Raw genomic sequence first — 116,830 nt, forward strand, 5'->3', positions numbered from 1 at the left:
AAGTCACCTTAAGGAGCCTTTTTTACTAAGCATTAAGTATGCTGTTAGGAGTGCTTCTTAATGCTCCTGCACGGTTGAACAGAATTGTTTGGGGATTTGAGAAAAACAGGATAATTTACATTCATTTTTGTATATGTTTTATTAAATAATCTTATAAATTTATTAAAGAATAATTATATTTTAATTATTTTTCCTATTTTTTTATAGTTTTTAACATAAATAATAAATTATGATTACATGTTATATGAAATACAAAACATTTACAAACTCGCGCATACGTAAGACTCAAAAACGTATGCTTAATCTGTGTAATAATATATGAGTACGATTGGTGCAACTTTAAGCTTCAGAAAGACTTCTAAAAGGGACTACTTGAGGAGCACTTTATTAAGTGCGCTCCAAATTAAGAATAATTTTATTGCTTGTCAAGCAAATACTTAATTGTTACAAATAAATTTTTGTCATAAATTTGGAAATATCTTAATGGGATAACGAGCAAATGGTGCATTTTCCATTTGTCAAACTCGATCAATGATTGGTGTATCTGCAGTATTTATTTAAAAATGTTTATATTGTCAAACTTTACTGGAATGGGCAATAAAAAATCAATCAAGATCTATCGGTAAAAATAAGAACTTATTTTAGGGGTAAATCTAGAGTAAAACGAATTCAGAGTACCGATGCAACCCTCGCTACTTGCAGTCTCAAAAAAAATTATTAACGTATATTTAAATATAAGAAATAATTTAAAAGACGACTGATTATAGGTATTTGGCAATGTTGCAATTCACTAATGTTCGCAACACCTCCAAATATCTTAATCATGACAACATTTTGAAATCATTGTCAAATGATTTGCCACTGATTAATGATAGATGTTATATAATTATATATAATAAATAGTTAGTTTTCAATTTCTTGACCTTCGTGCTTTACCCTTCACAATAAAATTAATGATTATGAAAAGAAATATGTTGCGGTAATAATGTATAACACATACAGATTACAATCAAGTGTTTGATCATATTATACAATTAATAAATTTAATGATTTAACCTATTATACCTATAATATATATCATTATCTATGTGGACTTATTGCTAATTACATTATTTTTATTACTAAAAATATTCATAACAAACATTATAACACAAATCATACAGATTCATAGCGGGACTTCATCATTTTTTTAATATAAGTTTTATAATCGTCACCAGGTCCAATGCCTGGTTTAGTACCCAATCCAGCGGTCGTTGACCTGGCTTCAGCCTATTTTTAATATAAATATATTTATATAAAACATTTTTAAAATTTACTTTAATGCATTTTACGTACTTCGATAATATTGGTACGCCCTTGATTCTTTCTTCCTAATCCTTGACCCTCGGACCACCCCATTTTTTGTAAAAGCCGATTTCCTACGTTATTTGAACTTATAGGCATTGATGGTGTTGCGTCCATCTGACGAGATGTTAAGTTCTTTATCTCCGTTTCGAAACGTTCACGAGTTCGATTTGGCGGTGGTGGATCACTTTCCCCATATTTAAGGCGACGTTCTTTAGCTCGATCACGATATCTAAAATAAGTAACAATAATTACAATACTAAAAATCAAGATATATATATGCATGCATTGTGATGTGTCAATATTTGTATGTGTTATTTATAAAACATAATGTGCGAAATTTTTAAAAATTTTACTAAACCAAGCTGCAAGGGAGAGACGTCATTCTTCCTGAAAAATGTTAAGCGTCGACCAGTTGAGAACATTGTTGTGGGTCAACCTTGGTCTCTACGAGAATACTGTATCTGTGTGAAAGGCTGTAAGTCTGAGTTTATATTTGACCTCACTGATGTTAGCTCCATTGCAAAAGGTGTCAATATATCTGTGATAAGAAAAGAAGGATCAACGGATGCGTCTTGGATGGAGGGCTTTACTAAGCTTTACTAGCATTGTGGGAAGTCCATCTGTATAACGCACAAGGAAATACTGCTGGGACAGCAGTTGGTTGTGCTCTTTTACCACAAGCATGGCAGCCGATCGCAATAAGCAATGCCATATTTTGACATGAATAAATATTCAGCCATTGCGTCACGCAGAGTTGTGAGGTCCATACTGGAACAACATAGGCCGTAATAGGACTTCCCATTGATTTTTATATATTCAGTAGGGTTTTATTGTCTTTACCCCATGAGCAACCTGCAAGCGCTTTTAACACGTTATTGCGCCCAGCAAAATTGCTGGGCACAATGCTAGGACCGGGAAAGGTGATCCTATTAAATGTTATCACCTTTTTATTAAATTGTGAAGGGTTAGATAATGCTTTAGTGGCCGTCCACAATTTATCATTTTTGGATCGCAATTACCTAAATGTTTCTTCCATTTATTAAGGCGAATGTTTCTGTTCAGGATAGCTATACTTAATTGGCTGAGTCAAATCTGCAAAGGTTGTCGCGTTCTTTGGCAAGAAGCATATTGTCACTAGAAAAATTTGGCCTTACAACCACAGAAACAGCTGTGGCAGCGGATTTAAAAACAATGCTCACACAGCTACTCTTCGAATTCGACGACCAAGTGCCGTCCAGCACATACAAAAGGGACTACACAAGTAGATTATTGCAACAACAACAACACTGCAAAACATACAACTTTGCTGGAAATTTTTTTTTTTTCGTTTATGGCATAATATCATTTACACAAACAATAAAAGGATAATATATACTTACGATAATCCAGCAGACGTCGCATCACCTTCCGCTTGGCTTTGAGATAAATTATACTTCTGCAAATTCTCTTTATGTAAGTTTGACATTTTCAAATGCTTTTGCAAAATATCCAATGATTGGAAAGCCCGTTTGCAAAGCAAACAGGTAAGTTTTTGAAAATCAACATAATCACTTTCACTAGATACTCCAGGTTTCTGTAATTTGCCAATAACATTCGAAGTGGACATTACGGAATGATCTTCATCTGAATCTGAACCGCCATATGCAGATAAAAGCTTATTATTGATATTTATTGTAGACACAAACTCTGTTAGCTTTGAACGATCTTTCTTTTCTAAAATTGAGAAGCCCACATCCGCATATGCACTACTGCTAGAGGCGATTGGTTGTGAGCGTGCTTGTTGATCTTCAGTTTTTGCTGGTAAAATTGGCTGTGGTGTTGCCACGACTGTGTAGTCTTTCTTTTGATTTAGTTGCTTTGCCCATTTCTCCATATCCTTCACAATTTTCTTAGCAACTTTTACTTTGTCATGCTTGACATCCTTTTTGTCTTTTTTCGATTCATCCTCTACTGCAGAGTTGGTAGTCTTATTATTCTCCTCCTGTTTAATGACTTCTTCAATAGTAGCTGCGGCAGCTGCCGGTGTTGCTAATACATATGTACTTTTACGTTGATCCCAATATAAATAAGCACCAGTAGTGTTATTATAATAATACTGAGAATGTGCGTCATAGTATAAGCCAGTAGTTGGATCGTAATAGTAACCAGAAGTTTCATCATATTGATACAATGTTACATCGGGCGTGGCTAAATCATTGTGATAAAAAATTAAAAATAATTTTAATAAAACGTAGAAATTTGTTTAAGAAACATTCATAACAAACTAAAAAAATTTTCCATACGACAATATTCTACAAATAATTCATGTGCCGGCCGTCTAAAAAAATTTTTTATCAAATTTCTGCTTAAACAGAAAAAAAATCTTTTTGATTTCTATTATTTAAGTCAATCTATCTAATTAATTCTAATTAGTTGCATTAATTTGATTTGCAAAACATTTTATGAGGTTGACCTATCGAAAATTTATCAAGGAAATACATTTCTAAATGATTGATTTGGTATTATGGTAGTTATTCAACATGGAAGTTTCAAGTATTGTTTCAAGTATTGCTAATCACCCATCATTAGTCATCTTGGAATTATTTCTTATATTTTTATTATTCGCAAAAAAATTTTTGAGGCTCAGAGTACCACCGATTGAACTCATACCCTGCCAAATTTGAAGCACAGAGTCAGTGTTCATCAGCCAACTGACCCAATGTCGAACAAATAATAAGATTTTGTTCTTGTTATTCACTACTGTTCAAGATGTTCTCTATTAAAATAATATCTTATTTAAGAAAATAGTTCTTTTACCATAATTGACCTATTAAATATTTGTACTTACGATATACTTTGCCATCATTTCCCTTGGGCGTATCAATTTTTGAAGCGATAGTTGCTTTTACTGCTGCCGCTGCGGCTGCTGCAGCAGCTGCTGCTTGTGTTGCTGTTGTCTCAATGTTGTTCATTTTTTTCTGTTTATTTTGTATTGCAGACAGGGCCACAGCAGCTCCGGAATTCGCTGACGCCTCACTTATTTGCGAGACGGTTGGCAAATTACTAAAGCTACCCTTATTTATTTCGCTTATATAATATTCTGTATAGTATTGCAAGTAATGAGCTTGTTCCGCTGGTGTGGATGCATACAAGGCAGCACTGTACTCAGCAAGACGCGGAACATCTGCTAGAGTATAATGAGTAATGGCACTGGATCCAGAAGCGCCCATTGAGTCTACAGATGTGGCTGTACCTGACAAAGCTTCGCACCCAGATTTTTTTGGCACTATTTGACGATTCTCGTGATCAATGCAATAACTAACAATAACTAATGAAAAGAGCGCATGCAATTCTTTAATATATATATTCGACAGCATTACTCAGACTTATGAAAATACCTTCGCGATTGTCAATCTCCAGTGGCGGTTCAATTGCATTTAATGCATTATGCAAATTCATTGAATCCACGAGACTTTCAAAATTTAAGTAACAAATACCACGTGACGTCTGTGTCAAAGCATCACGACTAACCAAAATCTTGCTTATCTTCTTCGCCAGATCCGGAACATGCTGTTCCATTACAGTTAGAACACCTTCCTCGTTAGTGAGCGCATCCAAATTACGTAACATGATTTCTGCATTGAATTTCAGTGGATTTTAAATTATTTAAATTCGTATTATAAGAATTTTAAAATTTTGCAATTGATTTAAAAATGAAGGTCTTAGATTTTTGTTATTAGTTAGTGATATACTTTTCGTAAGGATGTTGCTAACTTCATCACTGCCATCGCCACCTTTCTCGCTTTCCTCTCTTGATGCGTAACACTTAAAGCAATTGTAGCGACGTTTAAAATTAAACATTCCACACTGAAATAAAAGCAAAATATTTAAATATTCTTAATATTAAAACCGGCGCAAATCCGATTATGCAGACAGGTCCACAAAATGTTTTGGTAGAAAAAGCTATTTTATGTAAATTTTTCCACAACGTTATATTCCGATATAACCCACTTCTTGCGATATCATACAATCATACAATGAAAGTTGAATGTGAAAAATAAAACTCTATATAAGCAAGTAATTAGAACTTAACCACTCTATGGTTGTCTTTTTTATGGCAATGCTGCTTCATCTACCATTAGAAAACTTCAAACTTATCACAATATTGTATTGAGACGTATGCTGCAAGCTCCATGGTATATCACAAATGAAGATATCCACAGTCTTGAGAATGAAGAGAGTGCAAAATTATTTTAAAGACAGAACGCAAGAATTGTTTAATTCCGTCGATCCTCACAGTAATTTAAATCTGCACTCTTCTAAAACAAATGCTATACATATTTCATCCGGAAGATATACTGGCTTTCAAACTATACTTCTGTAAAATAACCTAAATAATTCAATGGAACTCTTGTTGCATTAGATTAGCTATGTATTCATACACACTGTTGAGTAAAGGTGCTTTAGACAGTAACTCACAGTTCATCAAGTCGTCTACAAACTTTTTAGTTTGATTACATCAAAAAAAAAAAAAGGCTACACACACGCCATCTAACGCATTTATGTCAACGGAAACTATGAGGACACAAAGCACACCTGCTTTTTCTGAAACAGGTGGCTCACGTTAAGAAAAATGATACAAGTCCTGATTGGATCAATAAATGCCGAAAATATAATTAAGAAGATGAGAACGAACTCAAAGAAATGGTGAATAATTGAGTCATATGTGATTAAAGACCCCAAAGCGAAGAGATTAGATCTAGAAAGAAGACACAGAAACTAGGCTAATAAATAGGGTAGACACCGAGAATATGATCAAATAAGCATAGCTTGAAACACCAACGTAAAAGATATTCTCCTCAAAGTAATGCGAAAGCAGTTCTGAAGGGAATAAGTCACTTCAAGAGAGGTTATTTTAGTCTTTATACCATGTAGGGATTAGGACACACTATTTCGACGATGGTTTGTCCCATCATTAGTGGGATCTCAGCAACAAAAAAAAAAAAATTTTATAAAAAAAAAGGAAAAAGAACAAAAAGAAAGGAAAAAGAAAAAAATAAACAAATAAAAAGAATACAAAAGAAAAGAACAAAAAAAAAGTAGAAAAAAAAAGTAGAAAAAAAAAGTAGAAAAAAAAAGTAGAAAAAAAAATAGAAAAAAAAAAGGACAATTAGTTAAAAAAAGAGCGAAAACCCAACTATTAGTTTATTTTTACTATATATCCAAGGATAAACAAGAAGACGTACCATTAAATTTAATTTTAAATTTAAATTTAATTAACTTTTAAGAAACTTTTACTGAGTCCAAGATTTACAAAACTAAACTATATTGTCATATAGCAAAACAGCTGTTCAAAATAGCTGTTTCGCTATAGCAAAATAAATCTCTTATCAAATGGGTATGCAGAGAAATCGGAATCATTACCCAAATACTAATGTAAAGCTTTTCTAATAAGTTTATAGGCATTAACTGTTTAGAAAAGCTGAATCATAAATATTTCAAATATTACTTACTTTTCCACAATACCAATCAGACTTCTTAGCTCGTCTGCCTGAATGGCTGTACTGAAGCTGAGCACGCGTTTGATCTCTTAGAACCAAAGTACCCTAAACAGAAATGAAAAGAAAAAGAAAAACATATAAATGACAATTCTTTATTTAAGTTCCCATAGACTACAGAATCACCAGCTGAATTTTTGCTCTCAATCAGCACTGTATAAAATTTAATTCAGGGCATGAATGTCTTCCAATAGAATCCGGTACTGATGTCTAATTCGTTGCTTCAGCATAAAACAGCGCAACGTGTTGTGCACACATTCATTGCTTATTTTGGTGTATTGTAATTTTGGTATCATGCAATGTGCTTAATATACATAGAAAGTTAGGACTTGTTTCTATATTTGAGTGTTTTAGTTGATTAATTCGCTTAACTACTTTGGAATTCATGTCTTAAGACTTTATTTTAAATAACAAAAATCTCAATAAAAATTTTTTCTGAATAAAATTTTTGTTCTTTTATTCTTAAGGTTTATTCTTTTCTCAACATTATTTAAACATATTCTTGGCTATGGCTATCTAATCAAATTAAACAAGAACGAGAAGTCTCTAACAATTTTTGATTAGTTAGTTAATATTAAAAATCAGTAACAAAGAAAAATTGTTTTCAACACAGCTGTGTTTTACAATTCAAATAGACAACTTGTGATAATATATTGTCATGAGCTTATGATAATATTTATATTGTCATAATAAAATAATATACATAATATGTGTTGATTTTGCACAGAACCATATGAAGATTTTTTTAAGAAAACAAGTATTGCTTAAAATAATTAATAGGAACAATTGAAGTACCGATATAACACATTTGTGATATATAACACTAACTAAAAAAATCTAAATATAAGTATTTAAATTTGAACTAAAAAGAATTGTGTAGTTTATATAGGTACAGATAACCTCATCTAGCACTACCTACCTACCATTTCATATGTAGTTATTAATATTCTACGATATGGTACACTCTATATAGTATGAACGATTGAACTAATAAACTAATAAGTACCAAGATTTCACTTCTAAACTTAATATTTGAATCGATGGAATCATTTTTAATATTAATTTGAATTATAGTATTATGATATATAACAAATTTTGCCATACTCAACAAAGCTCTAGCTCAACGTATTTGCCAAAAACTTATTGTTAGTAAGGTTCAATATGATACAAAAAATTTGTTTTAGATAAATCATATATATTTATATATGTAAAACTGAATATGTATTTATGTATATGAGCAACAAGTGATGATACCTGGGTTAATTCCATCCAACGTACAGCTTCTTCAACGGTATTAAACTCGACGAATGCGAAACCCCTTGATGCACCTAAATTTTAGATAGAAGCAAACACAAAATGTTTTTGTCAAAAAATGTTGTTTCTTTTTTTAAATTTTTAGTTTTAATTAAACTTTAGTTTTAAATTTCTGCTTGTGATTGGAAAAGAATTTTTGTATACAACTGTTGAGTACATTGCCGCAGAATGCAAACCAAGAAACGACAATAATTGCTTTTAAAATATAACACTTACAACTCCAAAAAAATAACATTGATTTATGTAAACTTATAAACTATTTAAAGAAACCTACCTGTGACTCTGCGTATAAGACGAACATTTGAAGGAGCCATATTCAGGCCTATTAATGCATTCATTATCTAAGCAAAAAAAAAAAACAAAACTGATTGTTTACTTAAAAGTTAACAATTCAATTAATTATAAACATACATCGCCTTCAGTGACATGTTTCTGCAAACCCAATACAATAACAGTGCTGGAAGGAGTTTTGTTGTAATAATGACTATTCGAACTGTCGTCACTATCCTCGCTACCTAAGTCTTGTTCTGCTGAATTGTATCTTCCTCTATTATCATCATAACGATTATGTGAAGTCTCCCTATTGTAAAATATAATAAAAAAAAAATTACTATATTAATGAAAAAAAAATAATAAAAAAAACTTACTTTCTGTCGTTTCTTTCTCTTTCTCTATCTCTGTCCGTATCTCGATCATATTCACGCCCCTTTTCGCGACCACGGTTTTGCCGATTATGGCGACTATAACCCTTATCATCCTCATAGTCATCGTATATTATATCGCGATATAAATCTTTGTCGGTGCTTCTGCGATGTAAAATGCGTTCACGACTTCTGGAACGCGAACGTCTACGAAAGTTATGTTCGCGACTTCTTTCACTTATATAATAATAACAACATATGTAAAAATCTCCTTTATTTTAATTTAATTACAATTACCGAGAACGAGAACGTGATCTGCTATAGCGCCTATAATCACGGCGTGACATGCCACCAGTATTACCACCAGAAGTAGCTCCTCCATTTCGATGTCGACGATGCGGTGATTCAATACTTCGGGAACCTTTTGTATAGTTTGAAATATTATTGCATTTATATATTAACAAACATTATATAAAAATTTGATAAAATTTATTAGCTTATTAAAAAAAATGAAACAATGAAAAGATTAAAGATGGCGACATACGTCTATCCATGATTTCGTCCAGAATAAAACAAAAATTCACTTTCAATTATTCAAACTATTTTTAAAATCTTTTGAGGTATCGCACAACTAAAAGAATTAATTACACATGAAAAATTAAAAACCCTCCGCGTTCGCGAAATAACACATCCGACAAGAATGTCAAACGCGGGTAAATCGATATTTTGGCGTAAATTTGACAACTCTATGTGACATCAAGGAATTATGAAAACGATAACCGATTATCGATAGCAAAATTTTTAATTTTAAATTACTGAAATTATTCTACCTTAATTGAAATTATATTACAATTCTATTCAATATATGCGTTTGTAATTAATGCATTTATCATATATTATTAAGTTTTTTTAAAATGTATTTTGTACAAAATTTGACACTAATTAATGAGTGAACTGCGATCATAAGAACATTCGTTAATAATATATTTTCTCAACACGAATAAACATAGAACTCAATGTATATTTAACATATTAATTTAAAATCAATTACTAAAGAATTTTTTCAATAAACTAAAGAATATTTTAAATATTAAGACTATTCAAAAAAATTTTATTGAAATCCTCTATCTCAAAAGAGTTCATTCACATAGCTTAAGTCCACTATAAACTTTTATATATCATAATAATAATTTTATAATTAAAAAGCTTTCTAAAATTATTAATCGGTAATTTCTGCAGAAAACAATTTTTCTGCTTACATTTCTTAAATCAAATTCTTCGTTATGCGTACCATATACACCATTTTGAACAGTTGATCCTCATATAAGCTAAGGACGTGTGCGAATCAGGCTAAGGACGTGTGCGAGTTAGGCTAAGTTGCATTCTAAATGCGGGAAATTCTAAGTTGTGCCGATAATGTAGTCATGTGTCAATACGTATTGATAAATGGTTAAATGTCTGCGGTGCGAAAAATCCCAAAAAACTTCCCATTTGGTTTAGCATCAACTTAGCCTAACTGGCACACGTCCAAAGTTGCGTTCTACATGAGGGAAATTCTAAGTTGTGCCGATAATATAGTGATGTGTCGATACGTGTTGATAAATGGCTAAATATGTGCTGTGCAAAAATCCCAAAAAATTTCCCATCAACTTAGCCTAATTCGCACACGTCCTAAGTATCATTAAATATGATATATTATATATTTTATGTATTTTATTCGGTTCTTTTTTTAGAACACTATTATTTTTTTTTTGTATGCATTTCGTATATAAATAATTTTTTTATATAATTTGAATATATTTTCAGGTTACCACTGAAGTAAACCTATTACTGCATTTCTTGAGAAAAAGGGCACAACTTTCTAAAAAATTATTCATATAAATTAAAAATATTCTGTATTTTAATATCCTTGAATAACTTGTCATTCTTACAAATAAATCAAGAAAATATTTCATGCAAATTTTCTATACATTTGCATATAAAAACGTTATATTGCGTTCTTTTATAATATTTAAAGGTCTAGTTCTTTAATGATATTTGATGGTTTTGTTCAAGTTAAAGAATGGCAATATATTTTTTTGCTGTCTCTCTCTTGTTGTCTGCTTGAAATATTTTAATTAATGTAAGGCTGATATGGGTGGGCAGAGAGTAATAAGCACTGGCTACCTTTTATATCAAAGAACACCAAGGGACGAACACCAGTTTACTGCCTAAAGCGAATGGTTTCAACTGTGAATGAAGTCCGAGCTGTCAAATCAATCAAATACATACTGAACATACTAATTTTTAACCTTTGTAACGTCTCACGTTTGACAGTTAATATATCAAGTAAATATAAGAGGGAATTTTAAATTATGTGCGGTTTAATGGAGAAAAATAGTAACAACACTTTAAAACGGTATATAAATAAAGAAATATATATTTCAGATATATGTGAAATATATTAAAAAAAATCAAAGACAAAGATATGGTATAAATAAATGTGAAATTAAAAATAAAAACGGTAAAAAATTAGCAAATCAAGAAGACAAACATAAATTTTTAACTGAAATCCAATAAAAAATGCGTATTCTCGATGTGTTCTACATTAAAAACTGATTATAAATTCAATTTTAATTAAGATATAATAGCAATTCATATCTCTGCTTCGATATATACGTTGATTTAAGGATCAGCACATCTCTATTTTTTATGAATTGAAAAGATGTTTTATAAAATTCAACAATTTATACTTCTCCGTACAATAGACCATCTATTGTATTTTTTACAATTGCTATAACAAAGATAACACAATAAAAGCCACTACTATACGATCATTCATTTTTTCATTATTTATTTGGTATATATTTATTATTATTATGTTGAAGCTAGTTGAGTCAGTGTACTTGAGCACTTTTATTCCCTATTAACTGCGAGCTGTCTTCATAACCCCACTCTACGCCGTGACTGGATTATTGTTTATTACGTTATAAGACTAAGCAAAAATTGACCTCAGATCTGCATACCTCCCTAAGATTTAACAGCTGAAGCGCTGCAACTGTTTTGACAGTTTCCGCTACAGCCGCATGCTGTTTTGACAGCTTCAGCTACAACTACAGCCGCATACTTCAACTACAGCTGCAAAATTCTGTTTCAATAGTTATTAAACATAACAAAATGAAATTATTGAAGAATTTTTTTTTATTATATATTTCGATACACATTTTGAAAAAATGTTATTTTATCCCGATGACGTTAAATTGCTCATTTTTATGGTTGCAATGCAATAATTTGTCAAGTTATCGTCACACCGACATATCTAACTAGTTTTTTGTTATTAACTGGACACTTATTTTAAAATCAACACATCGAAATTGCTAAATGACCATATTTTTTTTGTTCACATTATTCTTTAGCATTGTTCATATACAGACCAGAACAACTCCCTAAAGAACCGTCGTAGTTAGCGAGTAACCAACACTAAAATGTGTAACTCCTCCATTCAATTGAAAGTGAACAAGTATTATAACCCTATAAGCTTGCCTTAGTTCTGATATCACAGAATAACAGCTCTGTTCGGTCGATAAGAAAAAGGGGCCAAATCGTTAACGATTTTTAACGTTCTGTTAGTCAAAGTAATAAAAATTATGAAAAACGGGCTTCTCTATTATAATATGATATAATATAATATCCCAAGAAGTAATTACTGAAGTGTAGCAGCGTTGTCTGCAAATTTAAAACTCTTCACCAAAGCATTTTGCACATTACTCGCTCAGTTTTATTATCTGTTTTCGCCGTATAATAGTGACACAGCGGCTGAAGTAGGCTACAGCTTTGCTATGGTTTGACACTTTGACTGCTCTGTTACAACTCAAAGTTAAACGCAGCTCTGTTTAGCGTAGCGACGTTTTACCTAACACTTAATCACCATCGAGTTGCTCGCCAACTCTGTATCTTGTCAAGTATTTGCACAAGGCATCACTACAATATCCATCAGCACAAAATGAGCCAGCTCCGCGTAATCGCTTTTAAATAGTCTAAGACTGAATGCCAATCAACGAGTTCAGGGCTAACTACTTCTTTTTTCAGCCTGCATTGACATTTATTATTATGGTAATGGCGAGGCAAAACCATAGAATTTAGCAGAATTGTAAGTCTTCCTGCTCCCTTTTCAATTTCGCTTCCAAATCACATATATGTGGTTCAAGATTTGCAAATTGGTAAATGTCTTTACATTTTCTTCAAGTCCAAATTTACAATGAATTTGATAAAACCTCTCCAGAAAACTTATTTTCAGCATAAATTATTTTATTCCAACTTTACAATTTTTATAATTTGCAATTATTACAAATTACACCATAATATTAAGATATTTAAAAAGGTATATATATTATGCTACTATCCCAAGAGGAAAGTTTTCTACCAGCCCTAGATAGTCTAGCCACCAACAGCCGTGCAGCGGTTTCTTATAGATATTATTACCGAAAAGGTACATTCACAATAATTAGATTTTATGTTTTTACTCTTCTCATATTTAATTCATACATATTATATAATCCGTCTGTGATTTGGACGGTTGGTATCAAATCAATATAGTTTTAAATAAAAGACTGCACTGTTTCAAGTTTTACAAAATAAAATATAAACTTATTAAATGATGTTTCTTGTTTTATAATTTATTTTTTCCATTATGCTTCGAATAAAAAACTCAAAAGCAATATAAGTAAAATACTTTAATTACCGAAAAGGTAGTTCTTAAATAATAAACTATAGCACCAGAGAACTGCAACCAATCATAATTTTAACACTCAGAGGACACTCATAAAAATCCATATATAAAAGCGTATAAATGTTTTTCTTACACACTACTAATATACATCTATATTCGCCACAGAAATGCTTCATAAGTATATTCATTAGCGAATGCCCCGTGCTAATGAATCACCTTCACAAGATTGCATGGACATTTCTAAGTAGAGTAACTTACAGAAATGGCAAATGATTCATGAATCATACCATACACTCAGGTGAGTATAAATACAAGTATACTCATCGAAAATGAATGACTCAAATGACTTGTAGCATTCGTAAAAATTTTGTGAGTGCTGTTGTTTGCTAAGCAAAAATTTTGTGTGTTAAGTTCTATGCTTTTGGCATGTGTTATTGTTGTTAGCATTGCAAATACATTTTGTTTGTGTTCTTAAATATAAGTCCTGTTCCACGAACTACTCGTAGTAATTTTGAATAATGCTGTATACCATCAAGTGCGTCTAATAGCAAATTTTCGAGTAAAAAGGATTTTATTTGAACATTTTCTTTCGAGTAAAATTTGTGTTGATGTATGAATCAGCTGTTTTGGTTTGAATTTAAATGTTCGAATTGTGTATTTGCGCAACACTGGTTTAAGTAAAAAAAATTCTGAAATATTCATTGTATTAATTATTTCAAATAAATCAATAGTAGAATGGATCAAAAAAACATAATAAATATTTTGTTAAATGAACTAAGTGATACTGCACAGCTAGAATATAAAGTATTTAATATACTTCGAAATAGTGAGATATGTCTGTAAAAATAACATAAAATACATTTTTTATATTAAATTTAATTACCAACAGTAGTCTAACTTACTTTATAAAAATAAAATTTAAATAAATTAATTTAAAATAATATTTAAAATTATTTGCGCATGTTATTATAATATAAAACTTTCTTTGCTTTTCATGATGTATTTTGCACTCTTATTTTTTAACTTCAATTTCTACTGATTTGTTTTTCAAAAAACAGCTGTTCTCGCAAGACTTTACATAAAGCTGTTCCATGAAAATTTGTAATATGGTCTTAGTTTGTACTTTACTTGTGTTTTACTCGAATTTTACTAAGAGTAGCTCGTGGAACAGGTTGTTTTAGTAAAAACAGTCCTCTCATCTTCGCCCTCCGATCTATCAAAAACCGATTGTTAAGTTCATGTTGTGTAAATAGGCGATATTTATTTTGAATTTTGATTGTTTGTTTATGTTTACATTTGTTTCGTGTGTCAAATATGTCAAATTTTGATCATTTCCAATGTTGTATTCTTCATTTTTGGTATCATTTTGGTCGAATTTTATTTACTATATTCTTTAATAAATTAAAAAGCACAGAAGCTGTTTGTACAGTTAATGAAATTTACTCAGTAAGTTAATTTTACTAAGTAAGCAGTGGAAACGTACTATAAGACCAGTTAACTTACTTAAGATTGCTTGAATTACTTGAATCTCAATTAAGTTAGCTGATCTAACAAAGCCAGCGGAAATGTACTATAATACGCTGCACATATTTATGCAAATTAAAACTTTTACCAGTTTTAGAGCAATTTCAATTTCAATTTCATATGCAATTTTAAAGCATATGTTTTATCTAGTAGTGAGTCAGAGATAAGTACACTATATTCAATAAAAGTGTCACATCTATAACATCAATATACGGTGATGTACAAAAACAAATGATCGTTCACTCGTTGTAAAAAGTAATTCGCGTCTGTTAATATTATTCAATATGTTAACGGCTGGGGATATTGTGTAAATTATCGGGTTTCCCCATTCTGCAGTGAATGTTTTTTTCATTTAAGAACAGCATTAAAAAGTGGTTTGATTGTCTAATATTAACGCTGCTGAGTGTATTTTTGATATTAAAACAAATTTCAAAATGAATAAATTGCCAGTTGTCGCCATGCCCACAGTTTCTGCTGGTGCAGAAAATTTAAAAGGCGAAAATAATGTTTGCAAAGTGGGCGCTACCTACCAACAACGTAAATCAATGCAGTCTATGTATAGTGATTTGTTTAAAGCTTTGTTGCGTCTTCCCGATAAACAGGTGCAACAGCGCGTTTTAGATGCAATAAACGGCGTTCAGGTTTATAAATGTCCAAAATGTAGTTACACATTTCAAAATCCTGATGTAGTTGCGCAAGCAGAAAATAATACGCCAATTCTCAACGTTAAAGACAAGATTCTACTACCGCTTAAAGGCGAACCAAGTTTTCGACCGAAGTCAATTATATACGGCGGCAACATTACGTTTAATGCAAATCCAATTAAAATAATTGGAAACTTGAAAAGATTGCCACTTGCAGATGCAAAGATTTCGCCACTAATTCAACCAAGTGCAAAATTGATAAAACTTGACGAAAATGCCGAACCAAAACAATTTATTAAACCTGTACCAATAGAAAAGCTAATGGATAAGTCAAGACTGGTAATGAACTCTTCTACAGAAAACGGACTAACATGTAATTTGAAAACAACACTAAAGACTGAGAAGGAGGAAGAAGATACATTGGAAGCAGCGAAGGAAATATCAGATGAAGTGAATAAGGCTGATATAAGCGCGGTTAATGAGGATGGTCGAAATAAACGAAAGCGAAAACGCAAGGAGCGCGTTCCACAAGTTATAAAAAAATCTCATGCATTATTAGCACAATCTAAAATGGTTCCGAAATTAAAGAAACATAAAATAAATTTGGTAGGTGCATTTGAAATCTTTTTGTATTATTTTCTTAATTAAAAAAATATATTCTTATTTTAGGAAAAAGTTAAAACTTCCAATCAACCAAATTCTATAGATAATTCTGAGTTGCCGGACATGCCCTTCATTGCAAATGTCTTATCACTTCATAATGAAAATTCTAATTCAAGTAATACCTCGCAAATTGACCACATTCAAAAAACAATGAAAGAACAGTATGTGAACTTAGAAATTGTGACTGATGGCATGTTGTAAGTATGACCTAAATAGCAGTATATAACCCTTCCTTCTAGTGTATTTCGAAATATCACACATATTTTAAATTAATTTTACTCTTATTTTAGCCCTATACACCAAGCAGTTTGCAATAACGACGAATTTTTACTAAAGCAGCACATTTTCCTTTGGACTAAGTTCAAGCAAATCGATTTGAATTCGTTGTACACAGATGAAGACGAGGTAAATAACCACGTTGTATGATTATTCTTGATATGCTTCTATAATAATTCATTTCATTCAGGATTTACTGCAGTTGGCGATAATCCATAATAGCTTTCCTGAAATTGTTCAAATCCTTTTAGACAATAACTTGGATGTGCAAGATTTGAGGGATAATTCTAATACAGTTATACATTTAGCAATTATAAACCAAATAAACATACAATCTTTTATATTACTTATGGAAAAGATTGATTTGCAGCTTTTAAGTAAATTAAACGACGACGGTCTCTCACCGTTGCATCTTTCACTTAGGTCAAACCAATTTTCATATGCTGAAGTAATGCTTAACACAGTCGATAAACGTCTTATGGGTTGCGTTAAGTACTGTAGAATTAGCGATTCTAAAGAAGTGGATCCGATTGATTACTATATCAGTATGTGTGAGCAAATTGATGAAAAATACATTCAAGAAAGCTTGAAACATTCAGCAAAAACTAAATTGCTAAATGTTAGAGAAATGATGACTGGTAATACTGCATTATTTCATGCTGTCGGAAAAAATACAGGTATGAGTAATGTTTTTTTTTTTTTGTTTTTTTAAATGCTGTAATTAAACATATTCTTATTTTCATTTACAGAGAATTTCATTTATTTTCTGTTAGCTCATGGTTCTAACCCTAGCGTGCAAAATTACAGTGGACAAGATCCCAGATCATTTTTGGGAGATCACGGAAAACTTTTAAGTATAAGTTTAAAGGTGGACCGTACAATGGAGAAATTATCAAAAGTAATAAGAAAATACGACAAATAAAACTATTCCTTCAAATATGCTATCAAATGTTAACAAAATAGTTCAATATAGCTTGACAATTTTGAGATATTAGTTTGCGGAGCAACCTTTTAGTACCTGTTTTTATAACAAACAAAATCTGTTATTAAATCTCCATTAATTCCGATGACATAATTTAACGCCTAATTCGCAGAAAAAACAAAGTTTTTTTTATTATTATTTAATCTAAAACAGCTCGACTTAGTTCTTATTATTATGACAACTCATTTTCGTCATTTTTCTGAATAATTTATTTTTACTATGTGGACATGCAAATAAAATGATTTAATTTAAAACAATAACAATTAAAGTAATAATATTTAATATGTTTCTATATTACATAACACATATGTTTAAGTTCAATACTAAGACAATTATTATTTAACATATATTTTTAAGTTTAAAGTTAAGAATATTATTATTTAACACATATCTTTAAGATGAAATATTTTAACGGAACTGTTCGCGGTTACGGACTGACAGCTTTGGACTAACCCTCTTCAAGTAGTTGGGTTTAGGTATCTGGACCCGGGTTGCAATCCCACACATCCTTTATCCCCCACTCCTTCCGTTTTCTCCGCACCATTACCACAACATTACTCATCCACATCCCAACCCATGTATTTTGTAACCCCTACATGTTATCTGCTCGGTGGGTAACGGACTGACGGGGACTGTTGTTATTATTTAAATGCTAATATGATATATAAATATAATATAATCAAAGCTTTTGTTCTAGAGGAATGAATCTTTAATCTTTTAAAGCGTCTTTATCTTGGTGTCAATGCACTGGTGACGTGATTTTATGCCAACAGTGTTTAAACAATCCCAAATTAAAGATTCTTGAATATAACTGGACACATCAGTCCAGCAAGGTTGTAAAGTAAAACTCAAGCAAATCACGTGTGTGTGTTTGCGAAATAAAGTAAGGGCTACATGTCTTTGAAATAAAAATAAATTTTTTAATAGTTGAAATATCAAAATGAAAATACACATAAAAAATAGTTGCTTAATCTAATAACAACAATATTAACAATAACAGCTATGACATTGAATCAAGTGTTACCTATAGACTTAACGGAAAATGATCTGAAATGAAGACTAGAAGAACCGTAAGAAAGAACTGTCGCTTTAAACTAAAAATTTAAAATATATAAAAATATGTAACTAAAAACTAAACTTATTTTCATTTATCTAATAGAAAAACCTAAAAGATATATAAGAGGTATAATTTAACTTTGGTAAACGAAGTTAATTTTTATTTTGATAAGTTTACAATGGAGTACACATAGAGTATCAAGGAAGTTGATACTTGATATAATATCAGATGTTAATCTAGACCGCAATCATATATGTACACTGTTGCAATGACATGTCGTATTGCGATTTACTTTCAGAGGGTATTAAAGACATAATTCGCCAGAAACTATTTATTTACGGAAGTTGTTGGAAAAGAATTTAAAGAATTTTATGAATCTAAATGTCAATAGTCCAATTAGAGTTGCACATTCTTCTAGTTCTATGCAAACTACCCGCACAAAAATTAAGACAATATATTCATAAAAATATTTAAAATTAGAATAATATAATTCTTGATGAAGTCAATAGAACAGCTTTTCCATACGCATACATAGCAAATTTAAAGCGTAATCGATGTAGCCTTCAACAATGTGTGAAACTGCCGATGTCAAATTTACTAAATGTTAAATTAACTGAATGTCCAAATTATTAAATGCTTAAATTACAAAATGTTCAAATTATTGAATGCTCAATTTACTGAATGTCCAAATTATTGAATGCTCAATTTACTGAATGTCCAAATTGCTTAATGTTCAATTTTCTGAATGTCCAAATTATTAAATGCTCAAATTTACTGAATGTCCAGTTCACCAAATGTACAATTCACTAAAAGTCTAATTTAATGAAAGTCCAATTTACAAAAAGTCTAATTAACCGAAAGTTAAATGGTTAATCGTCCAATATAAGAAATATCCAACTTAAGAAATGGCAAAGTAAACGAATATAAGAAAGAATTTATTGTTAACAAAAAACACTTAAATTATTCCTCTGCTATACTCTGAAAAACATGACACATACATAAAACATATATCGACAGATATCAATAAAATCAATTCCATCATTATAAAGCCTATTTCTTGATTAATACGATGAGATGGTACAACTTTGCGTCTAAGCAAATTACAAATTACAAATCATAGCACTATTAGGGTTTCAACAACTCTAATCCCAGTCCCGGAGCCACTCATCGAGTTCGAAGATCAAAATGCCGTTTAACATTCTTAAAGGCAACAACCCTACAGGTTACAACAACATAGCATTATTAGAATAAATAATATCATATGTTTAAAATTAATATTATTATACACAAATTTATTATTTTGTATATAATATTTTTGACATTATGAATAATAAAGTACCAAACAACATAAATTATAAAATAAATTAAATTTGCTTAATTTGCAAATTTGTGTAAAACGAAAGCAATAAAAATGTATGTCGCTTTATATTGCCTATAAATCCAAATTCATTGTTTTATAATTTTATTAACACACAGTCTTTAAATAATATTAAAAAACAAATAACACAAGGAATACATATATATTAACATAATAACTATATTATACACATAATAACTATATTATGTATTTTATAATTATAAAAATACTATAAAATGCTCTAATAACAAACATTGATGGAAAACACATTTAACAAAATTTACATGCGTCCCCACTCTTCATTACTTAAGTCTTTACATAATATATTAAAATTAATTGCCTTCAAAGACGGAGGCAGGTTCTTTGATAACTTAGCTTTTCTGTGATTGCCGGTGGCAGTAACATTCCAAGGTAATATATTTCTCCAATTATGTGATGCTATACTTTTTGCGTGCTTTAAGTTATTCTTTTTTTGCAAAGTGTTAACTAAAATGGAAAATTTCACATAATTAAAATAAAAATATTTTTTTTTCAATAATAGAATTTAATAAGAATATGTTAAAAAATGTTTATATGTAAAGAATATTTACCAATTTTTTGTAACTTTTGTTTATCTGCTGTACTAAAATGAGAGTGTTGACAATATAAACCAAATCTACAGATGTTCCTTTGAAAATGAATACATGGACTTTTTGCGTTTTCTTCCATCAATACAACGTATGGATCTAAAAATAAAAAAAATAAATCATTCAATATATCCAACACATAAATATTGTAATGTACCTTCGAATTGTCGCATATAGGTATACTTTGCTATGGAATGTGATAATCCTGATTCATGTCTCTTTCGTACACTTAAATTATTTTTTAAATAGCAGCAACAATAGTCACAATAATAACTCCTGCCACCCATTGCAACAGAAGCCGCCAATACAAAATCCTAGGAAAATATAATTTACCACAGCAAATTCATTAATAATCGACAGTTAATGAACACAGAGTTGTATTTAATATTTAAAATATTTTTAATTATTTAAGCCATGTGCGAGTTCGAGTAAATTGAAGTAAAGTAAAATGAAATTTCCTAGGAATTTTTTGTACTGTACTTATGTAAATATTTATAAATTTATTTATTGCATTCATTTATCATTTTTGGTCAAAAGTTTTAAAATTTATTATTATTTATCTTATAAAATTTTCACATCTAATCTAACATTTAATTTACTTAATTTTTATCTAATTTACATTACTCGAAATTCTGGTAAATACCAACAGTCACTGCCATACCGAGATAATTTTTTATTTCCCTCAATTTACTCGAACTCACACACGGCGTAAATAAATTAAGTATTTTATTTATATCTATTATTTGTTATTGTAGCTGCACCTATCGCTTTAAAGCAAGTTATATTTTCTTGAAATCGATGGTATCTAATGTCTGTAGATTATTCTTTTTGCTTATTAAAAAATGGAATAAATTATTTATTTTAAAATTTTGATCAGGAATATAATAAGTTAGTACCAAATTCAAATGAAGTGAGTCAAGCCTTGAAAATAGTTTAAAATCAATTTTAGTATTATGTAATTATTACGCCTTTTCGGTGGCCTAATAAATAATTAATATAAATTGCAAATTAAAATGAATATAGAGTTAAAAGGAATGGTAAATATGTTGAAATTTTCAAAATAATAAACTGAAATTTTTCTTTTTCCCAATTTTCAAGTTTATTGCTATATTGTTATTGTTAATGTAAGTTAAAAACTTAAAAGCAACGATTCTGGTGATTGCCTTATGCTATATTTAGACAGCCAAATTTTCTTAATTTCGTTCAAATGAAATTAAGCTAATTTCGAAAATGTTCTTACTGAACCAAATTAAGGAAATCATATGTTTTTTGCTTACAAATCGAATGTTAAAAATTACATGCTCCAAACACAAGTTGTATCTGGGAAATTTTAAAAGTTGATTTTTATAACTATAAAGAAGGGCATTCAGTAGTTTCATTAGATTTAGTGGATTTCAGGTCCATGGATTATTATTTTTCACTCCATTTTATATAAATAACTGTAACAGTTCTTTCTCTCTATTCAAATTTAAAAATTTGCACTACTTTTAAAATATTTTCCCGGTTTTATTAAAGTCAACCCTCACTGACATTTATTGAAAAAAAATGTGACCTTTACGTTATCTCAACTTTATTTTTTGTTTAAAATTTGTTTCACGCATAGTTTCATTTGAAATGTCGCTTAATTTAAGCCTTCGTTTCAACGAAATTCAGGCCATTTTTCTTAATTTCTTTCTAACTTTAAAACTGAATTTTGTATGAAAAAAATAACTTTATTTCTCTGAAATGAAGATGAAATTAAGATTTTTGCGAAATTAAGGTGAGTCTGAACTAATATTTCAATTCGAATGTATTCAAAACAACTGATAAACAAATCAATAAATAGTTCTGGAGTTAAATTTGTGTATTTTTGACAGTTTGACGAGAGTGTTGCACTCTCCGTGGTCACTCTCTTGTGTTACACGCGGATGGTGGGACGGACAATGTTTATTCATAAAAACGTGCAACATCGAGACTTATTTCGTTTGACACATTACTTGCGCTTATGTTTATGTCAAAACAAATGCGTTTGTGCGTAAACAAATATTTTTGATTAGAATTCGGTGTAACTAATCTCGAAAATAATTATTTGAATATTTACTTGAAATGAGTTCTCCTGATGTGCATTCTAATCAATTCGATTGTTCGGAGGTGAAAACTGACGACAATGCCAACTGCTGCATTTGTGATAATTTGTGTCTTAGCAATGAGTATTTAAGCTGCATGATATGCGAATACAAAACGCATATAAAGTGCCTGAAGAGTAAGTGCACTCCTGGTGATTTGCACGGTGATGTCTTTTTTGACATGACTTGCTCTAATTGTGTGGCGGAAAACTTTAATGCAGCATCCACATCAACGGCGATTGTGCGAGAAAAGTTTGAACGCCAACAGTTGCCGTGGCTAATGATTATCACGCTGACAATATATAATTTGTCGATAAAGGCGCAAGGATTGAGTAATTGCGGTTATTTTCATTGGCGTTCACACATTTGTAGTTTTATTGATAAAAACTGGAATATATTGTTTCCACAAACGACGTAAGTATTCGTACGTTTAATTAGTTTATTTTAATTAAAATAAATTTTTAAAGTCGTCGTCGAAAGAATTGGATTGGTTCGATATCAGGTACATTGTCACATAACAACCCTAAATTCTTTTTGTCAGGACACGAAGTATTTAACGAAGCTGGTTGGTGGAAATTGGCATTTTCAAACTATACACCACTTCAAATTTTCACTATATGTGAGTTATAAATATAATTTTATTAATTTTTCATACTTAATACATGTCTACATTGCAGACAAGAAACAGTTGGATAAACGACAAAAAAAGCGAAGTAGGAAGGCCGAAGAAGATCATGACGATACCAGTGAGAACTCAGATACATCAAGTGATGCTCCACTCAAAGCAAAAAGAAACTGTATACAAAGCTCCGAGCATGATTTAGAGTCAACTAAGTCTTGTGCGCGGTCAATGTTAGTAAGACCAAATACACATACGTACATCTATTTAAAAAACATTTATTTGACGTTCATTTGACAGACCATACATGGGACTTAAATCAAAAAACAATCAAAAGATTGTGAAAAATAATGCTAGTAATAAGAAAAGTTCTCAAGAACAAAATTTAAGCACAGTACAGTCTAATCTGCTTGATTTTCTAGCTGAAAGTTTTGGCAACGATGATTTCTCATATTTTAGCGATTTTTCAAATATGGAATCTGAACCTTTGAATAGCGAAGATAAAAGCGAATATTCCTCTTTAATTGATACTCATAATCATCAAATAGAATTATTCGATAGCGGAGTTGCGCAATTCGGCACATTTGAGAATCCTTTTGAAGCACTAGATAACGACTTCATGTGCAAAAAATTCAATGATCATTTCGAAATACAAGCCGGTAATAACTTGCTCGGCAATGAATCAACACATAATTTAGATTTTCGCAAGTAAGTTACTTCTTATAAGTACAAATTATGCTATTAACTATCAACTATTTTCAGTGATAAAAAGGCAGAGCAAAGCTTACAAACAACAGACTGTTATCAACCGCGCTTACTGCAAATAACCACATTTGAGAAAAACTCGGGTTCAAAAAAAATTTTAGTCAATGCCGAAAATTCCAAAAACTTAAATGAGTCGGATAGTGAAAATGTATCGGATAACAGTCATAGTGAGCCGCAAACAAAAAGGAATGTCAAAAGAAACAAACTAGAATCGATTATTACACCATGTAAACCAAATTTATTTACAAAGAAACAAGATCGTGCCTTCCCATGGGTGGCAACTGAAAATGTAGAGAAATCTACAAATACGCAAGAAGGAGTTTCATTAAAACCAGAAAAAAGGTTGTGTACAAATTTAAAATTATATCCAATAATTTGTGAATTCATTTGTATGAAACATTTTAGATTAGCTTTAATAAGCATATACGAGGAGAAAGAACTTTTAACAAAATTTCGGAAAGTGTTTTCTTTAGAAAAAAATTCATTGTCTGATATTCCTGCATATGTTAGACGTTTTTACAGAAAGCTCTGTATTCGTGACTATAACCGTTCACACAACAAAAATTTGTTCAATATACATAATCATTTGAAAGGCAGAAATAATTTAATTGAATCAAAGTCAAAAATCATAGATCGTTTTCATGTAAGTTAACCTGATTAAGAATAAGATTTTTAAATGATTTTCCAAAACTTGCTTTCAGCTCATTTCATTAACTCCACAAGAAAGTCTCAAAACCTTCAACGCTCGTATGGCTGGTATCGTGGAATACGAAGTGTTTGAATCGCCCTATTCATTGAGAACGCTACATCCTTTCATATACAGGGATACAAAATGTATGCCACTTATGCTACAGGTAATGCACATTTGCATGAAATTGGCGTTGTATAAATATTTACTTTTACATTTTTTAGTTACACTGTGAATTACAACTGACTATTAATAGCGTATATTCTAAACGCGCTTCCATTGATTATTGTTACGTACGTCCAAACCATATACCTGCTATAAATGCCTTATTAGAATGCGAATTTTGGCCAGGAATCGATAGTAAGTTTTATAATTAAAACAATTAGCTTCGGTGCTTTAAATTAAATATTATATAGAAAACATATGTGTACATATACATATATTTATATATATTTAGATTTGAAAAGAAATATAAATAGAATAGATTTTAAATTAGATTTAATGAGATGTTTAGACCTGAGCTTATGCGAATCAACAAATTTATTTAAGAAAAGTTTGAAATTTGCACTCCGATCTAGAGTTCGATTGCGTCGAAACATACTTTAATAAAATAAATAAATATTTATACCACACAACGTCTCAACAACAGCCTAGATGACTTGAGTAAGCAACTACACTTGATGATTGAACCACAACACATTTTGTAGCTCTGTGACCTATGATTATAGATATTCGAACTTAAAATATTATTATCTTTTTTTTTAAAAAATTTAATTCAAGCTTATTATATCAATAGAAAATTATCAAAATAGTTACAATTTAAAGTGCTGGAATTTTTTTTCATTTCAACTTATATTTCTTATTTTTGTTTTAACATATTTTTTATTTTTACAGTGTCTGAATGTTTGAGTTATCCTGATTACACAGTTGTGGCTATGTATAAGAAGCTTGTCGTAGGCTGCGCATTTCTAACACCTGATGTTGGCTACAATGAAGCATATTTATCTTTCATGGCTGTTCGATGTGGTTGGCAACGTTGTGGAATTGGTTCGTTCATGCTCTACCATTTGGTCCAGACTTGCATGGATAAAGACATCATCCTGCACGTATCAGCATCCAACTCAGCAGCGTTATTATACCAAAAATTTGGATTCAAATTCGAGGAAATTATAATAGACTTCTATGATAAGTACTTACCAATCGATTCAAAACAGTCACGAAATGCAATTTTTTTAAGACTGGCGAGGTGACATGTTGTTTAAGTTATTTTTATAATAAACAAATTGCATAAAACATGAAAAAACTTTTTATTTTTGGTTCGAATATATTGTATTATTTGTTTTACTTTGGAATATTACATATGAGTCATATCCAATTATTTTTTATATATATTGTGGAATTTATTTTAGGCGAAAATTTTCTCCTCTCTGCGTTTCTTAGTTACTACTGTACCAGGCTTATGCTGAGCATCTGGATGATTCATCAACTCAGGTGGACAAACCGATACTGGACTTGCCATAACACATTGCTTGAGGTCGTAAAACAGAGTACTATCGTCTTTCGTAATAAATGAAATTGCTACACCGTTTTTACCGGCGCGGCCAGTACGACCAATACGATGTGTATAATCTTCTATTGTTTTTGCCATATCGTAATTTATAACTAAAGATACATCCTTAATGTCAATACCACGACCAGCGACATCTGTTGCTACCAATATATCTTTAGCACCAGATTTAAGTGCTGCCAATGCATATTCACGTTGCTCCTGGCCTTTACCGCCATGCAATGTACAAGAATTATAGCCAAGTTTTTCAAGTCCTTTAGCCAGAACGTCTGCACCTTTCTTTTGATTAACGAATATGATAACTGGCGGTTCAATACCACGCGAAAGAATCTCCATCAGTTTCTTACGTTTATCGTTCTCACCCATCATGTACACAATCTGTTCAGTGCGTTCAGTTGGTTTACCAACGGAACCGATATATACAGTGGCAGGTCGTCGTAGATAAGAGCGAGCCAATCTCTCTACAGCTGGAGGCATAGTTGCCGTAAACATAACAGTTTGTCTGTAAAAACCAAATAATTTATTTAAATGAACGTTTCAAAATATGTATAAAATTTACTAGTTTGTGCAGTTCATTCTTATGAACTTGTTACTAGTTCATTTTTATGAACTAGTTCATTAGTTCATTTTTATGAACTAGTTCATTAGTTCATTTTTATGAACTAGTTCATTAGTTCATTTTTATGAACTAGTTAATTTTTATGAACTAGTTCAATAGTTTATTTTTGTGAACTAGTTCAAAAGTTCATTCTTTCACATAAATTTACTTTGGTCAATAGTAAACTAAATTGAATTGTTTAATTTACATAATTCTAATTCAATTTATTTCACTTTTTTCGTATAAAGAAAAGATGACCAACTACTTATATTGTAATTCTAATAATAACAGACGACAATTTATGATAAAAAACGATCTATAAACCTTCGAATCAATTATCACATTGTTGTTGCTGTAGCCCCTGAGGATTGTGTAGTCCCTTTGGGAGCTGGTGAACGACATTTGGTCGTCGAAATCCGGGAAGTAGACCCACTCGTTCTTGGAACAAATCTTTTGTCATAACACATTTTGCTAGAGACTTCTCTAAAACATTGTTTTTAAACGTATCCCAGACTTTTGTTGCTGACTAAAATCGTTCACACAGTTTGTCTTTAATGGATACCCAATCAATACTATATCTTATGACCTATTAAGGAATAGTATAGACCTATTGAAAATACATTTAAGGTACCATTCAGAATTCAACTTTATATATTGTTTTAATCACGATAAACACATCAAAAACAGGTTTACAGATGGACAGACGGACAGACATCTTTATATCAATTTGTCTTTATTGTACATTATTTTATGATCTCGATTGTCGTGGATTCATTAAGACCTACCATTCAATAGCATTAGGACAAAATTTTGATGTACATCGATGTTGTTTTAATCATGATAAACACACAAAAAATAGGTTAAATAGGTTAACTACTTCACAGATCTGTACAGATTACAGATTACCCCCAGCTATCAAAGAGTAAAAGTGCCCAGTTGCGCTGACTCGAAAAAAAAGGATCAACATACAATAATATCTTTCCTAATATCTTACCTACCAGCCTATTAAAAACAATTACCGCTGAAAATATACTTTCGATGTATAAATATATTAAAGCCTATAAACTAGTAAATAAAATTTAATTTATAATATCCGAGCTGAAAGCGTGGCAGCTAGCGCTTGTTTTTTGACCTTAGTTATAAGATTTTTTATTTTGTAATTAATTATAATAAATAAATAATCAATATATTAGTTCTATTATATATAATATAGTTTACTAAGTTATTGGTAGATGACTATATTAGTCATTACCGTAGATTTGAAGAGAAAACATATAGAGGTTTTTCGAATAATAGTAAACTACAACAACAAAAATTCATTTTATATTATTTTAATTAATTGAATTTTTGGCTGACCATACAGCTGTGTCGAGTATTGTCAAATAGACATCATCAGTACTTTTGGAAATAATTCTTGTTTATTGAGACTGCAAGTACCAGGAATCGATGTCCTGCCAAATTTGAAGCTCAGAGTCAGCGCTAATTAACCAACTGACACAAAGCCGTACTTGACTTTTGTGTTCGCACATTTTTCTGTAGTTTTGTCACTTTACTGCGAACGTTTTTATTAACAAATTCACTTGCTGTGTTTATATTAGAACAAAATCATAAACCAGCTGTAGAATAATTGAATTAATTATATTTTTATTTTTTAATTGTTAAATTTCAATACTATTGTGTTTGCAGAGCCATTATTTGTTGCATGCTTTTATAAGCACGGGCGAGAGAGAGAGAGAGAGAGAGAAATATATTAAATATTACAATATCTTAATAAAAAGAACTATTATAAACTAAAAATAAATAAATAAGTCATTATTTATGATTTAGCTTACCTGTATTTCTTCTTCGAATAAAAATTTTCCATTAATTTACTTGCGTCTTCTGCTTCATCCGTATCTGGTTTTAGGTTGGTAACAGGCATATACTCTAAGATTTTCTGTACATCAGGCTCAAAACCCATATCAATCATACGATCTGCTTCATCAAGTACAATATATGTACATTGAGACAAAACTAAGTAACGATTTTCTAACACATCAATTAAGCGACCGGGTGTAGCAATAACAATTTCACAGCCTAATCTGAGACGAAAACCTTGCTCCTCTCTAGATAAACCACCTACTACGACCACAGTCCGAATGCCCAATGGTTGTCCAAATTTAGTAGTTTCCTCTTCAATTTGTTGCGCTAATTCACGAGTTGGAGCCATAATAATGGCATACGGACCTTGGTCAACATCTTCCAGTCGTTCAATTTTTGGTAACGATTGAATCCAAGATAAAAGCGGTATTAGGAAAGCAAGTGTTTTACCTGAACCTGTTTCAGCTACACCAATAATATCTCTGTTTTGCAAACCAATGGGTATAGCTTGTCGTTGTATAGGTGTTGGTTCCTTGTAACCAACTTTATCAATAATTTCAATGATTTCTTTTGGAAATCCAGATTCACCCCAACTGCGTATTGGATTGGGAATTTTACCACCTTTAATTGTAATATTGTAATCTTCTCTAAATATACGCCAATCACGTTCAGTCATTTCATCCAAATCTTTTTCGGACCAATGCCGATCATCCCATTTTTGTTTATCTTCCTTGCGTTTCACTTTCTTCAAACGTACTTTTTCTTGTTCCTTTTCAGCTTCAGTACGACGTTTTTCCAGTAAATCCCCATAGAATTTACTTTGAGTACGCTTTTGCTCCTTTATGTCGATACCTAAATATTTATACATTATAAGTTCAGTTTATATGAAATTAGTTTTATATATCAATTCTTACCAGCAACATTGCCCCGACCAAAAAACTGTACATGATGTCGTTCTTTATAAAGATTGTTATAATCTATGGAAGTATCTTCACCAACATCCCAGTCGAAAACAAATTTCCGGTCATTCAGTCTACGAACACGTCTCTTCTTCTTGATAATACCCAGATAACGTTCACGAATGGCCTCTAGTTCTTTCTCTTTATCTTTGATTGTAAGATCTTCAGCGCGTTTATTATCACGATCTTTCTCCTTATCCTTTTCTTTATCCCTTTCACTGCGCCGATCTACACGTTCACTTTTAAGATCTGTGGCGCACACAATATCAACAGAAGCAACACATGGGCGCGCCGCTTGTAATCGCATCGCTGCCACTTCTTCCTGCCGTCGTTTCAGCGCTTCTATTGCGCGCTGTTGTTTGGTCAAGAATACAGGTTTGCTCCGAACTTCTTCTTCACGTTTTTTCTTTTCGAGTAGTTCCTCTAAGGAAAGTGGTTCAGTTTTCTTAAATTTCTTCTCTAATTCATTTTTAACATCAGCAATTGCTTCACTTTTGAAATCTTTACTTTCTAACATTTCTTCCTTCATTTTTTCTTCATATTTATGTTTTTCTAGTGTTGAACCACTATGCTTGGTACGTTCGTGTGATTTGGACCGCTCACGTATTTCCAGATTTTTCTTTCTATCTTTGTCTTTTTCGGAAGACCTACCACTTCCATAACGTTCTTTTGATCGAGACCGAGATCTGCGCATTCTTCGCTCTTTTTCACGATCGCGCAAACGTTCCTTTTCCCAGTCTTTGTCATGGTACCAATCACGCTCCCGAGAACGTGAACGACGTTTCTTATCGTTACCCATATTCCATTAACGCGATTTCTTGATTGAGAAAATAGTTTGACTCTTTAATTATTCACTATTGTACAAATTGCTATAAAAAGTGAGGCTCATATAAAAAATATCAAACACCAAACAATTAATTTACACACATGGAGAGCTCACTATTTCCAAATAGATGCTCTCGAACCACTGTTACTAGATGTTGCAGAAAATCAGGTACAACCAGAGAACATACACAAAAACAGAAGTCAAATTTACAAAATACTGTGCAAAAAATTAGAAACACGCCAATTCACGGCCAAAGGTAGAAATAATCATGAATGTCAAAAATTTTTTATATTATATCAAAAATTTAGAATAGGATTAAAATATGTAGTACAGTCAAATAAAGTGAAAACTCGAAATGATGTGCATAATAATTAGCTTCTATAAAACCGATAATAATTTTTTTGAAAAAGTCGTTTACTGTGCTTTAAATGATATTTAATTTCATTACAAAAATTGTAGACCACAACATTCCCTAAAAATTAGTTTTTAACAATTTTTCTTAAATTTCATCGCCCTTAAGGTAAAATGCCGAGTGTGACCCTGAGATGTTCGCTTTCTACCGCTTGGGCAACTGTGTGGTATGGATTACACAATACGATTTATAAATTTAGTTATTTGGAAAAAATTATATAATTAACAAATAAACTATTAACTAATTATTAGTTATTAACTATTTAATATTAATTATGAAATAATAATAGTTTGAAAATATATTAATTTGATTTTGATTTATTAGCAGTTTTTATTAGGTCTGTTCCACAAGCTACTCGTAATAATTTTGAGTAACACTGTGTATAAACAAGTGCGTTCCATCAGCAAATTTTCGAGTAAACGAGAGCATCTGAGAGAGCACAAATTTGTATTGATGTATGAATCAGCTGTTTTAGTTTGATTTTAAAATTTTGTATTATTTATTTGCGCGGCACTTATGTTTTCACAAGACTTTACACAAAGCTGTTCCATAAAACTCTGTGTAAAGAGCGTAATATGAGTTTTACTTAGTTCTATGTTATACAGATAGTCATATGACCGTAGCAATTTTATGTTATAAGCAAAAAGTTGTAAGATTATTGCAAGAATTATAAAACAGTGATAAATACTGCTCATTTAGCAGTAACAAGTGATATTAGAAGTTTGAAAATTATATAAACGAATTTATTGACGATCTCGTATTGCTTTCTTAAGAGCCTGAGCTATCAAAAATGTAAAATATTTGGTCAATGCGCCGTGTCTTTGACTGTGTATTCTCCTTACTTCATTATAAACAAAATTTACACTTTCATATAAATTCAAATAAAATATAAAATGATCAAAAATAATTTTTTTGCTTCTTTCATTTTATTTACATTTATATAAAAAACATTTTTATAAAATTATCTAAAATTATCACAAAAATAGTGTTTACAACAACAAATTTGTTCAAAATTTTCTTTACTTCTCATATGTTTATTGATTTAGGCAGTCATACCAAGAAGTTGTTCTATTGGCGTCTTCATGTCAAAAGAACACATCTCATTATGTGATATTGATTACCAATAGAATTTAAATAAACGCTATTTGTTAGAATAATTGCAATTATTGCTGCAGTTTGAAAGGGCAATAGGTTATATTACCCCCCATTAACAGTAGATCCTGACTGTGCTTAGAGTACAAAGAACTTTTACCTATATAACATCATTATAAAACCAAAACGTACTCAAGGCATTCAGCTATTTGATAGTGCTAGTGCTAGTGCTTAAGATGCTAAAATTCTTCAAATATCTCCACCAAAAATATTGAGAAATCTACCCTATGGCACAGGTAGAACAAGCTCATCCAGAATTCATTTCATCCTATAGTCCAGTGTCTCGCAAAAACTAAAACTTCCAGCATTTTAAATAACTTCAAACTTAGTTCCATGTATCGTCAAGTCAGAGGTTCTATATTTGAAGTATGCAGGTCATGTTGCTCTTGATCTTGCTGTTGAAGAAATATTTGTTTAATTCTAATAAATACAATAATAATATTGTTAGTCTTATTGTAAGATAAGCTAGAATCAGTAAAATAATGAGAAAAAAAATCAAGATTTCTTCTTGATACTTACTTCTTCCATAATTTCTACTAGGGTCTTGAATCCAATTGAACCTAATACTTTGTCATTATTTTTATTTAGAAAGCTTTTAATTCTTTGTAATATTGGTTATTGATAGACTTGGAGTCGTTTCGTGACATGATTTCACTGTGTATGTCAGAAATGTGGGGATAGTAGTCTAGTATCATAACATACAAAGCATCTGCAAAGTCATAGGATAATGTCAAAGAGTAGGTGCAAATTATTCCGCTTAACTACAAAAGTCACATGATTGAGCACAGCAAAATATACACCAACCACTTAATTCGAAATTTGAAACGAATGATATGTTAAGTAAAAGTATATTTTATAGGTTGCTATATGTCTATTGCATTTCATAATAATAAGCTTATTCGAAAATTATTGTTCTTAAATCAAATAGTATATAGATAACAAGAATATACATAAAAAAATAAAATAGTTTTCGTTTCAATGTTCAAACCCAAGGTTTCGCGGTATCTTTCCGTCGCAACAGGGTTATATTTATTTAATAATTAATAAATAAAAACAGTATTCCAAAAGAAAAAAAAATTAAAATATATACAGTATATTGAAACATTCTTTATATAAAAATATTTGTATGTCTTATTTTAAAACTAAAACGTAATTATATTTAGGTTGTGTCTTCTTTTGTTGTTGAGAGTGTTAAAGGGGGTATTACATAGGAGACCTGCCTGTTATCTTGGTGCGTTGAAATGTCAAATTTGTGCCAAATCTTAAGTGTATTAGCAACATTTACAAGAATGAAAAACGGTGCGATAGAAATCAAAATATTTCCATCAAAATATATTTATAGTATTCTTTCTTGAGAAGTGTTCCAAATAATTTCGGCAATGAATAGTAAGCGACGTCGCATCAAGTCGTCGCGCCAAATATGATGTGTAATACCCGCTCATAAATTATACTGTTTTATAATATATTATATATTTATATTATATATTTATATTATATTATATATTTATATTATATTATATATTTATATTATATTATATATTTATATTATATTATTTATTTATATTTTATTATATTGTTTTTGTGTAATTATAAGTTATGTATTATGTATGTTATTTATTAAAATTTTAACATCTTAAAATCTTGAATTTGTTGTTTAGTTTTACTTTTTTAAACAATTTCCATTTCGCGTTCTATTCCAACAAACTTTAATTGTTCCATTGGACCATATCTATAGTCGAAGAAAAGTTCTTCGCCCGATTTTATAGCACGTTTAGCAAATATACCAATACGATGGTCACCAGTAACCATCATTACTTTTGCATAGCAATTTGGATTAATAGAGTGGTTCGCAAAACGAATTTTATTTCCTTTACGTGTTGCGTCCACTACGAAGTCAATGTTTAAATTAAACAAATATGAACACATGTATTTGTCATATACTTTGCCACGACGATCGGCTTCGTCTTGTGATATGATTTCTCCACAATATTCTGATATGAATTCATTCTTTTGTGCACCTTCCTTAAGAAAAATACCCCAACCTGCGACATCCGATGGAGCCATTAAAAGATGTTTATCTGTAAATGTATGTGTTGTAGATAAATAAATAACATACAATAGAGAAAGAAAAATCTACTTACGCAATCCACGTTGTATGCACACATTTTTACATGTGACTTTAGTAAGTTTGAATTGGTCAGCTCCACATGCCTGACACAAATCTGGATCACACTCTCGCACTGCCAAATAACACGGGCATTGTTTTGTGTTGCATTGTGCTTTACAACGACAACCGGGAAAACGATTCTGGCAGTCGCTGCTGCAATTGCAGAATTTTTCGCAAAAGTTCTGTGTCAATAGACAAGAACAATTCATGTCACATGGCCCAGAATGATCGCAGGGTGTGTAATTATACACATGAGCTGGATTTTCTTTTTTAAGTTGGTTTTTACGGCAATGTAATGACCATAATCGTTGTTTCTTTTTCTTTTTACGAAGTGGAGTATAATCTTGTCGCAATTCATCAATATTGAACTCGCTCGTTTCCTTTTGGGCAAATGCATATACCTAAAAACACATATAAATGAAATATTCAATATTCAATATTCAATATATTCTTAAGATTGCTTGTAAAAGAACAAACCTGTTGGCAAGTTTTTGTTAGTAACGTTTGTGCTATAGCGCAATAGTTTTTAAGAAATACTGTATGTAGAGTACGAAAAAGAGATTGATCACCGCCAGTCCATGTACAATTCGTATTTGAAGTGTCCATGATATCAGCTGTAATTAAAAATAAAATAGTTGAATAATATTATTTATACACTATTTATGTTGTTAGTTAGTCAGTTAGTTTCTTTATTAAAATTTTACAGTATTTATACTTATTCTAATCTAAACACTAACCTACCTGAATAGTACGTTCTCCTAGTATTTTTCATATAAAAATGCTAATTATGCATTTTAATTAATATTATTATGTAATAATTCGGGTTAAATGAAATTTCAATACAAGTTAATGCACTTTACGGATTTCATTTGTGCAAAACAAAAGAATCAAATTACTTTTCTTTTGTGCAAAATGCAGGTCTTTGCGCTTGACATGTACCGGTACACCGTATATCATCATATTACAATCATCAAATAATTATTTTGTTTGTGGATAACATAATTAACATGCAGATATACTACAGGATAAGATTGAATTATGGATCTGTAGGAATTTATTAGAAACTATCCTAAAGAATGGGAATAGTTTGGGCACAGAGAAATCGGAATCATGCCATTCGATATAGTTTTTATCGAAAGAATCAAGCATCTGCATAATATTCCAAAACTGAGAGAGAGAGAGAAAGAGACAGAGAGAAAGAGAGAGAGAGAAAAGCTATAACAACAATAATATTATATTAAAAGAGACATTTCACATTTGTAGGAATATTATTATGAATTTTTTTCGTAATCGTTACCATAATATATAGAAGCTATAGTAGCAATAGCAAATATAGTAAATTTTGCATAGGTGTAATAGAATTAATATAATACATTTTGGATTATACGAAATCAAAATTATGTCAGATCCATAACATTGCTTACCCATTATTGAGTTTATTTCTGCTGATACAGCACTATTAACAGCTACTCCATTATCTTTTCCGTTTTCTGTATTAAATTCCTTATTGCTAAATTGGCTATTGCTGTCATTGCTGTCTTCTGAGCTTGCATCATTGCATGAATCAATCGGTGGTGTTTTACTATCCGCTGCCAACTTTTCTTTCATGCCATCCTATGCGACAAAAATTTAGTTTCTTCTTAATTGATATGAAGAGTATTTTAAAAATTGGCTTACCAATAGCATATAACAATCCTTGCCGCAAGGTTCTGTAAAAGGTTTAAGTTCGGGAAAACGACGTTTAAACAAATTGGGTCCAGCATGACTTTGTAAACCTATGGCAAGGCAAATATATTAATAAAATTAGCTTTTCATTATTATGATAGAGTTTAGCACTTTTAATTAACACTTATTTTTGTTAAATACTTTTCAATGAATAATGATGTTGAAGAGGGCAAATAACTTTGCAAGTGGTAAGATAATTGTTATTTATATTAAATATTCTTTATATATGTTTGCTTATTAGTAAACGTAGTGACTTTTTCATTGTGTGTAATATAAAAATTTCTTACTTCATTATTATTATTATTAAAATTAATACACATATAAACATTTATATTTTAATTTAAACATTGACATGCATTCACAACGAAAATAAGGGCATTCACTCTCTCTTGTAAACTCATTGCAAGGTGCACGAAATCCAAGAATGCTATACAAAATTGCAAGGATGCCAGAATACCTCTGTTGCGGAATGCAGAATTGCTTCATCAAAATAAAGCAGTTGTTTTTGCAGCCGTATCACATTGAGCGAAGAAAAATAAAACTGTATGTAAGAATGCTGCCAAAAGCAAAAAGCTTTTTGCTTGATAAAAATCTTGACTAATTGTCAATATGTACTTGACAAATTTGTCAAGTTCACAGAACCCCCCTACCCTAATCAGGGGTGTTAATATATAATTAATTTTTATCTGACAATATTTAGAAAATTTTAAACACCTTTCGCTAACAAATTCATATTTAAGAATGAGAAGCAACTGATGTCAAAACAGCTGTTTTTTTCTATTGTTGTTTTGTTGCCAAAGCATATATGCAAGGGTTTAGGCATAGGAAGATTGCAAGCAATTGCAAGAAACTTTGTGCGTGTAATTTGTTGTTAATGGCAAACTCGCGCAATCTGTGCATTGCGTGCACCTTGCAATGAGTTTACAAGAGGGAATGAATAGCCCTAATGTTTTTTCAAAATAAATGTCTTTCATCCTTTCCTCAAATTTTTCTATAGATTAACTATTGATTAACTATTTTTGCGAATTTAAAAAAAAATGCAGATTTTTATAATACAAAATATAATCCTCAAAATTGGAACTTGCCCTGAGGTTAATGCATACCGTAAATTTTTTATTTCACACCTTTTTTGTTTATCGTTTATCTTCTTTTCAAATGAAATTAGGAGTCGGATGATGAGATTTTGCATAATATGTAATGTTAAATGATTAATGATGAATATTAATTTCAACATATTTCGAATATTTGACATTCATTAAACAACTACAAACTCACCGTTTGTTTGGTGGCCTAAATTGTAGTTTCAAATATTTTAACGTTTTAACAATAATGTACAATATACGTTTTTATTTGTTACGTTTTTAATTTTTTAAAAAAAGTAAAAGGGAATAAAAATAAAATAATTAAATATTTGTAAATATTTAAAAATCACTTTTCACAATATATATATAAAATTAGAACAATACTTACGATGCAGAAAGCAGTCATATTTGAAGCATCTACGACAGAAAAGGGTATGGAAGGAGTGCATCGTACGTTCTCGGCTAACACTTTCAGCCTTTTCGCCATCTATATTTGGAGTACATTCTTGCGGTCTTTCGGGATCCTGATGCTCAGTTGCCTCGATGTATCTTTAAAATAAAATAAGTAATAAGTATTTGAATTTAATTAATTTATTATTATTAATTAGATTTCGATTTTCTTACTTCTCCTTCAGTTCTATAGCAGTACCTCTATCTGGAAACAATGCACTGATAGCTTGAAATATTATAGGAGCTGGAAATGGTAATTTCTCCTTATCCGTTGTGCCATCATCTAAATCGGAATCTTCTTCATAATAATTCTTATCTTCTGTCTTTTTCTTTTCATTTTCGGTAACGTCTTTAGCATCTGCATTTTCTGTATCAGCTTTTTCATTTTTATCAGTTCGTTCATTTTCATTAGCAGTTTCTTCGATGTTGTCAGTGACCATTGTGCTTGAGGTTGCATTCATTTCCTTTGTATATTTTCTAGTCAACGCATGAACCAGTTCAACGAAAATATGTGTGTCCATAAAATTTGCATCCTTATCCCCATGAACCTTGCCATCATAGTTTTTGATGAGTTCTTCAATAAATTTACCATCTTTATCTAATACTTCATCTCCCATATATGGTATATTATGGAGCACAGTTTCGTCTTCCACCATAAAATTAACCTGAGTTGGCGCCCAAGTATACATGGTGGGAATCGGAGTAACTGCATATAAAATGCTGATAGGAGCATTTTGTCGAGTAGCTTCCCCATCTTTATATAAATATACTTCAAATCGTTTGACACAATCGATATGTGGTGGTGCATAGTTAGAAATGGGTAACCAAGAGCCTATCTCTGCTATGTCTTCCTCATTTCTGGCCCTTTAAATATAATAATGTTAAGAACTAGTGTTATAGCATTGACAGACGGGAGCTAAATTATCATTAAGGGGCTAAATTATAATTTATTTGCTCATTTAGCAGTTTTAAATGATCATTTATGGTCTTTAAATGACCGAATTTAACTCAATTTATTCGTCATTTAGGTTTTTAGAAATGGTAATGCTGCATATGAAAGTGAAACGAAATAAAAAATGGAACAAATTTCAAGGTATTTGGTTGTCAAAATGTAAACAAAACATATTTCGAAACATTGGTAAATGTAAGTACTCGTTATATTTTTATATATTTTATATTTCTTTTGATTTTAGATGACTTAAATTAATAAAGTTAAGCCCCACGCATGGACGGAAGAGCATGAGATTTTTCTTACAGCAACTTCTTAATGATCATTTATACCGTCTGTCAGGGTATTTATGCAAAACAAAAATAATAGTAACACAAATATATAAATACAGATACAGTAGTCCCTCCCAATCGTCAAGTAGTTTGTTTAACCAAATTTCCAGTAACTTAAGTTTTCTAGAATCTTTCCTTCTGGTATGTGCACACACCTTATTACACACTAATTTACATATAAGAATATATTCTGATAACTTAAGCTAAACCTAAGTGTTCCGTGAAGTTAAGATATAATTATCTTTAAAATTATTAACACTATAAACAAACTATAAAACTCTGAAATTCTATAAGAATATAACGGCATTGTAAAACTTACCAATTTACATGCCAACAGTGACCAATTTGCTTTGCCCTTATGGCACGCATTTTAAACCGAATTTTTGTATATTCTTTTTTCACTCTTCTTTTCCATTCATAAAGCACTTTTATATTACTCATTATATTAAAGTAAACAATTTTCCGATAAAGAACGCATAAATCAAGACAGATCAGCAGAAGCTTCAACAGCGTCTGTTGATAGCATTCACACTACTTTATTGGCGCGAAAGTAAACGTCAAAAAATACTTTACAACAAAGCATACAAAGAAAAGTATTCTTTGCTTTACATAAAGAGAGTCTCTATTGTGAATTAGAAACAGGTTTTCTTTAACAGAAACAGTTTAAAGGGTCCGCCTAAGTAGTTTGAGAAGCTTTCACAAATAAATTTTTTCACTTTACAAGTTCCAATAATTTTATAAGTATATTTGTGAAATTCAATAAAATGATGATATATTTATTAATTTATTGTTTTAATGACCAAATACTATTAATAATAAATTTGTTTTTCAATAAGATAATTGTTCAATCGTTAATTAATAGACTATATACAGACCATATTACTCTTAATAAGTGAATTATTTAAGTATTGACCAATTAACCCGTTAAAAAACAAAATTATTATTGAAAATATTATATAAAATATATATTTTTTTATTTCAGTGCATTGCAATAGATAGATTGCTATTTTACATACTCGTAATGTGATATGGTCAAGAGACCACACATATCACACAACGTATAAGTACTCCAAATAATTTCAATGTAAATATTATCACAGTTCTATTTTAAATAAAAATTAATAATTTTCAAATAATATGAGCTTTTATTTTGTCATTGCTTTGATGACACAACTGAGCCGCACATTGCACCATATATGCAATATTTATAGGTTAAAACTATGTCAATAGAATAAACGGTTTCAAGTGAAACCATATATGGAACCCTTGCATTCTTGGTTATTACACCATTTATGCATAAACTATTTCTGTTAAGATATTATGAACATAAAAAAAAAATAAGTAAATATATCACACAATTTATGCCATTTTCAATTGGCGAATCTGGATTCAATCTAGATTTACTCTAGATCTGTCAAATATGTTGCCCAATCGAACATTTATAGAGTAATATAAAATTATAGCAGTTATGCTATATTGGATTCATACGAGACTTTTATTTGTAATTTTAACGGTCATGTTTTCAATTTTAGCTGTGAATTGTTGTTGCTTTTAATGCAAAATGGAAATTTTTGACATCTGAAATTAGAAACAAAATTTAACAATGATTACACAAAATTCTTCTTCTGTGTAGTTGTACACAACATTTACCATGAAATCTTAAACTCTACTTCTTTCCGTTTTTGCAAATGGTAACAAGTTGAAAAATGTATCTTCATCTTTATTTACAGCCAAATGTGCTATTATTTTGATTTTGTACCATTTTTCAAAACGACAGCTAAATATATAAACCAACAAATTGGGCACATGTGGAAGCAAATTATACTTTTTGTCTGTCAAATCATATAAAACAGCTGTTAATTTCAGGGTAATCTTGCTACTATGGCAAAATATCTAGAGTGTTATAAATTAATCTCAAGTGTTATATAGGGGATAAATTCCTCAACTGTGCAAACTGAAGTGTACACAAAAGTTTGCTTACATTTTAATTTTGCTATTTCTTAATTGTGAATTGTGAATTTTTCTGTCAGCCACTTTCGTCAAATTTTATTCACCGTAAATTTGTCCGTTAGATTTAAAAAACATTAGAAATTTTGGGCAAAATTTAATATAAATTTGTATTATATTTTTATAGGTTTTGAAAATGGAAAAATATGAAAAAGCAAAACTTTGTACTCAAATATCAATATAGAATTTTCTAATGATTGTAATTGATAATATAATAATTGAAAAATATTATAAAAACGTAAAATAAAAATTTTTATTATAATAATTATCATAGAATTGCATTTTACTTAGAATGTGTACATTTTGTTTACTTATTTATTTTAAATAACTGTGTTCATTCAGCGTAAATAGAAATTTCCTCACTGGCAAATGTCAAAAATGCATTCAGCATGTCTACCGTACCCTTTATTTTACATTCGATCTCGTATTGCTTTCTTAAGAGCCTGAGCTATCAAAAATGTAAAATATTTGGTCAATGCGCCGTGTCTTTGACTGTGTATTCTCCTTACTTCATTATAAACAAAATTTACACTTTCATATAAATTCAAATAAAATATAAAATGATCAAAAATAATTTTTTTGCTTCTTTCATTTTATTTACATTTATATAAAAAACATTTTTATAAAATTATCTAAAATTATCACAAAAATAGTGTTTACAACAACAAATTTGTTCAAAATTTTCTTTACTTGTCATATGTTTATTGATTTAGGCAGTCATACCAAGAAGTTGTTCTATTGGCGCCTTCATGTCAAAAGAACACATCTCATTATGTGATATTGATTACCAATAGAATTTAAATAAACGCTATTTGTTAGAATAATTGCAATTATTGCTGCAGTTTGAAAGGGCAATAGGTTATATTACCCCCCATTAACAGTAGATCCTGACTGTGCTTAGAGTACAAAGAACTTTTACCTATATAACATCATTATAAAACCAAAACGTACTCAAGGCATTCAGCTATTTGATAGTGCTAGTGCTAGTGCTTAAGATGCTAAAATTCTTCAAATATCTCCACCAAAAATATTGAGAAATCTACCCTATGGCACAGGTAGAACAAGCTCATCCAGAATTCATTTCATCCTATAGTCCAGTGTCCCGCAAAAACTAAAACTTCCAGCATTTTAAATAACTTCAAACTTAGTTCCATGTATCGTCAAGTCAGAGGTTCTATATTTGAAGTATGCAGGTCATGTTGCTCTTGATCTTGCTGTTGAAGAAATATTTGTTTAATTGTAATAAATACAATAATAATATTGTTAGTCTTATTGTAAGATAAGCTAGAATCAGTAAAATAATGAGAAAAAAAATCAAGATTTCTTCTTGACACTTACTTCTTCCATAACTTTTACTAGGGTCTTGAATCCAATTGAACCTAATACTTTGTCATTATTTTTATTTAGAAAGCTTTTAATTCTTTGTAATATTGGTTATTGATAGGCTTGGAGTCGTTTCGTGACATGATTTCACTGTGTATGTCAGAAATGTGGGGATAGTAGTCTAGTATCATAACATACAAAGCATCTGCAAAGTCATAGGATAATGTCAAAGAGCAGGTGCAAATTATTCCGGTTCACTACAAAAGTTACATGATTGAGCACAGCAAAATATACTCCAACCACTTAATTTGGAATTTGAAACGAATGATATGTTAAGTAAAAGCATATTTTATAGGTTGCTATATGTCTATTGCATTTCATAATAATAAGCTTATTCGAAAATTATTGTTCTTAAATCAAATAGTATATAGATAACAAGAATATACATAAAAAAATAAAATAGTTTTCGTTTCAATGTTCAAACCCAAGGTTTCGCGGTATCTTTCCGTCGCAACAGGGTTATATTTATTTAATAATTGATAAATAAAAACAGAATTCCAAAAGAAAATAAAATTAAAATATATACAGTATATTGAAACATTCTTTATATAAAAATATTTGTATGTCTTATTTTAAAACTAAAACGTAATTATATTTAGGTTGTGTCTTCTTTTGTTGTTGAGAGTGTTAAAGGGGGTATTACATAGGAGACCTGCCTGTTATCTTGGTGCGTTGAAATGTCAAATTTGTGCCAAATCTTAAGTGTATTAGCAACATTTACAGGAATGACAAACGGTGCGGTGGAAATCAAAATATTTCCATCAAAATATATTAATAGTATTCTTTCTTGAGAAGTGTTCAAAATAATTTCGGCAATGAATAATGTGTAAAAGTAATCGACGTCCCACCAAGTCGTCGCGCCAAGTATGATGTGTAATACCCGCTCATAAATTATACTGTTTTATATTATATTATATATTTATATTATATATTTATATTATATTATATATTTATATTATATTATATATTTATATTATATTATATATTTATATTATATTATTTATTTATATTTTATTATATTGTTTTTGTGTAATTAAAAGTAATGTATTATGTATTGATTAAAATTTTAACATCTTAAAATCTTGAATTTGTTGTTTATTTTTTACTTTTCTAAACAATTTCCATTTCGCGTTCTATTCCAACAAACTTTAATTGTTCCGTTGGACCATATCTATAGTCAAAGAAGAGTTCTTCGCCCGGTTGTATAGCACGTTTAGCAAATATACCAATACGATGGTCACCAGTAACCATCATTACTTTTGCATAGCAATTTGGATTAATAGAGTGGTTCGCAAAACGAATTTTATTTCCTTTACGTGTTGCGTCCACTACGAAGTCATTGTTTAAATTAAACAAAAATGAACACATGTATTTGTCATATACTTTGCCACGACGATCGGCTTCGTCTTGTGATATGATTTCCCCACAATATTCTGATATGAATTCATTCTTTTGTGCACCTTCCTTAAGAAAAATACCCCAACCTGCGACATCCGATGGAGCCATTAAAAGATGTTTATCTGCAAATGTATGTGTTGTAGATAAATAAATGACATACAATAGAGAAAGAAAAATCTACTTACGCAATCCACGTTGTACGCACACATTTTTACATGTGACTTTAGTAAGTTTGAATTGGTCAGCTCCACATGCCTGACACAAATCTGGATCACACTCTCGCACTGCCAAATAACACGGGCATTGTTTTGTGTTGCATTGTGCTTTACAACGACAACCGGGAAAACGATTCTGGCAGTCGCTGCTGCAATTGCAGAATTTTTCGCAAAAGTTCTGTGTCAATAGACAAGAACAATTCATGTCACATGGCCCAGGATGATCGCATGGTGTGTAATTATACACATGAGCTGGATTTTCTTTTTTAAGTTGGATTTTACGGCAATGTAATGACCATAATCGTTGTTTTTTCTTCTTTTTACGAGGTGGCGTATAATCTTGTCGCAATTCATCAATATTGAACTCGCTCGTTTCCTTTTGGGCAAATGCATATACCTAAAAACACATATAAATGAAATATTCAATATTCAATATATTCAATATATTCTTAAGATTGCTTGTAAAAGAACAAACCTGTTGGCAAGTTTTTGTCAGTAACGTTTGTGCTATAGCGCAATAGTTTTTAAGAAATACTGTATGTAGAGTACGAAAAAGAGATTGATCACCGCCAGTCCATGTACAATTCGTATTTGAAGTGTCCATGATATCAGCTGTAATTAAAAATAAAATAGTTGAATAATATTATTTATAGACTATTTATGTTGTTAGTTAGTCAGTTAGTTAGTTGAAGTGGAGGGAGGAACGAGTCGTCCTCAATTAACTAAGGAAGTCGTTTTGATTCCACAATTCTTCGTAATAATAGTTAGATGATCAAATTAAAACCAATCAGAAACGTTGAAAAATGCGGGTTCCGACCAATGCTAATGCTGGAGATATCGTTGAACGGAAATATAACGCTTAAACCTTAACATGAATACACAACAGGTGTCCTGTGGTCTTTTCTTCGATCATCGGTAGAGATGTGCTACAAGAGATACTACAAAGCATATATTTTACATATTTGACACTCTGGATCTATTTAGCAGATAACTTGAAAGAAATTACAAATAGAAATTTCTGGCTTCTAAAAAAATATGTAATAGATAATGGGATTGTTTGGGATAAGATCGAATTATGGATCTGTAGGATTTTAATAGAAACTATCCTAAGTCAAGGCGAAGAATGGTAGCCACTTCAATGGGACGAACCAATTGGACTCTGGGCGTGTGCATTGAAATACAAGAACAGATGGGCGACATTATGGAGATAAAGAAATAGTTTGGGCACACAATTTAGGATAAATATTCAGCTGTTTTTTGTTGTTGTAATTTAAATACACTATCTACAAAAAATACTCAACTCATCAGTTTATCATCTAAAAATACAATTCAATACTTGCTTTTAGAAATTTTTTAAAACTTTCAATATAACAAAAGTGCAAGCAAAGGAGTATTAATTGAATCGCACTCATATTGTTGTTGTAGTAGTCTGAGGATATTTACAACAACATGTAAGGAATTACAACAGCACAATCAGGAAGTAAGTGCACTCATCGTAATGAACTCTACTTAATGTATACCAAAGAGGAAAGTGATAGCTATGGAATATTTTATAACATTGAGATGAATACTTTTGGTCATCTCGCATTGTTTTTTGTTACAACTTGTAACCAGAACTAAAATTATTCTAAAATGTGGCGGGATTTTAGAGAGCATTTAAAAAAAAATAATTAATTCAATTATTCTACAGCTGGTTTATGATTTCGTTCTAATATAAACACAGAACTTCTCACCAATAACAAGTAGGCAATAACTGTTAATTTGTTATAATCAGTTCTTTGTGCAATCAATGTTCCAATTGCATATATCAGTTAGCACCAGATGATGGCTTGTGTAGTTTCTTTTTTAGTGTAATTAATGCAAATAGTTTGCAAATTTAAACTTTGATATCTCGAAAAGTTAGTTACATCGGTATATAGCGTAGCGGGTAAAAAACTTAAAACTGGTGTGATGGGAAATGTATCAATGTTAATGCAAAACGTTTGCAACCTCAATAACATGATAGCTTGGTATATAGCATAATGACAAAATTAACTCAAAATTGGTATGCCAGTGAAATCGGATTCATGCCATTCGATATAGTTTTTACCGAAAGAAAACCGTCTGCATAATATTCCAAAACTGAGAGAAAGAGAGAGAGAGAGAGAGAGAGAGAGAGAAAAGCTATAACAACAATATTATATTAAAAGAGTAATTTCACATTTGTAGGAATATTATTATGAATTTTTTTCGTAATCGTTACCATAATATATAGAAGCTATAGTAGCAATAGCAAATATAGTAAATTTTGCATAGGTGTAATAGAATTAATATAATACATTTTGGATTATACGAAATCAAAATTATGTCAGATCCATAACATTGCTTACCCATTATTGAGTTTATTTCTGCTGATACAGCACTATTAACAGCTACTCCATTATCTTTTCCGTTTTCTGTATTAAATTCCTTATTGCTAAATTGGCTATTGCTGTCATTGCTGTCTTCTGAGCTTGCATCATTGCATGAATCAATCGGTGGTGTTTTACTATCCGCTGCCAACTTTTCTTTCATGCCATCCTATGCGACAAAAATTTAGTTTCTTCTTAATTGATATGAAGAGTATTTTAAAAATTGGCTTACCAATAGCATATAACAATCCTTGCCGCAAGGTTCTGTAAAAGGTTTAAGTTCGGGAAAACGACGTTTAAACAAATTGGGTCCAGCATGACTTTGTAAACCTATGGCAAGGCAAATATATTAATAAAATTAGCTTTTCATTATTATGATAGAGTTTAGCACTTTTAATTAACACTTATTTTTGTTAAATACTTTTCAATGAATAATGATGTTGAAGAGGGCAAATAACTTTGCAAGTGGTAAGATAATTGTTATTTATATTAAATATTCTTTATATATGTTTGCTTATTAGTAAACGTAGTGACTTTTTCATTGTGTGTAATATAAAAATTTCTTACTTCATTATTATTATTATTAAAATTAATACACATATAAACATTTATATTTTAATTTAAACATTGACATGCATTCACAACGAAAATAAGGGCATTCACTCTCTCTTGTAAACTCATTGCAAGGTGCACGAAATCCAAGAATGCTATACAAAATTGCAAGGATGCCAGAATACCTCTGTTGCGGAATGCAGAATTGCTTCATCAAAATAAAGCAGTTGTTTTTGCAGCCGTATCACATTGAGCGAAGAAAAATAAAACTGTATGTAAGAATGCTGCCAAAAGCAAAAAGCTTTTTGCTTGATAAAAATCTTGACTAATTGTCAATATGTACTTGACAAATTTGTCAAGTTCACAGAACCCCCCTACCCTAATCAGGGGTGTTAATATATAATTAATTTTTATCTGACAATATTTAGAAAATTTTAAACACCTTTCGCTAACAAATTCATATTTAAGAATGAGAAGCAACTGATGTCAAAACAGCTGTTTTTTTCTATTGTTGTTTTGTTGCCAAAGCATATATGCAAGGGTTTAGGCATAGGAAGATTGCAAGCAATTGCAAGAAACTTTGTGCGTGTAATTTGTTGTTAATGGCAAACTCGCGCAATCTGTGCATTGCGTGCACCTTGCAATGAGTTTACAAGAGGGAATGAATACCCCTGTTTTTTCAAAATAAATGTCTTTCATCCTTTCCTCAAATTTTTCTATAGATTAACTATTGATTAACTATTCTTGCGAATTTAAAAAAAAAATGCAAATTTTTATAATACAAAATATAATCCTCAAAAGTGGAACTTGCCCTGAGGTTAATGCATACCGTAAATTTTTTATTTCACACCTTTTTTGTTTATCGTTTATCTTCTTTTCAAATGAAATTAGGAGTCGGATGATGAGATTTTGCATAATATGTAATGTTAAATGATTAATAATGAATATTAATTTCAACATATTTCGAATATTTGACATTCATTAAACAACTACAAACTCACCGTTTGTTTGGTGGCCTAAATTGTAGTTTCAAATATTTTAACGTTTTAACAATAATGTACAATATACGTTTTTATTTGTTACGTTTTTAATTTTTTAAAAAAAGTAAAAGGGAATAAAAATAAAATAATTAAATATTTGTAAATATTTAAAAATCACTTTTCACAATATATATATAAAATTAGAACAATACTTACGATGCAGAAAGCAGTCATATTTGAAGCATCTACGACAGAAAAGGGTATGGAAGGAGTGCATCGTACGTTCTCGGCTAACACTTTCAGCCTTTTCGCCATCTATATTTGGAGTACATTCTTGCGGTCTTTCGGGATCCTGATGCTCAGTTGCCTCGATGTATCTTTAAAATAAAATAAGTAATAAGTATTTGAATTTAATTAATTTATTATTATTAATTAGATTTCGATTTTCTTACTTCTCCTTCAGTTCTATAGCAGTACCTCTATCTGGAAACAATGCACTGATAGCTTGAAATATTATAGGAGCTGGAAATGGTAATTTCTCCTTATCCGTTGTGCCATCATCTAAATCGGAATCTTCTTCATAATAATTCTTATCTTCTGTCTTTTTCTTTTCATTTTCGGTAACGTCTTTAGCATCTGCATTTTCTGTATCAGCTTTTTCATTTTTATCAGTTCGTTCATTTTCATTAGCAGTTTCTTCGATGTTGTCAGTGACCATTGTGCTTGAGGTTGCATTCATTTCCTTTGTATATTTTCTAGTCAACGCATGAACCAGTTCAACGAAAATATGTGTGTCCATAAAATTTGCATCCTTATCCCCATGAACCTTGCCATCATAGTTTTTGATGAGTTCTTCAATAAATTTACCATCTTTATCTAATACTTCATCTCCCATATATGGTATATTATGGAGCACAGTTTCGTCTTCCACCATAAAATTAACCTGAGTTGGCGCCCAAGTATACATGGTGGGAATCGGAGTAACTGCATATAAAATACTGATAGGAGCATTTTGTCGAGTAGTTTCCCCATCTTTATATTGAGTTACTTCAGCTCGTTTGACACAGTCGATGTGTGGTGGTGCATAATTAGAAATGGGTAACCAAGAGCCTATCTCTGCTATGTCTTCCTCATTTCTGGCCCTTTAAAAATAATAATGTTAAGGACTAGTGTTATGCAAAACAAAAATAATAGTAACACAAATATATGAATACAGATACAGTAGTCTCTCCCAATCGTTAAGTAGTTTGTTTAACCAAATTTCCAGTAACTTAAGTTTTCTAGAATCTTTCCTTCTGGTATGTGCACACACCTTATTACACACTAATTTACATATAAGAATATATTCTGATAACTTAAGCTAAACCTAAGTGTTCCGTGAAGTTAAGATATAATTATCTTTAAAATTATTAACACTATAAACAAACTATAAAACTCTGAAATTCTATAAGAATATAACGGCATTGTAAAACTTACCAATTTACATGCCAACAGTGACCGATTTGCTTTGCCCTTTTGGCACGCATTTTAAATCGAATTTTTGTATATTCTTTTTTCACTCTTCTTTTCCATTCATAAAGCACTTTTATATTACTCATTATATTAAATTAAACAATTTTCCAATAAAGAATGCATAAATCAAGACAGATCCGCAGAAGCTTCAACAGCGTCTGTTGATAGCATTCACACTACTTTATTGGCGCGAAAGTAAACGTCAAAAAATACTTTAGAACAAAGCATACAAAGAAAGGTGTTCTTTGCTTTACATGAGGAGAGTCTCTATTGTGAATTAGAAACAGGTTTTCTTTAACAGAAACAGTTTAAAGGGTCCGCCTAAGTAGTTTGAGAAGCTTTCACAAATAAATTTTTTCACTTTACAAGTTCCAATAATTTTACAAGTATATTTGTGAAATTCAATAAAATGATGATATATTTATTAATTTATTGTTTTAACGACCAAATACTATAAATAATAAATTTGTTTTTTAATGAGATAATTGGTCAACAATTAAGTAATAGACTATTTATAGACTAATTTGCTCGAAATATCGGTTCAAATAATATCTTTGAAAAAGAAAAGTTTATTTTAAAAAGTCAATTATTTAAGTTTTAACCAATTTTAACAAAATTATTATTGAAATTATTATATAAATTTTATGGATTTTTATATTCAGTGCATTGCAATAGATAGATTACTGTTTTACATACACAACAACTTCCAACAATCAATAAATCACACATACATATATGGATATGTCACTGGGTATAGTCCATACGTGCCCATTACACGATTAGATAGATTGCAAAAAATAAATGGATTCAAAAAAAAAAGTAAATAAATCACACAATTTATGCCATTTTCGAATGGTGAATCTGGATTCAATCTAGATTTACTCTAGATCTGTCACATTTGTTGCCCAATCGAACATTTTAAGAGTGTTATATACTTTATTGATTAATTAATAATATATCTTACAAATTAATAATAATGATAATGAATTACGCAGCATGGCACGGCTACTTCAACGACAACTACGCACACACGTATTTTTTCTTTTTTACCTTTTTTTCATTCAGTGTCCTCATGATCGAATATATTACAAATAGTAATATAAAATGTTGGTAGTTGTGTTATACAGCGTTTCCATTGCGTGATTAAAAGTAGATAAAAGCAAAAATCAAGATTAAAGTACTGACCCCGTGTTAACCTCAGATTTCCCTTACAAAAGTTAATCTCCTTCTCGTGGTGATTAGTTTTAAGTGTGATGATTATTTCTCTGTGCAACTCTACAAATGTCTTAATGTCATAGATTTTTTTACGATCTTAGAGAAAAGGTCTTAGTGTAATGGATTTTTTTACGATCTTAAAGAGAGTTGTCAAAATCTATTCAAAACAATCATTTAAAATTTGAAAATTCCGAAGTAAGTGAAATTTCTATTAAATTTGTTTAATAATAATTTTATACAAAATTTGTTAAATTATTGTTATAAAACTATTAATTAAATATATATTACAATTCTTTTTATACAAAATTGTAAATTAATGCTTTATTTACAGATATTTATCCAACACACGAACCAAAGCACAACAAGAGGAACGTCAAAATTAATCTCCACCATATAATGTAAACGGTGGAGATTAAAAATGCAAACTGACTTAATCTCGTTCTTTTAATCTCACAAATTGGACACATGTGGAAACAAATTATACTTTTTGTCTGTCAAATCATATAAAACAGCTGTTAATTTCAGGGTAATCTTGCTACTATGGCAAAATATCTAGAGTGTTATAAATTAATCTCAAGTGTTATATAGGAGATAAATTCCTCAACTGTGCAAACTGAAGTGTACACAAAAGTTTGCTTACATTTTAATTTTGCTATTTCTTAATTGTGAATTGTGAATTTTTCTGTCAGCCACTTTCGTCAAATTTTATTCACCGCAAATTTGTCCGTTAGTTTTAAAAAACATTAGAAATTTTGGGCAAAATTTAATATAAATTTGTATTATATTTTTATAGGTTTTGAAAATGGAAAAATATGAAAAAGCAAAACTTTGTACTCAAATATCAATATAGAATTTTCTATTGATAGTAAAGTTTTGAAATTTATAATATAATAATTGAAAAATATTATAAAAATGTAAAATAAAAAATTTTAATACAATAATTATCATAGAATTGCATTTTACTTAGTATGTGTGCATTTTGTTTACTTATTTATTTTAAATAACTGTGTTCATTCAGTGTAAATAGAAATTTCCTCACTGGCAAATGTCAAAAATGCATTCAGTATGATTACCGTACCCTTTATTTTACATTCGATCTCGTATTGCTTTCTTAAGAACCTGAGCTATCAAAAATGTCAAATATTTGGTCAATGCGCCGCGTCTTTGACTGTGTATCCTCCTTACTTCATTATAAACAAAATTTACACTTTCATATAAATTCAAATAAAATATAAAATGATCAAAAATAATTTTTTTGCTTCTTTCATTTTATTTACATTTATATAAAAAACATTTTTATAAAATGATCTAAAATTATCACAAAAATAGTGTTTACAACAACGAATTTGTTCAAAATTTTCTTTACTTGTCATATGTTTATTGATTTAGGCAGTCATACCAAGAAGTTGTTCTATTGGCGCCTTCATGTCAAAAGAACACATCTCATTATGTGATATTGATTACCAATAGAATTTAAATAAACGCTATTTGTTAGAATAATTGCAATTATTGCTGCAGTTTGAAAGGGCAATAGGTTATATTACCCCCCATTAACAGTAGATCCCGACTGTGCTTAGAGTACAAAGAACTTTTACCTATATAACATCATTATAAAACCAAAACGTACTCAAGGCATTCAGCTATTTGATAGTGCTAGTGCTAGTGCTTAAGATGCTAAAATTCTTCAAACATCTCCATCAAAAATATTGAGAACAATGATTGGTGCCCTATGGCACAGGTAGAACAAGCTCATCCAGAATTCATTTCATCCTATAGTCCAGTGTCCCGCAAAAACTAAAACTTCGAGCATTTTAAATAACTTCAAACTTGGTTCCATGTATCGTCAAGTCAGAGGTTCTATATTTGAAGTATGCAGGTCATGTTGCTCTTGATCTTGCTGTTGAAGAAATATTTGTTTAATTCTAATAAATACAATAATAATATTGTTAGTCTTATTGTAAGATAAGCTAGAATCAGTAAAATAATGAGAAAAAAAATCAAGATTTCTTCTTGACACTTACTTCTTCCATAACTTTTACTAGGGTCTTGAATCCAATTGAACCTAATACTTTGTCATTATTTTTATTTAGAAAGCTTTTAATTCTTTGTAATATTGGTTATTGATAGGCTTGGAGTCGTTTCGTGACATGATTTCACTGTGTATGTCAGAAATGTGGGGATAGTAGTCTAGTATCATAACATACAAAGCATCTGCAAAGTCATAGGATAATGTCAAAGAGTAGGTGCAAATTATTCCGCTTAACTACAAAAGTCACATGATTGAGCACAGCAAAATATACACCAACCACTTAATTCGGAATTTGAAACGAATGATATGTTAAGTAAAAGTATATTTTATAGGTTGCTATATGTCTATTGCATTTCATAATAATAAGCTTATTCGAAAATTATTGTTCTTAAATCAAATAGTATATAGATAACAAGAATATACATAAAAAAATAAAATAGTTTTCGTTTCAATGTTCAAACCCAAGGTTTCGCGGTATCTTTCCGTCGCAACAGGGTTATATTTATTTAATAATTGATAAATAAAAACAGAATTCCAAAAGAAAATAAAATTAAAATATATACAGTATATTGAAACATTCTTTATATAAAAATATTTGTATGTCTTATTTTAAAACTAAAACGTAATTATATTTAGGTTGTGTCTTCTTTTGTTGTTGAGAGTGTTAAAGGGGGTATTACATAGGAGACCTGCCTGTTATCTTGGTGCGTTGAAATGTCAAATTTGTGCCAAATCTTAAGTGTATTAGCAACATTTACAGGAATGACAAACGGTGCGGTGGAAATCAAAATATTTCCATCAAAATATATTAATAGTATTCTTTCTTGAGAAGTGTTCAAAATAATTTCGGCAATGAATAATGTGTAAAAGTAATCGACGTCCCACCAAGTCGTCGCGCCAAGTATGATGTGTAATACCCGCTCATAAATTATACTGTTTTATATTATATTATATATTTATATTATATATTTATATTATATTATATATTTATATTATATTATATATTTATATTATATTATATATTTATATTATATTATTTATTTATATTTTATTATATTGTTTTTGTGTAATTAAAAGTAATGTATTATGTATTGATTAAAATTTTAACATCTTAAAATCTTGAATTTGTTGTTTATTTTTTACTTTTTTAAACAATTTCCATTTCGCGTTCTATTCCAACAAACTTTAATTGTTCCGTTGGACCATATCTATAGTCAAAGAAGAGTTCTTCGCCCGGTTGTATAGCACGTTTAGCAAATATACCAATACGATGGTCACCAGTAACCATCATTACTTTTGCATAGCAATTTGGATTAATAGAGTGGTTCGCAAAACGAATTTTATTTCCTTTACGTGTTGCGTCCACTACGAAGTCATTGTTTAAATTAAACAAAAATGAACACATGTATTTGTCATATACTTTGCCACGACGATCGGCTTCGTCTTGTGATATGATTTCCCCACAATATTCTGATATGAATTCATTCTTTTGTGCACCTTCCTTAAGAAAAATACCCCAACCTGCGACATCCGATGGAGCCATTAAAAGATGTTTATCTGCAAATGTATGTGTTGTAGATAAATAAATGACATACAATAGAGAAAGAAAAATCTACTTACGCAATCCACGTTGTACGCACACATTTTTACATGTGACTTTAGTAAGTTTGAATTGGTCAGCTCCACATGCCTGACACAAATCTGGATCACACTCTCGCACTGCCAAATAACACGGGCATTGTTTTGTGTTGCATTGTGCTTTACAACGACAACCGGGAAAACGATTCTGGCAGTCGCTGCTGCAATTGCAGAATTTTTCGCAAAAGTTCTGTGTCAATAGACAAGAACAATTCATGTCACATGGCCCAGGATGATCGCATGGTGTGTAATTATACACATGAGCTGGATTTTCTTTTTTAAGTTGGATTTTACGGCAATGTAATGACCATAATCGTTGTTTTTTCTTCTTTTTACGAGGTGGCGTATAATCTTGTCGCAATTCATCAATATTGAACTCGCTCGTTTCCTTTTGGGCAAATGCATATACCTAAAAACACATATAAATGAAATATTCAATATTCAATATTCAATATATTCTTAAGATTGCTTGTAAAAGAACAAACCTGTTGGCAAGTTTTTGTCAGTAACGTTTGTGCTATAGCACAATAGTTTTTAAGAAATACTGTATGTAGAGTACGAAAAAGAGATTGATCACCGCCAGTCCATGTACAATTCGTATTTGAAGTGTCCATGATATCAGCTGTAATTAAAAATAAAATAGTTGAATAATATTATTTATAGACTATTTATGTTGTTAGTTAGTCAGTTAGTTAGTTGAAGTGGAGGGAGGAACGAGTCGTCCTCAATTAACTAAGGAAGTCGTTTTGATTCCACAATTCTTCGTAATAATAGTTAGATGATCAAATTAAAACCAATCAGAAACGTTGAAAAATGCGGGTTCCGACCAATGCTAATGCTGGAGATATCGTTGAACGGAAATATAACGCTTAAACCTTAACATGAATACACAACAGGTGTCCTGTGGTCTTTTCTTCGATCATCGGTAGAGATGTGCTACAAGAGATACTACAAAGCATATATTTTACATATTTGACACTCTGGATCTATTTAGCAGATAACTTGAAAGAAATTACAAATAGAAATTTCTGGCTTCTAAAAAAATATGTAATAGATAATGGGATTGTTTGGGATAAGATCGAATTATGGATCTGTAGGATTTTAATAGAAACTATCCTAAGTCAAGGCGAAGAATGGTAGCCACTTCAATGGGACGAACCAATTGGACTCTGGGCGTGTGCATTGAAATACAAGAACAGATGGGCGACATTATGGAGATAAAGAAATAGTTTGGGCACACAATTTAGGATAAATATTCAGCTGTTTTTTGTTGTTGTAATTTAAATACACTATCTACAAAAAATACTCAACTCATCAGTTTATCATCTAAAAATACAATTCAATACTTGCTTTTAGAAATTTTTTAAAACTTTCAATATAACAAAAGTGCAAGCAAAGGAGTATTAATTGAATCGCACTCATATTGTTGTTGTAGTAGTCTGAGGATATTTACAACAACATGTAAGGAATTACAACAGCACAATCAGGAAGTAAGTGCACTCATCGTAATGAACTCTACTTAATGTATACCAAAGAGGAAAGTGATAGCTATGGAATATTTTATAACATTGAGATGAATACTTTTGGTCATCTCGCATTGTTTTTTGTTACAACTTGTAACCAGAACTAAAATTATTCTAAAATGTGGCGGGATTTTAGAGAGCATTTAAAAAAAAATAATTAATTCAATTATTCTACAGCTGGTTTATGATTTCGTTCTAATATAAACACAGAACTTCTCACCAATAACAAGTAGGCAATAACTGTTAATTTGTTATAATCAGTTCTTTGTGCAATCAATGTTCCAATTGCATATATCAGTTAGCACCAGATGATGGCTTGTGTAGTTTCTTTTTTAGTGTAATTAATGCAAATAGTTTGCAAATTTAAACTTTGATATCTCGAAAAGTTAGTTACATCGGTATATAGCGTAGCGGGTAAAAAACTTAAAACTGGTGTGATGGGAAATGTATCAATGTTAATGCAAAACGTTTGCAACCTCAATAACATGATAGCTTGGTATATAGCATAATGACAAAATTAACTCAAAATTGGTATGCCAGTGAAATCGGATTCATGCCATTCGATATAGTTTTTACCGAAAGAAAACCGTCTGCATAATATTCCAAAACTGAGAGAAAGAGAGAGAGAGAGAGAGAGAGAGAGAGAAAAGCTATAACAACAATATTATATTAAAAGAGTAATTTCACATTTGTAGGAATATTATTATGAATTTTTTTCGTAATCGTTACCATAATATATAGAAGCTATAGTAGCAATAGCAAATATAGTAAATTTTGCATAGGTGTAATAGAATTAATATAATACATTTTGGATTATACGAAATCAAAATTATGTCAGATCCATAACATTGCTTACCCATTATTGAGTTTATTTCTGCTGATACAGCACTATTAACAGCTACTCCATTATCTTTTCCGTTTTCTGTATTAAATTCCTTATTGCTAAATTGGCTATTGCTGTCATTGCTGTCTTCTGAGCTTGCATCATTGCATGAATCAATCGGTGGTGTTTTACTATCCGCTGCCAACTTTTCTTTCATGCCATCCTATGCGACAAAAATTTAGTTTCTTCTTAATTGATATGAAGAGTATTTTAAAAATTGGCTTACCAATAGCATATAACAATCCTTGCCGCAAGGTTCTGTAAAAGGTTTAAGTTCGGGAAAACGACGTTTAAACAAATTGGGTCCAGCATGACTTTGTAAACCTATGGCAAGGCAAATATATTAATAAAATTAGCTTTTCATTATTATGATAGAGTTTAGCACTTTTAATTAACACTTATTTTTGTTAAATACTTTTCAATGAATAATGATGTTGAAGAGGGCAAATAACTTTGCAAGTGGTAAGATAATTGTTATTTATATTAAATATTCTTTATATATGTTTGCTTATTAGTAAACGTAGTGACTTTTTCATTGTGTGTAATATAAAAATTTCTTACTTCATTATTATTATTATTAAAATTAATACACATATAAACATTTATATTTTAATTTAAACATTGACATGCATTCACAACGAAAATAAGGGCATTCACTCTCTCTTGTAAACTCATTGCAAGGTGCACGAAATCCAAGAATGCTATACAAAATTGCAAGGATGCCAGAATACCTCTGTTGCGGAATGCAGAATTGCTTCATCAAAATAAAGCAGTTGTTTTTGCAGCCGTATCACATTGAGCGAAGAAAAATAAAACTGTATGTAAGAATGCTGCCAAAAGCAAAAAGCTTTTTGCTTGATAAAAATCTTGACTAATTGTCAATATGTACTTGACAAATTTGTCAAGTTCACAGAACCCCCCTACCCTAATCAGGGGTGTTAATATATAATTAATTTTTATCTGACAATATTTAGAAAATTTTAAACACCTTTCGCTAACAAATTCATATTTAAGAATGAGAAGCAACTGATGTCAAAACAGCTGTTTTTTTCTATTGTTGTTTTGTTGCCAAAGCATATATGCAAGGGTTTAGGCATAGGAAGATTGCAAGCAATTGCAAGAAACTTTGTGCGTGTAATTTGTTGTTAATGGCAAACTCGCGCAATCTGTGCATTGCGTGCACCTTGCAATGAGTTTACAAGAGGGAATGAATACCCCTGTTTTTTCAAAATAAATGTCTTTCATCCTTTCCTCAAATTTTTCTATAGATTAACTATTGATTAACTATTCTTGCGAATTTAAAAAAAAAATGCAAATTTTTATAATACAAAATATAATCCTCAAAAGTGGAACTTGCCCTGAGGTTAATGCATACCGTAAATTTTTTATTTCACACCTTTTTTGTTTATCGTTTATCTTCTTTTCAAATGAAATTAGGAGTCGGATGATGAGATTTTGCATAATATGTAATGTTAAATGATTAATAATGAATATTAATTTCAACATATTTCGAATATTTGACATTCATTAAACAACTACAAACTCACCGTTTGTTTGGTGGCCTAAATTGTAGTTTCAAATATTTTAACGTTTTAACAATAATGTACAATATACGTTTTTATTTGTTACGTTTTTAATTTTTTAAAAAAAGTAAAAGGGAATAAAAATAAAATAATTAAATATTTGTAAATATTTAAAAATCACTTTTCACAATATATATATAAAATTAGAACAATACTTACGATGCAGAAAGCAGTCATATTTGAAGCATCTACGACAGAAAAGGGTATGGAAGGAGTGCATCGTACGTTCTCGGCTAACACTTTCAGCCTTTTCGCCATCTATATTTGGAGTACATTCTTGCGGTCTTTCGGGATCCTGATGCTCAGTTGCCTCGATGTATCTTTAAAATAAAATAAGTAATAAGTATTTGAATTTAATTAATTTATTATTATTAATTAGATTTCGATTTTCTTACTTCTCCTTCAGTTCTATAGCAGTACCTCTATCTGGAAACAATGCACTGATAGCTTGAAATATTATAGGAGCTGGAAATGGTAATTTCTCCTTATCCGTTGTGCCATCATCTAAATCGGAATCTTCTTCATAATAATTCTTATCTTCTGTCTTTTTCTTTTCATTTTCGGTAACGTCTTTAGCATCTGCATTTTCTGTATCAGCTTTTTCATTTTTATCAGTTCGTTCATTTTCATTAGCAGTTTCTTCGATGTTGTCAGTGACCATTGTGCTTGAGGTTGCATTCATTTCCTTTGTATATTTTCTAGTCAACGCATGAACCAGTTCAACGAAAATATGTGTGTCCATAAAATTTGCATCCTTATCCCCATGAACCTTGCCATCATAGTTTTTGATGAGTTCTTCAATAAATTTACCATCTTTATCTAATACTTCATCTCCCATATATGGTATATTATGGAGCACAGTTTCGTCTTCCACCATAAAATTAACCTGAGTTGGCGCCCAAGTATACATGGTGGGAATCGGAGTAACTGCATATAAAATACTGATAGGAGCATTTTGTCGAGTAGTTTCCCCATCTTTATATTGAGTTACTTCAGCTCGTTTGACACAGTCGATGTGTGGTGGTGCATAATTAGAAATGGGTAACCAAGAGCCTATCTCTGCTATGTCTTCCTCATTTCTGGCCCTTTAAAAATAATAATGTTAAGGACTAGTGTTATGCAAAACAAAAATAATAGTAACACAAATATATGAATACAGATACAGTAGTCTCTCCCAATCGTTAAGTAGTTTGTTTAACCAAATTTCCAGTAACTTAAGTTTTCTAGAATCTTTCCTTCTGGTATGTGCACACACCTTATTACACACTAATTTACATATAAGAATATATTCTGATAACTTAAGCTAAACCTAAGTGTTCCGTGAAGTTAAGATATAATTATCTTTAAAATTATTAACACTATAAACAAACTATAAAACTCTGAAATTCTATAAGAATATAACGGCATTGTAAAACTTACCAATTTACATGCCAACAGTGACCGATTTGCTTTGCCCTTTTGGCACGCATTTTAAATCGAATTTTTGTATATTCATTTTTCACTCTTTTTTTCCATTCATAAAGCACTTTTATATTACTCATTATATTAAATTAAACAATTTTCCAATAAAGAATGCATAAATCAAGACAGATCCGCAGAAGCTTCAACAGCGTCTGTTGATAGCATTCACACTACTTTATTGGCGCGAAAGTAAACGTCAAAAAATACTTTAGAACAAAGCATACAAAGAAAGGTGTTCTTTGCTTTACATGAGGAGAGTCTCTATTGTGAATTAGAAACAGGTTTTCTTTAACAGAAACAGTTTAAAGGGTCCGCCTAAGTAGTTTGAGAAGCTTTCACAAATAAATTTTTTCACTTTACAAGTTCCAATAATTTTACAAGTATATTTGTGAAATTCAATAAAATGATGATATATTTATTAATTTATTGTTTTAACGACCAAATACTATAAATAATAAATTTGTTTTTTAATGAGATAATTGGTCAACAATTAAGTAATAGACTATTTATAGACTAATTTGCTCGAAATATCGGTTCAAATAATATCTTTGAAAAAGAAAAGTTTATTTTAAAAAGTCAATTATTTAAGTTTTAACCAATTTTAACAAAATTATTATTGAAATTATTATATAAATTTTATGGATTTTTATATTCAGTGCATTGCAATAGATAGATTACTGTTTTACATACACAACAACTTCCAACAATCAATAAATCACACATACATATATGGATATGTCACTGGGTATAGTCCATACGTGCCCATTACACGATTAGATAGATTGCAAAAAATAAATGGATTCAAAAAAAAAAGTAAATAAATCACACAATTTATGCCATTTTCGAATGGTGAATCTGGATTCAATCTAGATTTACTCTAGATCTGTCACATTTGTTGCCCAATCGAACATTTTAAGAGTGTTATATACTTTATTGATTAATTAATAATATATCTTACAAATTAATAATAATGATAATGAATTACGCAGCATGGCACGGCTACTTCAACGACAACTACGCACACACGTATTTTTTCTTTTTTACCTTTTTTTCATTCAGTGTCCTCATGATCGAATATATTACAAATAGTAATATAAAATGTTGGTAGTTGTGTTATACAGCGTTTCCATTGCGTGATTAAAAGTAGATAAAAGCAAAAATCAAGATTAAAGTACTGACCCCGTGTTAACCTCAGATTTCCCTTACAAAAGTTAATCTCCTTCTCGTGGTGATTAGTTTTAAGTGTGATGATTATTTCTCTGTGCAACTCTACAAATGTCTTAATGTCATAGATTTTTTTACGATCTTAGAGAAAAGGTCTTAGTGTAATGGATTTTTTTACGATCTTAAAGAGAGTTGTCAAAATCTATTCAAAACAATCATTTAAAATTTGAAAATTCCGAAGTAAGTGAAATTTCTATTAAATTTGTTTAATAATAATTTTATACAAAATTTGTTAAATTATTGTTATAAAACTATTAATTAAATATATATTACAATTCTTTTTATACAAAATTGTAAATTAATGCTTTATTTACAGATATTTATCCAACACACGAACCAAAGCACAACAAGAGGAACGTCAAAATTAATCTCCACCATATAATGTAAACGGTGGAGATTAAAAATGCAAACTGACTTAATCTCGTTCTTTTAATCTCACAAATTGGACACATGTGGAAACAAATTATACTTTTTGTCTGTCAAATCATATAAAACAGCTGTTAATTTCAGGGTAATCTTGCTACTATGGCAAAATATCTAGAGTGTTATAAATTAATCTCAAGTGTTATATAGGAGATAAATTCCTCAACTGTGCAAACTGAAGTGTACACAAAAGTTTGCTTACATTTTAATTTTGCTATTTCTTAATTGTGAATTGTGAATTTTTCTGTCAGCCACTTTCGTCAAATTTTATTCACCGCAAATTTGTCCGTTAGTTTTAAAAAACATTAGAAATTTTGGGCAAAATTTAATATAAATTTGTATTATATTTTTATAGGTTTTGAAAATGGAAAAATATGAAAAAGCAAAACTTTGTACTCAAATATCAATATAGAATTTTCTATTGATAGTAAAGTTTTGAAATTTATAATATAATAATTGAAAAATATTATAAAAATGTAAAATAAAAAATTTTAATACAATAATTATCATAGAATTGCATTTTACTTAGTATGTGTGCATTTTGTTTACTTATTTATTTTAAATAACTGTGTTCATTCAGTGTAAATAGAAATTTCCTCACTGGCAAATGTCAAAAATGCATTCAGTATGATTACCGTACCCTTTATTTTACATTCGATCTCGTATTGCTTTCTTAAGAACCTGAGCTATCAAAAATGTCAAATATTTGGTCAATGCGCCGCGTCTTTGACTGTGTATCCTCCTTACTTCATTATAAACAAAATTTACACTTTCATATAAATTCAAATAAAATATAAAATGATCAAAAATAATTTTTTTGCTTCTTTCATTTTATTTACATTTATATAAAAAACATTTTTATAAAATGATCTAAAATTATCACAAAAATAGTGTTTACAACAACGAATTTGTTCAAAATTTTCTTTACTTGTCATATGTTTATTGATTTAGGCAGTCATACCAAGAAGTTGTTCTATTGGCGCCTTCATGTCAAAAGAACACATCTCATTATGTGATATTGATTACCAATAGAATTTAAATAAACGCTATTTGTTAGAATAATTGCAATTATTGCTGCAGTTTGAAAGGGCAATAGGTTATATTACCCCCCATTAACAGTAGATCCCGACTGTGCTTAGAGTACAAAGAACTTTTACCTATATAACATCATTATAAAACCAAAACGTACTCAAGGCATTCAGCTATTTGATAGTGCTAGTGCTAGTGCTTAAGATGCTAAAATTCTTCAAACATCTCCATCAAAAATATTGAGAACAATGATTGGTGCCCTATGGCACAGGTAGAACAAGCTCATCCAGAATTCATTTCATCCTATAGTCCAGTGTCCCGCAAAAACTAAAACTTCGAGCATTTTAAATAACTTCAAACTTGGTTCCATGTATCGTCAAGTCAGAGGTTCTATATTTGAAGTATGCAGGTCATGTTGCTCTTGATCTTGCTGTTGAAGAAATATTTGTTTAATTCTAATAAATACAATAATAATATTGTTAGTCTTATTGTAAGATAAGCTAGAATCAGTAAAATAATGAGAAAAAAAATCAAGATTTCTTCTTGACACTTACTTCTTCCATAACTTTTACTAGGGTCTTGAATCCAATTGAACCTAATACTTTGTCATTATTTTTATTTAGAAAGCTTTTAATTCTTTGTAATATTGGTTATTGATAGGCTTGGAGTCGTTTCGTGACATGATTTCACTGTGTATGTCAGAAATGTGGGGATAGTAGTCTAGTATCATAACATACAAAGCATCTGCAAAGTCATAGGATAATGTCAAAGAGTAGGTGCAAATTATTCCGCTTAACTACAAAAGTCACATGATTGAGCACAGCAAAATATACACCAACCACTTAATTCGGAATTTGAAACGAATGATATGTTAAGTAAAAGTATATTTTATAGGTTGCTATATGTCTATTGCATTTCATAATAATAAGCTTATTCGAAAATTATTGTTCTTAAATCAAATAGTATATAGATAACAAGAATATACATAAAAAAATAAAATAGTTTTCGTTTCAATGTTCAAACCCAAGGTTTCGCGGTATCTTTCCGTCGCAACAGGGTTATATTTATTTAATAATTGATAAATAAAAACAGAATTCCAAAAGAAAATAAAATTAAAATATATACAGTATATTGAAACATTCTTTATATAAAAATATTTGTATGTCTTATTTTAAAACTAAAACGTAATTATATTTATGTTGTGTCTTCTTTTGTTGTTGAGAGTGTTAAAGGGGGTATTACATAGGAGACCTGCCTGTTATCTTGGTGCGTTGAAATGTCAAATTTGTGCCAAATCTTAAGTGTATAGCAACATTTACAGGAATGACAAACGGTGCGGTGGAAATCAAAATATTTCCATCAAAATATATTAATAGTATTCTTTCTTGAGAAGTGTTCCAAATAATTTCGGCAATGAATAGTAAGCGACGTCGCATCAAGTCGTCGCGCCAAGTATGATGTGTAATACCCGCTCATAAATTATATTGTTTTATATTATATTATATATTTATATTATATATTCATATTATATTATATATTTATATTTTATTATATTGTTTTTGTGTAATTATAAGTAATGTATTGATTAAAATTATAACATCTTAAAATCTTGAATTTGTTGTTTACTTTTTACTTTTTTAAACAATTTCCATTTCGCGTTCTATTCCAACAAACTTTAATTGTTCTGTTGGACCATATCTATAGTCAAAGAAGAGTTCTTCGCCCGGTTGTATAGCACGTTTAGCAAATATACCAATACGATGGTCACCAGTAACCATCATTACTTTTGCATAGCAATTTGGATTAATAGAGTGGTTCGCGAAACGAATTTTATTTCCTTTACGTGTTGCGTCCACTACGAAGTCATTGTTTAAATTAAACAAAAATGAACACATGTATTTGTCATATACTTTGCCACGACGATCGGCTTCGTCTTGTGATATGATTTCTCCACAATATTCTGATATGAATTCATTCTTTTGTGCACCTTCCTTAAGAAAAATACCCCAACCTGCGACATCCGATGGAGCCATTAAAAGATGTTTATCTGTAAATTTATGTGTTGTAGATAAATAAATAACATACAATAGAGAAAGAAAAATCTACTTACGCAATCCACGTTGTACGCACACATTTTTACATGTGACTTTAGTAAGTTTGAATTGGTCAGCTCCACATGCCTGACACAAATCTGGATCACACTCTCGCACTGCCAAATAACACGGGCATTGTTTTGTGTTGCATTGTGCTTTACAACGACAACCGGGAAAACGATTCTGGCAGTCGCTGCTGCAATTGCAGAATTTTTCGCAAAAGTTCTGTGTCAATAGACAAGAACAATTCATGTCACATGGCCCAGGATGATCGCAAGGTGTGTAATTATACACATGAGCTGGATTTTCTTTTTTAAGTTGGATTTTACGGCAATGTAATGACCATAATCGTTGTTTTTTCTTCTTTTTACGAGGTGGCGTATAATCTTGTCGCAATTCATCAATATTGAACTCGCTCGTTTCCTTTTGGGCAAATGCATATACCTAAAAACACATATAAATGAAATATTCAATATTCAATATATTCAATATATTCTTAAGATTGCTTGTAAAAGAACAAACCTGTTGGCAAGTTTTTGTCAGTAACGTTTGTGCTATAGCGCAATAGTTTTTAAGAAATACTGTATGTAGAGTACGAAAAAGAGATTGATCACCGCCAGTCCATGTACAATTCGTATTTGAAGTGTCCATGATATCAGCTGTAATTAAAAATAAAATAGTTGAATAATATTATTTATACACTATTTATTATATGTTGTTAGTTAGTCAGTTAGTTAGTTGAAGTGGAGGGAGGAACGAGTCGTCCTCAATTAACTAAGGAAGTCGTTTCGATTCCACAATTCTTCGTAATAATAGTTAGATGATCAAATTAAAACCAATCAGAAACGTTGAAAAATGCGGGTTCCGACCAATGCTAATGCTGGAGATATCGTTGGACGGAAATATAACGCTTAAACCTTAACATGAATACACAACAGGTGTCCTGTGGTCTTTTCTTCGATCATCGGTAGACATGTGCTACAAGAGATACTACAAAGCATATTTTACATATTTTGACACTCTTCTAGTGGGATAAATAATATTGTTGTTGTAGTCTGGAGAGATCTATTTAGCAGATAACTTGAAAGAAATTACAAATAGAAATTTCTGGCTTCTAAAAAAATATGTAATAGATAATGGGATTGTTTGGGATAAGATCGAATTATGGATCTGTAGGATTTTAATAGAAACTATCCTAAGTCAGCGCGAAGAATGGTAGCCACTTCAATGGGACGGAGCAATTGGACTCTGGGTGTGTGCATTGAAATACAAGAACAGATGGGCGACGTTATGGAGATAAAGAAATAGGTTGGGCACACAATTTAGAATAAATATTCAGCTGTTTTTGTTGTTGTAATTTAAATACACTATCTACAAAAAATACGGGATTGGCGGGATTTTAGAGAGCATTTAAAAAAAAATAATTAATTCAATTATTCTACAGCTGGTTTATGATTTCGTTCTAATATAAACACACAACTTCTCACCAATAACAAGTAGGCAATAACTGTTAATTTGTTATAATCAGTTCTTTGTGCAATCAATGTTCCAATTGCATATATCAGTTAGCACCAGATGATGGCTTGTGTAGTTTCGTTTTTAGTGTAATTAATGCAAATAGTTTGCAAATTTAAACCTTGATATCTCGAAAAGTTAGTTACATCGGTATATAGCGTAGCGGGTAAAAAACTTAAGACTGGTGTGATGGGAAATGTATCAATGTTAATGCAAAACGTTTGCAACCTCAATAACATGATAGCTTGGTATATAGCATAATGACAAAATTAACTCAAAATTGGTATGCCAGTGAAATCGGATTCATGCCATTCGATATAGTTTTTACCGAAAGAAAACCGTCTGCATAATATTCCAAAACTGAGAGAAAGAAAGAGAGAGAGAGAGAGAGAAAAGCTATAACAATAATATTATATTAAAAGAGAAATTTCACATTTGTAGGAATATTTTTATGAATTTTTTTCGTAATCGTTACTATAATATATAGAAGCTATAGTAGCAATAGCAAATATAGTAAATTTTGCATAGGTGTAATAGAATTAATATAATACATTTTGGATTATACGAAATCAAAATTATGTCAGATCCATAACATTGCTTACCCATTATTGAGTTTATTTCTGCTGATACAGCACTATTAACAGCTACTCCATTATCTTTTCCGTTTTCTGTATTAAATTCCTTATTGCTAAATTGGCTATTGCTGTCATTGCTGTCTTCTGAGCTTGCATCATTGCATGAATCAATCGGTGGTGTTTTACTATCCGCTGCCAACTTTTCTTTCATGCCATCCTATGCGACAAAAATTTAGTTTCTTCTTAATTGATATGAAGAGTATTTTTTAAAATTGGCTTACCAATAGCATATAACAATCCTTGCCGCAAGGTTCTGTAAAAGGTTTAAGTTCGGGAAAACGACGTTTAAACAAATTGGGTCCAGCATGACTTTGTAAACCTATGGCAAGGCAAATATATTAATAAAATTAGCTTTTCATTATTATGATACAGTTTAGCACTTTTAATTAACACTTATTTTTGTTAAATACTTTTCAATGAATAATGATGTTGAAGAGGGCAAATAACTTTGCAAGTGGTAAGATAATTGTTATTTATATTAAATATTCTTTATATATGTTTGCTTATTAGTAAACGTAGTGACTTTTTCATTGTGTGTAATATAAAAATTTCTTACTTCATTATTATTATAATTAAATTTAATACACATATAAACATTTATATTTTAATTTAAACATTGACATGCATTCACAACGAAAATAGGGGCATTCACTCTCTCTTGTAAACTCATTGCAAGGTGCACGAAATTCAAGAATGCTATACAAAATTGCAAGGATGCCAGAACACATCTGTTGCGGAATGCAGAATTGCTTCATCAAAATGAAGCAGCTATTTTTTCAACCGTATCACATTGAGCAAAGAAAAATAAAACTGTATGTAAGAATGCTGCCAAAAGCAAAAAGCTTTTTGCTTGATAAAAATCTTGACTAATTGTCAATATGTACTTGACAAATTTGTCGAGTTCTCAGAACCCCCCTACCCTAATCAGGGGTGTTAATATATAATTAATTTTTATCTGACAATATTTAGAAAATTTTAAACACCTTTCGCTAACAAATTCATATTTAAGAATGAGAAGCAACTGATGTCAAAACAGCTGTTTTTTTCTATTGTTGTTTTGTTCCCAAAGCATATATGCAAGGGTTTAGGCATAGGAAGATTGCAAGCAATTGCAAGAAACTTTCTGCGTGTAATTTGTTGTTAATGGCAAGCTCGCGCAATCTGTGCATTGCGTGCACCTTGCAATGAGTTTACAAGAGGGAATGAATACCCCTAATGTTTTTTCAAAATAAATGTCTTTCATCCTTTCCTCAAATTTTTCTATAGATTAACTATTGATTAACTATTTTTGCGAATTTAAAAAAAAATGCAGATTTTTATAATACAAAATATAATCCTCAAAATTGGAACTTGCCCTGAGGTTAATGGATACCGTAAATTTTTTATTTCACACCTTTTTTGTTTATCGTTTATCTTCTTTTCAAATGAAATTAGGAGTCGGATGATGAGATTTTGCATAATATGTAATGTTAAATGATTAATGATGAATATTAATTTCAACATATTTCGAATATTTGACATTCATTAAACAACTACAAACTCACCGTTTGTTTGGTGGCCTAAATTGTAGTTTCAAATATTTTAACGTTTTAACAATAATGTACAATATACGTTTTTATTTGTTACGTTTTTAATTTTTTAAAAAAAGTAAAAGGGAATAAAAATAAAATAATTAAATATTTGTAAATATTTAAAAATCACTTTTCACAATATATATATAAAATTAGAACAATACTTACGATGCAGAAAGCAGTCATATTTGAAGCATCTACGACAGAAAAGGGTATGGAAGGAGTGCATCGTACGTTCTCGGCTAACACTTTCAGCCTTTTCGCCATCTATATTTGGAGTACATTCTTGCGGTCTTTCGGGATCCTGATGCTCAGTTGCCTCGATGTATCTTTAAAATAAAATAAGTAATAAGTATTTGAATTTAATTAATTTATTATTATTAATTAGATTTCGATTTTCTTACTTCTCCTTTAGTTCTATAGCAGTACCTCTATCTGGAAACAATGCACTGATGGCTTGAAATATTATAGGAGCTGGAAATGGTAATTTCTCCTTATCCGTTGTGCCCTCATCTAAATCGGAATCATCTTCATAATAATTCTTATCTTCTGAGTTTTTCTTTTCATTCTCGGTAACATCTTTAGCATCTGCATTTTCTGTATCAGCTTTTTCATTTTTATCAGTTCGTTCATTTTCATTAGCAGTTTCTTCGATGTTGTCAGTGACCATTGTGCTTGAGGTTGCATTCATTTCCTTTGTATATTTTCTAGTCAACGCATGTACCAATTCGATGAAAATATGTGTATCCATAATATTTGCATCCTTATCCCCATGAACCTTGCCATCATAGTTTTTGATGAGTTCTTCAATAAATTTACCATCTTTATCTAATACTTCATCTCCCATATATGGTATATTATGGAGCACAGTTTCGTCTTCCACCATAAAATTAACCTGAGTTGGCGCCCAAGTATACATGGTGGGAATCGGAGTAACTGCATATAAAATGCTGATAGGAGCATTTTGTCGAGTAGTTTCCCCATCTTTATATTGAGTTACTTCAGCTCGTTTGACACAGTCGATGTGTGGTGGTGCATAATTAGAAATGGGTAACCAAGAGCCTATCTCTGCTATGTCTTCCTCATTTCTGGCCCTTTAAAAATAATAATGTTAAGGACTAGTGTTATGCAAAACAAAAATAATAGTAACACAAATATATGAATACAGATACAGTAGTCTCTCCCAATCGTTAAGTAGTTTGTTTAACCAAATTTCCAGTAACTTAAGTTTTCTAGAATCTTTCCTTCTGGTATGTGCACACACCTTATTACACACTAATTTACATATAAGAATATATTCTGATAACTTAAGCTAAACCTAAGTGTTCCGTGAAGTTAAGATATAATTATCTTTAAAATTATTAACATTATAAACAAACTATAAAACTCTGAAATTCTATAAAAATATAACGGCATTGTAAAACTTACCAATTTGCATGCCAACAGTGACCGATTTGCTTTGCCCTTTTGGCACGCATTTTAAATCGAATTTTTGTATATTCATTTTTCACTCTTTTTTTCCATTCATAAAGCACTTTTATGTTACTCATTATATTAAATTAAACAATTTTCCAATAAAAAGTTCATAAATCAAGACAGACCCACAGCAGCTTTAACAGCGTCTGTTGATGGCACTCACACTACTTTATTGGCGCGAAAGTAAACGTCAAAAAATACTTTAGAACAAAGCATACAAAGAAAAGTACTCTTTGCTTTACATGAAGGGAACCAACCAGCATTTAGACGATACATTTATCGCTAATCGTCAAAATGCTCGCTTATTGCTAACCTTGACGATTGTTAAGCAATTGTTCTCTCAAAAATATTAATTTGCTCTTCTTTTTTTTTTCTGTAATATAATATTTACATATGTCGCTTTTGTTAATATTAAAGTGAAATTGGCGTGTTAAAATTGATCAGTTGTGAAATTTAAATTAATAAATTTTAATAAGATAATTTTAATAAAATAATTTTAATAAATATATACATAGATAAGTAATATTGATTTCTTATTATTTAAAGCTAATAAATTTAAATATTTAATATCTAGTATTTTAAAATATGTGAATATCATTAAGTTAGCAATAAGAAGTATTGAACTACTTTTAATATATATTTTTTATTATTTTATTTTATTATATTATTTTTTTTGTACATATAATTAACTACAAATATATATTAAAGTTTAGTAATATTATTTTCAGTAATTTTAATAAACCAACAATTTTTAGCTCAACTTCTTTTAAATTTTATTTTCACTGTTTCTTTTCTATCTCTTCAGTAACGCTACTCCGTGGTACATACAGAAGAGTAAGTTTTTACGCTTCTCTGCGATGCATACGCGATGTATATGAAAGAATAAATTTTTATACTTTTCTGCTGTGTATACGAAAGAATAAGTTTTTACGATTCTAAGCGATGTATATGGAGGAGTAATTTGTTACGCTTCTAAGCGATGTATAAGCGATGTATGTAGAAGATTAATTTATTACGCTTGTAAGCGAATCGCGAATGAGAGTCTGCGACTCCCAGGCGCGCTCTTCCGCGGTTAAATTGCTCAGCATTACGTTTCGCCGAGAGTTTTATTTGTAATTTTAGCTGCCATGTTTTCAATTTTTGCTGTAAATTGTTGTTGCTTTTAATGCAAAATTTAAATTTTTGACAGCTGAAATTAGAAACAAAATTTAACAATGATTACACAAAATTCTTCTCCTGTGTAGTTGTACACAACATTTACCATGAAATCTTAAACTCTACTTCTTTTCGTTTTTGTAAATGGTAACAAGTTGAAAAATGTATCTTCATCTTTATTTGCAGCCAAATGTGCTTTTATTTTGATTTTGTACCATTTTTCAAAACGACAGCTAAATATATAAAGTAACAAATTGGGCACATGTGGAAACAAGTTACACTTTTTGTCTGTCAAATCATATAAAAGAGCTGTTAATTTGTTAAGCTGTTAGTATATATACAGCTGTTAATATCTAGAGTGTTATAAATTAATCTCAAGTGTTATACAGGGGAGCAATTCCTCAACTGTGCAAACTGAAGTGTACACAAACATTTGACTATATTTTGATTTTGCTATTCGTTAACTATGAATAGTCAATTATTCTATCAAAAAGTTCATAATTTTATCAAATTTTATTCACCGTAAATTTTGCCGTTAGCTTTTTACCCCAGATGTAAACATCGAAAACGTCATTAGTTCATATGCGACCCAAATGAAAATGATTATTTTATTGTGAAAGTGTTATATCTAGTACTGCGAGATGTGCGCATACTTGAAGTATGAAGTATGGATTTGTATTTTGTTTTGTGTGTGTGATGAAATGCAAAAGTAGTTGAAAAACATTCAAACATATGATTCACGTCCAATAATATGTTGTCAGCTGCTTTGTTTTGTGTTGTTTGGTTTCTGTTTTAACTCGAAAGTAATCAGTTAAATATAGTTCGTGAAGTGTGTAAAACATTAGCTACATTATATCATGATATTTATTGGATAAAAGATATAAATTCAATCCAATTAATTGAAAATAAAGGCAATTTCCAATGCGGATATTTTAGAATGTGTACATACTAAAACTGACTATACGGTGTGTAACAAGAGTCGAACATAAAATTATTTTGTTAAAGCTTTCTCTCAATAAACTCTTTTAAGAGGGATTGGTTACTAGTGATTGTGACTATATAGCATCGACTTTAGTTTAAATTATTTTACGCATTTGTGGGCGTTTACAAAAAAAGAACACCAACGGATCCGTTGGTATAATTAAAAAAATTTTAACTTTAATTCGAAGAGATATCAAACGATTTTTTCGTTTACTCTTTTGCTTAAACAATGATCTCACAGTCTATAGACGGACGCACTAATGGTGACGAATCTGCTCCAATTGCACAAGGAAGCGGCAATTCTTCGTCGATGCTTAGAACGTTTGGATCATTTTTTGGTTCGAACGGTAATGGTGGAATTATGCGGCGAAATAATTCATTTCAATCTGCAGACAGATATGTTGAATTTGGAATGCAAGAACCGGAGAACAATGGACGCACTTTAGGTACTTTTGCCGGCGTTTTTAGTCCTGTTGCTCTATCTATGTTCAGCGCTTTGGTCTTCATTCGAGTTGGTATGTATAAAAATTACTTTATTAAAATATTTGATATTAATTTTTTGTGATAATTTTTTTTTGTATATGTTTTACTAGTTTAAACCAGTTAATTCAGCTTCTTATTGATTCTTAATATACTCGAAATAAATAATATTCAAAAGCATTTACAATTTTTGTTTAACATGCATACTTTTTTTTTGTTTTAAAAACAGATTTCAATATTTTTTTAATTTTTATATAAAGTTTCATATAAAGTATAAAGTTTTTTGTTTTTGCTTTAAAAACAGATTTGAATATAATAATTATATCATATTGTGTATATAGAAATACTAACTATACAATTCGAAGAAATCGGGTTATAACATATTTATTTATTTTCTTTTTGCATTAAAAGCAAATCTTAATATTATTTTCCTACAGAAACTGTTTTGAATATTATCTTTCTTCTGTATTATGTATACGATAAATAGTATCCATTTAATTCACGAAATCAGTTGATTATATATTATATATATATTTTTTTTTAATTTAGAAATAATATCCATACAAAATTATTTTCTTTTAAAAACAGATTTGAATATAATTTTTCTTTCACATTGTGTATATAGAAATAGTAACAATAAAATTCGAAGTAATCGGTCTATAACATACATTGTTTTTTTACTCTTTAAAAGCAGATTTAAATATTATTTACCTTCAAAAACAGATTTGAATATTATATTTCTTCTATAGTATGTATATAGAAATAGAGTCTTTACAATTCGTAAAAAATCTATTTAAATGTATCTACATTTTTTTGTTATAAAAATAAAATATATTTTTTCTGATATAATTCTATTTTGCGAAATTAGTTAATAATATATATAATTTTCTTTTTCTTTAAAAACAGATTAGAATATAATTTTTCTTTTATATTGTGTATAGAAACACTATCCATACACTTCACGGAAATCGGTTTATAACATATACTATTTTTTTAAACAGATTTAAAAAGAAATTTGAATATTATTTACCTTCAAAAACAGATTTGAATATTTTTCCTGCATATTCACTTTATAGAAACAGTATCCTAGGAAATGTAATTGATAGGATTTGTTAAATTATAGAAATGTAATTTGATAACTCAAATTATAATTGTAATATAATCTTCCTCAGCTTGAAATTAGATTTGAATAAATATCTAAATGTAATAACAGTAAAGAAGTTCATATATTCCATGTCAAAGATAATACCAAATGCAATGGTCAGCAATAGGTGGAATAGCTCCAAACTTATTGTGAAAAGTGAAATATTTATAATTAATATATACAAAAATAATATTGCATCTTGAATTACTCGGAGAAAACTTTCGATATTAATAATTTAATATGTTGTCAATATTTTGGGGCCCTTAAATTCTCTTTAAATAATCATTATGTTTTTTGTATTTAGAAATTGTGCTTTTGCATAAATTGTTGAGATATATAAAATCGTAAAGAACGAATATTCAGCTAAACTGAACTACAAAATGAAAAAGTATATAATATATATATTTCTGTTGGATCTGACAAGCCTTGATTGGTCGTTTATATAAGCGAGTGTTTCTGTGACGTAAACGCTGTACTTCTTGGAGCTCTTTGTGGTTGATTTTTAGTATCTGTTAGGTAACTACAGATACTAATACTAATACTACAGATACTAACTACAACAATAAATACAGAATGTGTGCATTACAAATAAACGATGTTTTTCGGTTCCTTTTAAATCAGTTTCAACGAAAAGTACTATAATTTAAATATCTACTAGGTTTAAGTTCTCTATCCAAATGTATTTAAAATTATATGATTATTATTACATTATAATTAGTTTTACTGTTGTTGTTGTTGTTGTTGTAGCCCGATGAGATCTATATTGTAGTAAATATGAAACGAATTACAACATACGAATACATAGGGTAGGTTATGTATTGGCTAGGGGTAAAGAATTAGAGAACGAGCAGTTGATAAAAGACGGTTGAGGGGAGTTGGGGGTGGTGAGCGTCACTAGGTCGTTGTAATTGTCGTTTGGCTTCAGGATGTAGATCCAACCGCTGCTAGGATTCTTTACTTTTTCTCGTTATATATTTTTTATGCTAAATGACATGTTAGTTCTTACTTTCCAAAATGTTTAATGTTTATATATGTATATCATAATTTAATCTGTGAGATAACTTAAAATTGTCCAAATCTAATATTATATATAATATAATTAAATTATATTATTTATATTATAAAAAATTATGTATTATACATAATTAAATATTATATATAATTATATTATATATATAATTATATATCATTTAGTCAAGAAGTTTATAACGATTTATATAATTATTTTATAATCAAATCCAAATTTTATTAAATAAAATACTCAACAGTTTAGTGTTTCAATTTAAAAAAAGCTAACTCAGGTTTATATATATAGTTTGTGTCTCAAAAAAAAATATATATAGATGACCTAATATATTTATTGGAATGTTAAAAAAAATTTTTTTTGTACAAAATATATAATTAGTAAACTTTCGAATGTATTTAAATATAATTTATTACTGATTAAAAATTCGAAAAGTAATTCTTCCTTTAAATAATACACTATTAAAGTATTTGTATAAATATCTAACAATTTCTTATCAATTTTATCTATTTGACTTTTAAATCGCGGGATTTAAAACAAATTTTGGAAGCCACGCAAAATGACGTCATCTCTAATATTAATTATTACATTTGTTTATAAAAGCACACTTTTAAATATGAAGTATTTATCGTAAAATTTAATGTTATATTAATTAATAAATTGATTAATATAAAAAATTTTTTAATTTTATAGGTTTTATTGTGGGTAACGCTGGACTCTATGTAACTTTACTTCAATTTGTAATAGCGTATTTAATCCTACTGTTTACTGTTGCCTCTGTATGTGCGATCTCAACGAATGGTGCAATTGAAGGTGGTGGTGTTTATTGTAAGTATCAATATCAGATTTTTTATATATATTTTTATAAAGTGATTCAGTGTTTCTATGAAAAATGAAATTTGGTTTTTAAAGTCAGTTATGACGAAATAAACTATTTTCTTTAGTATTAATAGAGAGGTTCTTCCGAATAGTAGTGAATTGCAACAACAAAATTTTATTATTTTTAATTAATTGAAATTTCTACTGACCAGCTGTTTCGAGTATTGCCAAATACTCATCATTAGTGTTGTTTTTGAAAAAACTTTAATTATGCGTTACTTAATAATATCTAATTATTATTATTTTAAATTTAAATTTGAATTTGAAGTTCAGAGTCAGTGTTAATATGCCAACTAACCCGAAGTCGTACTTGAGTTGTATGTTCTAACTTGAAGTTTTGTTAATTTGTTGTGAAAGTCCATAAACAACTTCACTTACTATATTATATTAGAATGAATAATTAAATTAATTAATTATAGTTGTTTTAACTGTTAGATTTCAGTACTATTCCTTTGTTGAGGCATTATTCATTGCATGCTTTTATAGTTTTTCCGTATAAGTTGCAAGTTGTATCAATTATTGTCAATTATTAATGTATGCAATCTAGCCACGGTCCTTTAAAAGGAAATCCAAAATTCTCTTTGAGATACCCCGTAGAGATATCGGTCTTTTGGTAGGTGTACTTACAGATCACTGTAAACTAGGGAACCATGCTTAAAGATTAGGTCTCCCTTTCAGTCAAATCTATCGCAGCTGTGGGGAAGATCATGAGAGTGTCTCTCATCTACTATGTTTTTGCTCAGCTCATGCACGGCGGCGACTTAATACTCTAGGAGCCACCTTTCTTTAGGACCTTGACCAATTATAGAACCTGACACTTAATTGCATTTTATGCTTCGCCAAAGGTTCTAGGTGGGTAATCTTTAATCTTTAATGGAACGATTAAGTTATTGAATATTAAATGATTTGAGAACGGCATTGGCTTAATACTTCTCTATTTTTATCAACAAACACAAATATAAAATATGCTATAGTTTTATTGTTTATTTGCAATTTCTTATCACTTATTTTAATGGATATTATTTATACAAAGAAAACATTGATACACTACAAATATTGTAAAATTTCAATGTACACTGTGAACAGTTTGCAAATACATAACTTAATTTAATTTACAACTAAAGGAACATAAATTCTAAAACTTAACAATGTAGCGGTCTTAAGTTCTGAGCTATCTTAAGTTAGCATTTATACAGCATTTTTGCTGATAACTCTTCAATCAGTAATTTAAGAGAACCATTAGAATAAGAAAATTATATTATAAAGTAGTATTGTAGAAAAGTCCGCATTATATATATTAAAAGTGCTACCATAATGCATATAATTGAAGATCGAATCATATTACCGTGTACTAGATTGGCTTGTTTTTTATCCGCATATAATTTGAATTAATAAACGTTGAAGGAATAAGAATAATGGAATAACTTCCTTACTTGCATGTTCTTCTATTAGATATCCGCTTCCGTACACCTCTTCGTTTTTAAGTCGTCCGTGTGTATATAGTAATTTTAGAGTTATGTGGCACATATTTCGATTCTCAGCTCGAAATGTAATTGCAAAAATTAACGGTGATGTCTTACCAAAGGTTATATGAGCCTTAAATTTTAATTGGATATTAAATTTTACAGCTGACTATAACTGTGTATAGGAGAAGCAAACACAATACATACGTATAAATGAATTTTCGTGCTGCAAGCAATCACAAATAGTGAATTAGATTAACACATGCATAAGATACAATAAGATAAGATACTATAGATATATTATCTGTATATTTTTTTTTTGTAGAGCAAAAGCCTAATATTGTACAGTGTACTTTATTTACACTGTTATATAATTGATTTATTATGACAAAGAGCAGCGTCATTAAAGAGTATTTACATTGGGTGATACTCATTATTAACGCTAGTTGTAAGGTTGATATGCATTTTAGGAATCGTGAGCGTTATTTCAATAAAGAACAAAAATGGCGAGACGCCAACGTTTATGCAAAAGCTTTCTGTAATTTAAATCAATTTTCCCTAAATCAGGTCAGTGTGAACAATGCATAATTTGAAAGTAGTAAGTTTTTAAGCACAATTTTTTTATCGGGGAAGCATATAATCTTTGGCAGTCGTCTATTTCATTAATGGAACTTAAGTTAAGAAGCATACAAGAAGAAATAAATTAAATTTAAACTAAATTAATTAATCAGATGAAAAGATAAACTAAGATTGAAAACAATACATTGTGACCGAAAAGTTTTCGGAAATTCTCATTTAAAATTCGCGCGCTGTATATTTTTCGATATTTTAAGTTTATGTAGTTTGGCAGCACTTTCCTTAATTACTATGCCAAAAATGAGCGCGATCTGTCAGACAGTTCGTTTACGGCAGCTGTTGAAACCAGTTCACCTCAGTAGTGCGTTGCGAAAAAAACAATGGAAAAAAATATTGAACAAAGAGTTTGCATCAAATTTTGTTTTTCGAACGAAATTTCGTGTGCAGAATCGTTGCGAATGCTACAAAAGGCTTATGGGGAATCAGTTTTATCGAAAACTCAAGTTTATGAGTGGTACAAAGCCTTTCAGGACTGTCGTACGACCGTCGAAGACATGCCGCGTTCTGGACGACCTTCGACCTCTACCACCGACGAAAACATTGAAAAGGCAAAGGAAATCGTGTTCAAAAATCCTCATGTGAGTGTTAGAGAGATAGCACGAGAGCTAGGCATCGGTCGTGAGATGGCTCGTTTGATTTTGGTGGACAATTTGTGTATGCGACGTGTCAACGCCCGGCTTGTTCCGATTCACCTCAATTTGTTCAACATTATCAACGATTTTAAGGCCAAACATTCAATAAATACCATCGAACAGCCACCGTATTCACCTGATCTTGCACCGTGTGACTTTTTCCTGTTTCCCAACCTCAAATTACCACTCAGAGGAACGCGTTTTGAATCCATAGAAGACGTAAAACAGAATTCGCAGAGGGAACTCAAAGCCATACCGGAAAGCGCCTATAAAAAATGTTTTGATGATTGGAAGAAACGTTGGCATTTGTGTATCGCTTCTAATGGAGCATATTTTGAAGGAGATAAAATAAATATTGATGAAGATTAAGAATTTTGCGTTTTATTTAAAACGCAAAGGAAACTTTTCGGTCACAATGTATATAGATATTGTTGTTGTTGTAACCCGCGGATATTTATTGAAAGGAATCATAAGAACATATACATTGGTTAGGATGTGTGAGAAGGGAATAAAAATGGGTTAGGGTGAGTGGGATTTTAATTGAAGGCAACCTGCGTGAAGTCGGAAAAACGTAGCTACTTCAATCGGATGGAGTCAAAGATCTGCTGTGTGTATCAGGACAATTAAAAAGTTGAGCGATGTCGTGGGGGTGTGGTATATTTCGGGAATTGACGTATTTATGCATAACAAGAAACTGTATAGCACATGGCTGTATGCTGATCTTGAGTTATGACAGTTCCTGTTGCAAGTGGAAGGGGTCGTTCTTCCCGGGAGATATAATGCGGGAGCTTTTTAAATAATTTATTACAACCGAGGTTTCGAAGAGGATACTACATCTGTGTGAAGAGCTATTAATTCACGTTTATATTGTATTTTTCACCACCTTTAATGTGATCAAATTCTATATATCTCTCACAGACAAAAAAAGTTAGAAATTATAATGAACATAAAAAAAAATTAATATATATTTTTGCCTTTATGATTAAATGTTGCTTCATAGTCAATAAGTAAATGAATATAACTTTCTCTAAAAGTGCATCCTGCTGTGCAGTATTGATATACAAATTAAAATTGGTTAAGATATTTTAATTTACTAGAAACACTGACACTGCTATTTCTATAAAATTTAAAACATTAAAGTTACTTTTTCTGATTTTTTTAATAATATTATTTAATAATACTAATTTATTTCAGTTATGATCAGTCGTACGCTTGGTGTAGAATTTGGTGGTTCAATTGGGACACTTTTTTTCTTAGCGAATGTTGTAGGTTGTGCTATGGCCATATCCGGTTGTACTGAAGGTATTATGGAAAATTTTGGACCTGGTGGCTATATCACAAAAGATGGAAACTCTCTGCCAGATGGTACATGGTGGCGATTTCTTTTTTGTACATTAATAAATACGGCTATGCTATTGGTTTGTCTCGTCGGAGCGGCATTATTTGCAAAAACTTCGGTACTTATCCTTGGCATAGTTACCGTATGTCTTTTGGCAACATACATTAGTTTCCTATTTGTCGGCCCAAAATCGCATGTAAGTTATCTTTAAATTCTGCTAGCTTACCTGTATATGAATATAAGCATATTTATATGAATTTTAAGTTGATTCATAATTTTATCGAAGTTAAGGTCAGATATCAAACTCTTTGGTTTCTGTTTACCTAGTAAATAACCAATCAATCAACAGTTAAGTCGTTTGGCTCATTAATTTAGCGAAGCAGTACAATATTTTTCATAGTTAAAATGATGAATAAGAATAATAAACTAATAACCAGGTGTGGCAAACCGGTTAACTGAATAAGCCTGCATGAAACATTACCACTAATATCTTTTAATTTTATTTGTTTATAAATAAAGCTTAGGTTTTTTATTGCAATTTATAAATTAAATAATTATATAATTGAAATTATCATTTTTTTTTTCAAAATTCTTTCCATGGATTTCTGTATATAGACCTAAATAACTGTGAAACAGTAAATTGTAAAACAGAATTGGAAAATAGATGTATAAGGCAGTGAAGATGCTCCCGCATATAAATTAGAAATATTTTTAATTACTATGTGGAGATACATTGATCTAACTATACTATTCTTGTTAAGGTATCCCGCTGGGACCTGTTGGTGTCGAATGGCACTTGGTCGTCGATAGCGACAAGTGTCTCCGGGACGTAGACCCAGAGACTGTACCAGAGTATTTTTAAGAGAACTTCTGGAGAATACATGAAGTTAAGAGTGAATCACTTTGGAGTAATATTTGAATGAATTTATAATATTTAAAACAAAATATAATTAACATCAAACTAATTTATTAGCTAAATGTTATTTTCAAATCTCTAACAAGCAATTTTCTTATTAACTAGCAATTTATACAGTAATTATCAGAGCCACTCGCATGAAATTTTTGTGCACAAATTATTTCAGAATCCAACCGGTTAGAATATGGTTGAAATTGGTTAACCTTATCAAGTTGTATAAAATTAACACACACTATCGATTATTAAATGCTAAATTGTTAGAATCCAAAATTTTGAGTTTTAGAGAAAATGTAAGGACTTTCATCTCCGGAAGTAAACACAGTTACAGCATTTACAGTACTGGATGCTTATGAGGTTATTTATGAGTTGTCGGCATATAACTGATAGTAGCTCGCCTGTAACTTGATAACTCTTTAAAGAGTTGTATTGTGACTCTGTGACTCTTCGTGAATGTAATGTTATGACGATATTTACTTGTGAATTTTCATTTTCCCATTTGCGATATTTTGTTTATCGAAATATCCACCAAGCGATAAATCAGTTTCATCGCTGAAGAAAATTCGATGCAAAAAATCGTCGAAATTTTTGTAATAAATTTTCACAACTGTATCATTTTAAGCGTTTGTTAAACGATGGCAAAATGGTAAAATGGCAAACCTCAAAGTAAATGGGGTGATAGTTCTGTTTGCCAAATCAGGTTCATGAAATATATAGCTCTAACCCTAGAAGGTATGAGCGAAAAAGACAAAAATGTTGTTATCATTTTTTATTAGACAACTATAAAAGTTGGTAATTTTCATTACTAATAATTGTCACTATTAAATTATATTAATTAAATTAATAGTTTATACATTTAAATTTTGTTTCTTCACTAGAAAGAACGTGATTTTCCAGCCAGCCAGCAACATAGACAAACGAAAAAGTTTCTATATACTTGACAACCGTTTAATCTTCGGATTATTTATATATATGTAAATTCGAGCTTAAACTTAAAACTTTATTTATATATAATATGTTAAAAGATTATATACAATTATGTACAAATCCCACAATACAGAAGAACTCCAAAAATTTATTAATCTTCCTAGATTATATATAATCCAGGCGTCGAAAATATATAAACAATATTTAGAATTAGTTTTATTTATAAAAAATTCTACATGTAAAAATGCTATGCTTCGCTAAATTAAACTAAATTATTTATGTATTATAATTATTTTAAGTCTTGGATTATTATAATAAAATACTTGTTTCGATTTTAGATTCCCGTGCCTGAAGAGAACAAATTAAATAGTAACATTACTTTAACTTATACCGGTCTTAATGGAACAACATTAAAGGAAAACTTGTATTCTCATTATGGACCAGATTATACATCCGACGGAAAAATCGTAGATTTCGCCACCACTTTCGGTGTTCTTTTTGCTGGCGTGACTGGCATAATGGCTGGTGCTAATATGTCTGGCGAATTGAAAAGCCCATCGAAAAGTATACCAATAGGCACACTTTCAGCAGTCGGCTTTACATTCGTATCGTATATAATACTGTCGCTATTAATGTCCTTAACTACACCTTACATTACAATGCAAAACAATTATCTGTTTTTAATGCCAGTTAATTTTTGGCCTCCGTTTACTGCTATTGGTATTCTAACTGCAACCTTTTCTACAGGACTGAGCAATTTAATTGGCTCGAGTCGTATTTTTGAAGCATTATCGAAGGATCAAGTTTTTGGTTCATTACTGAATTTTGTGCAAAAAGGTACTTGGAGAGGAAATCCAATAGCAGCAGTGCTAACAAGTTGGGTTCTAGTTGAATGTATATTGCTTATCGGTTCATTCAACATAATTGCTCAAGTGAACTCGGTGTTATTTATGCTTTCGTATTTAGCGACGAATTTGGCGTGTTTAGGTATAGAACTAACAGGTGCACCGAACTTCAGACCCTCTTTCAAGTACTTTACTTGGCATACTTGCCTAATAGGCTTGATTGGTACATTGGTGATGATGTTTGTCATTAATCCTATATATGCTTCTTCTAGCATAATATTGTGTTTAATTATGGTTATTGCCCTGCATCTATTTTCACCGGCAACACAGGCAGCGCAATGGGGTTCTATTTCTCAAGCATTAATGTTCCATCAGGTAATATAGATGTGAAGTAATATTATATTACATTATTGCATGTATTATTTTATATTTTCATATAGGTTCGAAAATATTTATTAATGTTGGATCCACGGAAAGATCATGTTAAATTTTGGAGGCCTCAGATGTTATTGCTTGTTTCTTCGCCACGTTCATGTTGTCCCTTAGTTGATTTTGTTAATGATATGAAAAAAGGCGGACTTTATGTTATTGGACATGTAAAACTTGGAAATTATACAGATGTATCTGATCCCGCAGTTGAAGAAAATGCACAGTGGTTATCATTCTTAGATCATATGAAAGTAAAAGCTTTTGCAGAAGTCACTTTAGCGACAAGCATACGCGAAGGCGTGCAACATTTAATACGTTTATCTGGGATCGGTGCTATGAAACCTAATACAATCATTTTAGGCTTTTATGATAATGAAACTCCAAAAGATTTCTTCCAAAGGTAGTTATCTCTATGAGTATCACAGTTAGTTGAATTTAAATAAATTTCATTTAAATAAAATTAATATTCATATTTTCATTTAGTGCTTCTTCGCAATACAAAACTGATGATTTCAATAATGGTGAGATAAACAATTTCCCAATGAGAGTTGAAGGGGAAGAAAAGCACATTAATATCGAAGAATATGTGGCCATAATATGCGACGTTTTGCGTATGAAAAAGAATTTATGCTTATGTCGACATTTTCATCGCTTGGACAAAAATTTTATTGCAAAGTAAGTGAATATACTCTAAATTATTTCCATATTAAATATATACATTTGATCTTACATCTTAGACTGTTTTACAAAAGCCATATTGACATTGCATGTATTTCTAATCTATTACGTTAAACACTTATTACCTTTAACGAGTTTTCTAGAAAAATTAATATTAATTACTTCGTAATAATTGATTACAATTTAGATGTATGGGACGATTTAGGCTAGGTTAGGTTATACCATCGATCCCAAGAAATCCACTTAAGTCTACAGGCCCATTGGTTAGAACCACTTAGTATTTTTGGCAATGCTTATAATGCTATTTAAAGGGAAGCCTTGAAGTTCGCCAAAATCCTCAAAAAGAAAACCCATAAAGTGGTAAGGCAGCACCGCGCATGTGCGGAACATAAACAAAGCAGATGGAAGGCACATTCATCGTTCTCATCACAACTGCGGCAGGTATGATTGAAAGGGAGATTTATTCTTCTAGATAGAGAGTTGGATTTTATTTGTTGGAGCGTGGCCCAATTGCATACAGATGCCTGCATATCGTTAAGTCTTCCCATCTTTTATAAAAAAGTTCTATGACAGCTTGCACGATGGCACGGTATTATACTAATTGTTTTTAATAGGTGACGATGTTTACATGAAAAAATCTATTATTTATTTTATATTTCTTTTTAAAATTAATTTTGATACGGTCCGGTGCACACGTGCGGCAAAAAACGCTTGATGCCGCCACTCTGCCCCTGAACCGTTAAAAACACATGTACAATCCGATTGTACAATCGTTAAAGCGGCGAAATGGCGAAATGACGACAACAAACGTTTATTGCCGCTTATGTGCAGCGGTGCTAAACGATTATGAGATTTCATAAATTTTTAAACTTCGGTGGCAGGTGAAAGCACTACGTTTTGGTGATGATTTGATTACAGTTGTATTTAGCTTCAAATGAATTTATTATTTATTATTCTCGACTTATTTATTATAAATAGATCCTAATAACCTGCTTTATGTAAACCTATTATATATTAAAGACAACTTATTATATAGATGTTCAATAGTAGCAATAGAGCAATATTAGCTGTTGCCGGATCAATACCCATAGCACACATATCTATCATAATTTGTTTTGTTCTGCTCTGCTATCATTTTACTTTATAGTAGGTTTGTAAGGGATGCCTTCATCTGCATCTGTAAAATCCTCAAGGAACTAGATGTTTTTATTCAAATCCGTACCTACTTTCTATCCACATCTGCATTCTCATTATATTATATATAATGAAGATGAAAAGTACAAAACCAATACAAAGATATAGCATATTGTCTGATTTTAATCAAAAATCCATATTAATAAAAACATTATGCCTATGTATGTATAATGTTAAAATATAATTCCTTTTCCTTCATCTTTTTTGTTACTATCGCTCGGTTCTTTTACTCCTTACACAACAAAGTGTCAAAAGGGAATTAAGAATCTTCTCATTTATTTTGCGAAGATTTGTTCTATTGAATAAAATTGTCAATATCAAAAACATTGAAAAAGTTGATCGTGCTCTTGTTTATCTAATTATATATTTCGAAGTATTTATATAATATCTGTAAACGGATCTGTTCGTGTAAACGGCACTTGGTAGTCGAACTTGGCGAGTGGCTCTGGGACGTTGGCCCGATTGTTCTTGGCACCTGTTGTCTAAATAGTTGAACACTCTGCGTTGATTGTGAAGCTTTTCTTAATTTATTCTAAACTCTTTATTATATATACCTATAAATAATGTATGTGAACATATGTAATAAATTATTAAACAAATTTTTTTTTCATTTTAAACTTTGCAGAAGCAAACATATGAAATATATTGACGTATGGCCAATAAATGTTTTTGATCCCTTAGCTGAAAATCCTTTTGATGTTGTTTCGTTGTTCATGATGCAGTTGGCAGTTATAATAAATATGTTAGCTAAATGGAAACATTTACGTTTGCGCGTCTTCCTTTGCGAAACTGGAAACAGTGCTTCAAATATTACGTGAGTATCACTTAAAAACTTTTTCTAATTAATTTTATTAATAATTTGTTTGCAATTTTTAAGGTCCTTTGATACCTATGCGCCGCAAATGGAAGTTTTAAGCAGAATGAAACTGCAGCAATCGCTAAAAGAGTTACGTATTGATGCTGATATTATTGAAGTAAGTGTCGTTAGTCTAATCTTTTTTTTTTGTAATATAATGTCATATAATCTGAACGGTATATATGATATTGATGTAATTTTTATATTTGCTTATGTCACAAAGACAATGCAAATTAGATAATAAGAATAAGAAAGAACAGGGTACTAGCTCCCATTTGAGCAGAGCATCGCGACCATGATTGATCTTTTGTGCTACAACAGACCCTAACTGAACAAAAGACATTCCCCCTTTCGAATGAAGGCCAAAATGTCGGTTGTTGTGGACCTGCTAATGTCGGAAGGTGAGAGCAATTCCCGACCCAGTGATCTCCTCCTGGCCCAGATCAAAGCTGGGCAGTCACATAGAATGTGGCTGGTTGTCTCCTCTGCCTGCAAGCAAAGTCTACAATCTATCTCTTCGGATAGGCCCATTTTGTTGAGATGGTAACGTAGCCCGTTAGATATCCCGTTAGATATCCCACAAATTAGATATTTATATATAATAATTATTATACAATTTTTGCACATGCAATATAGATCAAGGAGATGTATTTTGATATAATTTAATATAAATATATGTATTTTAGATACAAGAATGGAATCGGAATGAGTCATTTACTCAACATGCTCGGATATTGAAACAATTTACAAATGATGCTGATGCAGTTATAGATACAATATCTGAAGAGAGCTATGATAATTCTGTTTCATATATGAAAAGGTAATTTATTTTAGACACTCTAAATTAATTTTTAACAAATTTCAACTTAAATATTGTGTTTACTTTTAAAGAGTTAATCAAATTATACGCGAACGATCGGACCAGACTGCTGCATCTTTTATTTATTTAGCTGCTCCTCCAAAAATCAACTCGCCCGGTTTTAATGAACGCGCTGTACGTTATATTGACTTGTTAACCGAATTGACTGCAGATCTCCCGCCGACTATTCTAGTACACGGTGTCAACTTGGTTACTTCAACTACACTTTAAATTAGCTTTATCTGTTAATAAGCAATATAAATTTAGACAAATGCCCAAGTACCTTTCGATGAAAATTCATTGATTAACATATTCATTTCGATTCCAATTTCAGAGAAGAAGTAATTATGTTTTATATTTGTATTAGTTATGTATTATGTGCTTATTAAAAAAAAAAAAATATATATATATATTTTCATAATAATTAACATATGATACTGTTTATAAAAACGCTATATATATATGAATGAAATAAATTGCGAAGTTGACAAAAAGTATTGGTGATTAATTAATGACTATGACTTGTTGCAACATTATGTGAAAGAAAAATTTTTAATGTGTAAATGGATTTGCAGCTATTTTTTTACACATATTTACTATTAACACCGTACATAAGTACATAATTCAGTACAAGGAATGTAACATATATTAATAAAAATAATAATGAATTTATAAATTGACATTTTAAATTATTAAACTAAATATTATTAAGACTTTTAAGTTAAATTAATTTATTATTTTAATTATCTGAATACAAATCTAACACAATACGATCAAAAATTTCAATTAGGGGTATTCACTATTATTAGTAGCGATTTTAGTGAGTAGTACAAATGCAATCAATTACTCTAAACTAAAAACTCTAAAAATAACATTTTTATGTAATTTTATTCATTAAAACTTAATTAATTTATTTTTAATTATTATTTATATAAATTTATTTCAAATTATTATTTATATAAATTTATTTTAAATTATTGTTTATATAAATTTATTTTAAATTATTATTTATATAAATTTATTTTATTATTATTATGTTATCAATTATTTATAAAACAATCTTGATTTTTATCATTTTTTTTATTAATCATTAATGTTTTTTTTTATTAATTATTATAATTACATTCTTTATCTAACACAATTTTAAATAATTAAAATTGTTCAATAAACATTTTAATTTTAATATAAACGTATTAGTAAACATAACGTGCTACGGTTATCTGACTACTGTAAATATAACCAAACGTAGGATGCTATCAAAACCATAAGTTTAGAACAAATTCATTTTTACAAATCTTTAGAAAGGTGGCAACATTAATAATGTAGTAAAATTACTAATAAAAAATACTACACTAACATTTCGAATTTTGTTTAACTGTTGCCGCACTGTAGAGTTACTACGTTACTCAGTTATCAAGCTCGTTACTCGTAATAGTGAATACCCCTAATGAATAATTAATGTATTTTACTTAATGAAAAATGTGCAAGTTAATGTTTTGTCTTCCACTATTTCCTGGTTTTTATATAAAAGGTTAAAAAAAAGTAATAAATATATGAGCTGCAGTTATTTACAAAGACCTATGTAAATAGTTATAGTATAGTATTTATTTTGTATTGTTATATTAAAAATATAATTGTTTAATTTATTTATATAATTAATATTTATTAATATTTATATTTTATATATAACATATAAAATATAATTGTTTATAATATGTTATATTATAAATATAATATAAATATATTATTTTATATAAATAAAATATAAAATATAAATATATATTTTTATATAAATATAAAAAAATATAAATTGTAACTATTTAAGAAGTGAAATTATGGAATTGCAAAAAAAATGGAAAAGTTGCAATAGCGTTATTTTTTTTTTTTTTTTAATTTCAAAATCAAATATTTTTATAATTCCAATTGCATTTACAAATATTTCCAAAAGTTATTTTTTCAGGAACAAATATACATTGAACTTTATTCAGTTAATATGTCACTTACATATAAATAAAATTAATTACTGTAATCATATTATTAAAGTTATTTATTTAAAATTATTCCAAGAGAGCAAAACACAAATTTTTATATATAAAATAATCGTGAAACACATGTTGAGTTCATATCATTTAAGTAAATTTAAAATTTGCTTTATTTAAAATATAGTATACAATTTAAGTATAGAGAAATAAAAAAATTGATGTATTTAAATTTAAATGTGTGTGTAACTGAAACATTTCTTTTATTATATATATTTACATATATATTATTCTTAATAACAGTGTATGTAATTTAATTGTATGCAACATGCTATGTAGAAATAAATAATTAATTTTATTTTTATTAAAAAGTATATATTCTATTTTTAAATTTGTGATTAAAAACATGAACAAACTGTCAATAAATACAAAGAATTAGTAATTACATTTTCATAGTTTTATTTAATTTTTGTATATACGGTTTACTATTAAAAAGTATTAACTTCTGTTCTATTTTAAATAAATATTTAAACAAATTCAGAATTATCCATCTGTTTTAAGAACACATCGACACTGCGAATCCCTCCATTTCGAGACAGTATCGTCCTATAGATCACAATCGCAACCCACAACGATTTCAACCAGGCCTTAGTGATAAAAAACAGCTCCTTCGTGCAGTCGGCTATAATCACGTACTGAATACTTATAGGGCAATGGAAACACGATCCAAACGCGTATCCCAACAGTAATTCTGCCACGTATCACATTCTTAATTTCCTAGCACAAATAACGATTTGTGCCATATCGATTTATGGCTCCACCCTGTTGTAGTAATTCTCATGAATTTGAATTTTGATATGAGTAAACGGAAGTATTGGAAGACAAATAGTTACAACATATCGGCACAGATGAAATAATAAAAAAAAACATTATTTTTATCCAGAGTGCAGCAACTTGCTGTATCCACACGAGGTAGATTGCTCTTTAGAGAAAACAATAATACTTAGCTGCATGGTGATGATGGCTTGCCGAATTTGGATGGAGGTGGTGAACGTTTTGGGCGAAAAGGAGGATCCAGTAGAAGCTGCACTAAGGCGCTTCAATACGGATTTGATAGAGCATCCTACTCTGAGCGGATGACGGAAACTGAGGCAAGCAGGCTTGCAGTATTCAAGAGAAAAATGTTTGCATCAAATTTAAGTCGATTTAGAAACCTGTGCGCATTAGCTAGACCGATTCACGGAAAGTATCGGAAAATGCTTTTTACGAAAGAACAAAGACCACGACATTTTCGGCCCATAATCAGAATAGCCATGCCGAATGTCTAATTACACAACAAAGAATAGAATATAATTTGATTTATTCGTAAAGAATTTTTTAGACTGGAAGTAAGAAATGATTAAATGTGAAGCTCAGAGTCACATATATTAATAAACTTGATTTTTTTGTTTGATATTATATTATTGTGCAGTTAGTATTAATGTTCATTAACAAATCCACTTGCTGTGACATATGTAGTTAAGGAAAAAGTACAAATCATTAGTGTACTGTTTTTAATTTATATTAAGAAAATAGTACAGCGAACAGTACAGTAAATAATTTTTAGCTATAATTTTCCTAAGGGGAGGATATTGTAGAAATCATATATTTTGAAAGTCTTTCTGTAGTATATTATCTTTAGATTTTATTTTTCTGAATAAATCTATCCAATAATCTCTCCTCAACTCCCTGCACTAGATAGGCCATTGAAACAGAAAACATGGTTAATAAATACTAACAAACATGCTTTTTCTACCTACATAAACGATATAACTAGCACTTCAGTATATCTTATATTTGGATCAAATATTTTACTAATCTTATTAATTATTAAGGTCTTCGGTAGACAAGATTCAATTTTAACTTAGCTATTGTTTTCATTTGAATGTATTAGCTAATCTTTTATTACTAATACAAATATTATAGTTTAACCTTTGAACAACATATAAATCAGTAGAAGAAGATACCAATGACTTAATAGACTTTAACTGACATATGTACATTAAAATAATAATACTTTTATTAGTACTTTATATTCCTTCTACTTTACTTTCAATATATTCAAAAAAGCAGAAGTAAACGCAGCATTAATGGACTCTATAACAGTTTGTTTTGGTGCTTCAAAATGTTGCAAAAGTGTTTCATATAATCACTTTTATTAATGAAGAAGAAAATGTTGAACACAGTCATTGAATATGTCATACAAATAATATTTTAATTGGAAAAATTGGACTTTTCTTCTCAACTTATTGCGTAGGACAGAGCTGTCCAAAGCACGGCCCGAGGGGGCCGTATTTGTTTTTTTGGCCCTCCAATCTCTACAGTGATTTATATTGGCCAGCGATCACATCTGGTCTTGACAGCCCCGTCTTAGGAAATAACTTATGAGGAGCTTCTTCGGTGAAAAAGAAATTAAAAACTGATTTATTCTATTGGGATTAAAAGACAAAGATGAATTTCAGAAGCATAAATTTAAAATGGAAATACTAGTATTTAAATGTTTCTCTATTAAAGAAAGTATAACAAATATTTATCTGGGGCTGTTATTAAGTTGCCACCTAGTATAATAAAGGTCAGCTTGTGGTCGAGTAGTCATTTATGGTATAGATCTAAATGCCACATAACAGTAAAGCTTTTTATCACAAACCAGAGCTTGTGCCTTGGAACGATCATAATCAATGCAACATTTAAGATATTTAATTAATAAAAATTGGTATTTTAAATCCATAAACTATAGGTTACTATAGGTATTATATAGGTTAGGTACTATAAGTTTGGGGCACACTTTTTAAATATTTATTGAAAATCATGGCTTTATAGAGAATTCTATGTTAAAATGGGTTTAAATGAAACCTTCTTTATCGATTAATATTTCTGGCTTAAACCAACCTAATCTATTAGGTATTAAGCCTATCTGTTCTCATCTCTCTCTCCTGATTACTAGAATTAAGTTTCCACATTTCTGTGGAAACCTTCTTCATTCATTTCTAAGAGGTAGTTTTAGTGGGTTCAAGTCTTACGCTGTTGTTTCAGATGCTTTCCACCTATTGCAAAAAAAAAAACAAAAAACGATTAATATTTGGTATTTATTTAAATATATTTTACTTAAATATATTGACTTAAAATTACCTAATTTATTAAGTTTTATGATTGTTAATTTGATTAGCCTTTTTGTTCGAATCTGAGTCTAAATGTATTAAATTGTGCATTTTGCGGTTGCTGAGAATGTTAATATAGTATTTCTTTAATAAAGATGCAACGATGCAAATCGGGGGTATTAAAGTATGGCATAATTAAGTGTTAAATTCATGTTATCAGTAAATTTCTGTTACCTACAAATAGTGAACAAATAAGTTGGTCTATCAGTTGATAATATATTATATTAATTATTTACTAAGCATTTATGGAGTTTTGTGACTTTTGCAGTGGTATTTCTTAGACCTCCTGGGCTGTGTTTTACATTGCAGCTTATAACAACTTTTTCTTCTCATTTGGCACTACAGTCTAGTGTGAACCTTTGCCTTCCTCATGATCTACCTCCATCTGTCCCGATCTTTTGCTATTCTCTTCCAGTTTAGTACTCCAATGATAACCGTACAAGTTCTCATCTCATTTTTTTCTTGGTCTACCTCTGTGCCTGGTTGTCATCGCTTTTGCGTTCTATATGCTGCTCGGCTTTCGCTTCGGTGCAATTCTTAATACATGAGCTGCCCATTGTAACAACTATAAATCTTTATCAAGCAAAATAAAAATAATCTACTCAGTTCTAAACTAATCTATTCTAATCGAATCTGATCTAATCAAATCCAATCTAGTAGTCTACAGTTTTCGCGGATCGTATAAAAAACGTCACTACAAACGTTAGCTAGTTTTTCAAAGGCATAGAAATTTTAAAGCAAAATAACGCCACAACAAAATCTTAAAATAAAATAGGGGCAGATATTTTAACGCCAAGCATAACTAAAATATACAAATGATTGCCCTTTCGTCCAATTTGACACGACGAACGAAACCAGAGCATAACTTTTGAGGACTACAAAGCGGACAAGCCGATCGCAATTGCATGTTCACACGCATCTCATACATATAGTTTGTATGTGGAACATAATGGAATAGTTATGTATGTAGCGTGCCCAATGTGAAAATGATTGAAATCGTTGATCGATTTGGTATTGTCAGAATGCCACGCGACCGCAAACGGTTCGGCTCTATCTGCTATTTCATGTGTGATACTGTATTGTGCAACACTTGTGTGCAAATTCCTTAACTCATATATCGCTCGATAATTATGGGTTACTAAATACTGTGAACGCCTGCACAAAACGTTCGTAACCTGTAATGAGTTCTTCAAAATTAATTCTTATTGGAAAAAGTGACTCTCGCACACAAGAGGGTGGACAAGTCAGTGTCCACATCTCAGTACCTGCACGACTAGCAAAGAGCTGAAATTGGGTTTTATTATGTGAAAAATCTTCCATGTCAAAATACCAACAATAATAATTGACGTGACACGAAATTGGGTGGACTCTAAATGAAGATCGGCTTTTGATTTCATTTCTCGTCCTTTTCATACATAATATAATTTTTGCCTTTCTTTGTGTCCTTTGTTTAGAAAAAACAATAGTTTCCCTGATGATAATCCATACAAAAACTAATAGTTTCTGTTTTGTTGAGATTATTCGATGGCGCTAAATTGCTGAAAAGCGATTACAGCTATTTTTCTTCTACTCTCCATAAAAGAATTGTGCAAACAATAGATATTCGTACCATCTAATACAAAGAGTTCAATTTTGAAGTACATTAATTAATTTTATATTTCCATGAACTTGTTTTGCTACATAGAAAATTCATATTTCTAGTTAATGTCGTTTTTGTATCTTTGATATTTAGACTTCTTATCCTCATAACCATTATTTCTAAAATTTAATTTCAATTGAAGATAATGTATTTTAACTAAATTACTATACAATATATAAATGATCTTATAAGTACCTATTTATTGCACTGACTTTTATTTAAAAGGTATTTTTTTATTATTCTGAATTCTCATAGCCTTTATCTTTTGCAAATCAAAAATCCTTTGTAATTCTCCTATTTTAATCAACTCATTTTAATATTAATGTTCCTACATTGCTTAATTTTTTAATCATAGTCCATTAGAAACATGTTTTCTCTAATATTGTAATATATGCATAGGCTAGTGAGAAATGTGCTGTTAGAATGCCCTGCGATAAAATAAAACTCTGTAAAGTAGGTTCTATACTACTTTTTATTGACGCAACAGTGGTTAGAGGCCTACTCTAAGCCCAGAAGGGGGCATAATAGACCAGACAGTCGCTGTGCCACATTCCTTAACAATAATAATAATAGACTAATTTCGTATACTAATACGACTGGAATGACTGGGTACAAAACATAGCTTCATTTGTTGGGGATTATCATCTATCGTACACGGATGGCTCCAAAACTATGAAAGCAGTGGGGACAAGTGTCTATGTGGTTAAACCAAATAAGAAAATATTTTGGAGTATGAGTCAAGACAACTGTGCTTTTCACGCTAAAGCAAAGAATAACATATTACACATACTATGTAAATACAGGAATATTAGCTTTTAGGGATCTTATAAAGCATTAATGTAATGTATTGCAGTACTTTTATTGAATATATATATGAATCTATGAATATATATATTCATAGAAAGTATATAAAGAAAGCATTCATGTTACTAGCTTGATACACATTATTAATATATATTTGAATAGATTTACAGTTGTATTAGCTCTGTGCATACATGAGAAATGAAACAGTATTATATTTATACACTTACCTGAAAGCCGAAATACGGAATTAAACCTTGATATAAAGTAATTCCATTTAAATTTAATAGAAATTTTATCGTATATGTATCTATATATGTATACATACATATGTATATATATATATAATAACTTTTTGTGATAGCTCAAAGTTATGTATTATGTACTGTATTAACTATAGTTCCAATATAAAAAGAATCAATTTCGGTTCAATGTAATAGATTAAGATAATAATGCTTTTATGAGTCCAATGGATTTGTTACTAAATTGTTGTTAAATTGTATTACGTACAATTACTTATCTAATACTTTGTTTTTTTCTTTTTTTTTTTGGTTGCGGTAAGGAGGTGTGAAATGCTTACGTACTGACCACAATCCGGCACCCCAGAAAGTGAGTGGCCGACTCGCACGGACTAAACCACTCCCCCTCATTTCTAGAGAACTTTTCCTACCCCGGGACTACATTAGTATTACTTCGAGGTAGGGTCATATTTTTCATTTAAGACTTCCAAACTTGCCCTTCATCTTGGTGTGATACATCTGCTTACTCTAACTATCTTATGTTAAGGTCTACTTTTTTCAATCTCAGAATTTTTTCAGCAAATAATTTTACGCGATTCCAGTTTGTTTTAATTTCGGTAATTTTTTTTGTTACCGTCTTTGGACAGAAAACACTAACTTGCGCTGCGAGTGCTATTCGTTCGGGCAACCAATTATTGCACTCAAAGAATGTGTGTTCTGCGGTATCATCCTGAGCTATTGAGGGAGAGGGAGCTGTAAAAATATTCATGTCCAGACAGGAACTGAGTCCATGTTGGATCTTACTTAAATTTGTAAAGCGTTTAAATACCGTCGTTATTAGAATATTATAAAAGAATAATAAATTTTTTAAATTTATAAATAATTTTGTTTCTTTTAAGAAAAAATTGATGAAAGATCATAATTAAATGAAAGTAAATTTCAGAATAATCAAGAAAGGATTAAGAATATTGCTCATGTCGGACCTATGTACAATATCCATAAACTGACAATATAACATAGACTATTGACTTTGAAACTATCATATTAATAGAAAAAGGAATTAGTTTGTATATTTACATGTGTGGACTCAAAACTTTTTTCTAAAGTTATTTTTGTTTTCGGCTCATCAACATTTTTTTCTACTGATAGTTCCCTGTGCCTGAAAATTTTTTTTTTGGATTTTCATAATTGTCCCGAGTTGAAAAAAGGATTCTCAAAATGTTAACAACTAAATCTAAATACATTGAAGTATCTTTACACTTTCTGTTTATGTGAGGTGCTAATGATGTGTAATGTGTTTTGAAACAATAATCATAACAAGTTATAACCAACAGAGTAAAACCCTTCAACCATCACTATATAAACCTTTTTTTTTGTGTTGATTAGCTGCGACTCTTCGCTCTATCCGATTTGACACTTAATATGACAATGAAGTTATAAATGTCAAACGGTTTAAATTCCTTTAGTTTTTATTGCTATATTTTTGCCGTAACGAGAATATGTCTGTGATGGCATTAGGCTATGGAAGGTACAATCCATGCAGTCTCGTGTACCTGCCGATTAAAAACATTTAGGCAGCAGCAAAAGCAGCAGGATAACATATAAACTCAGTTGTGTCCTTTTAAACAGAAGTGGACGTATCAATAGCGATTTTTGTTTGACTGACAATAAATTTTCAAAACTGCTAGATTCGTTAACAATTCACGTACCTTCGCTTATCAATAATTACGGATTCATTGGAGTTTATTGATTAAGTAATCAATTTAACGGATGTGACTCTTTTTATATACATTTTGCATTACATTTGACGTAATAGCTGGTACACTACTATCGGTAAGCTATACGACGGAGTTCATTAGTAAAAAGTTGTTGTTTATTACTATAATTATTTTCTTTAAGTCAATTTTAAGCCTAAGATTATTCGTTTTATTATTATAATTCGATCAAGACAATTTGTCAATTAGAATAAATATAGTTTCCTTTACTAGATGTGATTGATATTTGAAAAACGGGTAACAGAACTTATATTTCTTTAGTATTGTCAGATTTATAAATTATATTATATTATGTATTTAATTATTTGATTTTTGAATTTACGCCTTATAAGTCAATATTAACTCTTATGTCTTTCACTATGTTTTTTTTTTGTGTCTTATATAGACATCATGTAGGTTTCAGTTTTACTATATATATTCAGATATAACAGCCATTTTTTTTATAAATAAATTTCTCTAATTTTGATTTCAGTTTAGAGTTTAGAGTGTTTCTCCAAGTACGATTTCTTTAATGAAAGACAGTGTTTCTTTTACTTGTGCATCAGGGCACTCTTTACAGTATCGGCAGTCTGATTTTAATTGGATTCCTAATTTTGTTAGGTGATTATTCAATCCTCAGTGACCGGTTATTAAACCCACAATAATTCTTATGTTACTCTGTGTTTGTTCTATGCAATCCTAGAAGCGTTCTAGGTGGTAATTCCCTAAAAGCATTTTAGATTGTGATAACATAGAGTTCCTTTGCCTAGACCGTAGAAAGACCGTATCCATCTGGGTCTGCTATTTATTGTCTCGGATACCAGCAAAGCATCCAAATCCAAATAAAATGCACCTGATTGTTCCAGTCAAGTATGTTTAGCTTATCAATGCACTCCCATACCAGTTTGAATGTTATCTGGTAGGATGTGAGTGTCATTATAGATGCCAGTATTGCAATTCTACGGTTCCGGTAGTTGCGTTCAAGATTAAAACTGGCACATCTATCTGAAAGATGGTCTAAATTAGACAAAATCTATACCAATCAGTTGCTTCAACCAACCACTGATAGATAGATAGATTAGAAAGACATGCAATAAGACTTGATCTAACATTTAAAGATTATGTCGAAAAAAGAAATTGTACTCCATTTTATCATCATTGTATTTATCATTGCCTAGGAGAATATTTAAAATATATGGCCATGTTCGCTGAACTAATACAGCTATCATCTTTTGAAATTGGAAACATAGTCAAGTTCACAGACTTGTCAGATTGGTTGTCTTCTGCTTAAATTGCACCAGATGTTTATAACTTCTATCTCTAACGTGGTACTTTGTGGACGTATGTACGGTATCTCGTACTCCAACCGAGATTTTTTGTTTAAAAAATTAAATAAAATTTTTTATCTGATTCCCTTAAGTAGAATTAAATATAAGATAGTATTACAATATTCAGTTACAACAGTAACTATTCAGTAAGATATATATGATTAACAAACAAATGATAAAATTTTAATTTGTCATGTAAACAGATTTTGGCAAATCGAGCCGAATAGATTAAATCAAAAATAAAACTAAAGATCCTTTGTGCAGTGCGAATAAGCTATCATCATAGTGAAAGTGCGATTGAAGTTAGTTTTTATGTAAAGTCGTATATGAATGGTTGTAGCGCACATTAAGTTGTGGGCATTGTCCTTTGCTCATCCTAAGAACGCGCTAAAAATCGTTTGTTAGACTGTGGTGTTAAGATGACACACTTTTTAAATTGCATTTAATGATCTAACAAAGCGATTAAGATTTGAGAGTGATTTCACTTTGATCAGGTATAGGGCTTACTTGTTTTTAAGCGTGTGTCTCTATTAAAACTATTTTGAACCATAAATAAGTTTTTTTTTATATTATTTAATGTTCTTTACTGAGGTAGCTCAAATATATTAAAATACAAGTTGTTAAGGAAGGCTTGCATCCACTGGGAATATATTTGATTTTTTTAATAATGTCTATGATTGCAACACATTAATAATTAAATAATAAAAGATTTTTTGTAATTATAATATTTTTAGTAAATAATTAACTTTATAAATCGTTCTTTGTATTAGATTCTTTAGTTGACTATTAGTATCTATACGTCTCAGCGTCATCAACTCTTCACGACCTACAATAATTGAAGAACAGTTAAATGTATAAAAATTGATTTATATCAAATTTGTGCTCTACAACCTTGTAATAAATCCAAATGTTATTCAAAGTATAGGAAAGGACATATTTAAGGAAAAACAAAATCAAATTCCAGAGCGCTGAACTGGAATATTTTGACTTAAAGATAATTCAAGTTGCAAGATTCTTTGCAACTTTTGAGTCAACTTATAAAATGTCAAAAGAAAGACATTCGATGAAAATTAAGAAATTCGAGATAAAATGTTTGTCAAATAGAGTTACAATAGGTACTGACCTATAACTAGAGGTTTTGAAGTTTTTCGATGAGCGAGAACGTTACCTTTTGAAACGCTAACATGAATAGTGAAACTTGGGGAGTTATATGATTATTGCTTTACAATGAAATACCTTTTTTTAAGATACTATTCTAGCACTGGGACTTCGTTTGATGATAATACATTTGTGATTTTATTAATGACGCTTTCGAGCCATACTTTATATATAATATATCTGTTCTATATATTAATCGAAAATCGTTTTCTTTTAAGTTAAATTTATTAGAAGAGGATTAGGTTTCTCTTAGACAAAAAGAGTGATAGTTTTTATAGAATTTTTTTTTAAAGAGTTTGGATAAGCAAAGTTAAAAAGTGTTAGATCTTTAAATAGGTCCATAGTCAGAAATTTACTTTAGATAATTTCAGTAATTAAAAAGGATATATTTTATTAAACAATTATGATGCATTAGTCGCAAGCACTGCGATAGAACCCACGGGATAGTCGGTGACCCGGCGCGCCAGCAAGAACATGGCGGAGAGCAATTGAAAAGTAATTAAAAGATGCCGGATTTACTTGGAATGATGTGATAAAAACAGTTTCTATTACAATACGATCCAAATCGATGATGGATGCCCTATGCTCTAGAAGGAGTTCAGAAAATTAGTAAGTAAGTAAGTATTGCATTTACATACATACATATGCGTAAATATTGTTCATTGATTTATTACCGGAAAACGGTGATTGTGTATTCAGGCTCTCAAACTCTTCCAATGTTTAAATGTCTGTCTATTAGGTTATTGTAGGATCTTTGCCTAATATGTGATACATAAAAATCAAAAATAGCTTTTACTCGGTAGGAAAATACTCAATATTTTCTACCGTTATCTAAATTATATCACGAATTTACCGTATCTTATGATGTTTGAAGTGATTATTTGTTTTTATCTGGCACTATAATTATATAAAAATGGACCAAATGAATTTGTTGAATGAACTTATAAGTCAAGTGACTTTGGGTTAGTTGAAAGGGTATGAGTTCAATCCTTGATGGTTGCAATCTCAAAAAAATATTTATAAATATTATTCACAAATAATTAAAAACAAGAAACAATTTTAAGATAGGGTGATAGTGAAGGGGGTGGGGTTACAGTGCAAACATGGGGGTGAGACTAGCAGTAAACATTGTTACGAAACCCGCAGTTATACAGGGGAATGACGTGGCGTTTACGGCCCCACTCATCAAAGTAATGGGAGAGATATTTTGGGGGGTTTGAAGCGAAACGCTTGAATATTGTCTTCCGGGATGGTATTGAAAATGGAGACGTCAGAGGCGAGTGACAAAAGGTACTCGTTAACACGAGTGGTCTTGGCATTGGCATAAAGGACAGAGACGGAGAAGTACTTGCCGTCAGGCTTGCGCTTGTAGTTGGTGCAATCACGAAGAAGCATCCGTTTAAACAGGCGGAACTTATCGTGCTTTAAATTAGAAGGAGCTTATAAACTACAGCTTTATTTGGAAACACAAGTTCAACGAATTGTAAATTAATTCTTGAGATTACCTATTTTTATTTCAAAGCTATTCTTTTTGCAGAGACATCTGTTATGCATACGTTTACTTGCTTTATGTATATATATACATATAAAAGCGCCTTTTTTTTATGCAAATGTTACTCTACAAGTTCACTAATCGCGATTAGAAAAAGCTGAACAATATTATTGTTTGCATTTCCTATAATTCAAATTTTTTATTAGTATGAAAGTATCATTTTAAAAAGAAATCACAAAATCAGAATATGATTTTTAATTCAAGAAACCAAACACTGTCCACACTTTACTACCAGAAATCCCGATTTTTTATATTTCATCATAGACCTTGCAATAAACAGATACTTAGAAGAAACATAAACCGTATATCTTCATAAGCACGAAAAAAGGCACAAAATGAGACCCAGGTGTGTCAAATATTTGAGTCATTATGTTTTTTGTGTCCTATGGAAAGAAAAAAAAATTGTATCAAAATTGTATCTGTGTGATATAAGTATGAATATTTACAAATTCTTTTTCAACTCTACCGTTTTAGCTTAGCAATTACAGATAATAATGCATGCACTCATATTATTTAGTGCAGAACATCGCTGCGACCTCCTTATGGAGTATGCTTTTTTGACCTTGTCAAACAGTGCAAGCAAATGTTGGACATTTTAAATGTGCGAAATGCAGAAGAAATTCTTCCTTAATGAAAACGTTTACATATATTCGGACATTTACATTTGAACATTTAAATAATTTGATCTGCAAAAGAAACCGAAAGTGCAAATTTTTAAAAACCACAAAACGATCAATATTTGCAATTACTGGGCAGCTACACAAAAACAACACTAACAACATTAAAGTCGGCAGGAAATCAATATGGGAAGTACAGCACAAACTTCTGTGGCTGCAGAAGTAACTGTTCGTCAAAGTTTGACGGCTTTCGAAATTTTCTAAAGACCATCTCGCCTTATGGTTATGCCCTACATAACCATAAATAGCAATTGAAGATTTCAAAAATAGTTGCTAGTGCACTAACATGATGTGTGTTTATAAAATAGAACTTTTAATTTTATTTATTTATTTAAAAAAATCAATTTCTTAAATCTAAACTTAAAAACTAAAAACAACGTAAAATACTCCTATTTAGGAGCAAAATACTCCTATTTAGGAGCAAAACACTTCTATTTAGGAGCAAAACACTCCTCTTTAGGAGCAAAATACTCCTATTTGGGAGTAAAACGCTTCTTGTTAAGAGTAAAACATTCCTATATGAGTGTTCCTTAGAAGCATCCTAAAGGAACCCATATAGACTGTTACTCCTTAAGAATTGGTTACGATGTTATGAACACTACTACAATGCTCCCTTACAGATAAGTTTTAAGGATTTTAAAGAGTGTTGAAAATAAATTTTGAAAGTATTTTAAATGTTACTTGTCAGTTTAGAGACGAATTTTAAAATAATTTTGGAGTTTGAATTAAAAATTGAGTGTTATTTGGAATCTTTTATAGGAATTTAAGTGTTACTTGGGAGCTTGAAAAGGGATTTGAGTATCATTGGAAAACTTGAAGAGGAATTTAAGTGTTATTTGAGAGCTTGAAATGGAATTTAAGTGTTATTTAGAAGCGTGAAAAGGGATTTCCGTATTATTTAAGAGCTTAAAGAGAAGTTTTAGGAGCATTTTAAATGTCATTTGGGAGGTTGAAAAGGAAATTGAGTATCATTGGAAAGCAATTCAGTTTTAGGAACATTTTAAGTGTTATTTGGGAGTTTTAAGAGAACAAAATAGTTTATTTTCATTTTTGTATTTTCATTAAATAATATAAAAAAATTATTTTCATGAAATATCATACAGCACGGGATCCTTTTAAGGTGATTTTGAATGATTTGTAGGCTCATAGCTCATTAGCCATAATTTGGCAGATGTTCTTTAATAAGTTTCTAAAGTTTCCGAGAGTTTGAGAATTGTCTGCATAAAAAGTCCAGTGATGAGAAATCTATTGATCTTAGTAACGATTTTATATCACAAAAAAGTAAGATTACACGTCTAGGAAATTGATCGGACAACTAAGCTAAAACAAAACGCGCTGTATAGTTGGACGCACTGTGAACTTGAAACAACCTGTTTTTTCCATCTTTCTAGAATTTCATCCCAAAAACCAATTGATAATTATGTGGTTGTTTAAATTACAATTGATTTGTGACGATTTGTGAAATACTTTTATAATTTTTTTAAAAGTAAAGATCTGATACACTTCTAGACCAATTGCTATATAGTGACAATACAAAAGCTTCTCATAAATATAATTGTTCATCTACAACGACTTATAGATTTTCTCTGTCACTCTAACAAGTTTGTTTGTTATTTTGTCCACCAAGCGAAAAAGGAATCTCCTCGATGAGGAAAGAAAATTCGAATAGATATGTATCTAGATACTTTAGAATTATCTTTTTTTTAGTAAGTTTTTCCAATTTTAACATATTCTGTATTATAAAATGGTAAACCTTTTACTAAACATATATGATATCTGCGTCCTTACCGATGGCTATTTGATGGTAGAGCTGGAGCTGACCAATGGCTCTTTGATGATAGAGCTGGAGCTAAAGTTTACTCGAAAAAGCTGAACCTAACGTGCACTCTACATCTAGGTGGTCTCACATGCTCTGGATCACCTATTGGATTTTCAGGTGCACTCTACATCTAGGAAAATATGTTTCCGTCTAGGAGGTGGGACTTATGGCGGTCTCACATGCTCTGGATCACCTACTGGATTGTCAGGTGTATCAGAAAAAGATTCTGATACCGCTGGACAATCAAGTAGTTATCAAAAGCATGCAAAAGACGTGCATAATCAACAGAGTAGTACAAGAATGTGTCACGAAGCTCATGGAATGTGTTCATGAAAATGAGGTAACAGTCATGTGGGTTAAAGGACATATCGGTATTGAGCAAAACGAAAAGGCAGATGAACTTGCAAAGCAATAATCAAGCCATAATTTCTGCGCATATATAAATATATGCGTATATAACGTGGATGACAATTCTGTTTAAAAAATGTTGCTGAAATAGTACTGCCAAAAAAGATCACGCAATTAATAATATTGATACATAAAAAAATAGTAAAAAATCTATATCAATTATCCTTCTTAATAAAATTTATATAAATGCTAAGTAAATTTCACTCACACATGCAAGCAGTATTCAACGAATCTCATACTGCTATTGTCCACTTCCCCCAATGGGGCATGGGGCCTCAATAATTCTTCTAAATCTGACTCTATTTGGGGCGTCTCTATATATATCGTTCCATGTCTATCGTGTTTCAACTAACTCACTTTTGATCGTTCTTCTTCACATTTTCGCTAGCGGACCAAGTCTTTTGCTACCTTGTGGATTTCATGCCAAAACTTGCCTCACTGTGTAATATCTTGGTTTTGCAGGCGCTCATTTGATATTCGACAATTAATACTAGTAATATGCAATGCACAAACAAAAAACATTAACTATTATTATAGTTACCGTTAAATAAAAATGGAATAACATAGAGAATATAGAAACTATTCTATGGACTAGTCGAATGTAATATAGTTCTGGCGAAAATGTAATTGCTAATTTTATGTATTGGCATGTATAGGTACTAGACCAGTATTAGTTACATTAGAATTAGTCATTGGTCTACTTTAATAGTAGACAACACAAAAAGTTTTATTCAAATTGATTTTAAAGTCTTAATATTGATATAAGTTATATCTAAGTTCTAAGTATTAAGTATGGGTTAAGGTAAGTAACGATTGCAGCTAAAGTTTGATTTAAGATTGATTTCGTTTCTTACTTATGTTACTTAATATCAAATAATCAATAATATAAAGATATTAATATTGCCTACAACACATATTTTTTTTTTTTTTGCATTCAAAAACAGATAAAATAGATGAAACTATTGAATAGTTTGTTCTTGAGAAATTCGAGTTTAATTTGATATTATGACAAATTAAAACTGTGAAATCAAGCCTAAATATATTCGTTGATTTTGGCTATAACTGTGGGCTTTATGGAACACCCCACCGCACTGGATCCTTTTTGATGAAATGACTTGGTCATAATTTTATTGATGTTCTTTTTCACATTTCGAAAGCATCGAGATTTAACTATAAATTGGAGAACATTTTCAAGGTTTGGTAGAATAAGAGACGGAAACTAATATCAATAATATAAACAGTATATATATATAAGTTATATACATTTTTAATAATAAAACTATTTCATATTAAAATAATTTCATAGATTTCCATCAGGAAGATATGCTGGGCTTCAAGGTATACATTTATAAAATCATCTGAATAACTTTTTATCAGAATTCAACGGAGTTCTTATTACAGAGGATCATTCAAATAGACTTAGACACTACTGACAATATTTTGCCCTGCGCTAATATACATACGAAATAAGCTCATGGGAATGTATATTCTTACGGAAGTTGCAAAAAAACTCTGTAAAGTAGGTTTAATACTACTTTTTATTGACGCAACAGTGCTTAGAGACCTACTCTAAACTCAGAAGGGGGCACAATAGACACGAAGGTCCCAGTGGCACATTCCCTAAAACTAATGAGAATAACAAAGAGCTTTAGACACTAACTCACGTTTGATCGAGCAGCAAAGAAGAAGAAGATGATTAAAAAATTATTCTATGTAATTTTGAATCGGTACTTATTTGTTCATAGTACTTTGTTATGAAAATACTTCACATAGTCTATAACTAAACTTTTATTCCAGCTAGTTTAGAATGTAATGTATAATATTGTCTGTCTTAAAGCAATAAGATTATAAATATTACATATAACACATTTCCGCGGGTGAGAAGAAATTGTAGTCCCTAGCATGCATAAGAAAATGTAGGGCACAAATAAATAAATATTGGTGTAAAACTAACAGTACCAGTCGCAACAAAAACAACAACAGTATCAAAAAGTCAGATGGTAAATAGGATGAAAAATTAAACGTTTTGACCACAAGCTAAAATGTAGGCCTTTTAAGCCGCAAAACAAAAAAAAAAAAGAAAAAACCAAACCAAGAACACACGAAGCTGTGTGAATTGTCTTCAAAGAAATGTTTAAGGCGCAAGCAGGATATGTCTGAAAAAAACGCAGGTACGTTAAGAAAGAGAAGGAATAAGCCAGACTTAAACTGAGTAACGAATCAGTTTTCAGAAAAATGGCATTGAAAGTGAATATGAAATGTTTTCGTTAAGATTGAGTTGGCCAACCAAAGGATCAACCAATCAACGTTGTTTGAAAAGGTTTAAATAAAGCCAACTACTCGAAACATATTCGCAGTGCACACGGATCCTTCAATGAGTTAACATATCATTTGTGAAATTAGAAGTATTGCATACAAAATTTTTTTTAACGATCCACGTACTTAAAGCAAAAAGCACTATAATGATTTCGACAGACTTTACCGAGATTTTTTATAGTAGACATAATAATTTAAATAATAGTTTCGGCAGTTACTCCAGCACAATCAGTGATGATTCTCAAAGCTATCAAATGGATTTCGAGCTATACAATTTTGAATTAAATATGGATCAGACCTCAAATACAAATGTTTTAGAAAATTTCTATGAAACACGGGAAGTTTATGAAGTAGATAACTTTCTTCATACTCACCACAGTCAGCACGTTGACTTTAGCAGCAGTAACGATAGCAAAAGTTTGGGGGTACAGGAGAGAGCAGCGAAAAATAAATTTAAAAAATTTGATTATAAATTTCTGACAACAGATCAACGGCCATATCAGCAATGTGCGCAGAAGCGGTCCCTACCAATGAGCTGTGCTAAATTCAGTGAAACTTGCGCAACCCAAGACATGCTTAAAAAACGACGCTTAGCTGCAAACGCTCGAGAACGGCGAAGAATGAATAGTCTCAACGATGCATTTGATAAGCTACGTGATGTCATCCCTTCTTTGGGACACGATCGACGACTTTCCAAATACGAAACATTGCAAATGGCTCAAGCGTATATAGGCGATCTCATGAAACTGCTTACGCGGGATTTCTAGATTGTTCTTAGCCTCTTTAATTAAGCTGTTTTTGAATTGTTAAACTTTTTTTTTTTGTAATTACAGTGAACATATTAACTCTGTACTACTTAATATTACCCCTTTATTTTTATAAAAAAGATCTGTTAATATTTACAATTTAAATAAAATTATTTTTAAAAAATATATAAATTATACATTGGCTTTCATTGTAAGAAAAAAAATTATGACAATCTTAATCGTATATTTTTTATCCACGTCTTTCCCCTCATACTTTTAACTTATTGTCTAAAATGTAATTCAGGACATTGTTTCTCAACTGCGAACTGGAAAATAATTAATGTGTTCAATAAGGATCAGTAAGTAAATTAATTTATTTTTAATTTCACAGGGACGGATACCAATATTTTTCTAATAAATAATAACATTGAAGACAAAAATACAATATTCCATTGATTAATGTTACTTATTGTGGAGGCTAGGATATGATTAAGAAACCATAGTCTACAGACTAACAAGGTTATATGAGCAATATATTCCGTCTATCTGTTTATCTACATTACTGTAAACTACTACTCTCTTAGTTTTTAAGATAAGTTGGAAAGTACTCACTAATACAAATACAATATTTTGAGAAACACTAGTTTAAGATATAGCAGAGATTATATTAGCAATATACTAATATACTGTCTGTCTGAATTACAACTAATAGCTCTTCTTTCAAATAGCGCGGCCTGATTGTTGAGGAATACTGATTTAGAAAACAATAAAGGCTATATAAACAAGATTTCTATATGACTAGTTGTGTGTACCGACACTTAAGAAAGTATGTTATAGCAGCAAACAACAAAGACTATACATATAAACAGTTACCCATATTCTTAAATAGAATAAATGAATGAATTACTCATATCTGTCTGTATATTTGGATAACGAAAAATTATGTTCTGAGTTTGAAATCAAAAGATATCTATAAATTATTCCATTTTTAGCAAATCTATGTTTACCATATGTACCATGAATAATCGAATCTCTAGCAAAAATCTCAGGAGGTCCTATGCTGCACAAGGAGATAAAAGAATGAAGAAGAGATGATAGATTATAAGCGATTATCAGAACTTAAATTAGCTTTAATTTGATATCTTGTTAAATTTAATCAGTTGTTTACATGTTGCACCATCTCTTGTTTTTTGTCAGAAAAAAACAAAAAGAAATTTCAAAGTCCTATGCCTTATATCTCGAAAACTTATCCATAAAAAATTTATTAATAAGATTTTCGAGTTTAGTGGATCAAAATATATAGAAAAAAAGGGTAATATTAGATTTGTAATTTAGTGTAATCCATAATTTCCTAGTATCACAACTAAGCTAAAGATCAAGTCTGTGAGATTAATTGACTTGAATCCCACATGATTTGATGAAAGTTCAAAAATATATTCAAAAAATATTATGGCATGCAGAAGATGTGATCGTTCACTAATCTTAAATCTAAAATGGATAAATACAGAAAATAAACAATAGTCGATTGTATGACTATATGATATGATAAATAAAATTAAATAAAAGTTATTCGCGGTAATTGCTTATTCGGAAAACTTGATCATGTAGCAACAGTACTATTAAAGGAACGTAGAATGGCCAATTTTAAATGATACATTACAATATGTTTGCTAGAAATAGTCGGAGAAATGAGGAAAGGCAATCGCCAAATAATGATAGTAATGAATTGTGAGAATGCCAATTCTCCCACATTGGTTCAAACAAGTGACTTTTTGAACACACAGAACATACAACTAATAGGTCATCCATTGTACGTGTGGACGATTTTCGTTGTCAAAACCTTTGTTTGTTCGAACGTATGCAAAAGTGTGTAAAATCATAATCTAGAATATTTCAGAAATCAATAAAGATTTAAAAAATGATTAATTATTATTTTTTTTATTGAATAATCCGTAAGTTTTGACGCAAAATACATTGAAGTTATTAGTACGAATAATATAATAGTAATACCAAATTATTTTAATTAAGGCAGTGAAAACGCTAAGAGTAACTGTCGAATGCCTATAGCATCTACAAAGCCTTACTGTATGATCTGGAATTTGATCTATAGATAAGTTAGACCCTTACTTTTTTGAAAATGACTGAGGTATGACACAAATTGTCAATTTTCATTGCTATAACCACGTGATTAGCAATTGGTTTTTTATGTGAAATTGAGGAAATGGATGAGGAAGACATTTTTTTCTCAACACGTGTTAATTTGACTTCATTGAGTGAAAATTTTTTGGACGTGTAATTTTGTTAAATTATATAGCCAGCAAGACCATATAATTTCTCACCACTGAAATCTTTTTATGAGGCTAGGCAAAGGATTATGTTAATGCGCATAATCCTTAAAATCGATGTCTTCAAAAAATGAAAGAAAACATCCGCGACTTTATAACGAAGCTATTCACAGCTAACAGAAGTGTTATTGACATTGCTATGTGCCAACAAAGCATCGAAAATTACCTTAAAGGGATCTAGTACTGTAAGATGTCTAATAGAGTACATTAAAAGAATGCTTATGATAAGTTCCAAACAATATATTGAAATAAGGATTAGTTCAAAATCTCAATCAAAAGTTTGTCTAATACTGGATTCACACGAAAGTTTTGTTTGTAATTTTAGCTGTCAATTGTTGTTGCTTTCAATGCAAAATTTATATTTTTGACAGCTTAAATTAAAATCCAGTCTAAGTTTTCTTTTGTGGCTATAAAATGGATAATATTGCACAATCAAATATAGAATACACTAGAATCTAAATTAGTTGAAATTTCATATTAAATGCTAAATACAAATTTTTTGTACTTAAAATTTAAAGTAAGTCCAAAAAGTATTTCTATCTATTTTAGGTCAATCTAATAATATATATGACCGTAAAAAAATATTTGCGTAGTAAAAAAATTAATTTTTTCGGAGCATCAATCTTTTTAATGGCGGTAAATATTTGGATAAAAGAATTCAGAAAAAAAAAAATCTATTTACAAAAAGAAAATATTAACGCGGTTTTGAGCCATTAACAAGATAGCATCCTGCTATTTTGGCCTTCTGATAGCAGTAAGCAATGGGCGTTGAAGGAACAGTCAAAATAAAAAGGAAAAATACAAAAATCAACTTCCTACATCCTCTTCACTTCATGAGCAACAGGTAAGAAAATTAATTGGACCAGGATTTAGCCAAAACACATAAAATTAATTTATGTTTGATAATTGTCTTCTACGGTTTGAAATGACTTTTGTGTTTGTTTAAATAATCTTTATATAACACAATTTTCATAACATTTCTCAAAAAAAAAAAAAAAATATTTCATCCATAATGAGAAGAATGTGTTTAAAGATACATTGTATACATTGTATTAGTCTAAAGTACTATTAGTTCTTTCCATACGACAGCTCATGACTTTCAGTGTTGTATCACTTTAAAGTACTATTTGTCCTCTCCTTATGACAGCTTTTCTTATCGGTCTTATTTATTCTTGAATGGTTTAAACTTAGTTAACGTTTTAACGTTAAAATCTATCTGACTAATTAAACTATATTTGAAGAAAAATGGTGATTAAATGAAGTAGGTTGTTAAGTTGTGAGATAACGCATTCTCAAATATCTTTTAAATTAATAACTAACATTAGTTAGATTAGATTAGGTGGAGTTGGAGTTGGAGGAAGCCTCGAGTCCTCCTCAATTAGCTAAAATGCCGTTTTGATTCCACAATTTCTTCTTCATGGGTAGGAAAATGGTGTTGCTAGAAGCAGCCGGAAACATTGATAAATGCGAGAATTTGGTGTGTTGAAGAGCTCGTTTAAGCATGGTTTTATATAAGTCTGAACATAAACACAATAGGTGTTCTGGCGTCTTTCTTACAAGCGCCGATAGACAGGTATTACAGAGGATTTTGTAGGGTATGCTGAGCCTGGCTTCATGCTGTCTTATAGTCCAGTGCCCTATTAAAAAATATATTAACCTAGATACTTCTGGTTAATATAGAAGAAAGTCATACAGAAGAAGTATGAGCCCACTTCCAAATTGTCTGTCGCAGAAAATGATTACAAACCAACGTACAGCTATAACTGGCAGGGGCAGAGATTGAAACAGAAGTTTTTGTAAGGTATGCGCCTAGTCTACCAAGTTCATCTACGCGCTCAATCTCTACTATAATGGTATGCCCTGAAACCCAAACTAGAGTTACCTTGGTCCTAACACTTAGTGCATCGCTTACGTTCTTGTACTATTCTAGACAAAATGCAAACTGCCGACATAGTTTTAATATCTTCCTGACTGTTAGGAAAAATATTGACTTCCTCTTTGTGAAAGTCCATGCTACCAACAAGAGAACATGTTCTTAGGATGGCGAATATTTCTTCTGAAATACTGAGATCGAATCGGATAGCCAATATCGAACCGGCTTCGATTCCTTTATCCACCTGTCTGTATAGGCCCTAACCCGTCTGTGTAGGTTCTAATCCTTCTGTGTAGATCCTAACATTAGTTTTTAAAGTTACTTTTTCTGTATCACGTTTATTGTCTCTTTTTCCCATTCCCTTCCTTCCCTTCTTTCCTTTTGGGGGTATTTCTAAACATCGTGTATACAACGCTAACGACAACGAACTATTGTTTGAGTTAAAGTACTCCTTGGTGTACAATTTGAGAACTTGAGAAAAAGTTTAGAACGAACTGAGAATGGATTGAGAATAAATTAAGAACTACTTCAGTTATAAACTTAAGAATTACATATTTGAGATTTTTACCTTTTTCAAGAATTTAAAAAGGATTCTTATGTTTATGTTGGACACTCCTCCTATCAGTGACATTTCACCCACTGATCATTGCCAGATCATCAGCTAGAATGTTTCTCATAATTCATTCTTTAAAGCCCGTTTTAGTGAGTCTCATACGATGCTTTCTATCTACAGCAAAAAATATTGAGAGGTTTCCAACAGTAGCTGCCTACAACAACAAGAATTTATTTTTTATTATTTTAATTAATTGAATTTTTAGGTGCCCATACAGCTGTTTTGAGTATTGTCAAATACCCATCATTAGTGGTCTTGGATATAATTCTTGTATTTAATTATTCGTAAATAATTTTAATTTAATTTAATTAATTATACGTAAACAATTTAATTAAAATAATAATAAACAATTTTTGTCGTTGTATTTCACTCCTGTTCGAAATCTCTCTATTATACAATAAAACAATAGTTTCTATGAAGTAAAATAGAAATAATAAAACAAAATATAATAAAATATTCTAATTTAATTTTAACAAAAGAAACTTTTTTTAAAAAGAAGAGGTTTGTAATGCATTAAATTACAAAAAAAATATCTATTATCAGTGAATTTTTGAAAGAATTTGTTAGATTTAAATATTAGGAAAAAAATTTTTTTCTACTATAAGTTTCATTTGTTATATTTGCTTTCAAATTTCCTTAAATTTTATATGCAAAACGTATATTCTTAGCTCAATAGGGATTGGCTGTTGAGAAGCCAGTGCTTGAAGTATGATTTCAATATTTCTAAGTTCTATATGCCTGCGCCCAGTTGTTAATCTTCTATCTTAGTCATTGCCCAGATTGGTTGACATGTTGTTGTTGTAGCAACCCATTTGGACCTGCTTGTGTGTAGTCCGTTTGGGGAGTGCTGAACGGCATTCGGTCGTTGAAATCGACGAGTGGTTCTGGTACGTAGACCCGGTCGTTCTTGGATAGATGACATAATATGTTTGGGATAATAAAACATCCCCATAAAAGATAATTGTAACATGCCGATATTTTTCTTTCTTAATTTTGATAAGCTATTTTGCGCTAGCCATTTTTCTAGCAAAACTAATTGATTTTCAAATTGTCTGAAAGTTTCTAAAATGACGACACAAAATTACTGCTTCATTGGCAAAAATGGAAGTAATAAGGTGATTACTTATTGGACTTTCTGTTGTTGATAAAACAAATAATAGGGGACCAAGGCTGAGGTAGTAACTTGTATTTTACAGTAAATTACTACGAATGTAGATATAATTTTAAAGCTGGTTTTATATTGCTGAACGTCGAGAAATTTGGGAAGTCCCATTTCGTTTGGTAATCCATTTACTTGTTCTGAAATGGACACGCATTTCTTATTTTCAGTAAAAAAAAAACAACAATCATTTTTTTTTACAATATCACAATTCTTTACTATGCAATTTTTAATACAATTATTTGATTTAATTAATTCATTTTTATATTTGTATTTACACATATTTATTAACTTATTAATATAATTAAATATTATACAAATATACTGTACATTTATAGAGTTTAACAGTTCAACAAAAATACTTCTCATATTTTGCTTTCAATGTAAAGGTTATGCCACTTAAATTTAATTAAATCAATTAAATAATGAAAAATGCTTAAAAAAATTTTTATTAAATAAACAATAAATTGATAATTTTTTTTTAAATGGCTTTTATTAAATTCACATGCGCGCCACTTTTAAAAATAAGAAAATTAAAAAATAAAATTATAAATTTTGAGAATGTATCGATTATAATAATGTAAATAATAAATACTTTGATGCAAAGTTTTATTTTAATTACAATTTCTTTTGAAAGAATTTATTTTTATAAAATATGAGTGGTACTAACATTTCTATATTTAAATATATATATAGATACATATATATATATATAATTGGCCAAGAGAAGATCAATTAAATTTGCAGTCACTTTATGATCGTATAATAAAATAAATATAATAATTTTTTTTTTTTATAAAATATTATAATTTTAAATTTTCATCAAAACAAAAATAAACTAATATATAAATGTTATAAAATATTAAAATACAAACAAAATTATATGCACATATAATTTATAAATACTTAATTACTTACAATGAATATAATAATCATTATATGTAATAAATAAGGTAGGAATGTGGATGATTGAATTGTGACTAAAAAGTAATTTTTCTTCTTAATTAAGTGAGAATAAATATAAAATGATTATAACTACATCGGAGAGATTAAATTTTAAAGATTTTTGTATACGTGTATGACTTTTTGTGATGATCAGATCGGTTTATATATAGTGCTAAATAGTAGCTGCTGATTTAATTGCTGAAAACAAGGCAGATTGTTCATTTTTTCATATACATTTATATATGATATATTTAAAATCAAACTATTTACATAATAAATATTTAAAAAAAAAGGTTCTCCAAAATATTCATGAAAATATTATTATCGCTAAAAATGATGCTCAATATTTAGAAAAACAATATTACAATGGATTATTTAAATTAACATTTTCACTTTATAAAATTGTTTTTGTTATAATTAAATAATATCAAAATTTTAATTATAATAAATAATAAATTATTTTGTTATAATTAAATAATATTTATATTTTATTATTTTAATAACAAAGCATAAAAAAGAAAATCAATTTAAATAGAAACATAAGACTGGTAAAAATATTAATTGAAATATGAATGATTTTAGTTAATTAAATTAAAATAATATTAATATATATAGTAAATATTATATTACATATATAAATGTGTTCTATATATTCTATATATAGAAACATAAGACTGGTAAATGTTAATAGTAAGTAATTAAATGTAATAACATTAAATTATAATAATATTAATACATATAATAATAATATATAATATAATATTAATATATATAATAATAATATAATAATCTTAAGATTTTAATAATAAGGTATTAAAAATAACATCAATTTAAATAGAAACATAAGACTGGTAAATGTTAATTAAATTATAATAATATTAATACATATAATAATAATATATAATATAATATTAATATATATAATAATAATATAATAATCTTAAGATTTTAATAATAAGGTATTAAAAATAACATCAATTTAAATAGAAACATAAGACTGGTAAATGTTAATTAAATTATAATAATATTAATACATATAATAATAATATATAATATAATATTAATATATATAATAATAATATAATATAATATAATAATTTTTAATAATAAGGTATTAAAAAGAAGATCAATTTAAATAGAAACATAAGACTGGATATAGGATATTATAATAATGTAGCTTATATTCAATTATTTATAATTACAAATTATTTTTGATATATAGCAACCACATAAGCATAGTATTAATTTTGTTGTCACTAAAACTATTTTTATTTAAATATGTATAAGACGATTAATACAAAACCTGAACTAATATTATAACAAATATGTACTTCCAACTTCGAGGATAAAAAAGCATTAAGATTATTTTAAAAATATGAAAATAGTCACAAATAATTGTTTGGCTTGATAATTTAATGAATTGGATTAAAAAAAATCAACTTCATATTCTTCATATTTTCACACTAATTTTTATTTAGTTTAGACTAGAATTCAAAATTAATGGTTAAAACGTTGTATATTGAAAATTAAGGGTTTTTTATGAAAAAAGAACTTATATAGAAAATAGTCCCGATACTCAGTTATATACCTAATCTGTAGCAATATGGTATAAATTACTTTTAATAAGAAAGAGTAACAAAGATTATTATATAATAAATACACTATCAATTAAAAGTAAACGTAAAACACTTAAATATATTCGGAATAATTTATTAAAATAACTTTTCATCTTTGTTTTTTCAAATAATTACTACTTCAGAAGCCGTCAGTATTGTTGAAGGCCTAACTTATTTGTAAATTTGGAATAGCAATTCAAATATTATTCAAAGTTTCGAAAATTCGAATATGCTAGTTTCTTATATAAGTTCGAACACCGTATTATATTCGATCATTTTCTGTTCTGCATGTTTTTATATAACAAAAATAAAACACATGAAATTTTAACCAGATTCTCTGTTCAAATGACTCGAGTATTTTCGAGCAGCTCGAACATTTGAATTGTTTGATCAAAATGTTCGAATTCAAAAATATACTCGAGTACTATAAATTTTGAACATCCTTGCAGCACTACCTTACAAGGTTAACTTGTTGCAGTAAGACATTGAGAATAAAATGTACCTTATATATATATAATAACTCAAAAGAGCTAAAATATAAACTGAGTCTCTCAAGTTCTAGTCTCTCTTACGCCTAATTGCTATTATATAGGCTTTTGAACCAAAACTAGATCGTAAGTGAAAACGAAACTAAAAAATATGTATCGGTCTTTCTAGTTCAATTTCTTGCAGTTCTGTGTCTTCGTATTCACCCACATTATTCCCTAGTTGCGAAAATATTAATAAATTAAAAGTTAAAGTTCTTATTGAGTTGAACCCACTAACACCCCATCTTAGGAATGCCAAATGAATGGTAATGAACAAATGCTGGAACTACATTCCAATAACGAAAGAAAAGTTCTTTGAAAAGAGAAAACTTAGTACTTAAATAATAAATATGTCTAAGCCAACAACAATATTTTTTTATACATAGAAGTTCATATTTTTATTTAATAAATTCGTTACTATATATTTTTAAAAGAATAAATTTAAATAGGCAAAACAAAAATGATTTTTAATGCAAATATGTATAGAAAATTTTTTCTTGGACTTAAATTGAAAAAAAACGTTATTTTTAGTCAGAACTAAAAACGAACCGATATAATTGCTTATATATAAATAAATTTCCGGTTCAATGCCCTGACATTATACATACTCAGCCATATTTTACCACTAAATTGATAAAAAAAATGACCAGTAATTATATTATAATATTTTATAATACATATATTATACTACATTATATAAAATTACATCATATTATATATTATATCATATTATATAATACATTATGTATTATATCATATTGTGTGCTAAATTGTATAATATAATATAATATATTATATGTTCTATCATGTTATTTTATATTACCTTTTATTATATTTTATGTTATACTATTTATTAAATTATATGATATATTGTATCGTATTATATTAATTTATGTTATATACTATATCATATTATATTATGTATTATATTTATACTATTTATTACATTATGTCGTATTATATTATATTATTCATTACACCATATTATAGTATAGTAGTGTAGTATTTTAGCTTTATTTATAATTTCATTTTTAAATTTGTTGTATTACATTAAAATTTATAAACGTATAATTATATATATAAGACTTCCAACCAACCAATCATAATTATTAAATAAAAATTAATATTAATAAATTGAATTATTAAATATAAATATTAAATAAAATTAGTATAACATGATTTATTACGTTTTATTTATTTTGAAAATTTCCATTAATTACAGTTTTCCAATAATATAACGTATTTTTAATAAAAACCGTTATTAATCTTTCATAGAATATATTCAGTATTTGCAGTTTCATATTCCATTATATTACACTTTATGTTATGTTATATTATATTATTTATTTTATCAAATTGAGTTATGTCATATTATATCATATTACATATTATATCATATTGTATTTTATATTACTTTATTTATTTTATTATATCATATATTATATTATATTACATTATATTTTATCATTACATATTATATTGTACATCATATTATATATTATTTTATATTATATTATACTATATTATATTATATTATACCCCATTATATTATATTATATTATACCCCATTATATTATATTATATTATACCCCATTATATTATATTATATTATACCCCATTATATTATATTATAAATTATTTAAAATTCGACTAATAAATTATTGTATTAGTTATTTTATAGCTATTAGTTAAATGAAATTTAAGCTTGTTAAAGCGTCTGCACTATCATTTTCCTAAGAATCGGAGTTTTGACTTGAAAAATTTCCTTTTGTTGGATTTTAAAAAATAAGGTAAATTCCATTTTCAATAAACAAAAATAAAAAAAAAAGAATTAAAAAATAAGCCTATATTCAAGTACACAATCATGTCTGAATATAAATAAATGCGAACTATAAAAATCATGTTGACTCCGAACGATTTTTTTTATTAATTGAATATTTTTGTGAAGATGAAAATTTGAATAAGTTCTATATACACTAAAAAATTAGCACTATGTACTAGCCACATTGTTCCGATTATCAAATTAGTAGAATATTAG

General features: G+C 29.8%; 11 protein-coding genes across 13 annotated transcripts; 4 read left to right on the plus strand and 7 right to left on the minus strand.

Annotated features, from left to right (window-relative positions):
- Nucleotides 1–710: 710 nt before the first annotated feature.
- LOC119688968 (RNA-binding protein 5-A) lies at nt 711–9,660 on the minus strand. The gene is made up of 13 exons (XM_038103672.1): nt 9,384–9,660; nt 9,137–9,260; nt 8,846–9,076; nt 8,610–8,778; nt 8,473–8,539; nt 8,139–8,212; nt 6,840–6,932; nt 5,079–5,193; nt 4,725–4,961; nt 4,175–4,654; nt 2,727–3,534; nt 1,336–1,576; nt 711–1,269 (listed from the first exon to the last, which is right to left on the minus strand). The coding sequence occupies exons 1-13, from the start codon at nt 9,391–9,393 to the stop codon at nt 1,156–1,158; spliced, it is 2,763 nt and encodes a 920-aa protein (XP_037959600.1). The 5' UTR covers nt 9,394–9,660; the 3' UTR covers nt 711–1,155.
- Nucleotides 9,661–15,031: 5,371 nt separating this feature from the next.
- On the plus strand, nt 15,032–18,717 carry LOC119688969. Its single transcript, XM_038103673.1, has 5 exons — nt 15,032–16,321; nt 16,385–16,575; nt 16,669–16,783; nt 16,845–17,331; nt 17,404–18,717. The coding sequence occupies exons 1-5, from the start codon at nt 15,506–15,508 to the stop codon at nt 17,574–17,576; spliced, it is 1,782 nt and encodes a 593-aa protein (XP_037959601.1). The 5' UTR covers nt 15,032–15,505; the 3' UTR covers nt 17,577–18,717.
- Nucleotides 18,718–20,248: 1,531 nt separating this feature from the next.
- LOC119690261 lies at nt 20,249–21,026 on the minus strand. The gene is made up of 3 exons (XM_038105281.1): nt 20,834–21,026; nt 20,641–20,775; nt 20,249–20,536 (listed from the first exon to the last, which is right to left on the minus strand). The coding sequence occupies exons 1-3, from the start codon at nt 20,961–20,963 to the stop codon at nt 20,331–20,333; spliced, it is 471 nt and encodes a 156-aa protein (XP_037961209.1). The 5' UTR covers nt 20,964–21,026; the 3' UTR covers nt 20,249–20,330.
- A 1,520-nt stretch (nt 21,027–22,546) lies between these two features.
- Nucleotides 22,547–26,130, plus strand: LOC119687173 (cysteine-rich protein 2-binding protein). The gene is made up of 9 exons (XM_038101398.1): nt 22,547–23,195; nt 23,249–23,400; nt 23,459–23,633; nt 23,701–24,108; nt 24,163–24,507; nt 24,571–24,808; nt 24,867–25,019; nt 25,078–25,213; nt 25,748–26,130. Exons 1-9 carry the CDS (start codon nt 22,762–22,764, stop codon nt 26,101–26,103), a joined length of 2,397 nt encoding a protein of 798 aa, XP_037957326.1. The 5' UTR covers nt 22,547–22,761; the 3' UTR covers nt 26,104–26,130.
- An 11-nt stretch (nt 26,131–26,141) lies between these two features.
- On the minus strand, nt 26,142–30,931 carry LOC119687174 (probable ATP-dependent RNA helicase DDX23). Of its 2 annotated transcripts, XM_038101400.1 has the most exons (4): nt 30,765–30,931; nt 29,793–30,706; nt 28,851–29,730; nt 26,142–26,922 (listed from the first exon to the last, which is right to left on the minus strand). In XM_038101400.1, the coding sequence occupies exons 2-4, from the start codon at nt 30,634–30,636 to the stop codon at nt 26,259–26,261; spliced, it is 2,388 nt and encodes a 795-aa protein (XP_037957328.1). In that variant the 5' UTR covers nt 30,637–30,706; nt 30,765–30,931; the 3' UTR covers nt 26,142–26,258. The 2 variants fall into 2 exon arrangements, with proteins under 2 accessions (XP_037957328.1, XP_037957327.1); XM_038101399.1 differs by having other exon boundaries at nt 29,793–30,931.
- A 2,901-nt stretch (nt 30,932–33,832) lies between these two features.
- Nucleotides 33,833–39,463, minus strand: LOC119688144 (histone-lysine N-methyltransferase E(z)-like). 2 transcript variants are annotated; one of them, XM_038102805.1, is made up of 9 exons: nt 39,252–39,462; nt 37,826–38,515; nt 37,590–37,750; nt 36,072–36,169; nt 35,819–36,008; nt 34,872–35,008; nt 34,369–34,795; nt 34,169–34,305; nt 33,950–34,113 (listed from the first exon to the last, which is right to left on the minus strand). In XM_038102805.1, the coding sequence occupies exons 1-9, from the start codon at nt 39,371–39,373 to the stop codon at nt 34,039–34,041; spliced, it is 2,037 nt and encodes a 678-aa protein (XP_037958733.1). In that variant the 5' UTR covers nt 39,374–39,462; the 3' UTR covers nt 33,950–34,038. The 2 variants fall into 2 exon arrangements, with proteins under 2 accessions (XP_037958732.1, XP_037958733.1); XM_038102804.1 differs by having other exon boundaries at nt 33,833–34,305; nt 39,252–39,463.
- A 3,894-nt stretch (nt 39,464–43,357) lies between these two features.
- On the minus strand, nt 43,358–49,555 carry LOC119688054 (histone-lysine N-methyltransferase E(z)-like). The gene is made up of 8 exons (XM_038102678.1): nt 49,334–49,555; nt 48,310–48,999; nt 48,074–48,234; nt 46,558–46,655; nt 46,305–46,494; nt 44,411–44,547; nt 43,906–44,332; nt 43,358–43,842 (listed from the first exon to the last, which is right to left on the minus strand). Exons 1-8 carry the CDS (start codon nt 49,453–49,455, stop codon nt 43,433–43,435), a joined length of 2,235 nt encoding a protein of 744 aa, XP_037958606.1. The 5' UTR covers nt 49,456–49,555; the 3' UTR covers nt 43,358–43,432.
- A 4,177-nt stretch (nt 49,556–53,732) lies between these two features.
- LOC119687883 (histone-lysine N-methyltransferase E(z)-like) lies at nt 53,733–59,882 on the minus strand. The gene is made up of 8 exons (XM_038102416.1): nt 59,660–59,882; nt 58,636–59,325; nt 58,400–58,560; nt 56,884–56,981; nt 56,631–56,820; nt 54,737–54,873; nt 54,234–54,660; nt 53,733–54,170 (listed from the first exon to the last, which is right to left on the minus strand). The coding sequence occupies exons 1-8, from the start codon at nt 59,779–59,781 to the stop codon at nt 53,761–53,763; spliced, it is 2,235 nt and encodes a 744-aa protein (XP_037958344.1). The 5' UTR covers nt 59,782–59,882; the 3' UTR covers nt 53,733–53,760.
- Nucleotides 59,883–63,986: 4,104 nt separating this feature from the next.
- On the minus strand, nt 63,987–69,851 carry LOC119688147 (histone-lysine N-methyltransferase E(z)-like). The gene is made up of 8 exons (XM_038102808.1): nt 69,620–69,851; nt 68,596–69,285; nt 68,360–68,520; nt 66,842–66,939; nt 66,588–66,777; nt 64,993–65,129; nt 64,488–64,914; nt 63,987–64,424 (listed from the first exon to the last, which is right to left on the minus strand). Exons 1-8 carry the CDS (start codon nt 69,739–69,741, stop codon nt 64,015–64,017), a joined length of 2,235 nt encoding a protein of 744 aa, XP_037958736.1. The 5' UTR covers nt 69,742–69,851; the 3' UTR covers nt 63,987–64,014.
- A 1,694-nt stretch (nt 69,852–71,545) lies between these two features.
- Nucleotides 71,546–86,488, plus strand: LOC119688051 (solute carrier family 12 member 9). Its single transcript, XM_038102674.1, has 10 exons — nt 71,546–72,318; nt 75,145–75,279; nt 79,256–79,596; nt 81,579–82,460; nt 82,526–82,914; nt 82,998–83,189; nt 85,012–85,200; nt 85,264–85,360; nt 85,929–86,062; nt 86,134–86,488. The coding sequence occupies exons 1-10, from the start codon at nt 72,033–72,035 to the stop codon at nt 86,330–86,332; spliced, it is 2,844 nt and encodes a 947-aa protein (XP_037958602.1). The 5' UTR covers nt 71,546–72,032; the 3' UTR covers nt 86,333–86,488.
- An 18,767-nt stretch (nt 86,489–105,255) lies between these two features.
- Nucleotides 105,256–105,735, plus strand: LOC119688369 (basic helix-loop-helix transcription factor amos). Its single transcript, XM_038103047.1, has one exon. The coding sequence runs from the start codon at nt 105,256–105,258 to the stop codon at nt 105,733–105,735; it is 480 nt and encodes a 159-aa protein (XP_037958975.1).
- The last annotated feature ends 11,095 nt before the right edge of the window (nt 105,736–116,830 follow it).

This window comes from Teleopsis dalmanni, chromosome X (genome assembly GCF_002237135.1).
Source record: "Teleopsis dalmanni isolate 2A chromosome X, ASM223713v2, whole genome shotgun sequence".
Taxonomy (NCBI): Eukaryota; Metazoa; Arthropoda; class Insecta; order Diptera; family Diopsidae; genus Teleopsis; species Teleopsis dalmanni.

Bases quoted from the DNA above. Each gene is read 5' to 3' on its own strand.
- LOC119688968 (XM_038103672.1), bottom strand. The intron at 9,077-9,136 runs GTAATTGTAATT...TTATTATATAAG, and splicing joins AGATCACGTTCTCGTTCTCG to TGAAAGAAGTCGCGAACATA. The intron at 3,535-4,174 runs GTAAGTACAAAT...ACAATGATTTAG, and splicing joins AAATGATGGCAAAGTATATC to CCACGCCCGATGTAACATTG.
- LOC119688969 (XM_038103673.1), top strand. From the start codon at position 15,506: ATGAATAAATTGCCAGTTGTCGCCATGCCCACAGTTTCTGCTGGTGCA. The intron at 16,322-16,384 runs GTAGGTGCATTT...TTCTTATTTTAG, and splicing joins AGAAACATAAAATAAATTTG to GAAAAAGTTAAAACTTCCAA. The intron at 16,784-16,844 runs GTAAATAACCAC...CATTTCATTCAG, and splicing joins TGTACACAGATGAAGACGAG to GATTTACTGCAGTTGGCGAT.
- LOC119690261 (XM_038105281.1), bottom strand. From the start codon at position 20,963: ATGGGTGGCAGGAGTTATTATTGTGACTATTGTTGCTGCTATTTAAAA. The intron at 20,776-20,833 runs GTACATTACAAT...TTTTATTTTTAG, and splicing joins CTATATGCGACAATTCGAAG to ATCCATACGTTGTATTGATG. The intron at 20,537-20,640 runs GTAAATATTCTT...TTTCCATTTTAG, and splicing joins ACAAAAGTTACAAAAAATTG to TTAACACTTTGCAAAAAAAG.
- LOC119687173 (XM_038101398.1), top strand. From the start codon at position 22,762: ATGAGTTCTCCTGATGTGCATTCTAATCAATTCGATTGTTCGGAGGTG. The intron at 23,634-23,700 runs GTTAGTAAGACC...TTCATTTGACAG, and splicing joins AAGTCTTGTGCGCGGTCAAT to ACCATACATGGGACTTAAAT. The intron at 24,109-24,162 runs GTAAGTTACTTC...AACTATTTTCAG, and splicing joins CATAATTTAGATTTTCGCAA to TGATAAAAAGGCAGAGCAAA.
- LOC119687174 (XM_038101400.1), bottom strand. From the start codon at position 30,636: ATGGGTAACGATAAGAAACGTCGTTCACGTTCTCGGGAGCGTGATTGG. The intron at 29,731-29,792 runs GTAAGAATTGAT...ATAAATATTTAG, and splicing joins TGGTCGGGGCAATGTTGCTG to GTATCGACATAAAGGAGCAA. The intron at 26,923-28,850 runs GTAAGCTAAATC...TGGTTTTTACAG, and splicing joins TATTCGAAGAAGAAATACAG to ACAAACTGTTATGTTTACGG.
- LOC119688144 (XM_038102804.1), bottom strand. From the start codon at position 39,373: ATGAGTAATATAAAAGTGCTTTATGAATGGAAAAGAAGAGTGAAAAAA. The intron at 37,751-37,825 runs GTAAGAAAATCG...TTTATTTTAAAG, and splicing joins GCTATAGAACTGAAGGAGAA to ATACATCGAGGCAACTGAGC. The intron at 34,306-34,368 runs GTAAGTAGATTT...ATACATTTACAG, and splicing joins GTGCATACAACGTGGATTGC to ATAAACATCTTTTAATGGCT.
- LOC119688054 (XM_038102678.1), bottom strand. From the start codon at position 49,455: ATGAGTAATATAAAAGTGCTTTATGAATGGAAAAGAAGAGTGAAAAAA. The intron at 48,235-48,309 runs GTAAGAAAATCG...TTTATTTTAAAG, and splicing joins GCTATAGAACTGAAGGAGAA to ATACATCGAGGCAACTGAGC. The intron at 46,495-46,557 runs GTAAGCCAATTT...TTTGTCGCATAG, and splicing joins AGGATTGTTATATGCTATTG to GATGGCATGAAAGAAAAGTT.
- LOC119687883 (XM_038102416.1), bottom strand. From the start codon at position 59,781: ATGAGTAATATAAAAGTGCTTTATGAATGGAAAAAAAGAGTGAAAAAT. The intron at 58,561-58,635 runs GTAAGAAAATCG...TTTATTTTAAAG, and splicing joins GCTATAGAACTGAAGGAGAA to ATACATCGAGGCAACTGAGC. The intron at 56,982-58,399 runs GTAAGTATTGTT...GCCTTGCCATAG, and splicing joins ATATGACTGCTTTCTGCATC to GTTTACAAAGTCATGCTGGA.
- LOC119688147 (XM_038102808.1), bottom strand. From the start codon at position 69,741: ATGAGTAACATAAAAGTGCTTTATGAATGGAAAAAAAGAGTGAAAAAT. The intron at 66,778-66,841 runs GTAAGCCAATTT...TTTGTCGCATAG, and splicing joins AGGATTGTTATATGCTATTG to GATGGCATGAAAGAAAAGTT. The intron at 64,425-64,487 runs GTAAGTAGATTT...ATAAATTTACAG, and splicing joins GTGCGTACAACGTGGATTGC to ATAAACATCTTTTAATGGCT.
- LOC119688051 (XM_038102674.1), top strand. From the start codon at position 72,033: ATGATCTCACAGTCTATAGACGGACGCACTAATGGTGACGAATCTGCT. The intron at 82,915-82,997 runs GTAGTTATCTCT...ATTTTCATTTAG, and splicing joins CCAAAAGATTTCTTCCAAAG to TGCTTCTTCGCAATACAAAA. The intron at 83,190-85,011 runs GTAAGTGAATAT...TAAACTTTGCAG, and splicing joins GACAAAAATTTTATTGCAAA to AAGCAAACATATGAAATATA.
- LOC119688369 (XM_038103047.1), top strand. From the start codon at position 105,256: ATGGATCAGACCTCAAATACAAATGTTTTAGAAAATTTCTATGAAACA.